This window comes from Trachypithecus francoisi, unplaced genomic scaffold (genome assembly GCF_009764315.1).
Source record: "Trachypithecus francoisi isolate TF-2019V2 unplaced genomic scaffold, Tfra_2.0 Lachesis_group2, whole genome shotgun sequence".
NCBI classification, from domain to species: domain Eukaryota; kingdom Metazoa; phylum Chordata; class Mammalia; order Primates; family Cercopithecidae; genus Trachypithecus; species Trachypithecus francoisi.
The window spans coordinates 84489510-84633688 of NW_022681465.1; the positions used below are offsets into that span (position 1 = coordinate 84489510).

General features: G+C 38.9%; 1 protein-coding gene and 1 pseudogene across 4 annotated transcripts; both read left to right on the forward strand.

Annotated features, from left to right (window-relative positions):
- Positions 1-46394: 46394 nt before the first annotated feature.
- Positions 46395-102394, forward strand: LOC117066057 (annotated as a pseudogene).
- Positions 102395-123094: 20700 nt separating this feature from the next.
- FST (follistatin) lies at positions 123095-129766 on the forward strand. Of its 4 annotated transcripts, none has more exons than XM_033179551.1 (6): positions 123095-123552; positions 125540-125731; positions 126160-126378; positions 126726-126950; positions 127630-127860; positions 128334-129766. In XM_033179551.1, coding segments are annotated over exons 1-6 (954 nt in total). In that variant the 5' UTR covers positions 123095-123467; the 3' UTR covers positions 128336-129766. The 4 variants fall into 4 exon arrangements, with proteins under 4 accessions (XP_033035442.1, XP_033035440.1, XP_033035443.1 ...); XM_033179549.1 differs by having other exon boundaries at positions 128597-129766; XM_033179552.1 differs by having other exon boundaries at positions 127633-127860.
- Positions 129767-144179: the final 14413 nt, after the last annotated feature.

Sequence of the window (144179 nt, forward strand, 5' to 3'; positions counted from 1 at the left end):
CTGACTCTTTGATGGTTTGATAAATGCCCAAATGAAACCTGAGATACAAAATGGCACATGCCATTACATGTGAGCAAAAGAGAGTTCAACATTCATCAAAGTATCTTCCTCCCCACCCCCAACGTTTAATTTAGGTTCAGAAAGCCTGCAGACTCATCAGAAGGCAAACCACAATAACAAAAAGAAAGTTCTCCTAAAAACTGGTATGCCAGTGTTTCCCTTTTAGTTAAAGTAAGTGGGCAGAAATATTTTTCTCTTTTCATTGTCTTTGTTTGCATTTGCTTTTTTCTGCATTTTCTATTTTTAAATAGATAATACATGTATCTTGTACAAACTCCAAAAGGGTGTTCAGTGAAATTAATGTAAATCACCCTTCTTTCTTTCTCCCTCCCTTTACCCTAGCCACCCAGTTTATCTCCCCTGAGGCAACCACTGTTCCTTGTCACAATTACTTCTGCTAATAGATATCATCAGAAGTATTTTTTATTAATGCAAAAATAATTCCTAGTTGCATTAACATTGCCTTCATTTGAGCAGGTGATTACAGTAAACATATAACGCATGTGGGCCTATTTGTTTGCTCTAGTTCCTGCTTAACTATTTCCTTTGGCTTGAGTGCCTTGAGGTAAATCCAAGGTCAACGTCTAGCTGAGTCAATGTACAATGGTGACACAGCAACACATTTAAGACATCTGGTAAGCAGGGAAGCCAGGCAGGAAGAGTTAAGAATGGAAATTTCTTCACTCTACCCACAGTTCTTTACAATGAGAGGCACCTGCTTTAAATACACAAACTTAAATAAGAGCCACTGACTCAGAAAGCACTACCTCCCTAAAGAACGTGGGGGACCCAAGTGTAAGTCTGTAGAAATCACTTGGAACCTTCCAATGAGGAAATTGGCTTTAAGGGAAGCTCAGTTAGTTTTTACTGGTTTGCAAGAAACCACAATTTAATGTTAAACATGGCACAAAAAAGGACTGTTCTGCTTAGCAGAGACCAATCAAGAGCCAAAGCCTATGGAGAACCAATCAACAGCAGGGGAGGTGCAGGAATTCCAGCAGAAAGGACAATAAAACTGGCTAACATAATTTAAAGAGAGTCTGTTGCATCCCTTAGCACCTACTCACTGACAGTGTTAACGACATCCCTTCAGGGAAAGAATTTTCTACCTAAGAAGAAACATAAAAATTGAACTTTACAAATGAAGCCAAAGATGACACAATATAATGCAAGGAAACAAGCCTTCAAAAGCTTGCATTGTTAATATTTTGGCATTGTTTTTCTGATGGGCCAAAGCACATTATGAATAGAACAAGTCTAGATGATGCAAGAGAATGCAACTGATCAAATACAAATTTCAGGTCTTGTTTGTTTCCATTACATCCACAGTGCCAGTTTTAGAGGTTACTTTTCAGTCTTTATTAGGGCAACCTGAAGACATTAGACTTTCTATTGCAGTGGTTTATAACAAAACCTCTTCTAATGGATATTAGTATTAGATATTAAAGAGAAGATAATAAGAAAACATGAGATTTAATTATGAGATCCAAAATATGTTTGCGTAAGTTAAGTTTTATTGACTTCAATTGTTGAACTGAATAACAATTTATATGATCCAAATACAAACAACCTAACCAGTGCATTGCAGATCATCAACATCAAGTTCTCTTGTTCTTTAAGGAGTTCTCCAAGTTCTCTAAGGAGTTGATATATTTTTCCTATTCTCTTTCCCCTAATTATGTTTCCCCAGGGTTGTTCTAATGTGCAAGAATCATGTGGAAAGAATCTTCCTAGCTTTCCCTCCCACAAGAATTATGTCCACTTGACTTGGCGCAGAAGAGACCTGAAGTAAAACCCTGACATGGCCCTAACACCTTTGAAATTTAGAAGCTTTAAGATACACTAACCTGAGTTACTAAAGATCCTAAAGAAATGTAGCTCATTTGAGCCCTATTGATAGATTCAATAATTGTTGGCTCTTCTAAACATTGAGCCATTATTTCTAGAAAGTTATTTCAAACTTTGCCCTTTTTTTTGGTTAAATGATTTATAGAGGTCAACTTAACCTCTAGACTGGTTTCATTGATGTACACAATCTTTAGTCCAGGAGAATTTAAATGTGAATACCATTATAGGTAAGTGGCTTAAAATTTTTTCTACCATGTTACTATTACAAAAACAGAGACATAGACCAATAGAACAGAATAGAGATATCAGAAATAAGACCTCACATCTACAACCATCTGATCTTCAACAAACCTGACAAAAACAAGCAACGGGGAAAGGATTCCCTGTTTACTAAATGGTGCTGGGAAAACTGGCTAGCCACACGCAGAAGATCAAAACTGGACCCCTTCCTTATACCTTATACAAAAATTAACTCAAGGTGAATTAAAGACTTAAATATAAAATCCAAAACTATAAAAATCCTAGAAGAAAATCTAGACAATACCATTCAGGACATAGGCACGGGAAAAGATTTCATGAGAAAAAAAACAAAAACAAAAACAATTACAACAAAAGCCAAATTTGGCAAATGGGATCTAATTAAACTAAAGAGCTTCTGCACAGCAAAAGAAACTATCACCAGAGTGAACAGACAATCTACAGAATGGGAGAACATTTTTGCAATCTATTCATCTGACATAGATTTAATATTCGGAATCTACAATGAACTTAAGCAAATTTACAAGAAAAAAAACAAGCAACCCCATTAAAAAGCAGACAAAGTACATGAACAGACACTTCTCAAAAGAAGACATTATGTGTCCAACAAACATATGAATAAAAGCTCAACATCACTGATCATTAGAAGAATGCATATCAAAACCACAATGAGATACAGTCTCACACCAATCAGAATGGCGATTGTTAAAAAGTCAAGAAACAACAGATGCTGACAAGGGGAATGCTTCTACATTTTTGGTGGGAATGTAAATTAGTTCAACCATTATGTAAGACAGTGTGGTGATTCCTCAAAGACGTAGAATCAGAAATACCATTTGAGTCAGCAATTCCATTACTGGGTATATACTCAAAGGAATACAAATCATTCTATTATAAAAATACATGCATGTGTATGATCATTGCAGCACCATTCACAATAGCAAAGACATGGAATCAACTCAAATACCCATCAATGATAGACTGGATAAACAAAATGTGGTACATATACATCATGGAATACTATACAGTAATAAAAACTAATGAAATCATGTCCTTTGCAGAAACATGGATGGAGCTGAAAGCCATTATCCTCAGCAAACTTACACAGGAACAGAACACCAAACAACACATGTTCTCACTTCTAAGTGGGATCTGAACAATGAGAACCCATGGACACAGGGAGGGGAACAATGAACACTGAAGCCTGTCAGTGGGGCGGGGCGAGGGAGAGCATCAAGAAAAATAGCTAATGCATGTGGGGCTTAATATCTAGGTGATGGGTTGTGACAAACCTGCACATCCTGTATGTATATTCCAGGACTTAAAATTAAATTAAATTTTTTAAAAATTCTACCATGACCAAGAATAAGAAATATAATTTATACAATCACCCAGACACATAGACATATATGTATACATATATATATGCTCACATACTTATATATCTAAAACAAAATTTCACAAAATTGGACTTTCCTTTGCAAAGAGAAATGTATATTTTCTCATATAGATAGATAGATAGGCAGTCAACTCTCATTATTCATGGTAGTTATTTTCTATAAAATCACCATGAACCCTGAATTAGCTAAATCATTGCTCAAACAGGAAATGCAGGGTTAGATTCCTCTGAATTTCAGGTACAATATTTTCCTCAACTGATCAATACATATTCTTGTTTTGTGTGTGTTTCTGCTTCAAGACATCTAATTTAACATATGTTGTTGATTCATTAACATTGAACTCACAGCTAACAGCACTATGGCTCATGCCTGAACAAAGTTTATCAAATACGTTTTCTCCATAAGGTACATCACAGCCTTCTTGCACTTAGGAATGTTAGAAACACTTCAACACTACATTTTAAACAGTGAAATTACCAACAAAATGTGCAAAAATGCAGAAAAACATAGCACTAAATGGATTGTAAAAGGACACTTATTTACAGCATGAGAGCTGAAACAAGAAGGTAGAGCACCACCTTGTTTGTCCTCAGCTGAAAACATGTGAGTTGGGCAACTCAAATTTTTCTGTGCTCTGTGTATACCTGCAAATGACTGTAAAAGCAGCATTAATGTTGACTTTGGAGTTACAAATACATTTTTGTAAGCAGACAAATTTGCAAGTTTTGAATCCACAAATGAGGACCAACTATAAACATGTGTATGTGCGTATATATATGTGTGTGTGTGTGTATGGCATACACACACACATACCCTACTAATATGATTTTACCACAAACAAATGGGTTTAGATTGGCAGCTTGAAAAACCCTACAATAAGGTAAGCAATGTCAGAATTTTGACTTGACCACGAATTTATCTTCATATTTGAATAAATGAAAAAAGTATTCATACTGAGGATCTCATTAAACAAAACTACATCAGAATGATACAGAAATCATGAAATCAGCAACGCATTATCAACATTGTGCACATGTTTGCAATCCCACCAATGAGGAAATATTTTGGTATGCTAATTACAAATAAGAATTTACATAATGTGTAATTAAACATAGGGTGTGGTAGTGAGAGAAGGAGGGGTGGGGGAGGGCAGAGCTATATGTCTACAAATTAGTAACTCATCAGAAGAACTTATAGCAGTATTTGTATTAATTAAAAATTAGAAACAATTGCAACAATCAACAATGAATGAATAAATTGTACTATTTTCATAGAATTTAAGTATAGCAATGAAAATGAGTAAACTAATGCAGCATGGAAAAAGTATCAAAAATATATAGTTCACTAGAAAAAAGACTACAATGTACATGTTATGTGACCATTTACACAGAGTTAAAATATACAAAACAGTACTACATATTGTTTAAGCTTGCATGCAAAATTAGCAAAATATAAAATCAAGCACACATCTAACCAAAGAGATAAAAATTTCCTATGAGGGAAACTAAAAAACACTGATTAAAGAAATTGTAGATAACACAAACAAACGGAAAAGCACCTCATGCACATGGATTGGAAGGAACATTATCATTAAAATGAACATCCTGCCCAAGGAAATCTACAGATTCAATGCAATTCCTATCAAACTATCAATGTCATTTTTCATAGAATTAGAAAAAGCAATCCTAAAATTCATATAGAACCAAAAAAGAGACCAAATAGCCCAAGCAGTGCTAAGCCAAAAGAACAAAGCTGGAATCATCACATTACCTGACTTTAAATTATACTACAAGACTATAGTAATCAAAACAGCATGGTGCTAGTATAAAAATAGACACATAGATCAATGGATCAGAACGAAGAACTCAGAAATAAAACCGCATACCTATAATCAATTGATCTTCAACAAAGTCAACAAAAACATAAACTGGAGAAAGGCCATCTTGTTCAATGTGGCTGGAAAAATTGGATAGCCATATGCAGAAGAATAAAACCGGATCTTTCCTGCTATTGAAGTTTCTTAAAAAAAGAAGAGAAGAGAAAAAAGAACCTAGACCTTAATCTCTCACCATATAAAAAAGAAGTTAACTCCAGATGGATTAAAGACTTAGATGTATAACCTGAAACTTATAAAGTACAAATTCTAAATAAAATAAATATTCTAGTAGAAAACCTAGGAAAAACTCTTCTAGACATTGGCCTAGACAAAGAATTCATGACTAAAACCTCAAAAGCAAATGCAACAAAACTACAAAGTAGACAAACGGGACTTAATTAAACTAAAAAATTTCTACACAGCAAGAGAAATAATCAACAGGGTGAACAGACAACCTACAGGATTGAGAAATTATTTGCAAACTGCATCTGACAAAGACTTAATATCCACCAGAATCTACAAGGAACTCAAACAACTCAACAAGAAAAAAGCAAATAACCTCATTAAAAAGTGGGTAAATTATATGAATTTATATATTTCAAAAGAAGACACACAAATAGCCAACAAGCACGTGATAGAATGTTCAACATCCGTACTCATCACAGAAATGCAAATTGAAACCACAAAGAGATACCATCTTAACACCAGTCAGAATGGCTAGTATTAGAAAGTCTAAAGATAACAGATGTTGGCAAGAATGCATAGAAACAGAAACACTTATACACTGTTTTTGGGAATGCAAATTAGTACAATCTCTATGGAATACAGTATGGAGATTTCCTGAAGAACTAAAAATAGAACTATCATTCCACCCAGCAATCCCACTATTGTGTATCCACCCAAATGAAATCAAATCATTATATGAAAACGACATCGGCACTCAGATATTTATCACAGCACTATTCACAATAGCAAAGTCACAGAGTCAATCTAGATGCCCATCAGTGGATGGTTAAACAAAGGAAATGTGGTATAGAAATATTGTAGAATACTACTTAGTCATAAAAAAAGAATGAAATCATGTTTTTTGCAGCAACAGCAACATAAATGAAACTGGAGGCCATTATCTTAAGTGAAATAACTCAGAAACAGAAATTCAAATACGTCATGTTCTCACTTATAAGTGGGGGCTAACTAACGTGTACACATGGATATAGAAAGTGGAATAACAGACAATGGAGACTCAGAAAGGCTGGAGGGTGGGAGGAGTGTAAGGGATGACAAATTACTTAATGGCTACAATGCACACTACACAGGTGATGGTTACACTGAAAGCCCAGACTTCACCACTACACAATATAACTGTGTAACCAAACTGCACTTGTACCCCTTAAATCTATAAAAGTAAATAAATAAATAAATAAAAACATGTATGAAAACTCAGGACTAGGTTTGTCCTTGTCAAAGGAAGAAGGAATAATAACTAAAAAGTCTTATTTCTTAAGCTAGAGATATATAGACATTTGTCTATTTCATGTCTTTCTGTGCTAATTTTTTCAACCTAAAGTGTTTTATTAAATTATTTTAAAGTACTTATATGCATATATGCAAAATCACACTGCCTCATCATCACAGAAAAGACAACAGTTCCTTGATGATTTCAGTTTAATTTAGTATAGATGTAAACTAATGAGAGGGAACTTATCAAGGTAAACATGTTGCATCAATCAAAACAGCATGCATTGCTGTCAAAGACATGTGGCATATACCTGCTTTCCTCCATAGATGCTGAGGTTTTTTCGGTTTGTTTTTTTTTTCTAAAAGATTCCAAATATGTATTGAAATCAAATCATTCAATAATAAATATTACATTAACTAGGATATCTCAATACTACCTCACCAGAGTCCTCCTGGGTCCGCTTCTAAAATAAAATGTCAAATGAGTCCTCCAACACTCAGCATCCAGATCTTGGAACGAAGTACTTATTTCTGAATTTCACTGTCTTCTCCATCTATCCCCTCTGCACAAAAAAAGTTTGAACTTCTCGACCTCTGAGTAAAACTGATTATCTAAAATCTGAAGTCGCAAATAAACCTACTTGTAAAGATCCTCTGAGAGAAAAGTATCATGGGTATGACCAGATGCAAATTTCTTCTTTCTTTTTTCCATTTTCAGTAAGGTATAATGTGTGGCCCAGTTTATGCAGAGAAATAACTCTTAAGAATTGGAGTTAGATATGAGAATTAGAACCTAGTCTTAAGAACCAGTGATCAGAAATCACAGGTTCAAAAAGAAGGCAGATATATATCAACAGGAAAATAGTAAACCTCATCAAGATTACAAGCCTCAGACAAAGATATCACTAGACCTAAATCCATTGTGTCTTGAAATAAGGAAGTAAGATCATTTCATCATCAAGACATTAGTCTCTGTACATTTGCAATTAGAGGATAATCAAAAGGCTTAATTTGTTCATATTGAGCATGAAGGTCACGGCACAAGGAACAGCCTTATAATGAGACATCAAATATAGCCTAAAAGAACATTAACATAAACCAAATATAAACTTTCTTGGAAGTAAACTACTCATTCCTTTGAAAATAAACCAAAGGAAATCAGATCAACCCTGAACTGTTCACTTAAAATTCAGGTACAATTTATTTCTAAGAATATATCCATCGCAAAACTGACTCTATTAGCAGCAATTATTTAAGGATATCTTCTATATCACTGTCATCACAAGGCATTAATTCACCAGTCTCCTGAAGTAATCTGCATGAGAAATATTTCAAGTAGCAATATCAGTTGTCAAGGAAGGGGGAGACCAGATACCCTACCAGGATCCTTGGCTCTTCCCCAAAGGAGGTAGAATGGGGACAGAGAGGAATAGGGATTAAGGAACATGTAAGCAAAAGAGGAAAAAAAAAAAAATCAGACGCGAAATTATAACTGACTTCTAAGAAGATGTATTTATTTTGGTTTCCTTTTTGCAGAATTGCTGGCTGGTTATTTCAGCGAATCATGTTTAAGTCCTCAGATCTCTCTTTAGGTGAAAAAAATAGTTCCTTGGGTGAAAAAGAGAAGAAATGGGATAAACCTTTATCCCTTTATTTTAGTCATTTGTATATAGCTTTGTTTTACTTTAAAGTCATTTTATTTCATAATGAAGCCACACAGAAAAAGAAGAAGAACGAAAGAAAAGAAAAACCCAGGGGATTGATTTTATTTTATTTTTTAGTCTGAAAGTAAGGTCTTTGTTCATCTTTAAGTCAACAGATTTCTTTCCTTTTAAAAAAAATAAATTACAAAGGTTCTAGTTCTGGCTCACAGCTATAATATGTTATTGTATATGTTATACTAAAAGGACGATTATAGTTTGGATTCTGCTAACTCTGGCAGTGAGGATTTGTTCCATCAGCATTCGGACAAGGATGAGAAAAGGAAAAAGGAAGGGAGGGGAGGAGAGAAAAGAGGAGGGGAGGGTAAGGCCAGGGAAGGGAAAATTTCCAAGGAAGACAGCATGCACTGCAGATCCATTTTGTGACAAATACCTTCAAGAAAAGAGACTGCAAAGAGCATGGTTGTCATAGATTAGTGTAATTTTTAAGGCCATTCAAAGAGGTGAAGTGAGAATAAAAGAACATTTACAAAGAAACTACAATGTGGGTTTGTTTCTTCCATTTTGGGCCATTTGTGTAGCTCAGGCACATGGGTAGGGCAGAGATGTCAAAAAGAGACCATTGGTGGTGAGTCTGTTTACAACACTTCTGCCCATTAGATCTTACAGCTGAAATGTTTATCTCCTTAAAAAGATGGGAGAATTAAGCTAAATATTGACTTTGGAAGACCTAGAATTTCATGTCCATATTATATCATCTGAAGTTTTTCACAGAAAAGCATTCCAAACATTTAATAAAATTGTTTTTAACCAGTGGATACATGCAGATTATCAACTGATTAAAAATAACAGAATATTATGAACTTTAATATATAAGTAAAAGCAGCATTCTCTCTTCTCTTTGAGCTCCATTAATCTGGAATTTGTGATATTTGACTTGGGCTTCCTTTGCAGTATTTCTAGAGAGCAACTTAGGTTTGTGAAATCTCTGATGTAAACAAGGTTTCAGGGGGGAATGTTTGACCTACTTAAGAGAACAAACTGTTTGCTAGTACTATGTAATAGCATCATTTGTGTATAAACAATTAATGTGTTATTTCAAATGACATCTTATCTATTAACCAAAACACAGCAGGCCTTCTCGCGCCTTAGTAAGGATTTGTTTGCAGGTAATTCAAAGTATTCTGTGCCTTATGAAAATAATAATGCCTTTCTTTCAATATAACGTGAACTTTTCAACAATTCTGTCTTGCCCCCTCCCAGAGTCATTCCATTTTTATACAATATAATTTTTTTCATGTAAATGATGGCATTATAATTACAGGAAGTCGATCTAGGACTTTGATATTTTTTCAGTCCAAGATTTTTGGATAGGAAACAATATTTGTGGGAAGCTGAAAGACACTAAGTAATGGAGGTTGAGATTCAAATCCCAAAGAGGTAGTTGAGTTGTACATGACTTTTTCCTAAATGCAGTTTGAAATTGTCTTCCAAAGGTTAATAGTTTCCATGACTTCACTAACTTTTACTTTCAAACATTCAAATGGTTTCCATCTTCTCTATTTTGTTAGAGCCTCCTCTGGAACTTTTTTGTCATTTACAGCCTTACCGTTTAGTAAGTATCCTTCTCCCAATAATGTCAAACTTAAACAGTTGCATAAGATTCAACCCCACTCACTTTCTAAATAAATTCACTTAAGATACCCTGAGCTTTTGCTTCAGAACAAAATGTTCCTGAAACCAATTGTTTATGTTGCTGAAAAATTAGTTCTCAAGTATGACAGTCTCACAATTTCTATCAGAAGAATTGAAGCCACTCGCAATTTAATCTATTGTTAGCTCTATTCTGGGCTCACTCTTACAAATCATCAAAGGTTGAATAGGTACATTATAGACTCTGTAAATGACAAACACTATTCAAGCAAAAGAATGAAAAAATTAAAATATTCATTATACACTAGGAAAACTGACATTTTGCAATGTTAAAGTGAGGCATCAAAAAATATACACATGTAAAACTATCTTTATAGCATACCTGCGCCACATTAACTTATAAAGGAATTGTTATCTAGCATTCCATTTTCCATATTGCCTTCCCTGTATTTTCATGTCGCTGTAGATGAAAGTTCTCTCTATGTCTTCTAATGTGTACAACACTTTTCTTTTCTCTTCTTGTACTAATCACATTCTACTTTAAATCATAGTTATTTACAGTATTATAGCTGAAAGACATTTTTATAACAACAGCATTATATATATCTTAATTTCTCCATTAGATTATATTTCTTTTGTCTTTGAGTCATGGGAACTTAGTACAGTGCTTATGCAAACTGGTGTGCTCAATACATGTTGGATTAATGATGAACCCTGAGAAAATTGCTCTCTCAATACCCTAGGCTATATTTCAGATTTATGGCTTTTCAAAAGGTCAGTAGATTTCAAATATTGGTCTAGCATTCATAAGATGACATTTCAACAAATTTAGTAAATCCTGTAAGCAAGATAGCTTATTTTTACTTAATCTTCATTAATTTTCACACACACACACAGGCTTTGAGGTATATATTATATTTGCACATCATGGAATGAAAACATAGTCAAAGAAGTTAGATTTGTCCTTAGATTGTATATCTTAAGGGCTAGAGGCCACATTTAGTGTTCTTGGTATATCTACAAGCCTTATTTAAATCTGTTCCTTCATAGCAATTCAATCTCCCCGTGCATCATATAGTTTTGTAAGCAAAAGCAATGAGTCATGAACACGTGTAGTCATTTTCTTGGACAACATTACTCTGTTCCTGGCCTCAATTTTACTTCATTGTTTACCCAATATACTACCGTTTTTATTTTTTGAAGCTCAAATTTACCCTTTAAACTAAAAACACTCTACTTTTTAATTTTGGTACGCCTTGTCCTACCCTACAGGACATCAGGCCAGCCCTAGCTTGACTCACCAGCAACACAGTTCAACTTTATCCAGTCTTCTGTACTGAGGAATCAGACAGTGAAGGGAAGTAATAGAAGACCTTTCCAGCCTTGAGTATCACTAAGCTTCATGTCTCTGAATGCTATGCTAATGCATTGGCTGCCATTTTTCGGTGTGTCCCAATAGAGATAAGACTTTTAAAGAATCACAGCAATTTTTGAGATATTGTTGGAGGATGGTACTTTTTTTATTCACTCCCAGTTTCAAAGTCTTTAAGCCAAAATCTACACACTCCACAGTATTAATACATATTGAGCATTTGAGATATCCAAGATGTAGTTAAGTGACAGTGGATCTCGCATTTTCACCCATTGCAAATACTTGGAATTTTCCTTCACTTTAACTCTTCATCTGTTCATTCACATGCTGTCATTTATTCAACAAAGATTTATTAAGTACCATTAAGTACCTGTTCTGTGTTACCTATTGTTCTTAGACTAGCAGTTTAGTAGGAAACAATACAAGGTTGCTGCCCTCCTAAAACCTACATGGAAATGGTACCAAGAGAGAGTAGAACTAAACATTCACTTTGGGAGGCCAAGGCAGGCAGATCACTTGAGGTCAGGAGTTTGAGACCAGCCTGGCCAACATAGCAAAATCCTGTCTCTACTGAAAATACAAAAAGTTAGCCGGGTGTGGTAGCACATGCCTGTAATCCCAGTTGCTCAGGAGGCTGAGGCAGGAGGATTGCTTCAAACCGGGAGGTGGAGGTTGCAGTGAGCCAAGATCGCACCACTGCACTACAGCCTGGGAGACAGAGAGACTGTCTCAAAAAAAAAAGGTGGTCGGGGGGAGAAATTCAAAAGAGAGAAACATTTAACATAGTTTTAAGTGTTATGAAGAAAAGTGTTGTGATGAAAATAAAGCAAGGACAGAATCAGGGTAAGGGAAGTGATGGTGATATTTAAAATAAGACCAGAATTTAAAAAGAGCCAGCCATAATAAATAATCTAAGGAAAGAAAATCTACAGATTAAAAGGGAAAATAATGAAAGACCTTACACAGCTTTGTAAATTGAGAAAACAAAAAAGAAAAGCAACAAAAATGAAAGCACACACATCTAAATCAAGAGATATGGTGATTTAGATCAGGACCTCAAAGATGCACTCAGAGGGTCAATATAATCTCGGTCTTGGAGGTTTAAATGACAACTGTACAATTTCACTAAAAATTGTATTTGAATTAAAATTCTCTCCTCCCTAATCATCAAAACAAAAAACTCATGAGGCCTGTTTGACAGTACAAAGTTACAAAGTTCTAACCATAGGCCCATTTACCTAAAACAACTTCAGGGCTTCGACCTGTCCTTGTTGCTATAGTGTAACTTCCTTGCATCATTTTAAAACATCCACACTTGTGACACAATGTAGGAAAATGAAATGTTTTTGTGTATCTCATGAACTGCATCAAAGAACAATTATACAGAGTATTTTCCTTATATTTGTTAATGTTAATTCTATGAGTACCCACAAAATGAATATCTCATTGTTTACTCCTGCTCTGATGTCTTTGATGACTACACCATGTTGGAAAAACTGAGTCTTACCATCTCTCTTCAGCTCTACCACCAGACACCGTCACCCATTCAACACAATAACCATAATTTTAGATCAATGACCTTTATAGTATGGTTTCTGGCCTACTGGGTAATCTTAATGAGTCAAGAGTTAATCATAAAAATGAAAACCCTGTATTAAGAGTGAAGAGATCAATTCTCCCTTCTTTTTTGTTTGTTTGGGGGCTTTCATTTGTTTTTTTAGACAAGATCTCACTCTGTTGCTCAGGCTGTAGTGCACTGGCATCATCATGGCTCACAGCAGCTCAACCTCCTGAGTTCAAGCGATCCTCCCACTTCAGCATCCTAAGTAGCTGTGACAACAAGCGCACACCACTACATCTGACTAATTTATACATGTTTTGTAGATACGGGGGTCTCACTATATTGCTCAAGCTGGTCTTAAATTCCTGGACTCAAGTGATCCTCCTGCCTTTGCCTCCCAAAGTGCTGGGATTACAGATGTGAGCCACTGTGCCCAACTTGAAGAGATAAATTCTTTTGGCTTTCATTTTTATATACCTTATTATCTTATAACTGTAAAATGATTAACTAAAAGCTACTGACATTTTATATTCATAAGTTAACATTAGCTCATTCTTAAGGTTTTCTGAGAATTTTCTTTGCTTTCAAGTCTGGCTATCATACAACTTTTTGAAGTTTTGCAAGGTTTGGACTGGATTGTGCATGGAAACGTGCAGAAAGTTAGAATTTTTGTAGTTCGGGCAATCAGCATATGTTGTTGACTACAGTAGGTTGTGGTTTTCCAATTGTTGCTTTTCTTGACATCTAAATGCAAATTAATGTTAGTTAATTTTATCATGCCGAATTTAATTTGCTGGTGGTTGTTTAACATGATAGATATTATCTCTAAATAATTGCTTTTATGGAATATGATTGTCAATATAAAATATAAGACATGAATATGCCCATACTTTTATACTTCATATATACATATATAATAGAAACTTTCCACTCCATCTGTTTATTAGAAATTGCTTAGAGGTGATATTCTGCCCATGAATTTTTACTGTTTTAATAATTTCTAACAATTTATTAAGGTGAGAGTGATAAAAATTTATGAAGCATTTTTAAGTTTGTAAAACATTATCTTTATAATGTAGATCTGAAATCCCTTATCCAAAACCCTAAGAACAAGATGCGTTGTTTTAAAATTAAGAACTTTTTGGGCCAGTTGCTATGGCTCATGCCTGTAACTTCAGCCCTTTGGGAGGCTGAGGCAGGAGGATCGTTTGAGCCCAGAAGTGCAAGACCAGCCTGGGCAATATGGTGAAACCCTGTCTCTATAAAATATATAAAAATTAGCCAGGCATGGTGGTGCACACCTGCAGTCACAGATACTCAGGAGGCTGAAGTGGGAGGATCAAATGAGTCCAGAAGGTTGAGGCTGCAGTGAGCTATGTGATTGCACCACTGCACTCCAGCCTGGGTGCAGAGAGAGACCCTGCCTCAAAATTTAATTAATTAATTAAAATGAGATTAAGAACTTTTCAAATTCTAGACAGGTAATGTATAATGCTATATATTACAAAACACCAAATCTGGAATGCTGAGCAGCACCCCATAATCAACCACATCAATATTTTTGCAGTGACATATATGAATGCTTACACTAAATTGATAATGAAAGGTGATGAAAAACCTCATATGAGTTGCAGTCAGGTTTTTCAGCCAAATGAATCTGTACCAAACTTGCAGAAGAACTTAAATTTTCAGAGCTTTTTGGATTTCAGACTTGCAAACAAGATCTTGCAAGCAGATATACATCATTTTTCTTTCCCTTGTAAAGTGAATGGAATGGCAACTTTTATAAAACAAACAACACAGGCAGTGGCTCACACCTGTAATCCCAGCACTGTTGGAGGCCAAGGCAGGGAGATAACTTGAGGTAAGGAGTTCAAGACCAGCCTGGCCAATATGATGAAACCCCATCTCTACTAAAAATACAAGCCATTGCACTCCAGCTTGGGTGACAGAGTGAAACTCCATCTCAAAGCAAGCAAACAAAACCACAAATCCTTGCTTAAAAGTTGGTCATTGGTCATAGTACTCCTCTCTGGGGGTATAACTGAGTTCAATTAGTCTAATACTTTATGGCCATTTTATTTCTGAAAAAAAAAAAAAAGATCTTTTAGAGAATTAACTGGGAATAAGACAAGATTATAACTAAACCTTCCTGCACATAAAATGAATTAATACTTTTAGAAGGTCAGTAAACTCCCTATGAAAAACCGGGAGGAAAAACTGAAGGAACTAGCAATATGGAGAAGACCTAGTAGAAGAGATGACTTACAAAAACCTCCTGGCATTGGGGGAGTTTGAGAAAAAGCCAAAGGACTCATAAAAACAAATATGTGTATTTTAGTTCAGCTTTAAGCTTTTGGTTTTACTAAGATTAGATAATTTCCTCCTGTCCTATTCCCACTACCTGACAGGTAAGGGAAGGTCTCACTTAAATGGAGCAAGACCAGAAAATTAGAGCCTCTACTTTATAGAATTGCTGCCAGAAAGGATGGTTTCAGGCTGGCTTTTGAACATGGAAAATCTAGGATTACAGATTGAATCTGTCTGTGAAAGAAGAGAAGATATGGAGAAAGAAAATTCACATTTCATTGTTGCCTCTGATTGCTAATTTTATGTGTCAACTTGATTGGACTAAGGGATGCCCAGATAGTTGAAAAATCATTATTTCTGGGTGTGTCTCTGAGGGTATTTCTAGGAGAGATTAGCATTTGAATCAGTTGATGAGTAAAGAAGATCTACCCTCACCAACACCATCCAATTCATTGAGGACCTGAATGGAACAAAAATGTAGAGACAGGATGAATTCTGTTTCTGTTTTCTTGAGCTAGGACATCCATCTTCTCCTGCCTTTGGACATTAGAGCTCTTGGTTCTGAGGACTTCAGACTCTAGGCCTTAAAGTCTGACACTAGCAAACTCCACCACCTACCTGCCTTCACCTCCCACCCTGATTATCAAGTCTCCAGCCTATAAGACTGGGATTTACGTCATCAGTTTCCCTGGTTTTCAAGCATTTAGGCTCATACTGAATCATACCACTGCCTTTCATGGTTCTCCAGCTTGCAGAACCATGGTCTCCATAATCAAGTGAGCCAGTTACTATAATAAATCTCTTCTCATGTACCTCTATATATCTTATTCGTTCTGTTTCTCTGGAGAACCCTAATACATTGTTTACATGTTTTGATTCATTTGAAACTCCATTTTACTGATGAGGCAATGGATTTTCAGAAAACTAAACATTCTCTTTGATGGTCATTCAGCTGTGGTACAGACTAGAGAATCTTGCCATGAATCCAGAGTCTGAAAGTGTTCTGTTTCCAGTATGGTAGAATAAATCCTTAATAGACGAAACAACCTGCAAATAACAAATATAAATTCTGGACAAAATACAGTGAGCAGCTACCTCAGGGCTCCAGAGAATGAAAAGACCAGGGAGATGTTAAGGGGATATTAACATTTGGAAGAAGGCAACAGTGCAGGATGAGTTTTCTATTTTTGTGATTTTATTCAGAAAGCAGTCTGTCTGTAGTCATGGCATGTTGCAGGGTGGCTTATAATTTTGTTTTGCTTTGTTTGAAAAAAAAAAAGTATAAATTGGGCACAGTGGCTCACACCTGCAATCCCAGCACCTCGGGAGGCCAAAGAGGATCATTTGAGTCTAGGAGCTTGAGACCAACCTGGGCAACATAGTGAGATCTCATCTCTACAAAAAATCAAAAAGATGTGCCGGGCATTGTGGCAACTCGGGAGCCTGATGTAGAAGGATCTCTTGAGACCGGGAGGTCAAGGCTGACGTGAGCTATGATCGTGCCACTGCACTCCACCAGCCTAGACAACAGAGTGAGACCCTGTCAAAAAAACAAACAAACAACAACAAAAGAAAACTTTTCTCTTTCTTGTATAAAGAATCAGATGACAGAGCCAAAACAACTTCCAGTTGAAACTAAAAGAACAAAACTGATACCGAAGGGGCTACCTCCCTCAGGCAAAACAGAGTTTGCAATTTGCATCTCACTGGGTAAGTTACCTGTTAACACAGAAGCATAAATACTTTTTGGAAAAATATAACAGAATTCAGGACCACACAACATAAAACTCACAGTATCCTGGATATAATTCAAAACTTCTTGATATGTGAAGAAGTGGGAAAATGTGACTCATTCTCAAGGGAGAAGATAAAAAAGCAAAAGCCAACCATAAGATGAATCTGCCATTGAAATTATCAAACAAATATTATAAAGCTGCTATTTCAATAAAGTTCAATAAGGTAAAGGAAAATACACTCCTAATGGATGAAAGGATAAAAATCTCAGAAGAAAAATAGAAACTATAAAAAAGAACAAAATACAAATTCTAAAATTGAAACATAAAATTTCTAAAATAAGGGTACACAGGATTGGTTTAACAACAAAATAAAGATGGTAGACAGAAGTGTTAGTGAACATGAACATAGATCAGGAGAAATCGTTTAATGTGAAGAAGAGAATTTCTGTGTGTGTGTGTGAGACAGGGTCTTACTCTATGGGTAATACCCAGGCTGCAGTGAAGTGGCAGGATCATAGCTCACTACACCCTTCACTCACTGGGCTCAAGCAGATCCTCTTACGTCAGTTTCCCAAGTAGCTGGGACCACAAGTGTTAGCCATCATGCCTGGCTGATGTTTTTATATTTTGTAGATAAGGGGTCACCCTGTGATGCCCAGGCGGGTCTCAAACTACTAGGCACATGCTATCCTCCCACCTCAGCCTCCAAAAGTGCTGAATTACTCATGCCACCACACTTGGCTGAGAAAAAATATTTAATGAGAAAACCACAGGAACAAGTAGAACAATATCAAAAGTCAAATACATGTGTAAATGGAATTCAAGAAAGAAAAGAACTCCTAGTTTCCAGTTCAGCATATAAGAAGCTTGGAAGTCACCACTCTGTTTGTAACAACAAGAAATAAAAAAACTGAAGAAACTGAAAAATCAACAGCTCACACCATCAGAGAAGTCAGATCACAAGGCAAATCACTGCCCCCGAAATTGAAGAAACAGACAGATGCAGAGAATCTCAACTATCCAAAGCAAAACTCGTAAGCAGAAGCTCTGCAGGAACCAGCAGTGGGCTAGGAAAACCTGAACTGTAATAGACAAATTGCTGGAGGCTCAGAATGGACACGTCTAAGAGTTGAACACTCTAGGGGGACCTAGTCATTAAGGCAGCCTCCACACTTTAGTTTTACCTCCAGGAACTCTATCAGTTTATCACAGTGAAGACCAGAGAAAAATCCCCTGATGCTTCCACCAGGGAATAAGGAAAAAGAATCATTTGAAATATGCCAGAGCATTTTGTCCCTGCTAATAAGGCTCCTCTCAAGAAAAGCAATTTTACCAGAACCTAACCTGCCAGGGTTTTATCAGACTAACTTACCTGGGGAAAAGGAAATATCCAACCCTCAGCCCCTTCTAACCATCCTGTCCCACCTAAGGGGAAGAAGGTATTAACTGTGGAGCAATGATGAGGTTCACAGCCCAGGGCACAGGATCACCAAAGGACACAGACCTACTCATTGGACTATAGAATGCTTTCCCTTCCCCCACACTTTACTACCACATCACATTACTAAAGGCCTATTTACCCCAGCTCCTTTTACCTAGCATATTATGTCCAGCTTTAAACAAAAAAAATGCATACTGAGGGGCAAAAAACACAGTCTGAAGAAACACAGCAAGCATCAGAATCAGACCCAGATATGGGAAAGATGTTATAATTATCAGACCATGAATTTAAAACAACTATGATTTAATATGCTAAGGTCTGTAATGAAAAAACTAGGCAGCATGCAATAATGAATGGATAATGCACATTCTAAGAAAGAATAACTGAACATTCTGAAAAGGAATAAATAATGAAATGTTAGAGAAGAACAGAATATTAAGAACTGTGGGACAATGACAAAAGTGTAACATGCAGGTAATGTGACTACCAGGGGAAGAAAAAGAGAAAGAAACTGAAGGAATATTCAAAGCAATAATGACTAGTAATTTCCTCCAATTAATTAAATCAGACACTAAACTACAGATCCAGTAAGCTCAGAGAACACCAAGAAGGATAAATGGAAAAAAATCTACACGTAGGCATATAGTTATATCAATATAGATACTACAAACATGGTAGTATTAATCTGTTCTCACATTGCTGACAAAGACATACTTGAGACTGAGTAATTTATAAAGGAAAGAGATTTAATTGACTCACAGTTACACATGGCTGGGAGGCCTCACAATCATGGCAGAAGCCAAATGAGGAGCAAAGTCACACATGATGGTAGGCAAGAGAGAAGTGTGCAGGGAAATGCCCCTTTATAAAACCATCAGATCTCATGAGACTTATTCACTATCACGAGAACAGCATGGGTAAAACCCACCACCATGATTCAATTACCTCCCACCGGGTCCTTCCCATGACAGTGGGCATTATGGGAGCTACAATTCAATAAAGTTATCAGGGATAAAGACTGGAATTATGTAATAACAAAGGGCCCAATTCTCCAAGAAGACATAACAATCTTTAATGTGTATGTGCCTAAAAACAGAGCATCAAAATATAGCAGGCAAAACTGATAGAACTGCAAGAAAAAATGGAGAAATCCACTATAATAGTTGAAGATTTTTGACACTCCTCTATCAGAAATGAATAGATCCAGCAGGCAGTTCATCAGAAAGAAACATAGTCAAGCTCAGTCAATCAAATGAATAAAATTGATGTGTATCAACCACTTCAACAACAGCAGAATACATATTCTTCTCAAACTCAGGTGGGACTTTCACCAAGATAGACCACATTTGGTGTCACAAAATGAACCTTAAAAATTTTTTAAAAATAGGAATCACACAGCATCTGCTCTCAAGCCACAATGGAATTAAGCTAGAAATTAATAACAGACAGTCAGAAAATCCCAAAATACTTCAAGATTAAACAACACACTTCTAAATAACACATGGGTCAAAGAATACATCTTGAAAAAAACTTGAAAATATTTTGAACTAAATGAAAGTACAAGTTATCAAAATTTGTGGGATGCAATGAAAGCAATGCTTAGAGGGAAACTTATAGCATTGAATGAGTATATTAGAAAAGGAAACATCTAAAATCTATTATCTAAGTGTCCACCCTAGCAAACTAGAAAAAGAAGAGCAAATTAAATCCAAAGTAAGCTTTAAAAAAGAAACAATGAAAGTCAAAGCAGAAATCAATACAACTGAAAACGGGAAATCAAAAATTAACAAAATCAAAAGATAGCAATTTGAAAGGTCTAAAAAATTAATAAACCACTTGCCAGACTAAGAAGAAACAGAAAAAAAGACACAAATTATGAATATCAGAACCAAAAGAGAGGCCATCACTATAGATCCCTGGAACATCAAAAGATAATAAAGAAAACCTATGAACAAATAAATAATGATAAGTAAAGAAAACCATGAACACACCTTTGAACCACAAGCCCACAAATTTGATAACTTAAAGAAATTGACCAATACCTTGAAAGACACAATCTGCCAGAACTCATATAAGAAGAAATAGACAGGCCGGGCGCCATGGCTCATAATCCCAGCACTTTGGGAGGCTGAGGCAGGTGGATCACAAGGTCAGGAGATCTAGACCATGGTGAAACCCCATCTCTACTAAAAATACAAAAAAAAAATTAGCCAGGTGTGGTGGCAGGTGCCTGTAGTCCCAGCTACTCCGGAGGCTGAGGCAGGAGAATGGCGTGAACCCAGGAGGCGGAGCTTGCAGTGAGCCGAGATCGTGCCACTGCACTCCAGCCTGGGGTACAGAGCGAGACTCCATCTCAAAAAAAAAAAAAAAAGAAATAGACAATCTGAATAGGCCAAGAGCTATTAAAGAAATTTAATCAATAACTAATAACCTTACAAAACAGAACACATCAGGCCCAGATGATTTCCCTGGTGAATTCTACCAATCATTTAAGGAGGAAATGATACCAATTCTCTACTATCTATTTCAAAAGATAGAAGCAGAAGGAATACTTCCTAACTTATTCTGAAGCCAGCATTACCCTCATACTAAAACTAGACAAATACGAGAAAAAAGCTACAGACCAATATATTTTATGAACACAGATGCAAAAATCTTCAGCAAAATATTAGCAAACCAAATCCAGCAATGTATAAAAATAATTATATATGATCAAGTGGAGTTCATATGGGGCATTCAAGGCTAGTTCAACATTCAAAAATCAAGTAATGTAATCCATCACATTAATAAGGTAAAAAAAAAAAAGAAAAATCACTTTATCATATCAATAGACACAAAAGAAAGAATGGCGGAGAAAAACTATTTGAAGAAATAATAGCTAAAATGCCTCAAATTTGGAGGCATAAGTTTACAGCCTTAAGACAACCAGTGAATTTTAACAGGATAAATGCAAAGAAAAACAAGAGTAGACATATCAAAGTCAAAGGGCTAAAAATTAAATATAAAGGACAAATATTGAAAGCAGCCATATAAAACCCATATATTAAACACAAAGAAACAAGAATTCTGACTTCTCATTTAAAACTATGGAAAACAAAAGATAGTGGAACAAAATCTTTGAAATAATGAGAACAAAAAGCCCTCTCAGCCAAGAATTCTATAGCTGGCAAAACTAGCCTTCAAGAATGACAGTGAAAGAGAGAAAACTAAGGGGATCAATTGCCAATAGATCTGAAGGGACAATAAATAGAATTATTTCTTTGTAGGATTCTTACACTTTGTCTGAAATTTCACAATGTTATACCTAAGAAGAGGGTTTTTTAAAATTAAGAATGCATTATGTAACCCCCAAAACCACCAGTACAAGTAATGTAGGGTATAGCTAAGAAGCCAACAGATAAATTTAAAATGAAATTTTAAAATATTAAAGTAATCTACTTGAATGTAAAAAGGGGAAAATGAAAAAATACAAGAGGTGAAGCATAGAGGATTTTAGGGGCAATGAAATTATTCTGTATGGTACTATAATGGCAGATTATGATTATGATGTGTCAATGTGGTTCAATTGTAATAAATTGTAATACTCTGATGGGGAATGTTGATAATGGAGGAGACTATGTATTTGCAGGGAATTGGGGCACATGAAAAGTTTCTCTATACATTCCGCTCAATTTTGCTGTGAGACTAAACCTACTCTAAAAAACAAAATATATTTAAACAAAAAACAGATGGAAAACATAAAATGATTAATTAAGTGGTAAGCCTAAATTTAGTCATATGCATAATTATATTAAATGTCACTGAGCAACTTAAAGTTTCAATTCCAACATGTAAGGAGCATGAAAATCATCATTTCTGCTATTATAACAAGATAATCTGGGTAATCTAAAAATCAATGGCTTTTCTTGGACTCATCAGAAAACTTAAGTTGCAGGTGCTAAAATCTGGAGAAGCCAGTGAATCCCAAGTCACAGCTGAAATCTTACTACCTGAAGGAAAAACCACAAGAGCTGTTAACTGACAGGAGCACTTACATGGAAACTTAGATGAATTTCTGGAGACTGGGGATGGACTACTATGAGGGTAAAATTTTCTGAAGGCCTTTTTCTTAGGTTTTTAGCAAACCTAAGAGCCTTTTTCTTAGGTTTTAGATTTCCATGGGTTTTACCTCCAGGAACACTACCAAATGATCACAGTGAAGATCCCAAAGAAATCCCTTCATGGCTCCGGCAGTTGGGGGTGGGAAAAGGTTAATCATTGTGAAATACGTTCAGAGCCCTCTCCTTAACAAAGTTCTACTTACAGGGGAAAAAACTTTGCCAGAACTTTATCCTGTCTGGGGAAAGGGCATTCCTTCTAACCTACTTCCCGTAAGGTGGAAAACAAGTCAGTGAAGGTTATAGCTTCAAAGTAATAGAGCTGCAGTCATGGAAAGGAATTAGGGAATGAGTTATACTACTGGAAAACACTTTTAAGGTCACATTCCAGAGACACAGGTGCACTAAAAGATTGAAATTTAATTGTAAGATTACAAAATGCCACTTCTTCCTCACACCTTACCACCACATCAACAGGCACTAGTAAAACAACTGTGACTGAGATACAAGATGTAGACTATATGTAAAGAGTCAAGGGAAGTTCTTAAGGAAGTCTAAAGACAATGGAGGCAATAAAATCAAGGACATTAGGGGAATTTGAAGCTTCTAGTATTTACAGCACAACAAACATTAGACAGCTGAAATCCTAACTAGATTAATATAAAACCTCATTCTAAAAGCTTATTACCTCAGTTCCTATTACTCAGTACATCATGTCTGGCTTTCAAACACACACACACACACACATACACACACACAAATAATGCTAAAAGATAAAAAAAAACTTAGTCTGAAAAGGCAAATCAAGCATCAGAACAAGATATGACACAGATTTTGGAATTTTCAGGCAAGGAATTTAAAATAATTATGATTAATATGTTAAGTACTCTAAGAGGAAAAGGAGACACCATGTAAACAGAAATGGATAATGTAAGCAGAAAGATGGAAACTCTAAGAAAGTATAAAAAGGAAATACTAGAAATCAAAAACATTGTAACAGAAATAAAGAATGCTATTGATGGGGTCATCAGTAGACTAGACATGGCCAAGGACAGAATTAGTGAGCTTGAAGATACATTGACAAAATTTCTCAGACTAAAACAAAGATAGAAAAGAGAATGAAAAACAATAACCCATAACAGAAAATCCAAGAACTGTGAGACAATTGCAAAATGTGTCACATATGCATAGTTCAAATGCCAAAGAGGATATATATACACATACATATATATACACATACAGATATATACATACGTATATATACACACACACACATAGAGAGAGAGAGAGAGAGAGAGAGAGAGAAGGAGGTAGGAAAGAAGGAAGGAGCTGAAGTAATAAAGGCTAATAAAAACTGAGCATTTTCCAAAATTTATGACAGACACCAAACCGTAAATCCAGAAAGTGCAGAGAACACCAAGCAGGATAAATATCAACACACACATACACGCACATACCTACACTGTCATATTCAAATTGCAAAAATTAAAGGGAAATCTGAGAAGAATCCAGAGGATAAAAACTTTTTTTCCTGTACTGGAAGAAGAATAAGAATTACAATGGGCTTCTCATCATAAACTATACAAACAAAAAAGGGGTGAAGTAAAATCTTTAAAGTCAAAAAACTACCAATGTAGAATTCTATGTCCAGCAAAGTTATCCTTTAAAAGTGAAGGAGGAATAAAGACTTTCTCAGACAAACAAAAACTGAGGGAACTCATTGCCAGCAGACCTCCCTAAAAGAAATGTTAAAAGTAGTTTTTCAGGCAGAGGAAATTTTGTAGTTCACAAACTTGGAACTACACAAAGAAAAGAAGAGCATCAGTGAAGAAATAAATAAAGATAACATAGAATCTGTTACTTTTCTTTTTCTTAAAAGATAAGTGTTTAAAGTAATAAAAGTAACAATTTGTTAAAGTAATAATAGTAACAATGTGTATAGCATATGGATAAGTGAAATGAATGACTGCAATGTTACAAAGACTGAAAAGAGGAACTGAGCACACAGTTATAAAGCATCTACATTATGCGTGTTCTTTGAAAGTGAACTAATATTTGTTAAAAAGATATATTACAACCTTTGGGAAACTTTTTTTAATGTTAAAAAAGTATAATTGCTATGCTAAAACAGATTTTAAAAATATCATATAAAATGATCAATTAAAACTGGGAGTGGGAAACCAAAAAATGCAATAAATAAAAAACAGTTACAAACATAATACATATTAATTTATTTATATCAATAGCCTTTTTTTTTTTTTTTTTTTTTTTGAGACAGAATCTTGCTCTGTTGCCCAAGCTGGAGTGCAATGGCATGATCTCAGTTCACTGTAACCTTCACCTCCTGGGTTCAAGCGATTCTCCTGTCTCAGCCTCCAGAATAACTGGGATTATAAGAGCACATCACCATGCCCAGAATAGCCACTTTAAATGGTAACAATATAAAACACTGATTAAAAGACTATAATTGTTAAGACAGATTTTTTTAAATCTATGTTTAAACTATAGATGTGTCTAGATATGTCTATGACATATCTAGATATGTCTCTATGAAACCCACTACAAATATAAAGACTCAAGAGAAAAGTAAAGGGATAGAGAAGGAATATCACACTAATACTAATCAAAGTAAGCTGAAGTACTTGTGTTAACTTCAGATAAATGTGACTTTAGAAGAGGGAAAGTTATCAGAGCTAAAGAGGTATTACATAATGAAAAAGGACCCAATTCTCCAAGAAGACATAACAATCCTAAACATGTATGCACCTAACAATAATGTCAAAATATATGAAGCAAAAATGGATAGAACAGCAAGGAGAAATGAAAAACATCATTATTATAGTTGAAGACTTTAATACGCTTCTGTCAGTAACTGATAGGTCAGGCTGGCATAAATTTAATAAAGATACAGTTGGCCTGAAAAGCACTATCAATTAACTGGATCTAATTGATGTTTATAGAATACTCCATCCAACTACAGCAGAATACACATTCTTCTCAAGCTCACATGAACATTCACCAGGATAGGCCACATTTTTAGCCACCAAGTACACCTTAACATTTAAAAGAATATAAATCATAAGAAGCATGTTATCAGACAACAATGGAATTAAAGGAGAAATCAGCAACAAAATGATAGCTGAAAAACACTCAAATATTTGGAAATTGAACAACATATTTCTAAATAACACATGACTTGAAGAAATCTCAAGAGAAATTTAGAATATTGAACAAAATGAAAATAAAATATAATTTTTCAAACTTTGTGGGATAGAGTTACAGCAGTGCTAAGAAAGAAATCTATAGCATTAAATGCCATTAAAAAGAAGAAAGATCTAAAATCAAAAGCCTGTGTGTCCACCTTAAGAAACCAGAGAAAGAAGAACAATTAAAGTCTAAATGAAACAACTGAAAATAAGTAACAAAAATTAGAACATAAGTCAATGAAACTGAACATGAGAAAATAAGAGAAAAACAGTGAAATCAAAAGCTGGTTCTTTGAAAAGACTAATAAAGTTGACAAAACTATTGCCAGGCTAACAAAGAAAAACAGAGAGGGCCCAGCGCGGTGGCTCACACCTGTAATCCCAGCACTTTGGGAGGCCGAGGCGGGCGGATGACGAGGTCAGGAGATCGAGACCATCCTAGCTAACACGGTGAAACTCCGTCTCTACTAAAATTACAAAAAATTAGCTGGGCGAGGTGGTGGGCGCCCGTAGTCCCAGCTACTCGGGAGGCTGAGGCAGGAGAATGGCGTGAACCCAGGAGGCGGAGCTTGCAGTGAGCCGAGATCGCGCCTCTGCACTCCAGCCCGGGCTACAGAGCGAGACTCCATCTCAAACAAACAAACAAAAAAAGAAAAACAGAGAGAAGACACAAATAACCAATATAAGAATAAAGTAAGAATCATCATTACTAACCCCATGAATATTAAAAGTGCAATACATGAATGAATATTATAAATAACTCTATGCTCACAAATTTGATAACTTAGATGAAACTGACGAATTTCTTGAAAGACTCAAACTATCACAGCTCACATAAGAAGAAATAGAGATTAACTATCTCTTATTCAAAATGCTTAAGACTAGAACTGTTTCAGATTTTGAATTTTTTCAGATTTTGGAATATTTACACATACATAAGGAGATATCTTGGGTATGGTACCCAAGTCTAAACACAAAATTAGTGTATGTTTCATATACGCATGGCCCGAAGGTAATTTTATACAATATTTTTAATAATTTTATGGATGAAACAAAGTTTTAACAGCACTTTTTAAATTTTTTAAAACTGCTTGTGAGTACAAAGGAAGTGTACATATTTATGATATATACCTATTTATGATATGATATTTTGATACAGACATGCAATGTGTAATAATCACATCAGGATAAATGGGGCACCCATCACCTCAAGCATTTATCTTTTCTTTGTGTTACAAACCAATTATACTTTTAGTTATTTTAAAATGTACAATAAATTATTGCTGACTGTAGTCACTCTGTTGTGCTATCAAATACTCGATCTTATTTATTCTATCAAATTATAATTTTGTATCAATTAACCATCTCCATTTCTCCCCCTACCCCCACTACCCTTCTCAGCTTCTAGTTACCATCATTCTACTCTCTATCTCCATGAGTTCATTTGTTATAAATTTTAGTTCCCACAAATTGGTGGGAACATGTGAAGTTTATCTTATTTTGCTTAATGTAACAAACTGTAGTTCCATTCATATTGTTTCAAATGACAGAATTTTATTCTTTTTTATGACTGAATAGCACATCATTGTGTACCACCACATTTTCCCATCCACTCATCTGCTGATGAACACACTCACATTGCTTCCAAATCTTCACTATTGTGAATAGTGTTACAGTAAACTGGCAGTGCAGACATTTTTTCAATATACTGATTTCCTTTCTTTTGGGTATATACCTAGCAGTGAGATTTCTGGATCATATGGTAATTCTATTTTTAGCTTTTTGAGGAAGCTCAAAACTATTCCCCATGATGGTTGCACTCATTTATATTCCCGCCAACAGTGTACAAATGTTCCATTTTCTCCATATTCTTGCCAGCATTGGTTATTGCCTATCTTTTGGATAAAAGCTGTTTTAATTGGGGTAAGATGATTTTAGTTTCAATTTTAGTTTTAGTTATAGTTCTCATTTTAGTTTCAATTTGCATTTCTCTGATGCATAATGATGTTGAGCACCTCTTCATATGCCTGTTGCCATTTGTATGTCTTCTTTTGAGAAAAGTCTATTCAGATCTTTTGCCCATTTTTAAATTGGATTATTAGATTTTTTTCCTATAGAGTTGTTTGAGCTCCTTATGTATTCTGGTTATTAAACCTTTGTCACATGGGTAGTTTGCAAGTATTTTCTCCCATTCTGTGGGTTGTCTCATCTCATGAATGTTTTCTTTTAGTAGTTTCACAGTTTGAGGTCTCAGATTTAGGTCTTTAATCCATTTTTATTTGATTTTTATATATGACAAGAGATAGGGATCTAGTTTCATTCCCCTGCATATGGTTATCCAGGTTTCCCAGCATATCCAGTTTTCCCAGCACCATTAGGGAAAAGACTATCCTTTCTCCAATGTATGTTCATGGCACCTTTGTTGAAAATGAGTTCACTGTAAATATATAGATTTAGTTCTGAGGTCTCTATTCTGTTCCATTTGTCTGTATATCTGTTTTTATACCAGTACCATGCTCTTTGGTTACTATAGCTCTGCAGTATAATTTGAAGTCAGGTAATGGGATTCCTAGTTTTGTTCTTTCTGCTTATGACATCTTGAGATATTCTCTGTCTTTTGTGGCTCCATATAAATTTTCAGGTTATTTTTCTATTTCTGTGAAGCATGTTATTGGTATTTGGATAGGGATTGCATTTAATGTGTAGATCGCTTTGGCTAGTATGGATATTTTAACAATATTCATTCTTCCAATCCATGAACATGGAATATATTTTCATTTTCTTGTGTCCTCTTCAGTTTCTTCAATTTCTTACATCAATGTTTTATAGTTTTCTTTTTTTTTTTTTTTTTTTTTTTTTTGAGATGGAGTCTCACTCTGTCACCCAGGCTGGAGTGCAGTGGTGTAATCTCAGCTCACTGCAACCTCTGCCTCCCGGGTTCAAGTGATTCTCCTGCACCAGCCTCCCAAGTAGCAGGGACTACAGGTGCCCGCCACCATGCCTGGCTAATTTTTTGTATTTTTAGTAGAGACGGGGTTTCACTATGTTGGCTAGCCTGGTCTCAAACTCCTGACCTCATGATCACCCGCCTCGGCCTCCCAAAGTGCTGGGATTACAGGCGTGAGCCACTGCACCTGGCCTGTTTTATAGTTTCCATTGTAGAGATTTCTCTCTTTTTTTGGTTAATTCATGATTATTTAATTTTATTTGTGGTGGTTATAAATGGGACTCGTTTATTTCTTTTTCACATTGTCCTCTGTTAGCATACAGAAATGCTACTGGTTTAGGTATGTCGATTTTGTGTCCTGCAACTTTACTAAACCTGTTTATCACTTCTAATAATTTTTTAGTGGTCTTCAGATTTTTCCAAATATAAGATCATATCATCTGCAAACAAGGATGATGTAACTTTTTCCTTTCCAGTTTGGATGCCTTTTATTTCTTTCTCTTGTCTGACTGTGCTAGCAAGAACTTGCTGTACTATGCTGAATAACAGTGGTGAAAGTGAGCATCCTTTTCATGTTCCAGATCTTAGAGGAAAGGCTTTCAGTTATTCCCCATTCAGTATGATACTAACTGTGGGCCTGTCACATATGGCTTTCATTGTGTTAAGGTATGTTCCTTCTAAATCCAGCTTTTTAATGGCTTTTTTCATGAAGTGATGTTAAATTTTATCAAATCTCTTCTCAGCATCCATTGAAATGATAATATGATTTTTGTCCTTCATTCAGTTGACATGATGTATTACCTTGATTGATTTGCATGTGTTGAACCATCTTCGCACCCCTCTTCCCTCAACTTTTCACATGTAGAAGAGTCTCTCCTTGTGGCTACCACTTCCCAGTTCCATGGTGAATACTGCCAGACTACTGCTGATGTTCACTCAAGGCCCAGGGCCTCTTCAATCAGCTTATGGAGAATGCTGCCAGGCCTGAGTCTCTCCCTTCGGGGCAGTGGGCTCCCCTCTGGCTCAGGGCAGGTCCAGAAAGGCTGTCCAAGAGCCAAAACTTGGAATCAGGGACTTTAAGAGCCCACTTGTTGCTCTACCCCACTGTGGCTGAGCTGGTACCTAAGCTGCAAGACAAAGTTCCCTTTAGTCTTCCCTCTTCTTTTCTCAAGCAGAAATCCCTTCCCATAGCCACCACAGCTGGGAATATGCCCAGTCACATCTGAAGCACATCTCTGAATCTCATCAAAGGCCCACGGGGACTTCTGCCTGGTACCACTACTGATTATTCAGGGCCCAAGGGCTCTTCAGTCAGCAGTGATGAATCCTGCCAGGATTGGGTCATTTCCTTCAAAGCAGTGGGTTCCCTTCTGGCCCAGGGTGTGTCTGGAAATGTCTACAAGCTAGGGTCTGGAATTGGGGGTCTGATATGGTTAGGCTTTGTGTCCCCACCCAAACGTCATTTTGAATTTAATCCCCAAGTGTCAAGGAAGAGATCTGGTGGGAGGTGATTAAATCACAAGGGTGGTGTCCCCCATGCTGTTCTTATGATAATGAGTGAGTTCTCACGAGGTCTGGTGGTTTTGTAAGTGTCTGACAGCTTCTCCTTTACGCATTCACTGTCTCTCCTGCCACCACGTAAGATGTGCTTCTTCCCCTTCTGCTATGATTGTAAATATCCTGTGGCCTTCCCAGCCATGTGGAACTGTGAATCAATTAAACCTCTTTTCTTTATAAAATACCCAGTCTTGGGAAGCTCTTTATAGCGGTGTGAGAACGGACTAATAAAGGGTCTCAGCTCTCTGCCTGGTGCTCTATCTTACCGTTGCTGAACTGGTATCCAAGTTGCAAGACACAGTCCTCTTTACTCTTCCCTCTCCTCTCCTCTAGCAAAGGAAGGAGTCTCCCCTGGAGCTGCGAGCTGTATTGCCTGGGGTTGAGTGAGGAGTGACAAAAGCACTCCTTTGGACACTCCAACTGGTGTCTCACTGAGTCATGTGCCCCCCAAAGTCCACTGGCTCTACGCCCAGCATAGCACCGGGACTTGCCCAGGAATTATAGTGCTTGTGGCCTAGACTGCCTTTCAAGTTTATTTGGAGCCCCAGAGCACTTTAGCCCCTTTTAGTTAGAACTCAGTTTCCAACTACTGGGATGAGCAAGTCTCTTCTAGCTGGGGCTGGTCTAAATGCTCCCTCTGTGGGTGCTAGCTGAATTCTGCCTAATATTGCTTTTCACTGTGACAGGGCAGTATGGAGTTCTAAAGCAAAATCCCACAATCTCTGTGGTCTTCCTTCCCCAAGTGCACAGATTCTCCATGCCATGTGGCAACTGTTGAGGGAATGGGGAAAGGGTGGTGGCAGCAATTGAAGACTATCTTTTCTACCCTCTTATGCCTTTTTAGTGATATGAAGTTAAAACCAGGCCCTGTTCCCTTTAGTCTTGAGTTTCCTTAGATTCAATTTGCTAATATTTTATTGAGGATTTTTACATCTGTGTTCACAAGAGGTGTCAGTCTATATTTTTCTTGTAATGTCTTTATCTGGTTTTGGTATCAGGATAATACTGGCCTCACAGATGAGTTAGGAAGTTTTGCTCTCCTCAGATTTTCTGGAAGATATTGTAAAGCACTGGTATTATTTCTTCCATCATGTTTGGTAGAATTCATAAGTGAAAGCATCTGAGCCTGGTGCTTTCTATTTTGTACGGTATTGTTGAGTCCATTTCTTTAATGATACATACCTATGTGAATTAGCTATTTCTTTTTGTGCAAATTTTGCTAGATTGTGTATTTTATGTAATTATTTTTTAGATTGTGTCTTTTAAGAAATTAGTCAATTCCATCTAAGCTAGCAACCTTGTGGGTACAGAATCTCCAAACTTTTTGATTCCTTTCTTTACAATCTGCCATAGCAGTTTTTCCTTCTCTATCACATTCAATGTGGACCATGACTTTCCATAAAGGTCCAAGAGCAACCAGGCAGAATTATCTCCAAGGGCTCTTGCCATATGTTAAATTCTGTATGATGGGACAGTACCTTCTTATTAAAAAACATATAATCACTCCCCCATTAGTTTTCCCCAGCACACACCTAGCTGATTTAAGCTTAAATGTAATCCTAGTATTGGTCTAGTGGTCAGAAGGAGAATTGAGGGCAAATTCTGAGGAGAAATAACACTTATTTCTACCTATCTAATAGTCTTCAAGAAAGGCAGACTCTATATTTTTGCAGTGGAGAGTTGGTGCCACTTCTGCAAACCCAGAGGGCACAAGAGAATTATTAATGCTCAAGTATATCTACCCAGATAGCCTTCCATCAAGTCTTACAGTCTTACTCATTCTCTATCAGGGAATTATCTTTAGCATAGGAAACTTAGGCTGAGAATTCAACTTTCTTTGAAGTTCTGCTACTCCTAGAAGTTAGGTCCTGGGCCTGATCTTCAGCTGTATCTCTCCTCCACTAACAAGAAATGAGGGCACTTTGAAGACTACTTAAGCAGCCCCCTAACTCTCACATTTTGCTTTAAATTAGTGTCATATGGTCAGGTGTGGCGGCTCACACCTGTAATCCCAGCACTTCAGGAGGCCAAGGTGGGCAGATCACCTGAGGTCAGGAGTTCGAGACCAGCCTGACCAACATGGAGAACCCCCATCTCTACTGAAAATACAAAATTAGCTGGGCATGGTGGCACATGCCTGTAATCCCAGCTTCTCGGGAGGCTGAGGCAGGAGAATCACTTGAACCCAGGAGGCAGGGGTTGCGGTGAGCCGAGATCATGCCACTGCACTCCAGCCTGGGCAACAAGAGCAAAACTCCATCTCAAAAATAAAATAAAATAAAATAAAATAATAAAATAATAAAATAAAGTAAAATAAATTGGTGGCAGATTTCCTGAGCCTATAATTTTCTCTTTTCAAAATATTCTGCAACAAGCACCCAATTTTCCAGTTCTTGTCATTATTCTCTTCTATGTTCCAAATGCCATAGATATTTTACAAACCTATGCAATCTCTTTCATAATATCCTATCTTAGTTCACTACAAGTGAATGTCTCAGCAGTTGTCCTCTACTGCGTACCACAACAGGCTATCAGACCTGGTGATGAGGTACTCTGTCATACAGCCAGAAAGTGATCCAAATTAGGAATCACATTCCTAGAGTCTGCTTCGTGGAAGCACTTCTGGAAATGACTGCATTAGGTTGAGCTCCCTAGACACAGGGCTTGAGACAGGGTTTGCAATGCATGTGATTTGAGGGAGTGCTTTTCAGGAAATTATTCCTATATAGGGAGAGAAGGAAACATAACAGGAAAGAATAAAGAGCCAAGCAAGGCTGTGTTTTCTGGTAGAGGCTAGCTATGGCTTAATCCAGAGGGGGAGGCTCAGAAGCATAAACCACACCACAGTATTGACCCTTCTTGAGGCAAGGAATCCAGCCTTTAGTAGTCCCATATTAGTCATTCACTGTCTAAGGACCATTCCCAGCAGGGATATAACTTCCCAGGGGTGGTGGTTCTCATCAGAAGATGGCAGTTCTCTGAAGCATTTGACATTGTTAGCAGTTGACACACAACATCTGGAGGTGTGGGTGCACTGGCTTGCTAAATGGGGATCTGGATAAGACATTGTTACATTACAAGCTGTGAAAGGACAATCTTTTCTACACTTAGTGCTATGAAAACGGGATATTCAGTTGACTAAAAAAATATTGAATTATCTTCATGCCATATTAAAAGTTTAATTCCAAGCAGATTGTAAATAACATCCCCAGAAAAAAAGTATGCTATCTTCATATTCTTAGAATAGTATAAAATTTCTTGACCATCACATGAAAAAAGTATTATCCTTAAAGAACATGATTGGTGAAATTAATTACTTTTGCACATTTAAGGACATCATTAAGAGAATGAAAAGGCAAACCACAGAATGGGAGAAGATAGAGGCACTACAGATATCTGACAAAAGATTGATCAGAATATATGACATTCCTACAAAGTAATGAGAGAAAGACTAATAACTTTATGTTTACAACTATTTTTACAAAAAATATGGACATGCTCTTCATAAGAGGATATGTCTATCAAACATGTGAAAGAGTTCTCAGGCTCATTTATCAAGAAAATTTGAAACCACTATGTATCCATCTGAGTGACTAAAATTAAAAAGACTAGCAATAATAAGTGCTGACTAGGATGTGGAGAAACTGGAACTCTCCTACACTGCTACTGGGAGAATAAATTGTGACCATTTGTAAAACCATTTAGCTGTATGTACTACAAGAGAATACACAACTCAATGATATAAAAATTCCATTCATAGGTAAAATACTCAACAGAAATGTGTATATATGCAGACAAAAGAGCAGGTGCAAGAATGTTCATAGCAATGTTATTCATAATAGTTGAAAACTTGAAATCAAAATGCCCCCGAAGAGTAAAATAGGTAGGTATATTTATATCATGAAATTTTATACAGTAATAAAAATAAACAAATTCTGCCACATACAACAATACAAATTAATCTCACAGAAAATAAAATCAGAGCATATAATTCCATTTATATGAAGTGTAAGTTGTTAATTCTGAGGGAACAAGAGAGGATCATTATTAGGAACAGGCATGAGAGGATCGGCTGGGTGTTGGTAATGCTGTGTTTCTTCCCAGTAATTTTGCAAAAATTCACCAAGCAGCACAATGGGGATTTGATGGGGATCCCCATCAAATGGGGATATGCCTTTACTTATATGTATTTTATATTTTAATATAAAATATAATTTTAAAATAAAATATAAAGGACTTGCAATTAGTAAATTATGATTTTCTGAGTTAGCCCAGCAACAACCTTTAAATAACCTTTAAAAATATATATCAGGTCTCATGCTAAAATCCATATTCATTACAGTTGGATAATTCTTTGTACTTTACAAAGCCTTTTCATATATTATCTTTTTATTGATGTAATGTAATGGTAAATCAGTATTAGAACATTTCTGAAGTGAAGGGAATCCAGAGCCCAGTTATGCCCACACAAAATCTATGTGAAGTTATCTCACGATTTGAGAGGGAAAACTTGCAAGAGCAGTAAAATGCTGCTAACTTTTCTTAATCCCTCAAGTATATCCAGGAAGTCCAATTTTATTTTTCTCATCCCTTCATCGTATGTTTCCCACAATCTTTTTCCCTTTCGCTCTGTTCCTTTTCTCCTCGTCTGAGATTCCCTCCTTCTTTTTTTCCATTTTCTTCTTTCTTCAGTCTCCTCTACAGTAGTTCCATGGAGATAGTAGAGACAGTGGTGAAGGTATCACCATTAAGGCTATTCATGGGGAGAATAGTTTATTCTTTCATTATTTTCCATTTCAAACACGGTGTTAATTCTTTCTCTAAATTTTATCAAAAGAAATATAGTAGAGCACATGATATAGGTAGTTAACTGTCCACCAAAAATTAATGGTTTCCTATCCACAGTGCAGAGATTCTTTGAAAAGTGACTGCCCAGCTAGAGACTACGTTTTCCAGTCTTCTCTGCAACTAGGTGAGACCATATAAATTGAGTTCTAGCCTATGAACATTTCCACTAATGCCATGGAAATGTTACATGCCGTGTCCAGTTCTGGTCCATAAAATTCTTTTCTCTGGCTTATTTTCCCTAGTAAGGGGAAATTCCTATTGGGAAAACCTTGGTGCATCCATATACTGAAGTTGGCAAGACCTCTATCAACCTAGATTTCTAAATGACTGTATGGAGGAAAGCTATTGCCCACATTTTCCCCTGCCTACCACTAGCATATAGACAAGAAATAAACTTGTATTATATTCGAACCTATATGCTTTGGGGTCTATTTGTTAAAGCAATTGGCCCTGATGCAAAGTCTTTTTGGAATCTTTAGTAAAGCTCACTGGATTATTTTTTGCAAACCCTAGGTTTGATAGGCCATAAAATTTCTGTGACTATTCCTGTACATAGGGGAGACTAATTTTTCCACTCCATGGAATGTCATTGAAAACATTCTTCCTCAAATAGTTTGTTCTCTGAAACAGGAAACAGAGCAGTTGTGTATCATATCTCTTCTGCCAATGAGTCAAAGAAAAGGCCAGGGAAAATGTCAATTAATTCTTGTAGCCTAAAAAATGAAGAGATGTCACATCTTTTCTCTTTAATTCTACATCAGTATCTTTACCAAGGCCTGTAATGAAATGGCTTATAATAAACCTTGAGAGGCCTCTGAACAGAGTGCAATAACCAAAAATGATGATGGAACTTAGCAACATTTCATTCAGAAATACAGTGGTTTTCTGAAAACCCCACCTTCAGAACTTTGTGGTTTGGAAACCAAAGACAAGGCTTGTTTTGTAAGAATGCTTTGTTTTTAAAACAAAAAGAAATACTGAGTAGTTTGTTGAGTGCCCCACTACCAAAGCCTCCTGCTTCGTAAAACAATGCCAAGGAATTCCAGTGGTCTGTTGCACATGTGTCTTGGCAGGTGCTTTATGCTTACGGACACATGAGACTTTGTCAGATTGGATCAAACTGCTCTAATCATAACATTGGAAAACCATCCCAGGGACATCTTAACTCCATCCCCAGGACATCTGGGAATCTCTTGAAAAATTAATAATGAATCGCGGGGCAGAAATGTGGTAAGTACTTATGACATGTGCATTAATATCAAATGCTTTTTATCATGACTAATTTTACTCCAATAAATACAAAGGGAACAAGAAATGATTTAGGCCATCATTTTAGGCCATCACTGACATAGGCCAAGGTACCCAAAGTGTAAACCTTTAATGATATAGTATTTTGTTGTGATGCCACTAAGATGTAAAGTGTCACTGATCTCCATGTGACTCCATTTGACATTCCAACAGTTCCACTGTTTATAGTTCAGAGCCATCTAATCATGTGGTGGGGTACATTCCATAGCTCCCTCTGACAAAATAATTCCAGTGTGTCATTTCATAGGAATACTGAACTAGACCCTCACTTGGCTAATAGTTGGGTACTCCAAATTCCCAACGGATTGTTTTTGATGGGAATCTGGCCCCAACTGCTCTGAAATGTTCACGCTTAACCTCTACAACTAACCCAAGAACTATCTCTCCCAGATTTTGTGTTTGGTCCAGTAGGTCGTCCTGGGCTAATAAACGTAAAAATACTCTGTTGAAGAAAAATGGATTTGATCAAAATTCAGGACTACAACTTCAGGCTAATGATCCTCACCAAAAGGCCTGTTCTTGTGCCTCAGGGCCACTACACCTCCATGACTGTAGAGATTGCCAGGGTCCACAGAAAGGACTTCATACACGATCTTTATATACATACACGCACACACACACACACACACACACACAGAGTTCTCTGAAATGCGTGTAGTACTGAAGTCACAAACTTCAACTGTCTTAAAAACAGACTACATCTCTCTCCGCTAGAATTTTTAGAGGTATGAACAAATGAGAGTTTCACTATAGAATATAAAGTCCCCTTGTGACATATTTTAAATTAAGCATGGATTTCTTATCTTATGAAAGCAACGTATGTTTATTATAAATCTAGAAAATATGAGTATGCAAAGAGATAAATTCATAATTGTACAACCTATAGATAACAGTTCTTAATATTTTTGATGTTTATTCTTCTAGCTCTTCATTACTCAACATCGTAGCCACTACCCATATGAGGCTATTGAGCACTTGAAATAAAGCTTTTTTTTTTTTTTTTGGATGGAGTCTCACTCTGTAGCCCAGGCTGGAATGCAGTGACACAATCTCGGCTCACTGCAACCTCCACCTCCTGGATTCAAGGGATTCTCCTGCCTCAACCTCCCGAGTAGCTGGGTTTATAGTTGTGCACCACCATGCCTGGCTAATTTTTGTATTTTTAGTAGAGATGAGGTTTCGCCATCTTGGCCAAGCTGGTCTTGAACTCCTGAACTCAGGTGATCTGCCCACCTCAGCCTCCCAAAGTGCTGGGATAACAGGCATGAACCACCATGCCCAGTCAAAATACAGCTATTTTGTGTTGAAATGTGCTCTAATGGTGAAATATTGACTGAGTTTCAAAAACTGTACGAAGAGGCCTGGCACTGTGGAAGAAGAAGTCTGTTTCTTTCTTGGTTTTCCAAAAGTTTTTCAAAAATATGACAATATTTGTCCTCCAACCAAAATAGAAAGAGGAAAGAACAATAAATATCATTTGCCACAGTGGTTATTACTAAAATATGGATTGGAACTTTAATACAATTAATGGAATTGGCTTAGAACTTAAAAGCACAGTATAAATGCACCTACTGTCCAACTTTACTCAAGAGATCACACTCTACTTCAGGAAAACACGTAATATTCTGAGTTTAACTCCAGAAATTGGATGCTGTTTAACTGTGCTCTGTAAACATTTTATGAAAGTAAACCACATGCGTTGGTGGTATTCAGAACATTTTAAATGTGGGCAGAAATAAAATCCTAGAACGTTCATTGGTATTACATCCATTTTTAAGACAGTAAATAGAAGAGAAGTGCCTATAAACACCCCCTCTCTTAAATATTCCTGGCTTTAAATCCAGTACTCTTGTTTTCTATTTTTCATTGAAATTTTTTGTTGTACCATGTGAAATGTAGGTCAAGTTGTTGGTAAGTGCTGGACAAAAATCTGTTTATACCAAAAGTAAATAGTAAAATCCTCCCAGCCTACACAGTTTAAAAATATTACTCCTGCCAGTGTGCTATTCAGGGTATCCCCAATAAATTTAATTTTCAGGAATGCTTAACATAGACCTCTCTGGATGCTAGACTTTAATCATAACTGCATAATATTCTCTTAAGGGAAAATTTACAAGAATTAAAATTCACAAGGCTTTTTATCTCTGGGGATCAGTGATGAGAAGCACAATTACAATCTTATTCAGGTTGCTATGCTATGTGTTCAGTAAAGTCATAGAAAGAACCAACATGCAACTAGGGGCAAGAGGTATGCTATGGACTTAATATCTGTGTCACCCCAAAATTCATATGCTGAAGTCCTAATCCCCAATGTGATGGAATAGATGTGGAGCCTTTGGAGGAGGGCAGTAATTAGGTTTAGATGAGGTCCTGAAGTTGGAGCCCCCCATAATGAGATTGATGCCTTTGTACAGAGAAAGAGACCAGAGGCCTCTCCCTCTCCACCATGAGGACACAGCAAGAAAGCAGCCATCTGCAAACCAGGAAGAGAACCCTTAGCAGAAATCAAACCCTGCTGGCACCTTGATCATGGACTTCCCACCTCCAGAACTGTGAGGAATAAATGTATGTTGTTTAACTCACCCAGTGCATAGTATTTTGTAATAGCAGCCCTAGCAGATTAGGACAAGGTGAAACTCCAGCACTGAAGACAAGTCAGGCCCCATAAAAGCCACCATCAACTTCAGGTGGAATTGCCCCTAGTTCACACTAGAACCTATTAACATACATTGCTTTCTAAGCAGTGATTTTTGAACACTAGCTTACAAAAAAGCCTCAGGGTTACAGCAGTAGCAGAGAATGTGGCAGTAGTATACAATTTAATTTCTTTGAAATCCAGAGATGAAACATTTGGCCCTTCTTCTGCTTGACTTGGGCCAATGTGCCAGCTACTCTTAAAGTATCTGGGCAGTGAGGAGAAACAAAAAAGTCTGGACTTATGAAGCCTCTTGAAAGATGTAAAAACAAACAAACAAACAAAAAACCTATGTACATGTGTGTTTCATGTATGTATATACAGTCGTGCACTGCATAATGACATTTTGGTCAATGATACACTACATATACAATGGTAGTCCCATAAGATTACAATGGAGTTGAAAAATTCCTATTGCCCAGTGACGTTGCAGCCATCTCCAAGTCATAGCACAATGCATTACTCACATGTTTGTGGTGAGGCTGGTGTAAACAAACCTACTGTGCTTTCAGTCCTTTGAAAGTATAGCACATACAATTATGTGTAGTAGATAATAATGACAATAAGCAACTATGCTCCTGGTTTATGTATTTACTACGCTATACTTTTTATTGGTATTTTACCATGTACATCATCTAGTTATGAAAAAATGTTAACTGTAAAACAGCTTCATGCAGGTCATTCAGGAGGTATTCTAGAAGGTATTGTTCTCCTAGGGGATGACAGCTCCATGCGTGGTATTGTTCCTGAAGACCGTCCAGTGGCACAAAATGTGGAGGTGGGAGACAGCGATATTGATGATCCTGAACCCTATGTAAGCCTAGACTGATGTATGTGTGTGGTCTTAGTTTTTAACAAAACAAAAGGAAAATTAAGTAAAAAATTTAAATAGAAGAAAATGTATAGAACGAAAACATAAAGAAAGAAAATACTTTTGTATAGCTGTGCACTGTTCAGTTTTAAGCTAAGTGTTATAAAAGCATCGAAAGTTTAAAAAATTAAAAATTTTATAAAGCAAAATACAGCAAGCTAAGGTTAATTTATTCTCAAAGAAAGAAAAATATTTTTTAGAAATTTAGTGTAGCCTAAGTGTACAGTGTTTATAAAGTCTACGGTAGTGTACAGTAATGTCCTAGGCCTTCACATTCACTCAACACTCACTCACTGACTCACCTAGGGCAACTTCCAGTCCTGCAAGCCATTCACAGTAAATATCCCATACAGATATACCGCTTCTTATCTTTTTCTTTTTCTTTTTTTTAAGACAAAGTCTCACTCTTGTCCCCAGGCTGGAGTGCAATGGCGTGATCTTGGCTCACTGCAACCTCTGCCTGCCGGTTTCAAGAGATTCTCCTGCCTCAGCCTCCCAAGTAGCTGGGATTACAGGCACCTGCCACCACACTCGGCTAATTTTTGTATTTTTAGTAGAGACGAGGTTTCATATGTTGGCCAGCCTGGTCTCAAACTCCTGACATCAGGTGATCCGCCCGCCTTGGCCTCCCAAAGTGCTGGGATTACAGGCATGAGCCACTGCCCTCAACCCACTTATTATCTTTTATACTGTATTTTTACTGAACCTTTTCTATGTTTGGCTATGTTTAGATACACCAATATTTCCCATTGTGTTACAGTTGCCTATAGTATTCAGTACAGAAACATGCTGTACAGGTTTGAAGCCTAGGAGCAATAGGCTATGCCATATAGCCTAGGTAATAGTGGGCTATACCATCTAGGTTTGTGAAAGTACACTCTATAATGTTCACACAACAACAAAATCACTGAAAGATGTATTTCTCAGGATGTATCACCATCATTATCATTAAGTAACACATACAAATCTAGTTTGTTTGAAGATAACTTTTGCTAATTTCACCCTCAAATATAATGTTTCTATACAATGTCCAAGCACATAAGTATCATCATTTTGGAGATGGGAATAAATTACGTGATTATCAAGAATTCTTCCAATATAGCAACATAGGAACTATCACAGCTCTTTTTTTTTTTTTTTTTTTTTTTTTTGAGGCGGAGTCTCGCTCTGTCTCCCGGACTGGAGTGCAGTGGCCGGATCTCAGCTCACTGCAAGCTCCGTCTCCCAGGTTTACGCCATTCTCCTGCCTCAGCCTCCCGAGTAGCTGGGACGACAGGCGCCCACCACCTCGCCCGGCTAGTTTTTGTATTTTTAGTAGAGACGGGGTTTCACCGTGTTAGCCAGGATGGTCTCGATCTCCTGACCTCGTGATCCGCCCGTGTCGGCCTCCCAAAGTGCTGGGATTACAGGCTTGAGCCACCGCGCCCGGCCCACAGCTCTTGCTTAAATGATTGTCATATGTGACCATTAGCGTCTGTGAAGTAGAATTGGTGAAGTGCTGAGTGTGGTAGGAGGGTGTTCTAAAGGAACTCTAGATCCTCGAGCAGTCCATCTTCTGGGTGAAGTCACCTGGCTTAGAGTAATCTTGGCCGTATTCAAACCGTACTTATCTGGTAATACTCTTTTGACATTTCACGAAGAAAAGTATCACTGAAAGCAAAGCACCCACTGCCATGAGACAAACCAGTGCTTCAACCACAGTGGAAGAGAATAAAAATCCATCAAGGAAAAAGATGTGATGCCTACTAAGAAGGCATGAATCTAAAGTTCACAGATGTACAAGGTGTGCTCTGAGCAAGGTGACTCTTCTTAATCTCCAACCACTCTGTTCTAACACGTGCTAAAACTGCAACTGTACTCCTGTTGCAAGTAGGACCTATGTTGTTAAATGACAACAGTTTTCCACAAGGACTCACCTGGGTCTGGTTCTAGTTCTGGCCCCACCCAGACTAGATCATCTTAAGTTTTCCATGAAAATGTTGCCAGTGCTTAGAAAATAGGTAGCATAATAGTGAGGCTATAAAGAAAGAAAAGCCAAAAGAGTTCCCAGTTGCAGTATCTCCTTCCAGGGTCTGTCTAGGTTATGAACCAAATAAATTGGAGGCCTCTAATTCAGAGAGCAGGAAATGAAGAAAGTTTGTTCCTCTAATAAAAATAGTGTCAAATTCTTCCTGTGCATATTTTAAAAATAAATTTTTTGCTTGCTTATGATGATTTAAGTGCCCTTCACTATATTCTTTTGTAACAACCCTTACTATGAGCTAAGCCACCTTTGCACCAATAAACCTCAGTGCTTTGGCACACTGTGTTTTCTCAGAGTTTCAGTATGGGTGGCCAGGGAGCAATGCATCACTGGGTTCAATCTAGGGTAGGATCCACTAGCGCTGGTTGGAGCCCCAAGATTGGAGGTCACATTCTTTCAGTTTAGAAATGCTGTGGGCAAATCTCAAGGGGAGGGGCATCAAAGAATCACCCAGTGGGCGTTGATGCTTCTGAAATTCACCATTCTCCACCAGCACAGTATAAAAGGAGTGAAGCCAAACCTTGGGGGAATATACCAGGGATCTGAATAAGTGCACAAATCTAGGTTCCCTGCCCATCAGCACTCTCAGAGCCACAAAGCAAGGTCTCACTGAATTCCAGCATTCCTTGGATGCCTTCTATGAGCCAGGGTAGGTGCTGAGGAGACAGACAAATGAAGAGTGATGGGGTGGGTCCCTAGCCACAAAAAGCTCACCACCTAAAAGATTTTCTCACATGTTTTGTTTAACAGTTTTATAGTTTTTTAGCTCTGACATTTAGATCTATGACTTATTTGAGGTTAATTTCTGTTTATGATGTGATGTAAGGGTCGACGTTCACTTCTTTGTGCACAACTAGACAATTGCTTCAGTGCCATTTATTGAAAAAATCACGCTTTTTGCATTGGATTGCCTTGATACCTTTTCTTAAATCAATTGAGTATATATGCATGAGTCTATTTCTAGATTTTTTATTCTGTTCCATTGATTTTTTTTTAACTTATAAAGAAAAGAGGTTTAATTGACTGACAGTTCCTACATGGCTGGGGAGGCCTCAGGAAACTTTCAATCATGGCAGAACGGGAAGCAGGCGTGTCTTACATGGCAGTAGGCAAGAGAGAGCATGTGAAGGAGAAACTGTCAAACCATCAGATCTTGTGAGAATTCACTCACTATTCCTCATGAGAACAGCATGCAGAAACCACCCTCAAAATCAAAATGCCTTCCACCAGTTCCCTCCCTTGACACGTAAGGATTATGGGGATTACAATTTGAGATGAGATTTGGGTGGGAACACAGAGCCAAACCATATCATTCTGCTCCTGGCCCCTCCCAAACATCACATTCTTTTTACACTTCAAAATCAATCATGCCTTTCCAACGGTTCCCCCAAAGTCTTAATTCATTCCAACGTTAACCTAAAAGTCCAAGTCCAAAATCTCATCTGAGACAAGGCAAGTTCCTTCTACTTAGGAGCCTGTAAAATAAAAAGCAAGTCAGTTACTTCCAAGATACAATGGGGTTATGGACATTGGATGAATGCTCCCATTCCAAATAGGATATATGAGCCAAAACGAAGGGGCTACAGGCCCCATGCAAGTCTGAAATCCAGAAGGGCAGTCATTAATCTTTTGTTGTTCTTGTTGGAAGACAGAGTCTCAATTTTTTTTTTTTGTCTTTACATCAAGACTACACCATCTTAGTTGCTGTAGCTTTATCATAAGTCTTGAAATTAGGTTAAGTCTTTCAATTCTGTTCATCTTTTTCAAAATTATTCTGTTTTTTTCTAGATCCTTTGCATTTTCACATAAAGTTTATAATGATCTTGTCCAAAAAAAAAATTCTACTGGTATTTTGACTAGGTTTGAGTTGAAGTTATGTCAACGGGGAAAATTAACATCCTAATATTGACCATTGCTGTTTGTGAACATACAGAATTACTTGTCAGCTCCCATACCTGTGTCTTCCATCTTTCTAAGTATTTTTCTGGGGCTTTTAAAACACAGTATCTCTAATAGACTCTGCTGTATAACATGCAGTATTCAGAAAATAAATTATGTGTAATAAATGCCAAAATTAATACTACCCAAGAAGTGGTGTGAAAATATATTATGTTTTATAACAAGTAACAGAAAACTAAGGTTGCTTCTGTGCTGATATGCTTTTTTTCTAAGAGATTTTTTTTGACTGATATGCTGTAAAGTCTTTATGTTTTTCTTCTCTTTGAATTGCATAATTTGTCTAGTTTCACTTTTACTTAAAGGATATTCACCTTCATTTTCAGTCTTTCAGTCCCTAAAAGGGTAGATCCTCTGCTTTAACATAAACTGTTAGCAAAATTTGATCCCTGAATAGTAGAAAATGGTGAAAACCTCAAGACTCCACATCTAGATTCTTCCTCATGGATATAAGGAAAAAGTATCTCTCTTTGGATGCACTTGAGTATGACATATGGCTCGAATTTATATTCAACAGTCCATGTAACATAGACCCAAAGAGTCAGAAAGGATACCCACCATAACTAGCCTAGAGAGCAATCTGTTGAAAATCAGTGAAAACTAAACCCTGTTAATAGATACCAGGACAGGCTTCCCTGTGCAAGCTCAAGTGCCTCATAGGAAAAGGTTGAACTTCCATGAAATTTTAATAGCTATGAAGTTGCTTCAACTGGCCACACTTCCACTTTCTGAATTCCTAGTAGCCTCAGGCAGTTCTTCCTGCTTCCTAGAGACCATCCTTGGAGTACCATCTCCCCACCCCCAGAACTGTTCCATGCTTCCAGTATTTCACTACAACAAATCCTAAAACTACAGGCTTTCTGTGCTAAGAAGGATCTTAGAAACCATCTATTCCAATCCCCTTGTTTTACAAGCAGGAAAACAGGCCTAGAAGCATAAAATACTAGGCAAAGTCATATACCATATCATGCTAATGCAGAAATTGTAGTAGAACTCAAGTTCTCTGTCATTTGCTGACTTCAAGAGCTGTCACAGAATACAGCATCATAGAAATCAGTTTTAGGTACTAATTATCCTGGGATAGCTCTATTTTTTTCTTTCTAATTACAGAATTGACACACAAAAAATTATATTTTATAATTTTTAAATAATGTAAATTATATAAAAGTTACTTTGGGTCCCACAGTACCTTACTCACCTCTCCTGATGTACTTTTATTCTCAGATTGGTGTGTATCTTTCTCCCTGTGCATTTATATATAGGTAACTTTTTTGCACAAGCAAATATTTGATTTAGCCATTTCTGTGAATATTTAGACATAAGGCACTAGCACCTCAGAAACTAATGCCAAATAGATTACATTTTTAAGTAGTGAACACTCTGGTGGTCACTGATATCTGGTTTTTAAATCTTTATATATTTATTTATTTATTTTAAGACAGAGTTTCGCTTTTGTTGCCCAAGCGATTCTTCCACTTCAGCCTCCTGAGTAGCTGGGACTACAGGCACCCACCACCATCCCTGGCTAATTTTTGTATTTTTTGGTAGAGACAGGGTTTTGCCATGTTGGCCAGGCTGGTCTCGAGCTCCCAACCTCAGGTGATCAGCCCACCTCAAACTCCCAAAGTGCTGGGATTACAAGCGTGAGCCACCATGCCCAGCTAAGTTTTTTTTTTTAGATGACAAATAAAAATTGTGTATATTTGTGAGGTATAATGTGATGTTTTAATATTATGTGTACATTGAATTCATGTCAACGGGGGGAAATTAAATCAAGCTAATTAACATATTCATCACCTCACTTTTTTTGGTGAAAACATTTAAGATCTACTCCCTTAGCAATTTTTTGGTATACAATACATTATTAAATATAATCAGCATGCCACATATAGGTAATTTCACATTTAAGAATTCCAATAAAATTTTGCTTTAATTTCTGCATATAATTTTGTTTTTGAGGTGTTGTATTAGTCTACTATCTAATCATGATAGTCTACTATCATGCTACTATAAGGACATACCCGAGTATGAGTAATTATAAATTACCTGAGTATGGGTAATTTATAAAGGAAAGAGGTTTAATGGACTCACAGTTCCACTAGGCTGGGGAGGCCTCACAGTCATGGCAGAAGGCGAATGAGGAGCAAAGGCACATCTTACATGGCAGCTGTCAAGACAGTGTGTGCAGGGGAACTGCCCTTTATAAAACAATCAGATCCCTTTCCCCTGGCTAGCAGCACGGTGGCTGCACAATGCCTGGAGATACTGTAAAGAACGTGAACCAGCAGGAGTTCATCAGAGTTCTGGCAGGCTTTCTCAAAAAGTCCAGGAAGCTGAAAGTCCTTGGATGGGTGGACACCGTCAAGCTGACCAAGCACAAAGAGCTTCCTCCCTATGATGAAAACTGGTTCTACACATGAGCTGTTTCCACAGCACAGCACCTGTACCTACAGGGTGGTGCTGGGGTTGACTCCATGATCAAGATCTATGGGGGACATCAGAGTAAAAGTGTCATGCCCAGCCACTTCAGTCAAGGCTCCAAGAGAATGGCCCACTGGGTCCTCCAAGCCCTGGAGGGACTGAAAATGGTGGAAAAGGACCAAGACGGGGGATGCAAACTGACACCTCAGGGACGAGAGATCTGGACAGAATCACCAGACAGCTGCCAACAGGAAGCATTAGAACAGCACAGGAAAAATTCACCCCCCTGATTCAATTACCTCCCATGGCACATGGGAATTACAGGAGCTACAATTCAAGATGAGATTTGAGTGGCGACACAGCCACACCATATCAGATGTTTTTAATCAAAAAGTGTTGCCAAGTGCCATGGCTCAAGCCTGTAATCCCAGCACTTTGGGAGGCCGAGGCGGGCAGATTACTTGAGGTCAGGAGTTTGAGACCAGCCTGGCCAACATGGTGAAACCCCATCTCTACTAAAAATTAAAAAATTAGCCTGGTACGATGGCAAGTGCCTGTAATTCCAGCTATTCAGGAGGCTGAGGCAAGAGAAAAGCTTGAACCCGGAGGCAGAGGTTGTAGTGAGCCGAGATCGTGCCACTGCACTCCAGCCTGGGTGACAGAAAGACTCAGTCTAAAAAAAAAAATAAAGTGGCCGGGCGTGGTGGCTCAAGCCTGTAATCCCAGCACTTTGGGAGGCCGAGACGGGCGGATCACGAGGTAAGGAGATCGAGACCATCCTGGCGAACACGGTGAAACCTCGTCTCTACTAAAAAATACAAAAAACTAGCCGGGCGAGGTGGCGGGCGCCTGTAGTCCCAGCTACTCCGGAGGCTGAGGCGGGAGAATGGCCTAAACCCGGGAGGCGGAGCTTGCAGTGAGCTGAGATCCGGCCACTGCACTCCAGCCTGGGCAACAGAGCGAGACTCTGTATCAAAAAATAAAAATAAAAATAAAAAATACAAAAAACTAGCCGGGCGAGGTGGCGGGCGCCTGTAGTCCCAGCTACTCCGGAGGCTGAGGCGGGAGAATGGCCTAAACCCGGGAGGCGGAGCTTGCAGTGAGCTGAGATCCGGCCACTGCACTCCAGCCTGGGCAACAGAGCGAGACTCTGTATCAAAAAATAAAAAATAAAAAATACAAAAAAAAAAAAAATTAAGTTATAACTGCCTATTGTTGGTAAATTCAGTTTGCCTGTCTGTGTGGTGGCTTGCCATATTGGAAATCTGCCCCATTACCAAAGTGTGATCTGTTATCCACTCAACACTGTATCTTCCTCTTTCTATGCTCTGCTCACATCACAAGGGAGAAGCTCAGAAACACATTTCCCAGAATCCCTTATAACTATGGTTCTAAGTTAAATTTTGTTCATGAAAAGAACTCCCTCAAGACTCAGACGGCAATAGAGAAGTTATTTTTCTCCAGCAGTTACTGCAGACATGTGGGCAAATGGAAGAAGATGGGAGCCTATAGCAGTTACTGAGAAAGCTCCTGAAAATCACCTGCTGCCCAACTTGTAAAAAGCCTCATGAAGAGCAAGGATATGAATGAAAGACTATTTGAAAGACAGAAATTCCAACGATTTTTCTGGACACAGGTTTAATTCCCGGATCAAGTGAGGCTGTCATCACTAACGTCCCATTGTCCAGTTGTCTCTCCCAATCCATCTTTAGATTCTCTTTTCTTAAAGTTTGTTTTGATTCAATGTCCTTTCAGTTAATCTTGGGGCAGCACTGTAAATCCCATTCTGGTATTTTCTTAGGGATATTGCTGAGGGCACTGTTTCCTATATAAAGAGCCATTGAGAAATTTCTTTCAGAAATAATAGCTGAAGGAAATATTTGCAGAGATAAGAGACTGGTGGATTAACCAATTAACAAGTCACTTTGGTTGGTAGGAAAACCAGAGTTAAACTTTCACTCAATTTTCAGAAACTGTGTAGGTTTCAATGGCTCATCTGTATAGCATCTTCCTGGGTTTTTATCTTCTATATTAATTTGTTATTTTACTGCCCACATTTTTAGATTTATTTACACCTTCCCATTTCATTATGTATACACTGGTATTTTTCCTAACTTGCCTAATTAAATACATATTTTTAAAATAAGTTTAAAAAAACAATACATGTCCATCTAGACATGGTGGTTGACACCTGTAATCCCAGCACGTTGGGAGGCCACGATGGTGGGCAAGGGTGGGTGGTGGGAGTCCAGGAGTTCGAAACCAGCCTAGGCAACATGGCAAAACCTCTTATCTACATTGTGTACAAAAATTAGCTGGGCGTGGTGGCATGCACCTTTAGTCCCAGCTACTTGGGAGGCTGAGGTGGGAGGATCAACTGTGCACCCAGGAGGTTGAGGTTGCAGTGAGCCAAAATCATACCACTGCAGTCCAGCACAGGCAAGAGAGTGAGACCCTGTCTCAAAAATACATAAACAAACAAACAAATAAAGAATACAAGAAGACTAGGCTTCCTCAGACCTCATCAGCCTGCAGGTGCAAGGGATGACTTGAACAATAGCTAAAAGGTTACTGGTTTATAGTCCCTTTTTTTTTTTTTTTTTTTTGAGACGGAGTCTTGCTCTGTCGCCCGGGCTGGAGTGCAGTGGCTGGATCTCAGCTCACTGCAAGCTCCGCCTCCCAGGTTTACGCCATTCTCCTACCTCAGCCTCCCCCGTGTAGCTGGGACTACAGGCGCCCGCCACCTCGCCCAGCTAGTTTTTTGTATTTTTTAGTAGAGGTGGGGTTTCACCGTGTTAGCCAGGATGGTCTCGATCTCCTGACCTCTTGATCCACCCATCTCAGCCTCCCAAAGTGCTGGGATTACAGGCTTGAGCCACTGCGCCCGGCCTATAGTCCCATTTTTTAATAAAAGTCCTTGGGTTCCTATAAAACTTGCCTTCTCCACCCCCTCAACCAAATGTTTCTGGAAGTCCTCAGTGGGTGTTTCACATGCACACCCATCTGTTCTATCAGGCATCACCATGGTAGCTGAACTTCATAGATATGTATTTCTTCCCTCAAGTAACAGTCCTAGATGAGTGCTCATGTCAGCAGGGCAACTCATCTCTTTGTCATCATTCAGGATCCTAAGCTGATGTCACTCTGTCATTTTCAACATGTGACTTCCAAGGTTGCCCTGAGTGTCAACATTCCAATCAAGTGAAGACAGTAAAACATTTCTTTTTAATTTAAAGGCATAGAAAAACATGTGTGAGAAATGTTTATGAGTCAAGACTGTACGTGGAATACATCATTTATGCTCACAAACCACTGGAGACAACTTAGTCACATGGCCACATGCAACTACAAGGAAGGCTGGGAAATGTAGTGTGCTCATATATCAGGAAGAAGAGAAGGGATTCTGGTAGATAGCTAGTGGTTTCCTCCACAGTATATCTTCTTCTAGTCTTTTTGCAATATTGTTTCCACAAAATTATGATCATATTGCATTCTGCTATATTCATTTAAAATTATATTCAGCATAATTTCCCTGTCATAAAATTGTCTTCAAAAACCATTTTAAAAATAATATATTATTTCATCGCATATATACCAGAACTTACTTACCTACTCTCCTCCTATTGGATATTTACCTTCTTTCCAATTTTTGGTTTAATAAATGAAGCTGAAATTTGAATATTACATGTCAGTTTTTTGTTTTTTGTGTTTTGGGTTTTTTTGAGACAGAATCTCACTCTGTTGCCTAGGCTGGAATGCAGTGGCACAATCTCAGCGCACTGCAACCTCCGCCTCCTGGGTTCATGCAGTTCTCCTGCCTTAGCCTCCTGAGTAGCTGGGAGTATAGGCGCACACCACTACACCCGGCTAATTTTGTATTTTTGGTAGAGACGGGGTTTCACCACATTAGTCAGACTGGTCTTGAACTCCTGACCTCGTGATCCGCCCACCTCGGCCTCCCAAAGTGCTGGGATTATGGGCATGAGTCACTGCACCTGGCCTACATATCAGTTTTTAGTAGCTTTCCTAAAACTTTTCTTAGGATGGATTCCTGCAAGTGGAAGTATAGGGACAAAGGATATATACATGTAAAAAGGCTGTTTAATTTCTGTTCCATTTGGTGAATGGAGTGGCAGGGGTTGAGGGGATGAGCTAAGCCTATTTAGTCACACTGGGGTATAGAGTAGGAGATTTCTCTTTTCAACCATCAACGCTCTAGGTTTCAAGGGCCCCTCCTGGAAGTCTTTCACCAATGCTGATCTGAAGGGCATCTATGCAGATCCTCAGCACAGACTACATATAATATTCACTCAAATGCAAACTGAATGGTCCACAGACACGCTTTGCTCCCAAATGATTCCTGGATGTTAGCAATAGATATACTCAATCTACTATAGGCTGGAGCCCACTCCATTCCTATCCACAAAATCTCTCCAGGTCCTAGTGTGCCTTGACCCTGCCATATACATTTTTAAGGATTTTTCAAATTTGGGGAAATTTGCATTTTATTTACCAGTTGAGCATCCCAAACTCAAAAATTCAAAATCCAAAATGCTCCAATGAGCATTTGCCTTGGATGTCTCTTGTCAGTACTGGAAAAGTTGCAGCTTTTGGAGCATTTCAGATTTTAGATCTTCAGATTTGGGATGCTCGACCTGTCCTTGTAAGCTGCTTCAAACTCCCTTTCCAATGAATTGGTCTACAAATAAGTAAATAAGAAAAATTACATTGTGTAGGATAGGAAGCAGCAAACTACAGTCTCCACACCAAATCTGGTCTGCAGCCTGATTTTGTAAATAAAGTTTAATTGAAATACTGCCACATCTATTCATTTCCATATTGTCCATGGCTGCTTTCTTTTACAACTGCAAAGCTGAGTAGTTGTGATAGAGGCCTATGGCCTCCAAGTTTAAAATATTTTCTGTCTGGCCCTTTATAGGAAAAGGTTGCTGACCTATTCTCCAGAATTAGGCTACAACAACCAAACTAGGGTCTGTACTCACATACACCCCTATTTGTTTGATGAGCTTGTTCAGCTCCATATAACTTCCTTATTTTACTTATGAATGTCTTATGCTATATTAATGCAACATTAATACATCTGGCCTTCATAACTTCAGACCTTGCCATAACTGGTTTTAAATTTCACTCCTCTCCTCATTGAATTTTGATTCATAATTTATGAACACACACTATGTTTCAGTTACCCAAATTAATAATGAACATGCAAAGTGGTATTTTTCTCTCTGGAAATGAAAGACAAGTATTTTCAAATGCTTGGTGAGCAGCACTATTGATATTTATCTTTCTCTTAGTCCAAGTAAATATTATGCTGCGTCTGTGTGGTCATAGCCATTTCCATCACAAAAGACTCTACAAACCCAGGATTACCTCATCCCAATAGAAACAAAGAGGAAAAGGGAATTAGGCTGAAGGGAAAGCTAAAGTAAAACCATCTTCAGTGATTTCAAAGGAACTCAGAAATAACAAAGTATATTTCTTTCAAGTAAATGTGCCCTTTTTTCAAAAGACTATTGTGGCAGTCCTAAAAATTGCCATTAAATGCGGAGGATAGAAAAGATCATTAAAATTAAAAATCAATTAAATTCCAAAATTTAACATATTTGCCTAAATCAAATTAAATTGCCCAAGAGAAAACACACAGCCACTTAAGAAGTACATATAAAATTGCAAGATACTCCCGTCTCTTAAACAGCGAATCACTGTTTTCCAACTGACGTAACAAGGATGTGCTTGCGTGTATTATTTACAAGACTAAATACATGTTTAATAAAAAGACGTAGTTTAAAACACCCTCTTTTAATGTTTTTGTTATACAAGTGGACCCAGATTTGTAATTAAAACTCGTCAGAGAAGCATGTGAAAAAGTGGTATGAATCATTACTGATTTCCTGCCTTGCCCCTTTCCAAAGAAACTCATCCTTTCCCCCAGTTGAAAACACATAAAAAATTGACAGTTTTAAAACCATGTAGTAAGAAAGCAATTTGTTTTTTAAAAATTTTTAACTCTCTAATACAAAGCCTTCTTTCCTAAATGCTAATATGCCACTTAAGTCCTTCCTAGAGGTATAAACATGATTCATAGTTTAATATCGCTAGAGATAATTTTAGAAAGAGCCCCTTTTGTTTAAATGAATGTGAAACCTTTTGCCAAGCCTTGAAACTGCTGCCTTTGTTGGTATGTTGACTTTTAAAAGGTGAGATAGTTTTTGGTAGCCTTAACTAGAGTCTTGTACAAGGAAAAAAAAGAATGACTCAAGGATCTCAGGAGACTTTTTTACCCACATTACTGTGGTCCTACTGTTTTATGAAATCCAAGGGTTGTTCGAGTACAAAACAATTTTCAAAACCTCACATGATGTTGAAAGACAGGTCCATTTCCAAGCCTTCATATTCAGGAGTCCTTCCCAAACTAACATTCATCCTCTGTCTTTTTTCCTTTTCTTCCAGGTGCTCTGGGAATTAGCTATTGAGTTCATTTTCTCCCACCATTCCCAGCCCCATGACTACATCCCCTTTATAAAGTGTAAACAATACCACTTTGGGGCAAAAGGTGAAGAAAATGTCTGTCTTTGGCCTCTCTGATCTACCCTTTTAATATGTCTTTTAACTTTGCTGTTTTCTTCCAGGAATCTAGCACCACATGCTGGGTTCTGTATTAGTCATTTATTGCTGTTTAACAAATTATCCAAAAACTTAATGACTTAAAACAATAATTATTTATTACCTCACACAATTTCTATGGACCAGGAACTTAGCTTGGTGGGTTCCACCTCAGAGTCCCTCAAAAGGCTAGAGTCAAAATGTCACCTGGTGTTACAGTCACTGAAGTTTGCATTGGGCTGAAGAATCCACTTCCCACATGACTCACTCACATACTGCTAACTGGTGCTGGTTACTGGCAGCAGGCCTCAGTTCCTTACCCCAAGAAACTATAGGACTGCTTGAGTGTCCTCATGAGATCGCAGTTGGCTTCCCCAAAAGTGGTTGATCTGAGGGATCTCATAGAGTAAGTCAGAAGCCTCAATGTCTTTTGTGACCTTGCCTTGGAAGTCACACTTAGGAGTAATTTCCATTCATTAGAAGATGGCCGAATAGGAACAGCTCCAGTCTCCAACTCCCAGCACGAGCGACACAGAAGACCGGTGATTTCTGCATTTTCAACTGAGGAGCGCAGCCCATCGCCAGCAACGGATCAAAGCTGGTCAAAGAATGACTTTGACGAGATGAGAGAAGAAGGCTTCAGTCCATCAAACCTCTCAGAGCTAAAGGAGGAATTACGTACCCAGCGCAAAGAAACTAAAAATCTTGAAAAAAAAGTGGAAGAATTGACAGCTAGACTAATTAATGCAGAGAAGATCATAAACGAAATGACAGAGATGAAAACCATGACACGAGAAATACGTGACAAATGCACAAGCTTCGGTAACCGACTCGATCAACTGGAGGAAAGAGTATCAGCGATTGAGGATCAAATGAATGAAATGAAGCGAGAAGAGAAACCAAAAGAAAAAAGAAGAAAAAGAAATGAACAAAGCCTGCAAGAAGTATGGGATTATGTAAAAAGACCAAATCTACGTCTGATTGGGGTGCCTGAAAGTGAGGGGGGAAATGGAACCAAGTTGGAAAACACTCTTCAGGATATCATCCAGGAGAACTTCCCCAACCTAGTAGGGCAGGCCAACATTCAAATTCAGGAAATACAGAGAACGCCACAAAGATACTCCTCCAGAAGAGCAACTCCAAGACACATAATTGCCAGATTCACCAAAGTTGAAATGAAGGAAAAAATCTTAAGGGCAGCCAGAGAGAAAGGTCGGGTTACCCACAAAGGGAAGCCCATCAGAATAACAGCAGACCTCTCGGCAGAAACTCTACAAGCCAGAAGAGAGTGGGGGCCAATATTCAACGTTCTTAAAGAAAAGAATTTTCAACCCAGAATTTCATATCCAGCCAAACTAAGCTTCATCAGTGAAGGAGAAATAAAATCCTTTACAGATAAGCAAATGCTTAGAGATTTTGTCACCACCAGGCCTGCCTTACAAGAGACCCTGAAGGAAGCCCTAAACATGGAAAGGAACAACCGGTACCAGCCATTGCAAAAACATGCCAAAATGTAAAGACCATCGAGGCTAGGAAGAAACTGCATCAACTAACGAGCAAAATAACCAGTTAATATCATAATGACAGGATCAAGTTCACACATAACAATATTAACCTTAAATGTCAATGGACTAAATGCTCCAATTAAAAGACACAGACTGGCAAACTGGATAAAGAGTCAAGACCTATCAGTCTGCTGTATTCAGGAGACCCATCTCACATGCAGAGACATACATAGGCTCAAAATAAAGGGATGGAGGAAGATCTACCAAGCAAATGGAGAACAAAAAAAAGCAGGGGTTGCAATCCTAGTCTCTGATAAAACAGACTTTAAACCATCAAAGATCAAAAGAGACAAAGAAGGCCATTACATAATGGTAAAGGGATCAATTCAACAGGAAGAGCTAACTCTCCTAAATATATATGCACCCAATACAGGAGCACCCAGATTCATAAAGCAAGTCCTTAGAGACCTACAAAGAGACTTAGACTCCCATACAATAATAATGGGAGACTTCAACACTCCACTGTCAACATTAGACAGATCAACCAGACAGAAAGTTAACAAGGATATCCAGGAATTGAACTCATCTCTGCACCAAGCGGACCTAATAGACATCTATAGAACTCTCCACCCCAAATCAACAGAATATACATTCTTCTCAGCACCACATCGCACTTATTCCAAAATTGACCACATAATTGGAAGTAAAGCACTCCTCAGCAAATGTACAAGAACAGAAATTATAACAAACTGTCTCTCAGACCACAGTGCAATCAAACTAGAACTCAGGACTAAGAAACTCAATCCAAACCGCTCAACTACATGGAAACTGAACAACCTGCTCCTGAATGACTACTGGGTACATAACGAAATGAAAGCAGAAATAAAGATGTTCTTTGAAACCAATGAGAACAAAGATACAACATACCAGAATCTCTGGGACACATTTAAAGCAGTGTGTAGAGGGAAATTTATAGCACTAAATGCCCACAAGAGAAAGCAGGAGAGATCTAAAATTGACACTCTAACATCACAATTAAAAGAACTAGAGAGGCAAGAGCAAACACATTCAAAAGCTAGCAGAAGGCAAGAAATAACTAAGATCAGAGTAGAACTGAAGGAGATAGAGACACAAAAAACCCTCCAAAAAATCAATGAATCCAGGAGTTGGTTTTTTGAAAAGATCAACAAAATTGACAGACCGCTAGCTAGACTAATAAAGAAGAAAAGAGAGAAGAATCAAATAGACGCAATAAAAAATGATAAAGGGGATATCACCACCGACCCCACAGAAATACAAACAACCATCAGAGAATACTATAAATGCCTCTACGCAAATCAACTAGAAAATCTAGAAGAAATGGATAATTTCCTGGACACTTACACTCTTCCAAGACTAAACCAGGAAGAAGTTGAATCCCTGAATAGACCAATAGCAGGCTCTGAAATTGAGGCAACAATTAATAGCCTACCCACCAAAAAAAGTCCAGGACCAGATGGATTCACAGCTGAATTCTACCAGAGGTACAAGGAGGAGCTGGTACCATTCCTTCTGAAACTATTTCAATCAATAGAAAAAGAGGGAATCCTCCCTAACTCTTTTTATGAGGCCAACATCATCCTGATACCAAAGCCTGGCAGAGACACAACAAAAAAAGAGAATTTTAGACCAATATCCCTGATGAACATCGATGCAAAAATCCTCAATAAAATACTGGCAAACCAGATTCAGCAGCACATCAAAAAGCTTATCCACCATGATCAAGTGGGCTTCATCCCTGGGATGCAAGGCTGGTTCAACATTCGCAAATCAATAAACGTAATCCAGCATATAAACAGAACCAAAGACAAGAACCACATAATTATCTCAATAGATGCAGAAAAGGCTTTTGACAAAATTCAACAGCCCTTTATGCTAAAAACGCTCAATAAATTTGGTATTGATGGAACGTACCTCAAAATAATAAGAGCTATTTATGACAAACCCACAGCTAATATCATACTGAATGGGCAAAAACTGGAAAAATTCCCTTTGAAAACTGGCACAAGACAGGGATGCCCTCTCTCACCACTCCTATTCAACATAGTGTTGGAAGTTCTGGCTAGGGCAATCAGGCAAGAGAAAGAAATCAAGGGTATCCAGTTAGGAAAAGAAGAAGTCAAATTGTCCCTGTTTGCAGATGACATGATTGTATATTTAGAAAACCCCATCGTCTCAGCCCAAAATCTCCTTAAGCTGATAAGCAACTTCAGCAAAGTCTCAGGATACAAAATTAATGTGCAAAAATCACAAGCATTCTTATACACCAGTAACAGACAAGCAGAGAGCCAAATCAGGAATGAACTTCCATTCACAATTGCTTCAAAGAGAATAAAATACCTAGGAATCCAGCTTACAAGGGATGTAAAGGACCTCTTCAAGGAGAACTACAAACCACTGCTCAGTGAAATCAAAGAGGACACAAACAAATGGAAGAACATACCATGCTCATGGATAGGAAGAATCAATATCGTGAAAATGGCCATACTGCCCAAGGTTATTTATAGATTTAATGCCATCCCCATCAAGCTACCAATGACTTTCTTCACAGAATTGGAAAAAACTGCTTTAAAGTTCATATGGAACCAAAAAAGAGCCCGCATTGCCAAGACAATCCTAAGTCAAAAGGACAAAGCTGGAGGCGTCATGCTACCTGACTTCAAACTATACTACAAGGCTACAGTAACCAAAACAGCATGGTACTGGTACCACAACAGAGATATAGAGCAATGGGACAGAACAGAGTCCTCAGAAATAATACCACACATCTACAGCCATCTGATCTTTGACAAACCTGAGAGAAACAAGAAATGGGGAAAGGATTCCCTATTTAATAAATGGTGCTGGGAAAATTGGCTAGCCATAAGTAGAAAGCTGAAACTGGATCCTTTCCTTACCCCTTATACGAAAATTAATTCAAGATGGATTAGAGACTTAAATGTTAGACCTAATACCATAAAAACCCTAGAAGAAAATCTAGGTAGTACCATTCAGGACATAGGCATGGGCAAGGACTTCATGTCTAAAACACCAAAAGCAACGGCAGCAAAAGCAAAAATTGACACATGGGATCTAATTAAACTAAAGAGCTTTTGCACAGCTAAAGAAACTACCATCAGAGTGAACAGGCAACCTACAGAATGGGAAAAAATTTTTGCAACCTACTCATCTGACAAAGGGCTAATATCCAGAATCTACAAAGAACTCAAACAAATATACAAGAAAAAAACAAACAACCCCATCAAAAAGTGGGGAAAGGATATGAACAGACATTTCTCAAAAGAAGACATCCATACAGCCAACAGACACATGAAAAAATGCTCGTCATCACTCGCCATCAGAGAAATGCAAATCAAAACCACAATGAGATACCATCTCACACCAGTTAGAATGGCAATCATTAAGAAGTCAGGAAACAACAGGTGTTGGAGAGGATGTGGAGAAATAGGAACACTTTTACACTGTTGGTGGGATTGTAAACTAGTTCAACCATTATGGAAAACAGTATGGCGTTTCCTCAAGGATCTAGAACTAGATGTACCATATGACCCAGCCATCCCACTACTGGGTATATACCCAAAGGATTATAAATTACTCTACTACAAAGACACATGCACACGTATGTTTATTGCGGCACTATTCACAATAGCAAAGACTTGGAATCAACCCAAATGTCCATCTGTGACAGACTGGATTAAGAAAATGTGGCACATATACACCATGGAATACTATGCAGCCATAAAAAAGGATGAGTTTGCATCCTTTGTAGGGACATGGATGCAGCTGGAAACCATCATTCTTAGCAAACTATCACAAGAAGAGAAACCAAACACCGCATGTTCTCACTCATAGGTGGGAACTGAACAATGAGATCACTTGGACTCGGGAAGGGGAACATCACACACTGGGGCCTATCATGGGGAGGGGGGAGGAGGGAGGGATTGCATGGGGGAGTTATACATGATATAAACGTCATGCACATGTACCCTAGAACTTAAAGTATAATAAAAAAAAAAAAAAAAGGAGTAATTTCCACAATGTATTATTGGTTATCAAGGTAATCCTTATTCAAAATGGGAGAGAACAACACAGAGTGTGACTAACAGGAAGTGTGAATCACTGGGGGTCATCCTGGAGGTGACCACAGACCCTAATGGCCCAAGGTCTTCCACCCTGTCCCAGGCTGCCTTTGTTCTGGCAGTCCCCTCCAGATGACCTCCCCAATGAAAGCAAATCTTTCATAAGTGTATTCTGTCAGTTCCCTATTCTTTACCAAGGTAATGTTGCTGATCTGTTACTGAAATTTTGCTAATGTGCTCAGAGAATGCTACAGGCGAAAAGTACAGCTTTTTGCACACATCCTCCTTCATCAGCAAATAAAAGAGTCAAGGCCTTGACTAAACACTGACTCTCATGGTGGAAGCATCAGGACTATTACAAACAGACAGGGAAATGTCCTATTATTTAGTCCTGGAAAATTTCACCATGTAGGCATATACCTGCTTCAACAACTCCTAAGTCTGAGTTTATAGGGACAATTTGGACAATAGGATTATTCTAGTCAGAACAAGTTTTTACTTCAGTTCTCTGACTATTCCCTGTGCACATTTATGCATCCTCAGAGCCTGGCAGAGACCACTCAACAAATACTAATCTCGTGAAAAAAGGAAGATCTAGACAGACTTGATAGTATTAATAGAGATACACACCTGCTTCATAGAAACTCAAGAGGTACAGCTTCAATAAAAAAGAACAGAGGAAAAGCAAAAGAAAATCACTGAATACACTTTACATCAATGCAACCCAGTTACTATTAGAAAAGAACAATTAGAAGCAGAGCTCTGTAAAATTAAAAAAGGGAGAAATGGGATTACTTTATTCAAGTTATGTGTTTGAGATTAAAAACAAAAGAATTACAAACATAATTGTTAGAGACTAACCATAATAATTTCATTTACTGAGCATCTAACTTGGGCCATGTACATCATACATTATCAACACCTCTTTCAACAACCCTGCAGGACAGATAGGTATTAGGATCCTCATTAGAAAAGGAAAAACAAACATGAAACAAATGGCTAGTTTAGTGATGCACAGCAGGGATTTAAACACAGGTTTGTCTGACTTCAAAGCTCAACCTTTTTCTCCAATGCCACACTGACTAACCTGTTGTCTTTAACAACAACAACAAAAAAATCCAGGCTCACTGACTACTAGCAATGGAAATTAAGGTAGCTCCTTGACTCCTCTATCATCTACCTGTGCTCATGGGTGCAAGTATTATCAGATTGGCTCAGTGTCCAATCACAGGCCTGCCAGAGCCAGGGGCTTGATATGGTTCATCTCTAACTGTACAAAGTTCTTGAGGGGTGTGGAAAAAATACAATTCGGTTAAGGCTCACCTTAGTACTAAAGTCTGTAAATTGCGGGGATGTATACAATTTGAATGGACAAGGGTAGAGAAAAAAACAACAAAATATTTATATTTATTTAAAAACAGTAAGTTAAATTTATTCTCCCCTCTATTGGTGTATAGATATACCCAAAGGATCCATTTTTCTGTACACCATGATTTTTTTATTCTATAGCAACATTCATCTCTATATGAGAGTTCCAAACTGTAATAAAGGACTTTAATGAGAAAGAGAAGAAAAAGAAATTATCCTCCATGCTTACATATGGCCACCAACCCCACAACCTTCCAAGAAAAAAAAAATCACCTCTAAACTACAGATTTTGAGTTTTAAGAATGTTGGAAACAGTGTGCTGAATACCATCATCTGACTACTCAGTGCTGGACAACACTAAAATTCTAATGAAAGGAAAAAGCAAAAAAAAAGAAGAAATTCTTTTCAAATGGATTACCATTAAACTTGTAAACTATTTGATCTTTCATTGCAATCAGTACGAAATTGTACCTTTTTATTTCTTAAAATTTCATAGCTTTTGAAAGCATTTCTATTTTCTTTGCATGTCATTGAAAACTTGTCTTAAAATTCAAGTTAGGTAGAATTTTAGTAACTTCCACATTTCAGCTTTGTACTGGCATTGTGGAGGATGCCAAGAACTCTAAGATGTGTCTCTTTCTTTCACAACCCTGGTTCTCAAATGTGAACATGCACCCGAATCATCTGGAGAGCTTGTTAATTAAAATACAGACTGCTACCCCAACTCCAGGAATTTCTAATTCTGCAAATCTAGGGTGGAATCTAAGAAATTACAGTTCTAACAAACTCTCAGGTGATGCTAATGTTATGGTCCAGGGACCACATTTGGAGAACTTCTGCTGGAAAACTGAGTCTCTAGTCCTGGTAAAGAGGCAAGACAAAAACATGCATGAAGTAAAGGAATTGTGTGCAGCAGTGTAAGCTCAGACACCAACTCAGAGGGACAATTGCTGTAAGAACTCTCAGGAGGGAGTAATACCACAGGCAGGAGTCATCAGAAAGGAAGTGAGACTTGGGCAGGTTCTCACTGAATGAGTAGGAAGAGAAGGAAGAAAGGCATCACAGACCAGTGTACATGTGTTGTGTTCACATAGCAACCAAGCCACCCTAAGGAGAGCTTCTCCACTGGCCAGCGGTTTGAGAAAACATACTAGGGCAGTGCATGCAGAGAACCACCAAATAAGACTAAAGTATCAGTGGGCCTTAGGAACCACTGAAGTTTGTATAGTAGAAGGGTGATTGTTTCAGGGAAGATTTAGTGATGTTTTAGTGAGGATTAAAAACCAACAACATACACATTGGATTGGTACAGGGAGAAACCAGACAAAGGGAGGGTGCCAGCTACATGGCAAATGCTATGATCCAGTCAAAAACTTGAGAGAGGCTGAGGCAATGGAAATCCTAAGAGAGAGACAGACCAAAAAGGCAGAGAACTTAGTGACTTACCTGATATGAAGGCTAATGCAATGGAGAGAGAGGGGAGTCAAAGTTGACTGAGGTTATGAACCCTATGACTGGGAGGAAAAATATAACAAAACATTTCATTCTGTTGAACTATGCCCAAGTAATTCTGCTGACAATATGATATCACAAGGTACTGACTTTTAGGGAGGAATGGGAGAGTCTATTTTGGCAAGTTTCAAAATTTCTCTAATCTTAACAGGGTCAGGATTTCAAGTCTGAATCTCATTTGTGTCCAAACCCACTTAAACTCTTTAATAGTGATTTCCTGTTTTAAAGAGGAAAAATGTATATTTTTTAAATTATTCAAAGGGCTTAAATACTTCTTAGACATCAAACAAGTCTTAAGAAATAATATTTTGATGATTTAAGTAAAATTAAACAAAAACATATGGAACGAATTTCTTTCAAACATACATCATGTTTAGAAAGTGAGGGTAAGACTGCTTCATAAAATGCATTTGCTGTTCTATCAAACCCAAAATGGCTGAAAAACTCTTCAAACATTTAAAATTCATCCAGATTTGTCCTACCCTGACTTCAATGCTATTGAATATCAGAATCTTTCAAGGCCATTTTACTTTTTTAGTCAATGAATCATGACATTCGTTTCTACAAGATATAACATTTATGGACTGTTTTGACATGCGTATCTGCAAAATAAAAGAATTCAGTTAAATCAGTTGAATTCTCTGATGAGAGGTTCCATACACATCCAAGACTGCCCATTGCTGACAGTAACCTATGATCGTGGTTTTCACATTTGGCAAGAGAGACTGTTCTGAGCAAACTCTCCTCCCTGAGGAGCTATGAGGAAACTGACTAGCTTGCTAACTGTGGCCCACCTAGCATCTTCACCACCAACCTACACACACAGAAAGAGAGTGAGAGAGCAGCAAAGATGTATTATGGCTTTTGTGTCATACTCATTGTGCTTTCTTATTTCCTTTCAACAGAAACTCCATTACCTTCATCTTAGACTTTGGCATTCCCTAAACCCCGTAATTTATCTTCCCATACTCCTCATTGATTCTAGCCTTGTACTCTGTCAAAGCATGGCTCCTCCTCTGCAAAAATGCATAATAATAGGCTATTCATTAGACAAACAAATCTGTAATTTCCTTTACACCTGAGCAGGAGAAGGAACTTTATGGGTCACTTGGGTCAGCCCCCTTATTATCAGCCAAGTGAAGAAAGCTCCCCTATGGGACACAGCTGGTCAGTAGCCAACCCAGGATTAGCATGCAAGTCTGCTGATTTCCTATCCGATTTTTTCCCCTTTACACACACTATCTCTTGGACACCTGCTTTTTACAAATGACTGTATTTCTCCCACGTGACTCTTCTTTTCCTGAAAACAAAAAGGAACCATTTTCCTGACTGGTTGATTGTTCATCATTTGCTCTCAACTTTCTGCAAAACTATTTCAGTTAAAACATTTATGGTCATCCTTGCTAGAGAACACTGAGGGCAGGGGAGATATTGTTGGTCAGAAGAGCACTTCCATGGTGTTCCTATTTCATGATTTACTACTGCTGACTCAACTAATGCCTAAGGCCATATCTCTTTCACATAACTATGCTCAGTTTAGGATGGTGATTTGCAACCAGGGGATATTTCTGCCCCCCAGGGGACATTTGTCTAAATCTAAAGACATTTTTGGTTTTTACAACTGGAGCATCCTACTGGCATCTAGTGGGTAGAGGTTAGGAATGCTGCTAAACATCCTACAATGCATAAGACAGCTCCCTGTAACAGAATTATCCAGCCTCAAAGGACAATAGAACCAAGTTTGAGGCCATGTGTTAGGAGAGGGGACTGGAGTAGACATCAATACAAGAATTTCAGTATATCTCTAGGTTTCAAGATAACAGCTAGATCCTTTGGTCTTGGAGCATTCATTCAGCACCTATCATGTGCCAGGCATTAGTCTAGGTACTGCTGCCAAATGTATAATCTGATTGTCTTCCTGCCTAGATATTAGAAACATAGAATGCTGAAGCCCTGAAAGATTCTGACACAGTGAAAGATAAGCGTCTTCAGCCAGATATGTTCCTAAGCCTGCCACATTACAGATAAATAAAATGCTGAACCTATTGAAAGGCATGGTGTGGCTCACTCATTCCTGGGACCAACAACAGCCATTTGGACGTAGTGGAGAACTTTCAAAGATGAATGCAGTGTCAGTGCCCTGAAGTCATCCAAAAACAACTAGACAGGCATCTGTAAAGAATGCTTTGCAAAGTGAAAAACGGCCACGTGGTTTCTTTTGGTGCTGTTGTTCGTTGTTCTGCCAAGTGAAAAGCAAATGATGCTTTAAATATTTCAAGAAAGAAAAAGTTCCCTTTGATACTACATCTTATTCACTTTCACCAAAATGTCATCCTGTGAGGCTTGGGTGCTCTCCGGGACATATTAAAAGCCTCTTTTATCAGTGTTATTTCTACTTTGAACACATTCCTTTAATTTAAGTCAGTATGGCTGGTTTGTATTAAAATATTGGAAAAGTTCTTAGGTTTCAGACTGATAGCAAATCCATAAAAAAAAATGGCTTTTCCATTTCCGGGAAATCTAATTAAATGTTGTGAAAACAAATGTGCTCTGGTGTGGTATATAATGGAATAATATTAAAGAATAAATATTAGGTTTCTGTTGTTTGGTAAGCTCTTTGAACTCTGGAGAATGTGAGAAAAATACCTTCCCAAGCTAGGGATCTGGGAACATGGAGATAAGGAATGACAAATGCTCTCTCTAAACTACTCCAGATTCTCCACACCACAGAAACCTAAATCAAATTAAAGGAAGACCTCCTCTAACATAGCTCTCCTGCCAGGTGGCAAATTTTGTATTCAAAAGGTTTACTCCTTATAGTCCTACCAGAATCCTCAAGTGAAAAAAAAAAAAAAAAAAAATGTGTCTCAACCCCTCCCCCACTGCCACCGCCCCACACTCAATCCAACTTGGTGAATCCCACCACAAGATGGCGGTCATAGTATATCTTTGTTTTCAGTGCTTACCTTGACAAAATACTTGTGAGGCTCAGTGCTAGTGCTTCAGGGGTCTCTTTGAAAGTATATGGGGTGTTGTAGTACTCCATAAAGGAACATTGGTTCTTTTCTTCTCAGCTCACATATGATCTAAACAAAAACAAAGTGTTCGCTGTGTAAACACAGCTTCCAGGGAAATCCTTCCAACCGGAGGGCTGCTTATAAACTCATTCTATAACAGAAATTTGATGTCAATAGGTAGGGTTTCTACTTTTTACCGAAAATAATATCAGTATGACTTATATCTCACCATTTACAAGCTTTTGCATGTACTATCATATTTCATGGTTTATCATATTTCTGACACCCTTCGCCTGCCCTGAGGCCCCTTACTTAGCACATTTCCGGAGCCAGAAAGGAGGCCTCTTGAGCTTCTCTGTACTGACCTGAGCAATAAATCTTGCCCACCCCATATCTCCTTTCTGGCCTGTTTTAAAAGCACAAAGGGGATTGTGCTTTTAAAAACATAAGCCTACCTACTCTTCTGCCAGCCTAAATCCAAGGGGAGATCACTCTCAGTAAATTTCAACCACCCATCCTGCTTTCCATTTGAAGAAGAGAATTAATTATCAGTGACTTTTGTACAAGTTGACTTTTATAATTTACCATCAAGATGTACATCTACCCTTTTCCTGGACATAAGTCAAGTACTTACTATCCTACTAATTCCTCCTAGTCTTTACAGTTCATCTTAAACTGCAGCACTGATGTGTTAAATTATTTCCCTGACATAACCGGCAGATAGAGATCCCAAATCTCTGGCCAATAGAGATCTCATTGTGAACCTCTTCAGCTGGAGTGGCCTCCTCACCTAAGTAACATCACAGTTGCATTCTGTCTAGTCCTTTCTTATAATGCCACTTGGGGCAGCTGTGTCTGTGTGGCTCTGTCTGTGTAGGTCTGAGTATGGTTTCTTGCATGTTTGTAGTGAAAGGTCATGGAAGCTGTCAAAGAGCTCGGATCCAATTGAGTGAGAGCATCACTGCAAGTGAAGACAGAAAAAAAAAAAAAACAAAACAAACAAACAAAAAACCACTCAATATTGAAATACGCAGTTACCTGAAAGACTGTTCTTAGTTCTCTGGCCTTCAGAACTAGTGCTATAAGCAGTAATTTCTGACTTCAATATGTTAATAGTCACGTTTAAGCATAAAACGGTAAGCTAAAACATAGTAAGCAACTTTCAATATATTGTGGGTTTGCTACTGGAGAGTTGAACTTTTATGCTCTTTTCAATCTTTCTCCCTCTGAGATGACTGAGCAATCCAATACTCTTAAGTAGGCAGTTTGTCTAACATGACAGTTCTAACATCTTACTGCATTTATTTTCTTAGCAAATCTGCATTCCCTCCAACTACCCCACCCTTAGGAGGGCAGAGACTCTATATTGTACAGCTTTTAGACATCAACACCTAGCGTGATGCTTACATAATGTCAATGGGTGATAATGCTTTTTAATTAAATTAAACAAATGACTCTGAAGAGCTCTTCTAATTAAAAAATAAAAGTTTATAAAACTGAGCAAAAGATGTGACCAAAAAAAATATAAATCCCCACTAAACACATAAAAAGAAGTTCACCTATACTATGTATCAGGGAAATGCAAACCAAAACAAAAATAAAATATTTTTCATCTATCAGATGATATTTAATTTAAACAATTATTTAAATGTTACATCTTGACATAGAAAGGACACTCAAATAGTATAAATTGATTCAACTTGACACTGTCTATCCAAACTTGAAATGTGCAAATTCTTTGATCTAGCAATTCCACTTTGAAGAATCCATACGGGGAAAAAAAACTCACTATGTGCACAAAAGTAGAAGATTCAATAAAGCATGTTTTTTTTTTTGAAAAAAATTGAGAAAGCAAATGTCCATTAATAAAGAAATGATAAATAAATAATAGTGCATCCATATGATGAAACACTGAGGCAACATCAAAAAGAATGAGGTAGACTTTTTACTCATTTTGGAAAAACTTTTACATCTGATTAAGGAGAAGAGCAAGGTAACAAATAACAAAGATATAATCCCATTTTTTTCTTTTTTTTTTGCAGAGGGGCCATATATGGGTATATGTGTACAAAGTAGATTTTATTAAAGAGTACTCAGGTTGGACACAGAGGAAGGGGACATTATAGCAACTCAAATGATTTTGAGCCAAATGTTATTCTTCTCTTTATGAGTCTTAGTAGAATGTTTACACTGACTGCCTTACCTTGTGTAGTGGCCCCCAGGCCCCTGCCTTCTGAGTGGTTTTTCTCTTTTCCCAGTTTTTTTTTTTTTTTTTAAGTAAATGCATGTATATATGAAGCTATGAAATGCAGTTATCTTTTTTTCTATTGTTTTCTTTCTACTATTTTTGTTTGGTAAATTAGAAGATCTTAATTTGCCTTGCTCATTAGATTCATTCAACTTGTCATAGTGACTGGAAATAATAATGGTTACATAAATGAATGGATAGAGGAACACAAACACTCTCCCTTTTTTTTCTTAGTTGCCAGAATCTCTAAAGGTGTTTATTGAAGATGGTTTTCACACCTTAGCCATGGGGAATGAAGAGGAGGTACCTGCATTTTAATAAGGAATTATGAAAGACAGAAAGAAAGGAATTTTAGCATGGAGTTTTGTTTGCAACACACCTTCGGTGAAATATTCGCTTAATGAATGACAAATTTCTGGTGTTGGAATTGATATAAAGGAGATATTTAGGGAGGTTGAGTCTTTCCCGTATCTTAAAAATAATTATTGGGACAATTCAGGAGGACATTTTTTTAAAGATTTAAAAATCATTTATAATCTATCACTCTTACTCCTTTCTTTCCTATTTTCTTTAATAAGTAATACCTGGTTACATTTTTGTTTTAGATTCAAACCATACAGATGTTTGAATAGATAAAAATAAAAGATAAGAAACTCTTTATACTCCTATTTCCATTCCCCTCCCCGAGGAAACCATCAGCCAATTAGATGTGGGTTTCTTTCTAGTATCCCCTCTGCATTTTACAGCTGTCTATGCAGATGTCCTCATTTTTTATTGTACATCTGATCTCCAAGGGGAAGTCATACCTAAAAAAATGACTAAGAAATTGATCAAAAATTTGAAACTTATGTTGGAAGGCTGGTATTAGGGAAATGCTGTTACGTAAATAACTTGTAATAACCTAAATTCATGCATGTAGGACTCACACAATGTAAAGACTACTTACATATATCATGAACCACTACCATCTTAGAAAATGGAGTCTTCAGTGCACTGGTCTTTCACATGCTTTTTTTAAAAAAAAAAAAATCTCATAATGAATGGGATATATAAATGTGGAGATAAAAACTGAGATTAATCAAAAGGTCTAGAGTTGGCAGTAGGGGAAACAAAGAATAAGAGAAAAATTTGGAAGAAGGCAGAGAGGCATGCATCGAGCTAGGAGACCAGTTAGGTGTCTAATAGCCACGCAAAAGAAGTTGGTAGCCAGAGGTAGAGATGTAGGAAAGCAGACAGACCATAGGGGAATATTTGGTAAGTAAAGTAGAGTAATTTGATGAGGAATTATGCAGGAAAGGAGATTGTCAAGGATGAAGCCTACGTTCCTAGGCTCGCATGACCAAATGGATGGTGTTGACTTTTGCTGAGCCATGGAGCATTGGAAGACAAGAAATGTGGTGGAGGGCAAGCATTGGAGCTCATGACGTCAATCTTCAACAGACTAAATGGTCTTTCAAACAGCTAACTAGAGATTCTGAGTAGGAGCTCAGAACAGCCTCATAGACTGGAAATGTAAGCACAGGAATCACTGACCTCTAGATGTGTTTGAGGTGATGTCAAGTGGGACAGACAGCTGATAAGTAGAAACAGAAATGAATGGTGGTGTAGAGACTCTGAAAACAATACTGCAGCACGAAAGCCTTAGAAGCAGCTCTCTCTGACTTTTTCCTGCCCTCTTGCCTCTGGCCCCTCATTTCCCTTGAAGGCTAGCCACAGAAACTAGAATCCCTCTTCCCCAAGGCAGGTCATAGAAGCCAGAATCCCTTTTCTCCAAAGCCAGCCATACAACCTAAAAGCATCATTCCAGCTTTCCCCCACTTTCCTGTGTAAAAACTGGCCATAAATAAATTATGACTTACCCTATTTGACTGTAGGTCATAAGATCTCCATTCCAGAAAGAGCCCTGCCACATACCCAGAAGAAAGAAATGCTTGCTCAGAGATGTCAAGAAGAATCTAGATGAGCAAGCCTTACTAGGCTTCACCATTCAGTCTATTAGCATTAGATCATACCTGTTTTGTCCAATCACATTTCTACACAACTATCCATACTGTGTTGAACCTAAGCATAAAAATGAACAGTTTTCTCCTGTATCTTTGAGTCTTCATTTTGAAGGCTCCCATGTCACTTAAAACTATGATCAAATGAATTTTCATGCCTTCTCTCCTATTAATCTGCCTTTTCCTGGTGATTTTCGGTGAGCCTTCAGAGGGCAATGGGGAAGGTTTTTTTGGCCCCAATAGGGGTCAGTGACAAAAATTACCCAATTATGACAGAACCAGATCTGGTAACGATAAAGTCCACTGAGATAAGTCCCAACTGCCCTCTAGTGGAATTCAAGCCATTTTAACAGCCTGCAACAAGAAACACATTAAGCTGATTTTCACATGACTGTGAGCAGAAATGCCCATGGAGAAAAAAAAGGACCACAAGGCAAGATGCTTACCTCTCTCTAAAAGGCTGTCAATAAAATTAAGTTTCTCTATTAGTGGAACTTTTAAAAATACAGTGAATCAATAACTGAGGTTTTGAAATACCAGTCTACAGTCTCTTTTCCAAAACTCAAATATCTGAAAGTTTCTAAAAACCAAAACTTGTTTGTTTGTTTTCTAAACTTATTTGGTGGCAAAACCTAACTTGATTTGAACTCATTTGGTGGCAAAATCTGACCTGAATTTCCAATTATTGACTATGTATGCTGGTCCAGGCCCAGATGAGAGTGTTACATAGTAAATGCACCTCATTGCCTCTTTAAAAAATCTAAAATATCTTTAAAAATCTCAAATCTAAACATTCTAAGTCTCATTTGTCCCTGAGGCTTTTAGTTAAAGGATCAGGCAGATTACCAATGGCAGAAGATATCATAACATTTGATTTTTTTAAATTTTTTTTTCTCTTGAGACAGAGTCTTGCTCTGTCGCCCAGGATGGAGTGCAGTGGCATGATCTTGGCTCACTGCAACTTCCACCTCCCGGGTTCAGCGACTCTCGTGCCCCAGCCCTCTGAGTAGCTGGTATTACAAATGCCCACCACCATTTCCAGCTAATTTTTGTAGAGACAGAGTTTTGTCATATTGGCCAGACTGGTCTGGAACCCCTCACCTCAGGTGATACACCCGCCTCAATCTCCCAGAGTGCTGGGAATACAGGCGTAAGCTACCACGCCCGGCCTGAATTTTTAATTATAGGAATGTTCAAAGAAGGAAACTTACCCTGAGTCATTTAAACAAAAACATATGCAGGCTCAAGGTGTCTAAGATTCAACAGAAGTGCAACAGGGAATCAACAAAATACACAAGAACTAAAGTTTGACTTTTCCAGGATTTGCCATTGAATGGGTTGCCACTGTCCTGATAACGTGTGTGTGTGCACATGCACACACATGTGTTTATCATGCTTATGAATCAGGAGACAGGCATTGGCTGTAGGTTCTTCACTCTCCCTGAGCTGTAAGCTAAGGTAATGGGTATCCGTGCTTTGAAATATGCAGGAAATTCAAGTGCAGTGGACTCTTTTTTTTTTTTTTTTAAGACGGAGTCTCGCAGTCGCCCAGGCTGGAGTGCAGTGGCCGGATCTCAGCTCACTGCAAGCTCCGCCTCCCGGGTTTACGCCATTCTCCTGCCTCAGCCTCCCGAGTAGCTGGGACTACAGGCGCCTGCCAACTCGCCCGGCTAGTTTTTTCTATTTTTTAGTAGAGACGGGGTTTCACCGTGTTAGCCAGGATGGTCTCGATCTCCTGACCTCGCGATCCACCCGTCTCGGCCTCCCAAAGTGCTGGGATTACAGGCTTGAGCCACCGCGCCCGGCCCAGTGGACTCTTAATAAGAACCTAAGTCCTAATCTAGTTCTCATCTTCATATAAATCTTAAAATCAGAAAAATCTAGATGAAGACTCTATACCATTTTCCCTTAAAAAGTACATAATAAATAATAATAAGCATTTTCTACTAAAACCATGCCAAGGAACAAACATTGCATGCTCTGAAGGGCCCCTCACTACTTACATGGATTGTTGCATGGCCCAGGGCTGGAAGCAAGCCAGGGCAGAAATATCATTGAAAATTTGTATTTTATCTATAGGTACTAAAAACAGACTAGTTTAAAATGCAGTGTCCTCTCCAAAAAAGAAGTACCTTAAATTCATTTAGAATTGGAGACTTTTACATGATGTTTATTCATTCATTCAGCATATATTCATTATGTGGCTCCCAGGCACCAAGCATTGTTCTAGATACAATGAACAAGACAAAGTCTTCCCGATTCATGTATGAGGCAAAGAAGCCAGGTAACATTATCTGCATTTTACAGATGCAGAAACAAGATTGAGAAACAATAACGGTAGTAGGAGAAAAAGTTGCCTGCAAGCCTTTTGCCGTAAGTCTCTCTCTACTGACCCATGACCAATGCTGTGCGTCATTCCCAGAGGCCAAGGTAGACATCAGAGATAAGGCCTAGAACAGTTGCAAGGTGAGCAAAGGAGAATGTCACAGAGTGAGCCAGAACAGATACCTCCTAGCCCCAAAGTAAGAGGAACAAGACAATGGCTTCTTTTCATAAAGAAGAAGGTATTGGGAAAGACTGATCCCAACGCCAAACACATCAAAATCCAAACCTGGATTATTTTTAAATCTAGAATGGATAAAGTGGCAGTATTCACTTATGGCTAGTATAATTATTATGCTTTTCTTCCAGGTTTGTCTTAAGATGAGCATTCAAAAAATATATACATAAAGTAATCCTAAGAACAACATATCTTGATTTTGCAGCCTTTCTTTTCTCTTGCCAAGAACCCTAGAGCATTTTGTGAGAGGGTACTAGATTCCCAATGAGCAGTAGCAAGATAGAAGGTATTTCCACGGTCTCTTGGAATTTCCTGAAGAAAGATAAAGGCAATGAAGAGGTCACCAAAGACCACAGATCCATTGTATAAAGTCTGCATTCATGCATATTTTATAGACAGGTATGGTAAGAGTTATAGATGTTACAGTTCTGTGAGTTTTTGGCTCCTAAGGGATTGAGCTGGGCCAAAAATGCAGGTAAACAAAATACCAGCTGAAAATTCCTCTACAAGAATGCTTTGGAATATCACACCTGGATTTTGACTCCAAGCCACCACAGAGTATTTGGGTTTACTGGTATTGAAACAAGAATATCCGTGGGAGAAATCAGGGGGAGTAGATGGCTTAGGGGTCTGATAATGGGATATGTTTTGTCTCTTATCTTCTGGCTCAAATTCAGCGCAGGTGGAAAGTGACTAAAAATGGCTGCCTCATTGTGGCCTTTGGGCTTGGTAATTTCTAATCAGGTCTTGGTAAACAAGGATCCATCTCCCTCAGACAAAAGGCTCAAAAGAGAAACTTGGAGAAAATGTCTAACAGATCTGCCAAGAACTCAATGGGTCATAAAAAAAGAAAAATAATGATGAAACCAAAAGAAAAAAGAGAAAGAAATGGGGGAACTAAGGCCTCCTCACCTTAACAGGTGGTTAGAAACTGGCACAAGAGCCGTTCTGGCAGTAAACCCATCTGGGGTCTTGAAGGAGGGTTCTTGTAAAGAACCAGTCGGTTAAGCCTGAGAAAGCCAGTAATTAGATTATAACATACAGGGCAACATCTCAGCCTCATGTAACACTCAGGCAGAAGGAGAGGAGACACAGCTAGATTTAATTGAATACCTAATACACAAATGTTTGAAATCCTTTCATCAACTTGTCCTTCATTTCCAACTTACTGAGCTACAACCATCCTTCTGGGCTGGAGTTTCTCAACCTCATCAGTACTGCCATTTTGAGCTGGATAATTCTTTGTGGCTGCTGTGTACATGGTTGAGCAGCATATCTGACCCTCTCACCAGATGCCAGTAGCAGCCTCCACCTTCCCCAAAATTGTGACAACCCAGAATGTCTCCATGCATTGCCAAATGTCCCTGGGGGCAAAATTGCCCTTGATAAGAAGCACTGCTCTCGGATGAGGGACCAAGTAGGATAGTGAAGAGCATGAGCTCTGGAGCCAGCAGACCTAGGTGTAGGTTCGATTTCACTTCCTGTGTGTGTGGCCTTGGGCAAACTATTAACTACCTTGACCCTCAGTATCCTTATGTGGGCCACTATTACCCTGTTGTGGTATTGGGAATATTAAATTAGATATACCCTGGCACATGATAGGTGTTCAATTTTCAGTTTTCTTCCCTCCTGTTACCCACGACTCTCAATTTAGAGACATCTTTCATAGTATTCTAACCTCTCTCCTTCTCCTACTTACCATCAAATCCTTTTTTACTTTTCCTCTGGTCTGCCTCCATGGTACAAACGCTGAAGTGAAGTCAAAAGACTTGGAATTATGCCATAGCTTTCTGCTTACTGGCTACATGAACTTGGACAAGTTATTTAACCTGCTTTTGGGTTCTCTGATATTAAATCAGTCTCATCATCTTGGTATCTACAAAACCGCAAGAGGTTATCTCTTCCCTGCTCAAAAGCCTGATCGGGCCTTCTTTTGCTTTGTGAGTCATGCAAAACATGGATTGCAGGCTCCCTTTTCTTTACTCAACGAAATTTACATCTCAGTAAGTTGTTTTCAAATATGCCTAGGCATTAAGATGTCCTGTGAAGATTTTCAAAACAAAACACAGAGGCTCAAGGCCCATCTGCAGAGAGTCTGATTTAATAGGTCCAGTGTGAGACTCAAGCAGCTTGGTTTGTTTGTTTGTTTATTTATTTATTTATTTATTTTGAAGAAAGAGTCTCACTCTGTCACCCAGGCTGGAGTGCAGTGGTGTGATCTCAGCTCACTGCAACCTCCACCTCCTCAGTTCAAGCAATTCTCCTGCCTCAGCCTCCCGAGTATCTGGGACTACAGGCACATGTCACCATGCGCAGCTAATTTTTTTTTTATTATTATACTTTAAGTTCTAGGGTACATGTGCAGAACGTGCAGGTTTGTTACATATGTATACTTGTGCCATGTTGGTGTGCTGCACCATCAACTCGTCAGCACCCATCAGCTATTCATTCACATCAGGTATAACTCCCAATGCCATCCCTCCCCCCACCCATAATAGGCCCCGGTGTGTGATGTTCCCCTTCCCGAGTCCAAGTGATCTCATTGTTCAATTCCCACCTTTGAGTGAGAACATGCAGTGTTTGGTTTTCTGTTCTTGCGATAGTTTGCTGAGAATGATGGTTTCAAGCTGCATCCATGTCCCTACAAAGGACACAAACTCATCCTTTTTTATGGCTGCAGAGTATTCCATGGTGTATATGTGCCACATTTTCTTAATCCAGTCTGTCACTGATGGACATTTGGGTTGATTCCAAGTCTTTGCTATTGTGAATAGTGCCGCAATAAACATACGTGTGCATGACTTTATAGCAGCATGATTTATAATCCTTTGGGTATACACACAGTAATGGGATGGCTGGGTCAAATGGTATTTCTAGTTCTAGATACTTGAGGAATCGCCATACTGTTTTCCATAATGGTTGAACTAGTTTACAGTCCCACCAACAGTGTAAAAGTGTTCCTATTTCTCCACATCCTCTCCAGCATCTGTTGTTTCCTGACTTTTTAATGATTGCCATTCTAACTGGTGTGAGATTGTATCTCATTGTGGTTTTGATTGGCATTTCTCTGATGGCTAGTGATGACGAGCATTTTTTCATGTGTCTGTTGGCTGTATGAATGTCTTCTTTTGAGAAATGTCTGTTCATATCCTTTGCCCACTTTTTGATGGGGTTGTTTGTTTTTTTCTTGTAAATTTGTTTGAGTTCTTTGTGGGTTCTGGATATTAGCCCTTTGTCAGATGAGTAGATTGCAAAAATTTTCTCCCATTCTGTAGGTTGTCTATTCACTCTGACAGTTGTTTCTTTTGCTGTGCAGAAGTTCTTTAGTTTAATTAGATCTCATTTGTCAATTTTGGCTTTTGTTGCCGTTGCTTTTGGTGTTTTAGACATGAAGTCCTTGCCCATGCCTATGTCCTGAGTGGTATTACCTAGGTTTTCTTCCAGGGTTTTTATGGTATTAGGTCTAACATTTAAGTCTCTAATCCATCTTGAATTAATTTTCGTATAAGGAGTAAGGAAAGGATCCAGTTTCAGCTTTCTACTTATGGCTAGCCAATTTTCCCAGCACCATTTATTAAATAGGGAATCCTTTCCCCATTTCTTGTTTTTGTCAGGTTTGTCAAAGATCAGATGGCTGTAGATGTGTGGTATTATTTCTGAGGACTCTGTTCTGTCCCATTGCTCTATATCTCTGTTTTGGTACCAGTACCATGCTGTTTTGTTTATTGTAGCCTTGTAGTATAGTTTGAAGTCAGGTAGCGTGATGCCTCCAGCTTTGTTCTTTTGACTTAGAATTGTCTTGGCAATGCAGGCTCTTTTTTGGTTCCATATGAACTTTAAAACATTTTTTTCCAATTCTGTGAAGAAAGTCATTGGTAGCTTGATGGGGAGGGCATTGAATCTATAAATTACCTTGAGCAGTATGGCCATTTTCACAATATTGATTCTTCCTATCCATGAGCATGGTATGTTCTTCCATTTGTTTGTGTCCTCTTTCATTTCACTGAGCAGTGGTTTGTAGTTCTCCTTGAAGAGGTCCTTTACATCCCTTGTAAGTTGGATTCCTAGGTATTTTATTCTCTTTGAAGCAATTGTGAATGGAAGTTCATTCCTGATTTGGCTCTCTGTTTGTCTGTCACTGGTGTATAAGAATGCTTGTGATTTTTGCATATTAATTTTGTATCCTGAGACTTTGCTGAAGTTGCTTATCAGCTTAAGGAGATTTTGGGCTGAGATGATGGGGTTTTCTAAATATACAATCATATCATCTGCAAACAGGGACAATTTGACTTCTTCTTTTCCTAAATGAATACCCTTGATTTCTTTCTCTTGCCTGATTGCCCTAGCCAGAACTACCAACACTATGTTGAATAGGAGTGGTGAGAGAGGGCAGCCCTGTCTTGTGCCAGTTTTCAAAGGGAATGCTTCCAGTTTTTGCCCATTCAGTATGATATTGGCTGTGGGTTTGTCATAAATAGCTCTTATTATTTTGAGATACGTTCCATCAATACCGATTTTATTGAGAGTTTTTAGCATGAAGGGCTGTTGAATTTTGTCAAAGGCCTTTTCTGCATCTATTGAGATAATCATGTGGTTTTTGTCTTTGGTTCTGTTTATATGCTGGATTACGTTTATTGATTTGCGTTTGTTGAACCAGCCTTGCATCCCAGGGATGAAGCCCACTTGATCGTGGTGGATAAGCTTTTTGATGTGCTGCTGGATCCAGTTTGCCAGTATTTTATTGAGGATTTTTGCATCGATGTTCATCAGGGATATTGATCTAAAATTCTCTTTTTTTGTTGTGTCTCTGCCAGGCTTTGGTATCAGGATGATGTTGGCCTCATAAAATGAGTGGGGGAAGATTCCCTCTTTTTCTATTGATTGAAATAGTTTCAGAAGGAATGGTACCAGCTCCCCCTTATACCTCTGGTAGAATTCAGCTGTGAATCCATCTGGTCCTGGACTTGTTTTGGTTGGTAGGCTATTAATTAGTGCCTCAATTTCAGAGCCTGTTATTGGTCTATTCAGGGATTCAACTTTTTCCTGGTTTAGTCTTGGGAGAGTGTAAGTGTTCAGGAAATTATCCATTTCTTCTAGATTTTCTAGTTTATTTGTGTAGAGGTGTTTATAGTATTCTCTGATGGTAGTTTGTATTTCTGTGGGGTCGGTGGTGACATCCCCTTTATCATTTTTTATTGCGTCTATTTGATTCTTCTCTCTTTTCTTCTTTATTAGTCTTGCTAGCAGTCTATCAATTTTGTTGATCTTTTCAAAAAACCAGCTCCTGGATTCATTGATTTTTTGGAGGGTTTTTTGTGTCTCTATCTTCTTCAGTTCTGCTCTGATCTTAGTTATTTCTTGCCTTCTGCTAGCTTTTGAATGCATTTACTCTTGCTTCTCTAGTTCTTTTAATTGTGATGTTAGAGTGTCAATTTTAGATCTTTCCAGCTTTCTCTTATGGGCATTTAGTGCTATAAATTTCCCTCTACACACTGCTTTAAATGTGTCCCAGAGATTCTGGTATGTTGTATCTTTGTTCTCATTGGTTTCAAAGAACATCTTTATTTCTGCCTTCATTTCGTTATGGACCCTAGTAGTCATTCAGGAGCAGGTTGTTCAGTTTCCATGTAGTTGAGAATTTTTGGATTTAGAGTAGAGACGGTGTTTCACCATGTTGGCCAGGCTTATCTTGAACTCCTGACCTCAGGTGATCCACGGCCCTCAGCTTCCCAAAGTGCTGAGATTACAGGCATGAGCCACCACGCCCAACACAAGTAGCTATCTTTAAAAAAAAAAACAAAAACAAACAAACAAAAAGACTTCTCCCATGATGCTGATACATGGCCAGGATTAAGACCTACAGTCCTAGACTCTCAATCCAGTTAAGTGGACCTGCTTACCATCCTGAGCTCATGACTAACTCCCTCCTACCTCCAAAGGTTTGCTCAAATTACTGCCCCTACCTGGATTACTTCCCCAGCTCCTCTCAGCCAGTCCACAGCTTTTTCCTCCCTTTAAGAATCTTCCCCCTTTCCTCTGGTACTGGGACTTGCTCACCCAAGCAAATTCTTAATCCATGCATGATATGTTATGCTTAAAAATCAAAATTTATTTTTGAACAAAAATAGCCAGCCTTCCTAGAGAACACTGAAGGCAGGGGAGGTATTATTGGCTAGAAGGGCACTTCCACAGTGTTCATATAATTAGGCCTCAGAGAAAAATTTCTGGAAGGACTTCTACAAAGGATATTACAAATCAGAACGTTAGTTTGAACTCTTCTTGTTTAATTGATGTCAAAGATAATTTATGAGCCATACGTGAAGGACTATGTTGTTAAAGCTGAAAAAATAAAACTCTACAATTCATTTTTATCAACACACCTTGCTCATCATCCTTTGCTCTAAATATATATTAGAGCTTTCTAAATATTAAGCCCACCATTAAAGGATGATTTATTATTCTGGATAATATGAAGAAATTGTACCACATAATCTGAGCAAAACTTCCAAAATATTTTGAGCAACAGCAACGTTATTGGAGTAAGTGTGTAGGCTTCCAAGCTGATTACTTGGGTGGAAATGCTCATTTGAATAAACAAATTATGACACATTTTCATTGTAAAAAGTTGTCACTATACAACACAATATCTTAATAGTTTAATTACTGTTACTAACTTGAAGTCTGTTTGATTAGAGTGGTAGTTCTCAATGAGGGGACATTTGGCAATGTCTGGAAATGTTTTTGATCGTAACAACTTGGGAGAAGGGTGCAACTGGCATCAAGAAAGTAGAATGTAGAGGCTCAACATCCCATAATAACAAAGACAGCTCCTCCCTCCCTTCAACAAAAAAATTGTCTGACCAACAATGTCAATAATACCACTGCTGAAAACACTAGATTAGGGTTTCTATGGCTCTGTGACATGTTTTCTTGTACATTTTGGTCTGTGTCCTCTCTGTAGTAGGAATTTCTTCTTCCTCATACTACTCAGTACAAACCTGTATAGATAAAAGCAATGAGAGAAATGCTACGTGACTAGTTAGCAAATTGTCTCTCTAATTGGAAATCCGCATTAATCAGAAGCCATTGTCCCAAGAAGGCATGACAGACAATAGCATAATATCTTCACTGCAAATGTGGACTCTGGAGCCAACCTTCCTGGGTAGAAATCTCAGCTCTGCCATTTATTTACCAGCTCTGTGACTTGGGGCAATTAACCTACCTTCCTCATGCTCCAGTGTCTTCACCTGTAAAATGAGAACAATACTATCTCTTATATTGCTTTTATGAAGACAAAGTAAATTGTTATGTGTTTGTTAAATAAAGTGCTCAGCAATCATTAGTTATTATTATTTTAAGTAAAAATAATTGCAAAGATTAAAATGCTACACATTTGCAGAAGTACAAAGTCAGGTAAACTCATGATTAGTATCAATAGGGCATCAAAGCAGTGGCCCTTTATCTTGGCTGAACATCAGAATCACCCAGGGAGCTTAGGAAGGGAATAAAACTTAATGTCCAGGCAACACTCTAGACCAATTAAATCAGAATTCCTAGAGATGGGACCCAAGTATTAGTATTTCCTTAAAGCTCTCTACATGATTCCAATGTGTAGCTTAATTTGAAGATTACCACATTAAAGTTATATAAAAAGACTGTTTCTAAGTGAGATGATAAAAAGAGGGCCTATTAAGAAAAGAAACAAAGGCTTGTGAAAAAAAGTAAGAAGTGGAGAATAATCTTTGAGCTAATGAATAAATTTAGATTAATAGAGATACAGAGATAAGAATACAATAGTTCCTATTCTTTGAAGTATTTATAATCCCTTTAGAAGTATAATATATAAGGTGCTATGGGAACAGGAAGGAAGAAGCACTGAAATATAGCCATGTGAGAACGTGACTGTAAAGCAATTTATATAGAGTTCAGTGAGAAAGAAAAAACTCTGTAGAAAGTTGGGGAGGTAAGAACATCCAACACTAAGAATTTTCAACTGGAGATAGTCACCTAGGATAGAGTGACAAGATTTTCAAAATGAAAAAGCAATCCCAGCAATCCCACTGACAGTTCAATAGAGTTCTGAGTAACCAAGGAAAATCTATTTATTGTTGATTTGTTTAATGTTAATTTCACAGATATTAAGTACCTTGTTTCCTCATCCCAGGAAGCCTGACAAATCAGACACACAACCTTAAAAACTGGTTGACTCTACTGGGTCCCATGTTTCACAACATTCTGCTGACACTGTGCAGAATTACAATCCCCAAGGAAACTCAACCACCAGTTAAAGAGCAGATCACCAGGTACGTAAATCTACTAATGAAAAGGAATGGATATGTTCTATTCTTACCCCCAGAATCAAATGTAGCAGATAATAGTTCGTATCTCAAAGACTTTTTAACATTCAGGACCAAGCCAACTTTTAAGAGAGATAATACCAAAAATCCCTATTTTCAGAAACTTTCTTTCTTTTCTTTTTTTTTTTTTTTTTTTTTTTTGAGACACGGTCTTCTTCTGTCCCTTGGGCTAGAGTGCAGTGGCACAATCACCACCCACCACAGCCTAGACCTCCCAGGTTCAGGTGATCCTCCCACCTCAGCCTCCTAAGTAGCTAGTACTAAAGGTGCATGCCATCACTCCGGGCTAATTTTTTTTTGTCTTTTCTGTAGAAACAGGGTTGTACCATGTTGCCCAGGCTGGTCTCAAACTCCTGGGCTCAAGCAATCTGCCGGCCTCCAAAAGTGCTGGGATTACAGGCATGAGCCACCGCACTTGGCCAGAAGCTTTTATCCTATTGACCTGGATGTTGGTCTCTGGAGCACCAAAGTTTTGTTTTTGTTTTGTTTAATTTTGCCTTCCACATTAACTTCAAAGTATGTGCAATCATTACTTGGTAACCACTGAAAAAAAGTGACTCTAAATACTGGGAGAAGTTTTCATTTTGTACATTTGGCTCTCCAAAGGCCTGTTAAACAGATCAAAACCTATATATGGGAAGAAAGCTACCCCCACTCACTCCAACAAAGCATGAGCCTTGATATCTTGTTTTATTTTTCTTTGTGCATCCTATTATGGACCTATGTAATAATGCAAGACCACCACACAGGGTAAGGAGCATGAATTAGAACAGCTGTGGTCTCAATGCAGGAACCACAGCACATTGTGAAATTCTCCATAGCTCTGGATCACAATTAGAGTAACACCTGTGCAAAACAGGTTTCTTCTGATCCCCTAAAAAGCCCTCTATTTTATGCAGGCCCAAATTGTGTTTGCTGTTCTTAAGCCAGTTCCCTGCCTTGGAATTTAGACAATCATTCAACTGCTTAATTTCATCCCTCTAAAGCAATCCAGAGAGTTCATGGGAGATATATCAATGAGTCAGTTCATTCCTGCCTCACCCAACCCTTCCCTATGTGACTCCCTGGGCAAGATAACTTTTATAGAGATGAAAAAGAATATCCTTTGTCTATGACACATAATGGCTTTTTATGAAGTCAAATCTTCCATTGCATTGACAGAGTAGGGGAAAGCTGGGCAAAGGGTATGATTCCTCCATTTCTGCAGGACCTATTCCACCAGTAAAAGAGAAACAATTGATGCCCCAAAGGAAATGGTTACCAAATTGAGGCAATCACTTATGCTAAAAAGTCTGTGGTTTCTGCTTTTAAAGGGTCAGAACAATGTCATTCTTGGACACTACTGAAAACGTGATTAAGACAACTCTGCAGACGTCCACGATAGGGACAGGAAATGTCAGACTCAAATTTTCAGGCTCAATTATTCATCTCATAAATAAATTTTGAAGATGGGTTTGTCTTATGAAAGTTGAGAAGTACAGTGTTTAGCAATTATACAAACCCTAAGACTTGGCTCCTCAAAACCATTTCTGTTGGTTTTGGAATGTTGTCTGCATCCAAGTAGCTGACAAAGTTTTTTTATTATTATTATTAATAACACAAGACTTTAAGAAAGGTATGAGCTCTTTGAGTGAGAAAAGAGACTCTGGCTTACTTCCATTTTTCCAGTCTTACTATGGACCAATGGCTGCTGATTTTCTACTTAAACTTTGCCCTTGCGTCTTTTCTACCAATAATAACACATTATTCAATCCAGGATAAATTCAGAATCAGGATGTTGGGTCCTTTAAGCAGCCTTACAGAAACAATTGCACAAGGAAATTGGTTGAAATCTCAGTAGGTGATAATTATAACAATTGTTCTCTTAGCCTGGCCACTGAGAGGGCATCTACAGAACAGCTTATTGCTGTTACACATCCATCATAAAGTATCAGAGCAAGCATGCATCCCCTTGAGTCTTTAAGGAGGTTTCTAGTACTCTCATCGTTCTCATTGTTCGATATAGTCTAACACACTAAAATCTGTGAAGCCTTGTGAAAAACACCTGCAAGTCCTAGATCCTGCCCTCTAGGAGCTTACATTTGTAGACAGTAGACCACACTTACTTGTACAATAAATGTACTTAAATTAAATGTTCAGTATAGGCTACACACCATGGAGTTTTCAGAAGTATAAAACATGTTTCATCCTCATGAGGCAATGGACTTGGAGAGATAAAGTATTTGCTAGAAAGGAGATCAACAAGGACTGGAAACGTCACAGAAAAGCTTAGGAGAAGGTGTGCCTTTAGCTAGGCCTTGAAAAATCGGTAAGATTTAGGTGGAAGGAAGACATTTGGACAAGAGGCTATGATCAACAAAAATGTAAAGACAGGAATCAGGATGGCAGTCATGTGGGACTCAAAGAGGATTTTCCCCCCTTCCTTTTTTTTTTGGTCTTATTAGATCCATCTGATGGGGACAAGGTCAGAATTATTTGAAAGGATTTTGCCTCATCTGCATGGACTTCCTATGGAAACAGAAAGACAAGAGAGCCTTTGAGTGAGGGAACAGTGATAGTTCAGTGGATTGGAAACGTCTGTGTCCAGAAGGAAAAAAAAAGGAAAGGGTTGTAATTTTAATACAGTGTGTAAAGTGCTGCCATGGAAACATACAGTCCTGGGGCCAGGAAGGTTCCCAGAAAGATATGACTCCCTTCTTTCACTCAGCTAGCTGACACACACACACTCACACACATACACGCACACACACATCGTATCATAGATCTGGTTAAACTTGGCTGCCAATTACACAGACTGTGAGGATGCAGAACTCTCTGGGTGATGTTCAAGTTTCTCATCCTTCTGTCTGACCCCATACTCTCCTATCCATGTGCTCCTGTAATTCCACATTAAACCTCTTAATTGGCTTCCACCAAAATCCACTCATGCCCCAGCATTTCTTGAATTTATTACCTTGATTACAAATTTAGACAGTCATGAAGAGACATTGCATCTTAGAGCATATGACTTTCTGTCATCTGGGTGGATCCACTAGTACAAATCTCTCCTTCCTTCTCTCCAAGAAGTGAGCAAGTTCTCTGCTTGTCTAACTCGAAAGAGCTCTATCCCTATCAGGTATTGTGTTCTACTTGGGCGAGGGGATGATTACAAGCCCAAACCTTAACATTATACAATACACCCATATAACAAATCTGCCCATGTACCCCCTGAATCTAATTTTTTTAAAGACCTCTATTCATAATATTGAAAGCTCATTCTATACTCCAAGTACTTTCTCAAACAGGACATTTGCCCGTCTAAGTGAATTCTGGTGAATGCAATTTTCCCCATCTTGTTAAGAGAGAGTAAAGTGGTGGTTGCTGAGGGCTGGTGGGAGGGGGAAATGGGGAGGTAACAGTTCAAAGGTACAAAATTTCAGTTATGTAAGATAACTAAGTTCTACAGATCTACTATACAGCATAGAGCCTATAGCTAATGATATTCTCTTATTGTATACTTAAATTTTGCTGAAAGGATAGATCTTATATATTTTTTTTTTCTTTTGAGATGGAGTTTCGCTCTGTTGCCCAGTCTGGAGTACAGTGGTGTGACCTCAGCTCACTGCAACCTCCGCCTCCCGGGTTCAAGTGATTCTCCTGCCTCAGCCTCCCGAGTAGCTGGGACTACAGGTGCGTGCCACCATGCCTGGCAAATTTTTGTATTTTTAGTAGAAATGGGGTTTCATCATGTTGGCCAGGATGGTCTCGATCTCTTGACCTCTTGATCCACCTGCCTCAGCCTCCCAAAGTGCTGGGATTACAAGCATGAGCCACCGCGCCCACTGGATAGATCTTATATTACATGTTTTTACCACAAACAAATTAATGGTAATACTAATAAAGGGGGCAGGGGGAAACTTTGGAAGGTAATGAATATATTTACGGCCTTGATGATGATGTTGGTTTCACAGGCCTACACTTATCCCAAACTCATCAAGCTATATATATTAAATACATACAGCTTTTCATGTCAGTCATATTGCAATGAAGTGTTTTGTTTTTTTTTAATCTTCCCCTAAGTGAGGGAGAAAAGGGGAATATTATCAGTCTTTCACAGCTTTTACCAAGTTCTTCCTCCAAGGGAAAGGAAAGGAGAAGACACAGCACATTGACGACTCGGCATTCAGTTCCCTTTCACACCGGCCTTTCTCACTCCACGGCCTTGACATCCCTCTATCCTTCTCCTAAGACCTTGGAGAAAGCCAGTCTCTAAAGATCCTATTAGAATCCTCATCCAGCTTTGCCTCTTCATTTACCTAACAAGTCGCTTCCACTCAGCTCAACCACAAAGGCCTTCTCTGGCAACGGAGGTCTCCAAAGAACCTAGAGGAAGAAAGTCCCATGAATATACCACTATTGTTAATGGAGTTGACAGCGCTAGGGCTTAAGGGAGCCCCAAGAATGGATGAACTCCCAACCCAAACCACATTTTCTTCACCCTCAGAGTTAGAGGCCTCCCTGGATCTTCGAGTCCACCCAGTGAACGGATATTGTTAAGTAGGCACCCTGCCCTTGGCAGCTCCTCTCCCTAGGGCCTCATCCACATACAAGAGAGGATTAGGTGTTTACATGAGCATCTTAGCTCACGGAGATGGAGTAGTTTACCTCTCTGGCTTTTATCCCATTTCCTGACATTCATTTCTGGAAAAGTAAGGGGTTTTCCTGCCAGTAGGAGTTTGCCACAAAATGTCTTTTCTCTCTCTTAACAAAACCATACTTCAAATCATAGGATATCCTATGTATGTTCTTACATCTCATAAATTGTCTGAAGCTACCACGTGTCTTGTTTATAATTCAGTATATTACGAGCTTCTTTCTAAAGTAGCCAATATTAAACAGTGCTTTTTCCTGCAAAGGCTATCTTATCTATCTCAAAATGGTTTCCATAAATTTACTCTAAATACAAATGGAATTTCCAAAATTAGCAAGAGTTTTAGCAGATTCCACAAGCTCCTCCTCTCCCTGCACAATGCACTCTACAGTTTGGAAGTCATGGTAAGGCTGTACTCCTGGTTCAGTACAGTCTCTTAATTCAAATGATACTGGACAGAATCCCAAAATAAAACAGAGATGTCAAATGAGAATTTTGAAATCTGTTTAAATTGGACAACTGCAAATTCTGTAGGACTGTGAAAGGCAGAGTTCTGCGATTCCTGCCAGGGCTCAGGAGTGGCTTCTTTGGGCTTCTGCCTTGCACTGCAACACATCAATCCAGGAAGGAAGCCAAGTCTGGTCACTGGTTTCTGCAAAAATCTATTCACACCCAAACATATTTTGAGTTTAGAACCTGTAGAAAGACTTGGATAAAGTTTCATGAGTATGTATTTCACACCCCCCTGTTCTCTATCTGTATTCTTCTCTCCCTCCCTCTCTTTCTCTCTCTTTCCTTCTCTCTATCTCTGCAGAAACACTCTTCCTTTTTTCCTACATGCAACAATTCTGTGTGCAGTCAGAACCTCTGGCTGGCAGAAGAAAGTGAGTTCAATGTTTTGTGTGTGTGGCTTTTTTGTTTTTTTGTTTTGTTTTGTTTTGTTTTGTTTTTGAGATGGAATTTCCCTCTTGTTGCCCAGACTGGAGTGCAATGGCACGATCTCAGCTCACTGCAACCTCCACCTCCCGGATTCAAGCAATTTTCCTGCCTCAGTCTCCCAAGTATCTGAGATTACAGGCATGTGCCACCACGCCCGGCTAATTTTGTGTTTTTAGTAGAGATGGGGTTTCTCCATGTTGGTCAGATTGGTTTTGAACTCCTGACCTCAGGTTATCCGCCCGCCTTGGCCTCCCAGAGTGCTAGGATTAAAGGCATGAGCCACCGCACCCAGCCCAAGTTCAATGTTAAATCTGTGATATCAGAGATGACTGTGGGGCAATGAGCTTGGGATGTCCAACTACCAGTGGGGTATCAGTTGAAAATCACTTTTAGGCCGGGCGCGGTGGCTCAAGCCTGTAATCCCAGCACTTTGGGAGGCCGAGGCGGGCGGATCACGAGGTCAGGAGATCGAGACCATCCTGGCTAACACGGTGAAACCCCGTCTCTACTAAAAAAAATACAAAAAACTAGCCGGGCGAGGTGGCGGGCGCCTGTAGTCCCAGCTACTCGGGAGGCTGAGGCAGGAGAATGGCGTAAACCCGGGAGGCGGAGCTTGCAGTGAGCTGAGATCCGGCCACTGCACTCCAGCCCGGGCGACAGAGCGAGACTCCGTCTCAAAAAAAAAAAAAAAAAAAAAAGAAAATCACTTTTATTGTCAACTAAGATGAATTCTATACTCAGGCTGGAGGCAGTGGTGCAATCATGGCTCACTGCAGCCTCCACCTCCTGGGTTCAAGCAATTCTCCCACCTCCGCCTCCAAAGTAGCTGGGACTAGCATGCCACCACATCTGGCTAATTTTTAAAAAAATTTTTTGTAGAGATGAGGTCTCACTATGTTGCCCCAGCTGGTCTCAAACTCCCAGGCTCAAGCTATCCTCCTGCCTCAGCCTCCCAAAGTGCTGGGATTACAGGCAGGAGCCACTGTGCCCAACCTCAAATCCCCTAATTCTTGTGTTCCAGCTCGCCATGTGGGTTAAAATATTGTCTTACTTGTTTTCTTCAGTGATTTCCATAAGCACAGCTTTTATTTTACCCACTGGATTATAAATTCCTTAAAATTAGCAATAAGACTTTTTTCCTTTCATTTTTTCTATAATTTCTATTATCATAATGTGCTACATTCCATCAGTAAATGTTAACTGAGTGACCAACTAACTAGGGAGAAGTATTGTGGAATGTAATTTGCTGCAAGAATTACAGCAGTTGTAGTTGTAATTAAGAGTTAAGAAGTTGTAGATTGCAGAAATACTTAGAAGGGGGACAGCAGGCCTGGGTTCAGAGGAGAGAAACAAAAGTGAAAACATTACGGAAGAAACTAAAAGAGAGGGAAAAAAAATATGGGGACAGAAAAAATGAGCCCTCTGAAGGGAAAACAAGGATATGTGTTAGATTAGTTGGGGCAAGCTGAGTCCCTCCAATGGAAGTATATGGAGAAAAGATTCCTGCTCCAAATATTTTCAGCTTGAACCAGCAAAGGGAAGCACATGATTGGTGACTGAACTTGAATTTATTAGGTTGAAACATATGACATTGCTAATATTCAGCTATTTTTTTACCTATGGAAACAACAATACTGTATGATTCAGCCATAGGAATTCAGTAGGTAATTTATAGAGGATGGTGGAAAATAACTGGAATACATGATTCCTTTTTTTTTTTTTTTGGTCTAGTAGTTTTAAGTTAATAAAAATACAGGGATACACTAAAATTATCACTAAAACACGACAAAAAATCAACTGTTTGTACTTATTTCCTTACATCTTTAGTATTTATACATGTATATTCATATATACTTTATATTAACTGTATGCATAATTATGAAATCAAGTATATGATATGACATTCCCTTTAATTATCAAGCCAAAGACCATTAGAAGGGTCAGGTAACTTGTTCTTTTTACTTTGTATGTGAGTATTCCACAACTTCTCCAAGGTCTATGGAGAGTAGAATGAAAAAGACGTCGCAGTTGTTGTCATTTATCCCTAGCCAGGTTTTGAAATGACAACCGAGTCCTGTGTCAGATCTTTTTCCTTCCCCTAAAATGAAAATGAAAGGGGTGGGAGTTGCTAGAATTAGGTGTTTGAAAACTAATAGATGGAATCTGTGATCAAATGGAAACGCAATTCTTATCAGAGGAAAATATTGCCCATGGAAGCATAGATGTTATTCTTCAACACAACTCACTAATGGAATAGGATTTGGTGCCAGTGAGTATAAAGAATAATAATACTATAACTATATATATGGCTGGCTTGAGAATTTCTCCTTTGCAACTTTACTTGCTCCAAGAAATGACAAATTGAAGTTTAACAAATACAATAATTTTTGGTCTTTGTTTATTTCTTTTTAAGAGAAAAAGAAAGAACAGAAACTTCACAGTTGGGAAAAGAAAATACCTCATGGATATGGGTTTTATTGCAAGCTATGCATCTGAGTTAAAGATGTTAATGCTGAATTCGCCCACCAAGATCAAAACTCCTACAAAACTCTTCCAGCTGCAGCATTTATGGCTCCAGGTTTTGTTTCAGAAAGTGAGGAATATGTTCCAGGATTATGATCTTATTTCTCTTTCTTGCCTGTTGTAAGCATAACCATAGTCTGCTCTTTTAATGCTATGAAAATGTTCAGTTGGCATTGTTTTTCCCACAACCATGGAAACACCTGCTTCCAAATTAATTTATAATCTATTTTACACCTATGGCTGCAAGCCATAGTTTATTTTTTTAAGGAATTTTGGTAAAGCATATAAGAAAGTTTATAATGTCTGCTTCTTCTCTGTTTTGTTCCTCATGACATAATGTTGGCTTTTACACATTTCATTTTATGTCCAGCTTTTTAAGATGCTAATAATACGTAAAGATATGTGATATGTTGGAATATATGTAAAGTTTTTTTTCTGAGTCTTTCAAAGCATATCCCAACACAGATATTGTACATCACACATACTTTTCTTGAATCTTGGGCCCAATTTCTCCTTTTATTTGGCCAGACTAAAGCATGCAGTAAAGTATCTTTCAAGTTACTTTAACAAAAAAAGAAATCTGAGTATGCCCACAACTTCACTAAATATGAGTGATTTGCTTCTGTAAAAATACGTATTTCCTGCTTAGATTTTATGTTAAGGTAAAGAGAAGTTTTTAATACATCCCAGATGATCCTATGAAAGAAAGATTATGAAAATCAACCTACCTACTGTTTCTTTGACTTTTCTTTGTTCTGTGTATCAATTACAGGGACACAAAACTTCACAACTAAAACAACATTAAGGCTATTTTAAATATTATATTGAGTTTACTATTGAGTTCATATATGTTCATTTTTAAATATATTTTAAGAACATTATAAAAGCAATCAAAGAAAATAACAAAGAAACACAAACTAAATCAACTTCAGTAACAGAAATGTCTAGTCGTACAAAAAAAACTGGCAACTAAAATCAATGGTTCTTAAACACCTGTCTTTGCCAGTTCAAGAATGCTGATACCATGTTACTAGGTATAGAAAAAGCAACAGTTAGGCCAGGCATGGTGGCTCACACCTGTAATCCCAGCACTTTGGGAGGCCAAGGTGGGTGGATCATGAGGTCAAGAGATTGAGACCATCCTGGCCAACATGGTGAAATCCCATCTCTACTAAAAATACAAAAGTTAGCTGGGCGTGGTGACGCGTGCCTCTAATCCCAGCTACTCGGTAGACTGAAGTAGGAGAATCACTTGAATGAGGTCAGGGGTGGGAGAGGGGGGTGCGGAGCTTTCAGTGAGCTGAGATCGCGCCATCGCGCTCCACACTCCAGCCTGGGTGACAAGAGGAAAACTCTGTCTCAAAAAAAAAAAAAAAAAAGCAACAGTTAAAAATATTCAGGTTGAAAATTTTGTAAGTCCTGAACTTTAGAGAAAAAAAGGGCAAAACAGAGAGTGGAAATGGAAGCACTTGTTTCCAACAGGAAAACATGAGCTTTCAAGTCAGGGCTAATACTACTCAACAATTCCAGAGTCCCAAGCTGAGGATGACTCATAATTCATGAGCATCAAGACGAAAGATGATCACTTGCTTCTTTCCATCACTGAAAGATGGGCTGTGTAACGTAAGGACAGAAGCAAATATTTTCAGCCTCTACCAGTTTCATGTGGCATTGTTTTAAGATAAGGAATTTGTGTTGCAATCACTGCTGTTATTCATGATTGTTTCAATTCCCATGCAAGTTAATGAACAGAACAAAGAGGCAGTAAACTAACTTTCTAAAATTAGTGAGTTCAGAGTTTTTGACCAATATTAAATGTCTCTGCATTTTTTCTCATTAAATTTCCATTCAATAGAATACACACTGATTTTACAAGAGGTCATTAATATATAACATTTTTGTAACGTGAGATGTAGGTCACAATCACTTTTTAAAGTCTCATGGAATTATGTTGTTGTCGTCGTTGTTCTTGTTGCATCACTGTTGTCTGTCATAGCAGTCTGCAAGTTCACACAAAAGTGTCAGCAGAGGGTACCTTTATGACTCACAGACTAAGACTCACAGTTCAATCCCTCTGAGCCCTACAGCATTCTTGCTTGATTTGTATATTTTAGCAATCTTTTAAAATTTAAAAAACCAGATTCTAATGCAGAGGAAACAGATAACAGATACATAATCAGACTTGACTTTATAGGAAAGGATTAGTAACATTACCTTGTAAAAATGAGCATAAGTAATTGCCTAATTGGTAAGCCATGCACTTCCGATGACAATGTAAGTCAACTACCTATTTCCTTTTTGTTTCATCTATTATATTTACTTACAGGTTTTTTTGCTGTCTAAAGACTCTTCATAACATGCCACATAGATATTGTTCATGCTAGATTATAAAACCTCAAGACTGGGGCTATGGCATAAAGATACATAGTGTAAATACTTTACAGAGGGTGGGTGCATGGGTTAGTTGTGAAATAAATATTTCTACAAAGTCTTCAGTACTCATAAGGCACTTACTGCTTGGGACACTATCATTTCAGTGGTTCATTTTAGTGTTAGAGAAAAGTAAATTTCACTTTGGTTATCCATTTCTGAGCAACAAAGTGGTTCATTGCCATCTTCCTGATATTTGCAGAAACTGTCATAAGACATTACCAGAGGAAGATTAAGACCGTGGGTACAGGAAAAGGTTGATGACTTAGATCTTTTAGTTATCACCTACATAACAGAAGTGAAAACACTCATGAGGACTAAGTTCTTTTTCTTTCCTGCCTCTCTTTCTAAACCTGTTGGCATCATGAAGACTGTTCTTCCCTCCCTGGGTCTTCTTCCTTTTTCCAAAGAATTCTAGAAATGGACAGTCTCCAGGGTTGAGTCTTCAGGCTTGCCTCAATCCATGATGCCAGCCTCAATCACTACAGCTATGCTGGTGACTCCCAAGCATATATTTCCATTCCTAACATCCCATAAGAATTCTTGGCCTACATTTTCGAGAAAATAATATTACTAATATGTCCAGACTCGCATGTTTTTTGTCCATCTCTCTGACAACTATCTCCTTTACCAGCTCTCCTACTTTAATTATTTATCATTGTACCCTCTTCACCTACTCCCCAACTCATTATTCCCTTTCTCTGTTTAATTTTCTTCAAATAATTCATCAACAGCTAATATGCTAGATATTTTCCTTATTTACATTTTTATTATCTGTTTCACTTGAATATAAGCTCCATAAGGTTGGGGAGCTTTTGATATCTTTATTCTCTGTATCCCAGTACCAAAAATATAGCAGATACTCAATACATATTTGTGGAATAAATGAAAATATAAGTGGATAAATGAAAGGATGAAGCCATAATGCTCCAAAACTTCTAGACCAGAAAAATTAGAATTATATTTGATTCTGGTCTCACATCTGCCATCTACATCTAATCAGTTATAAAATCCTATGATTCATCCTTTCAACATTTTCTCCCAACTAAGTCCAAATCCTAAAATGCCTCCTATGTGGATTTTTTAAAAGCTTCAGGCCAAGCATGGTGGCTCAGGCCTGTAATCCCAGCACTTTGGTAGGCCAAGGTGGGAGGATCACTTGAGGCCAGAAGTTCAAGGCCAGCCCCAGTAACATAAAGAGACTCCATCTCTACAAATAATAATAATAATAATTTAATTAACTGGATGTGGTGGCATGTGCCTGTAGTCCCAGCTACTCTGAAGGCTGAGGTGGGGAGGATCACTTGAACCCAGGAGTTTGAGGCTGCTGTGAGCTATGATCACACTACTGCACTCCAGTCTGGGTGACAGAGTGAGAGATCCTTGTCTCAAAAAAAAAAAAAAAAAAAGTGTCTCCAAGCTCCCTCCATTCAATTACTTTCTTTCTTCAGATAATCCTTCTTAATCCCTAGTTCTCATCACTCTCAGAATCTAAAATAAAATCCTCTATAGCCTACATAACCTGACCTCTAATACATACTAACTTTATTGATGGATTCTAATTCCCAATTACTATTTATCATTCCACTTTCTCTTTCACTTACGCTGAACTGACTATTCCCCTTACATACAATGCTCATTCCTACCTTAATGCCTTTACTTGGGATACTTATGCTACCTAATGTCCATTTTTCTCCTCATCTTATTCAAATCCTATATATTTTTTGTTACATCTAATTCCCAGCTATGTCCCATTGAGCTCTTTAAAACCTTCACCAACAACCACACCCCATATTGATTCCTGCTTTGTCTGGCCTCTGGAAACTCATATTGTCAGAACTTCATAATCCATCACTCCATTGATCATTGGTTTCATGGCTTCACTTTGACTCTTTAATACAATGGCAACACAAATATAGCTGAACTATTCTCATGACCAGTCTAAGATCAGTGCTGAATTCAACAGAAACATAAGTCAAAAACCCAAAGATACTCTTGAAAATATCTTAAATTTTTACTTACATTTTTCAAAGAGACATAGCAAATATCCTAAAGTTCCTCCTTTTCCATCATTATCTCTAAAGTCTTCATAACAGCTACTCAATAATCATTCTTTTCCCACTTATATTTTCCACCCTTAAAACTCTAGTCCATACTGCAGTTTATTTCTTTCATTATCCTCTAACCTCTTGTAAGAGAATAATAATTATTATTATTATTATTTTAAAGATCGCTTTCTGCCCTGTTTTTTATATACCAATTTAGACTTTGGGGGCTCTTTCCAATAGTAGACATAGACATTAACCAAAACAAAATCCTACTTTCTGAAACTGTTGAAGTAAAAATGACTGTTTCTCCTGAAGAAATAGAGAAAGAGGAAAAGCTATCAGTTTTTTACAGGCGTTTTATTCCTGTCATACTTCCCTTCTAGCTAAACCTTGGTGGATCTCTGAAAAGGACATACTGTTTTTTCCCCTGAGGCATTTCCTATTGGATGCCAAGCCTTTCCAATCTTTATTCTTCTTCTATGGGGTTGGAGGATTTATTTTAACAACAAACTTAATTGTGAGGTGGTCTGAGCCAGACAGTGACCTCTCTAGCCTGAAACTCCAGCTACACACCCTCCACCCCCAGCATAACAGTGATTTCTATGCCTCCATCTTTCACTCCCTTGGAGGAGCACATTAGATAAGTGCCTTGCCCAGGCCAGCCCTTCCCTCCAGATGTTTTGTCCTCTGCCAGAGAAAGATCATCTAGTCACCAAGTTGTTTTTCTCACAGTTCCATGACACTGTGGCATCATCTGTGGGCCAAATGGGCTGCCTTGTGACAGTGAAGCAGCCTTAGGGGCATAGAATATTGAACAGCTCAACCCCTGGGGAAATCCGCAGGCAGAAACATTATAGCAGGAGACCAGTGGGGCCAAAAAATGGTAGACACCAATGTGACAAATGGAAGGGCAGTGGCAAATGCAAAGACAGCTCTTTCCATGAGTCCACGGACGACACTCCCAGACATTTTCCATAATATTGAAGGGAGCTTTGGAAAGCTAAGGTCAGTGTAAGTACAGAACTAGGAACACAAAGATACTGTTTAAGTGATTCCAAGTTTACTCCTTGGCTTTCCAGCTGGGAAAACAAGGGTTTCATGGAAAATAAAAGCTACATCTACCTCAAAGTGCTGTTGTAAAATATGCATCATAATATGCAGAAAGTGTAAACATAGGGCCTAGCACATAGTAGGAGCATGGTTAATGGTTCTCTTTCTACTCCTCTACCCAGCTGCCATCTCCCCCAACCCAAGAGTAGCCTCCATATCTCCCAAGGATTTATTCATTCAACAAATATTCATCAGGCATTTACTAGGCATTGGAATACAGTGGTGAACAGGACAAAAATAATTATACCTTGCTGGAGAGTAGGGCACAGAGCAGGTGCTTAATAAATATTTGTGAATTGACAAGACCAATCCCTAGTAGTCCCATCTCAGACAACTCTTTACTGGATTCCTCATACCCCAGAGAGCTCTAACCAGGATTTGCTGTCACAGGAAGTGGTTCATGTTGACTTTATGCTTAAGGATAACCAAGAGATGGAAATATAAATAGGTGTCCTGAGGAAAAAGAGATGGCTAAAAGACCTAGCTTGCAAATAAATTGCTAAAATGTCTATCTCCATCAATAGAAAGAAAATCTGGAAATTCCAGAAGGGAAAATATCAACGTTTACCATACCAAACCACGCCAAAGTCCATCATAAATCAAAGTAAGAAAGGATCAAATGAAAATTGTTATTGCTGAATTTTGTCATAAGTGTGCATATATCATTCAAGTTATACAAGTTAATTTTTTATTGTAGTTGATAATAAGCATTAAAAGGAGTCAGATTACAATTGAATTTCATTTAAATAAAGGACATTGAATAAAATGAACTCTATATTTAAAATAGGCCAAAACTTTTAAATATATCAACAAATTACTATTATAAATTATGATTTCTTAAGATTTTAAAAATGTTTGCCACAAAAGGGTCCATGATATTAACCACATATTCTGGGTTCTCACATTCCAGGAAAACATCTTCCCAGTCAACAACCATTTATTGAGTACCTGCTTACCACTTAGCGGGCCCCCAACCACTCTCTAGAGAGATGATCATGACTAAGACAAACTATCGTGTCATGTGGAGTCTACAGAATAGTGCAGAAAAAAATAAAGAAATATAAAATGTGATGACCAGGAGTGAAAAAATGAAAGAACAGCAAACTCTTTCTGTGGAAGGGGAGGTGATCAGACAAAGTATTCCAAGACAAATAGTTCTTAAATTAAGTCTTGAAAAATAAATAGTTTGTCAGGCAGATGTGGGTAAAGGTGAGGAATAGAAGGGGAACCCCACTCACCGCAAAGAAATACAAAAGCATATATCTATGATGTACAATAAGAAAGAAAAAAGAAATATGAGAAGGTGACAGGTTCCAGGAACTACACATAGTAGCTATGTATGTTTGTCACAAAGGGTGAATCTATCATTAGACAATATTTTCAGTAAGGGACAAGAAAATACTATCTTATTCGACCATCACATTTCCAGTAGAATCCCTGGCACATAGTAGGTGTTTAATAAATATTTATTAAAAGAATGTTCCCAAGGAGTAGACAAGTCCCAAATTGTGAAGGGTTCTATAAGTTGTGCTAAAACTTGAACCTCTGTAGGGCATCCTGAAGCATTTTAAGGCAAGAGTGACATGACTAGGTTTGGGTTTTAGAAAGTTTCCATCTTTGTCCCCACAGCTCTGCAGAAGATGGACTGGAGAACAGAAAGAAAGCAGAAAGAACAGTTCAGAAATAACTAAGAAACGATGAGACCTGGACCAAGCACAGCTAAAGGTTGAGAAGAAGGAATGATTGGGAAAACCATTTGGGAAGTAAAACTGATAGTACCACATGACTGCTTAGATATGGGGCAGTGAAACAAAAAGGGTGACTTAGAACAGCTTCCAGATGTCTGACATTCATCACCAGGAAAATGTACTATTCAACAACATGAAGAATATGAACAAGTATCTTCTATGAAACTCTTTATTAAAAATTCATTCACATGTATATGCAGTAAAAACTCTGGACCAGTTATAAAGACACATGCTGGGAAAATTGGGATTGTTTCATGATTTATTTATTCACCCAAAGAATATTTAACAAGCTCCTGCTCTGGTCATCAGGGAAATAATTGTGTGGAAAAAAACAAATTCAGGGTTTTCCCCAATAGAACTTACAGCTTTGCATAGGAGATAGGCTATTAATTATATTACAGATAGATAGGGAATAAACTAGGTGAGGCTTTAAAAGCAATGTTAAGGAGGTTCTCTTTATCTTAAGAGCTATAAATGGCGATGGAAAGGTTTTAAGAAGTTTGGTGGGGAGATGACTAGAGTATTTGCATTTGAAAAAGATCACTCTGGCTATATGCCATGGATTAGATTACACTAGAAGATCCACTTAGGGAAGCCCCCACAAAATCTATGCCAGAGGCAACTGGACCTTAAATTTCAAAGAGCCGGGCTCACCAGTTTAACCATCTTGATTGCTTATAACCAGCCTTCATTCTTATTGGTCAGTGTTTGTGCCATACCAGTTATCAAATATTTTCACTATAAACCCACTGCTAGGGAGGCAGTAGCAGAAAGTGTTGGATTTTAAAAGTGTCTAGGAGGTAGAATTGATACCCTTTTAGGATACCAACAGGCTTTACCAGTGGTCACTAGCTTTCTCTGGCTGTTGGTCCATGATGGATAGGGGTAGTGAGGGAACAGGAGGGAGAAGTAAAAGCCCACCCATTTGACAGCAGTAAAAGGCCACACTGGGAAGTCCCAACCCCTTTCTTATTTCTATTCCGCCCCTCCCCCTCCCGCCCCTCCCGCCTACTGCACTTGTCCACCTCCGTCTACAGGAATAGCATCACTTAGCCTTTTGGTTTACAAATGAGGAAAATCAGGCATTAGAAAGTAAGTAACATTCCCAGACTAGTTCCAGTCTATCATGAAACAAATTGTCAGATGTTTGTTTCCCCAGGTAGAAAGACCAAAGACTTGTTCAATGATGCACTTAACACACATTACTCTTCGGCCAACATGACCAGAAACAAACAGACCATCCTGTGCACACCTGATGCTGCTTCTTTCTGACTTGTGTTCCTTATGACATTCACAGTAGCCAAAGCAAGCAGAGCAAACAAAACTCACCAATATGTTTCTTATTGCCACTCAGCTTAGATAAAAGACTCAGTTGATGGGGGATAATTAAGCCTTTGTTCTAAATGAGTTTACAGGATTATCTCTAGGTTTTAGTTCTCCATGCCATTTTTGTCGCCAGGTGCCACATATAATCCTTTGTTGGCTAGAAGCAGATTTGGCAAGCTTCAATTTTTGGCAAGAAAAATTGTAAAGTATAACTAAGGCAAAAATTAATAACCCATTAATATATTTGCATTAAGCAGCTGCTTTTTGGAAATGATCATGCTACCTTCAATAGAGGGTATAAGTTTCTGTGCCCTCAAGAAGCATACAATCTTGATAATAAAAAAGACACAACTACTAAGCAGTATGTGATCTACATCAAATGAAGCACAAACAGTAAGTCTTTAGGAGTCTTGATAATATGTGGAGTTTAGGGAATGGCCAGAACACAGAGGTAGAGCTGCCAGTGATGGCTAAGTTGTAAAAGGAAAATTTAAGGGAAATATAGTCTAAGAATGAACAAACTGAATCTGGAAGAGCAGAAAAGAAAGGATGGGCTTTCTGGCTTTTGGAGGGCTTTAGGGATTTGGGGGGAAGTTGAGGGTTTTGCTTTTTGTTTGGTTGGTTGGCTTTCAGATATATTTTTATCTACTTAACTAAAATGCTTAGGGAGGAGTAAGAGATAGAAAAGAAGAGTCTATATTTTCTACTCTGGCAAATCTTTTAGAATTTTAGGAAATATTTTTCTAATTATATCACAGACTTCTAGTTAATCTTTACCCATTCCTAAAACTCCTAAAGGCTATCAGTGGTTCTCAACAGTAACCTTTAATAGAGAGAGTGGAGACAGAGTAGGACACGGCAGAATTTCATGGAAAATGCTCCCCTGTGTGGCACTACGTTGAGAACCCTGGGATCAAAACCTATGTGAGAGATTGTGCTCCACAGGGTGATGAATCAGAGATTCCGAGGTATAAAATGTTTATGTCCAAGCTGTAGTTTGAAAGTTCACAAGGGAAGGAAGAGTAAACTGTACCAGAAGCTCATTCCTGAGGGTCTCAGAGGTTAATTAGCCAGGGGCATTATTGTCTACAGGCTCTCCAATCTAGAGAATTCTTGCGCAGCACCAAATAATAGAAATTGCTAGCAATGAGAAGCACGTCAAGGGCTGGAGGATTGTGTTGGCACCGGAGATAAGACAGCAAAATCCTACAACATGGTGGAGGCTTCATGGCTCCACTGAGTAGGACTTTACCTAGGACATTGTGAGCTGTTCCAATTGGGACTCCAAGGCTTCAACTCACCAAAATGGCACTGAGCGAACCATGTACCCTTCAGCAAGAAAATTCCCCTGGAAATGGCTTGTGCTTAAAGAGAGAACCACTTCAAAACTCTGGTCCTAAGAGGCCTGGTCCTAAGAGAAACCCCTGCCTGTGAGCAGACAGTAGATACCATATGCCTGTGGATCACAGCTCTTCTTCCTTCCCACAAACCCCCTTACTCTTGGGTCATATGGTTGGGGACACATACTCTGGCTTCCCACTGCTCTTGGACTCACAAACTCAAGAATATCTACATAAATACAAAGAGCAGGGGAGAAACATTGTGGGCTACAGTAGTATGAAAAGCTTTCATACAAAAATGTATGAATAATAACAGCTACCATGCATTGAGTATCTATTGTTACAGTTGCTATGCTTGGCTTATGTCTATATTATCTAATTACATTTTTACAACAACTCTAAGACAGAATCATTGTTCTCAGAGCTACCAATAAGCGGCAAAGAGGGGACTTAAATTCTAGTCTGAGTCTGAAAACATCCTCTTTCTACTAAGCTATGCTTCGATTCAGAGGAGCTACTGAAGCACTTAGTATGATTTGATACAGAAAATAATGGGAAGAAAAGAGAAGGAAATTGCAAAGGTGATCCCGTAGAAAAGCACAAGTCAAGTCTAGATGAAGAGAAACGATAGAAGAAGTGAGGCTACTAAGTTAACTGGCAGTTTTTGAGCATCCACAAAAAAGAGACTAGGATAGTCGGTGACCATGTGAATGGATTGATAGGCTTTAGGGAGATAAGGAAGAATGGGGAACACAATCAAGGGAGATACTACCACAAAGAGAAGTTGGTGAGTGTCCCGGGGCTGGGTTCCAACATGACAGGCATACTTGGCTTGACAAACCGGAAAGTGCCTGAAAGAAGAAAGCCTGGATGGAGATGAAAGGAAAGAGACAGACACACCCACCTGCTGGAAAACAGAAATGGACCTACAGCAACAGCAGCTGATACCCCGCATTTTCAAACGGGCTGAGCTCTAACACAAAGGAGTGACAGATTGTCAGCAACTGTTTTCAAAAGAAAGGCTATGATCACAAGACCCAGGACATATCTGGATCTACACCACATGTCACTGGGGCCAGAACAAATGAAAAGCCTCTAGGGGCTCAGTTAAGTTAAAGGAGTTTATCTCTGAGAATTCTTTGTCTTTCATACATTCTTGTGGTCTAGCACTGCCATTTCCAAAGGAAAGGTTTGCAGTTTCCCATTTTCGTGATGAGGGAAATGAATCCTAGAGCCACCATCCAGAGGAACACTAACTCTTCTAGGGACTGGCCCTGAACAGAATAATGAAGGAGCCAAAGCTCGGATTTGATATCTCCAGCTTACCTCGTCTCTACCTCTCTCTTTCACCTTGAAATACTCTTACCTCCCTCCTTTGGTGCCTACTCTGTATTCTAAATAATTTCATTCTCAGATGGCTGTCAATTTATCATTTCAGTGATTCTAGAACTTCACTGGGTATAAGAATCACTCTGGCTCACCCATCTTCCCAACTGGAGATTCTAGGGGTATCTGGGTTGGGGCCCCTACATCAGTGTTTTTAACAGAACTTCCAAATGATTCTGATAAAGATGATTCACAGACGGAGAAACTGCACCAGGGAGTTTGTTGATGACTAAACTATTTGTTCATAATGGCTCAGGTTTTAACAAAGAACTCTTGATGGAAAGTATGTAACGCTGAAGGTATCTACCTCAATGGTGGAATGTTGACCACTGAAGGATGTTTGAAATGCAGAAGATTATTTCTGGTGCTCTCTCACTCAACATCATTTATCCTAAAAGAAGAAAATAAGTATTTCTGTGTCGCAAACAAAAACATTTTGCATCATTCCATTGATTTTACAGCTTTAAATGCAACCAATGTAGTCATTAAAAATCATGTTTTTGATATATATTTAATCACAGAGAAAGCTGTTTACAGCGTGTTACAGAGTGAAAGTAAAATTGCAAAACCATTTTTTAAAAATCATTCATCCTATAAACAAATAGGGATCAAATCAAACTCGGTAAGAGACACCTACTCATCAGTTCATAACGTTGACCCTTAGAGCTTCCGTCCCAGCCCCTAGCTGCAGCTCTCATGGTGCGAAGACATCTTTCTGCCTTGACTGCCAAGATAAATCCACAGCATCATCTGAATATTTCCAAACTATCCACAAAATTATACAGAAAACAAAATTTATTTAGTTTAAATGTAAAGATATTGCCATTTTTCTCAATGTCACAGTCAAAACCAAACATCCAAACCACAGTCAGTGATCATGCCTCTTGTTTTTCATAGGTTTAATCATAGTGCCTATGCTTTTTCTTTTTACTCTATTAATTTTACTTTGAGTTATGACATTTCTTTTTTGTGTTTGTGTGTGTGCTTGTTGGCTTGTTTGTTTGTTTGTTTCGAGACTGAGTCTCCCTCTGTTGCCCAGTCTGGAGTGCAGTGATGCAATCTTGGCTCACTGCAATCTCCGCTTTCTGGGTTCCCGCGGTTCTCCTGCCTCAGCCTCTTGAGTAGCTGGGATTACAGGCGCGCCCCACCATACCTAGCTAATTTTTGTATTTTTGGTAGAGATATGGTTTCACCATGTTGGCCAGGTTGGTCTCAAACTCCTGACCTCAAGTGATCTGCCCTCCTCGACTTCCCAAAGTGCTGGAATTACAGGCATGAGCCACCATGCCCTGCCAAGTTATGACATTTCTTACACATTTATAACTATGTTGAAAACACAGCTCTTAATAACACGAGCTGCTATTCAAAAGGAAAGTAAAATGAGAAACTGAATTCTATAGGTCACTTTTGACTTTGACTTTATCCACTTTAAATTGCCATTGCCATTTCCATCACTGCTTCAGAGAAATTTGAGAAACAATATAATTTTCATGCAACCCTTGATCCTATGACAGGTCTTTCTTGAAACACTCCCAAGGCCTAAAGTTTAATAAGCGTCATTAGAAGGCAGTTTTCCAGGTTCTTGCAATCTTAGAATTAATCTGGGGGCCGACTTCTCATGGGTTAATCTTCCTTTTTCAAACATATCCCATTATTTGGGGGAAGAAGAGGCTGGCAGGGAGGAGGTCATAATTCCAAAGGGTGTCTTTGAAACAGCCTTTGCAAAATTATGACTGAGACTGTGAAAGAGATCTAACTTAATCGACTCCATCTTGCTTCTAACCTCCAAGCCGTCCTTATTCGTTCTTGGGCATAGACTGAACTAAAACCTCCAAGCCGTCCTTATTCGTTCTTGGGCATAGACTGAACTAACATTGGGAGAAACTTAGCTTATAGTTTATAGTTTAAAACTAAGACAGTAACAGCCAAAGCAGACCTTCTTATTGCCTAGGGACTAGATTGCCTTTGTAGGACTAACATTAGCCACGAGTTAGAAATTATGGCTTAGGAGTCATGCAGCTGGAGGCTTCAAGATTTTGACCCTCCCTAAACTGCTTCTAACATCAGTATTTGAGATATTTTGCAGACCCAGAACTTGATGGATCAGCTAGCACCACCCAGATCGATAAACTGGCTCATCTGATCTTGTGCATCACCCCCCACCTCCCACCAGGAACTGACTCTGCAAGAAGACAGCTTCGACTCCCTATGGATTTCACCCCTGACCAATCAGCACTCCCAGCTCACTGGCTTCCCCCACTCACCAAGTTGTCCTTAAAAACTCTGTTCCTTAAATGCCGGGGGAGACTGATTTGAGTAATAATGAAACTTCGGTCTCCTGCACAGCTGGTTCTGCGTGAATTACTCTTTCTCTATTGCAGTTCCCTTGTCTTGATAAATTGGCTCTGTCTACACAGCAGGCAAGGTGAATCCCTTGGGTGGTTACAGTCCTACCTGATGCTGACGTAAGTACCGTGTTCCAAATTTGAAAATGCTGGTTACTTTCTAAAAACTTCTAAATATTAAATATATAATGTATGTGTCACATTATCTCCTAAAGCAGAATGCACTTTAAAAATATGTTACTACTTTCTAAATCCAATCATGAATTATTTAATTTGTGCACCATGTGAAGACAATTAATACAAAGTAAAGCTGCTGGTTGTCATTTTTAAATAATTTCTTAGTATAATTCATTTCCAATAAATAAACTTGATATTCTAAGAGTTACTCTTTACTTTTTAGAAAAGTGGTAAACATTAACAGAACATACTCCTAGAACTTTCTGAGAATTAATATTTTTTCTTTCACAAATTCAGAGAATTGGAGTTCTCTTTGGAGATGCTGATGAGCAGAGCAAAGGACAAAGACTGTCTGGAATTTCTCTGCTCCTTCTTTTTACAGACTCCAGAGGATCTGAATAAGCACAAGTGTTTTAAAGATGCTAGGATTATGGCAACAGTGTTTGCATTTGATAAGGGAAACCCTGTACAGCCTCCACTTGCCTACAGTATTACCAAGAAATCTTTAACATCTCTTTGAATTGAATCAGGCTTCATTCATTTATTCATCAAAATTTTATTCATTACTTTCTATGTGCCAGAATGGTGTAAAAGAATCAACAATGCATTAGTCAAACAAAATTGACCTCATCCTCATCTCCAGTTGGTTGGGAAAGAGTTTGAGAATGTGACCAAACTAATTCTCTGACTAAGCGTAAATAGATTGAAAAACATATTTTTAAAATGTTTTGTCCTCTTGGAAGTAAAATGAATTTCTACAAACTATAACTGTGGTCATTGAATGTTTATTAAACCAAGACCCAAAAATTCTTGTCTTCAAGCCATTCACTCTAGGACAAAACCTTGGAGAAGTTATAAAAATGAATTGGGATAGAGATTTTAACATATTTGAAAAGAACTATAATGTATCATATAATCATGTCTTCCAGTTCTCAAGCCCTAGCTCAAACTTCATCTCGTTGTTGAAATCTTTCACAAATTTCACTAAACTCCTACAAGCCATAAATAATCTTTACCTTTGGAGTTTCAGAGCACTTACCATACGCAGCCTGATGTCACGAGTTCAGGTGTTTTCCTTTAATGAGTACCCAACACATAAGAAATAGTGCGGTGCTTAAGAGTGGGAGTTCTGGCCCAGATTTCTGAAGTTGACTCCCATGTCTATGTGGCTATAGTCTCTCTGTTACTCATTTTTCTCATCTGTAGAAAAAGAATTATAATAGTCCTACCACATGGAATGATAAGATGATTAACATACCATGATAAACTGCCATAGCCAAGAAGAGCCTAAGGAAATAGGACAACTAAGGTAATGTGGTATTTCGGATAGATCCTGGAACAGGAAAAAAAAAAAAAAACTAAGTAGAAACTAAGGAAATTAAAATAAAGTATGAACTTTTCTTAATGATACTGTATCAATATTGATTCACTAATGTGATGAATGTACCACACTAACGTAAGTTTTTTTTTTTTTTTTTTGAGATGGACTCTTGCTCTGTCACCCAATCTGGAGTGCAGTGGTGTGATCTCGGCTCACCGCGACCTCCGCCTCTCCACCTCAAGCAATTCTCCTGCCTCCCCCTCCCAAGTAGCTAGGACTACAGGCATGTGCTACCATGCCCAACTAATTTTTGTATTTTTAGTAGAGACAGTGTTTCACCATGTTGGCCAAGCTGGTCTCAAACTCCTGACCTCAGGTGATGAGCCTGCCTTGGCCTCCCAAAGTGCTGGAATTATAGGTGTGAGCCACTGTGCCCGGCCTAATGTAGGATATTAATAATAAGGGAAATTGAGTATAGGGTATGTGAAGCTTTCTATCTTTACAACTTTTCTGTAAATCTAAATCTACTTTCAAATAAGGTTTATTGAAAAAGTAAAAATTAGAATTAGGAGAAACTTTAAAAGTTAATAAAGGCAAATCATTTAGAAGACTATATGGCCCATAGGAGGCATTCATTAAAAGGTAAGTAGCAACTGTTAGGAGTACCACTAGTAATGGTACTGTGAAGCCAGCAAATGCTTTTAAGCAAAATTGCTGATTTCTTATTCCCTTAGGCTTTCTGTTTTGTTTTTGTTGTTGCTTTTGAGGTTTTATTTTCTATACAACATTTAGCAAAAGGCTGTAACTGTGAACAAAACTATTATTTAATTTTTCAGTCTTATTATTTCAGCATTATGTAGGAATGGGTTTAGTGCCAAAGACTGTATTCATCACCATGTCTCTTGGTCATAATCATATGTGGTATGATTAGTTAAATAGGCACACCCAAAATGTCAACAGCACCTGTTTGAGAAGCTGTAAACTTATTCCATTGATTTCCATTTCAAATGTTCTTTTAATTACTGAATTATAATGTATTGTGTGTATTTCATAGTAACTAATACAAATCTAGTCATTTCATGCCCTTTAACAACTTTACATTATCTACAAGATCGATTCTAAATGTCCTAATTTGTCATTTTAGGACCTGTACAATTTAATCTTCACAAATTCATCAATCACCTGCCCCACAATCCTATGTTCTTCATACATTTATGCTTTCTCTTGTGCTTTTTCCTGGAATATTTATCTATTCATTCTTCTTATAATAAAATAATTCTCATCCTTTGACATCTTTTCCATATGTTATGAGCACTTCTCCTATTTCTTCAGAAAAAAATTAATTATTGATGCCTCCATTCTTCCACAGCATTTTATCCATAATGATTATAAAAATTTTAATCAGGCCGGGCGCGGTGGCTCAAGCCTGTAATCCCAGCACTTTGGGAGGCCGAGGCGGGTGGATCACGAGGTCAGGAGATCGAGACCCTCCTGGCTAACACGGTGAAACCCCGTCTCTACTAAAAATACAAAAACTAGCCGGGCGAGGTGGTGGGCGCCTGTAGTCCCAGCTACTCGGAGGCTGAGGCGGGTCCCAGCTAGCTACTCGGAGGCTGAGGCGGGAGAATGGCAGGAACCCGGGAGGCGGAGCTTGCAGTGAGCCGAGATCGCGCCACTGCACTCCAGCCTGGGCGACACAGCGAAACTCCGTCTCAAAAAAAAAAAAAAATTTAATCTTCTGGGGAACACTAAAATATGATTTATTCATTTTCATGTGTATTTTTTGAATTGGATTTACTGATTTCAAATGATCCTTTCACTGAAGCATAATGACCATGACTAGCTAAGCCAACAAATTCACACAGAACATGTTTCTATATTGAAATCACTTAGACATGATATATATCATGTATGCTACACTGTCACTCACATGGGTTAAGGTTGCGTTGGAATTAGTGCATAGCTGTTTAATGTGTTTAGTCTATACCTTAATTGGACACTCCTTAAGAGACACAACTGCATCTCTCTCTTCTTTTGTTCTCTTGAAAGTCAAAACCATCAGTCACAGTAGCTATACATAATGAAGTGAATAGCCACATATTTATAATACTTGGCAATCTTCACTCTTTATTCAACTAGTTTAACTCTTAGTGTTGATTCTCTTCAATTTTATCTTTGGGAATTGCCAATACTTAACCTGCCTGAATTTTCTTTTATCCTTAAGCAGCTAGGGATACATTAAAAAATGTTGCTTCACTTTATAGAGGGACTAGGGTTGCCTCAGAAAAAGCCAAAGTTGACCAATAAACATATATATTTGTTCTTTACAAAATTAACATACTGAATGAAAATTCAAATAATACCAAAAAGTAGAAAGATCAATGCCTCCCTAATCCCCCAATATAGCAATTTGTTATATAATATGTATATCTTCTCATTTCTATATACACTAAAAATTCATATATATTAAATATATACATTATTTAATTTTTACACAAATAAATTTATATCAGCCATTCAACTTAACAAATAAGAAACATTTTCTTACGTGTATGCTTCACCTCTTTTATTTTTATTTTGACAAAGCCATATAAATCTATTTGCAAAGAGAAGTTTTGATAAGAAGCAGAAATTTTGAATATAGAATATGGTAAAGAAAATAAGTGCCCAAATTTCACATCTGTCTTACAGACATATGTTTTTCCTCAATGAACCAAGGGGATCAAGTTCTGTGGTATCAGAGACAATCCTCAAAAAGCCTAGAACTTAATTCTTAAATTTAAACTTAATCCTGGCCCACTTTATTTCCACATCTTTGATATTATTGGTTCAATATTCTGTTAACCCAACTCATACTCTTACACCAGATTCCTAACAAGTAGGTATCTTCACAAGAGAATTTCCCTAAACTCCTAAAATTATGATGAAGCCAGTATGTTAGATTCTATGGCAGACTTTGCTAAAGTATGAAATCTGCTCTCTACCACCAGTTGAATTCGGGTACATCTATTTGTGCAGTGTGCTAGACAAAACCATGCTTCTACAAGCCAGAATCAGACTATGCCCAGCATCCTCTTAAAAATCAAGCCAGCACAGAAGGCAGTATCATGTAACGTTGGTGCAATCATTCAGGAACTTCTATATATTCAGTGACTCTACTTCTAAACCCGAAGCACAAGAAACAACATGAGATCCCATGGGATTCTGTCCTAGATGACGCAAAATAATCCCAATGCAAAAATATAATCCAAACCTGAGGTAGTGTAGCCACCTTCACAGAGGAAACCTTCACAAATCCATTGAGGAGAGAACTAAATGCAAATTCCACCACTTAGGAAACTTATTGTTCAGAGATGCTTGGGCAGCCTAAAAAAATAGGACACTTGTTCCAAGAAGCTCCCTTCTGCTGGAAATTACCCCAAAAGGACCAAGACATGACACCAGGCAGTCAACTAAACCTGTGCCCTGGAAGTACCTGTTCAAAGGACAAACAATAGTAACTTGGATCCCCACCCACGTTCCCAGCAGTCTCCACATCAACACCCATGTGCCAGAATTGACATGAGTGGAAACACAAGGGTTCCAAAAACACAGTTCCAGAGTCACTGCATCAGCATTTAAGCTCTGTTCATTGAATCTCTGTCCCCGAACATGTGCACTAAACCACAGCAGCTGTGCCCACCACAGGCCAAAGGGGCTTGATTAGAAGCACAGCCAAGTTAAGAGGAGTGGGAAGAATGTGTAGAAGCTGAACAGTTAGTAACGTGGCATATACCCTGACCAAGGCAGTTTCCCAGGAGTCAAACAGATCAATGCTGCATATTTCAAACCTAGAGGAGCTTTTTGTTAACTGAGATTTCACGCAGCCCCAGAGGTGAACAGGCAAAGCCACCAATGGTGAGAGACAGCCTGTCTACATGTGTGCTTAGATGAGATTGAACTGTGCATCATTAACCGGGCAGCTTTGAGCCCCATTCATACACATGAATAGTAATGCAGCATCTACTAGCAACAAGGACAAAGATAAATACTTCAACATGAAGTATAGACATGGGCCAAGACAGGTCTTTCTTGAGTTTTGAATTCTCATCATAGACTAAAGATGATTGATGGTGATAGTGCTGTGGTTAATGGACATTTCACTGTGTTTCCCATCACTTTTCAAGTACACGTTTCTGATTGCCTTATTTTCAGTCTTTGCAAATGTTATTCTTCCTAAAATCCCTATTCCACTTTCTCAGTTGCCTCAGCTAGCCAGTGGTTTCACTGAGCTTCCTTTCATTTCTGACATGTAACACGTAAGCTTTCATTGTTCAGCTACCTGGGCATTTCTCTTTTCCCCAGCACCCTCCCCCAACCATTTCACCAGACTGTGCTAGTCTATCAAGATGAAAACAACACTATGACACTCGGAACAAACTTCTCCTGTCAGATGCACACAGGGGGCCCTCTGTTGCACAATCTGCACTTGTTCCTCATGCAACAGAGATTCAACTCACAGATACGAGATCCAGACTGCAGATCAGAGGAGAGACTGACTTCTGCCCTTCATTTGGGCCAAAGAATACTTATCTCCTTATTTCCAACTTCTCAAGTTGCAGCTAGACCTGGGGAGATGTAAATATGTAAGTAAAACCCAAGACCATATTCACAGGTTATCCCTTTCAAAATGCCAGTACTTTTTAGTTGCCTTATCACAGGGGGATTCAACTCTTTATTCATAAAGAGCCAATAGCAAGAAAAGGTAGCTCAGTGTGCCGGGAGGATTGCAGGAGTTACTGCCATATACTGATCTTTTTGTTCTGACACATTGATGTGTGGGATTGGGCTGTGGACAAAGTTACTATGTCTCTCTTTCTTGCAGCCCCAGGCTATCTTTAATCCACAGCTCTGCTGAAGAGATCCTTTCTAGGGCAAACATAACATAGGAAATTTAAATGATTGTTGCTGGTGTTTAATATTCATTGAACACCCACAACTGGACCAGGCACTCTACTGATGTGTAGCTTGCATCTTATTAGAACTTTCTGGGGAAAACCATCACTTTGACTGAAAGCTATTATAAAAAAAAAAAAAAAGAAAAAAAGAAAAAAAATTGCTGTTGAGCTATTGTAAGAGCAACAAGAATATACATTCCTCAAATATCTCTAATTGCTTTTCATAACAATACAATTTTCTGGTCCTTCCATTAAGAACAGTCATTAACATGATATACTCAGTGATCACAACTCTATAGTGCTTCTTTAAACATTGAGTTACATTCGCTAGTAGTTTGGGCTGAAAAAAAATCACTATGTTAAACCATATTTTTAAAGCCTTTGTTTTTTCCAAAACATGTGTAATATAATTGAAAATAAATTGACCTCACTTTCAAGCTGCATATTGTTAGTCCTTGTCTTGGTTCCCTGGCTTTCTCTTCCTCAGAAGCCAAAGTTGGAGCCTCTGTTGCCCTCCATCTGCAGAAACCAAGTCTACTTCCTTTCCTGAGATAGTCCGAAAAGGAAAAAGAAACACACAGTAGCCATCGCCCCACGATTCTTACAGAGCTCAGCAACAGGTAACTTTCCTCAGACCCACGAATCTTCCATCCTGTCACCTATATCTTCAATGACAACCTGATCTGGAAGCCTGCCTGAAACTCAATCTGCAGGCTGAGAACCCTGAACCTTTGTCTACTTCCTACCAGCCTTTCTTCTCAAAGCTAGACCCTGAATGTTGGCAGGAATCCTGAAAAGTGAGAAGTGTTTTTAACTCCTACATTTTCCAGAATACCATGATCTCTGCTGGTAAGATGCTGCTTGCCCTGTTGGACTGGTATTGGTGATCTCCTGAATCGTTGCCTTTAGGTTTAGAAAAATCTCTGGATGGATATACACCAAAACGTTAATCATTGCTATCTCTGGGTGGTAAGAAAACACATGATTTCAATTTTCTCTTTTACTATATACTCCAGATATTCTGCAGTGACACGTATTACTTTTTTACACCAGAGGAAAAAAGAGGTTTTCTTTTTTTGTTTTGTTTGAAACTTACCAAGACATACTATTATACTTCCCCTGTATTTCTGTTTCAGTAAATTCTCTTTTTCTCTTTTCCAAATCCAGCCTGTTGAAAAGAGTGTTCTCTCTACAAAGGAGGACAAGTCTAAAGGCCAAATTCTAAGAGTAAATATTTTTAAAGGGTTTTAAAATCTTTTATACCATAAAAAAGCAAGGTATTGAAATCAGATCCTTTATAGCATAGAAAAAATAAGTGATGTATTAATGATATCAGGAATCGAGATTTTCACAGCACCATGAGAATGATAAAGTAAAATTCTAAGTTAAAAACTATAAGATAAAAAAATTAAATAAATGTAAAGTTAAAATTGAATTGGAAAATGTAGATCAAAACCACACAGAGGTGCTGGGCTCAGGGGCTCATGCCTGTAATCCCAGCATTTTGAGAGGCTGAGGCGGGTGGATCACAAGGTCAGGAGTTCAAGACCAGCCTGGCCAAGATGGTGAAACCCCATCTCTACTAAAAATATAAAAATTAGGCAGGTATGGTGGCAGGCGCTTATAATCTCAGCTATTCAGGAGGCTGAGGTGGAGAATTGCTTGAACCTGGGAGGCGGGGGTTGCAATGAGCTGAGATTGTGCCACTGCACTCCAGCCTGGGCAACAGAGTGAAACTCCAAAAAAAAAAAAAAAAAAGCCACAGAGGTGAGAGCAAGACCCAGGGAATTATGTCCGGCATGTTTTATGCAAAAGACGTTCAGCTCTGAATAAGTGTCCCACTCCCTCATCTCTGCTATGGTTTAGTTGCAAGATGTCCATCTTTCTGTGCTGATGGGGAGCTGCCTTCTTACAACCACAGAGTTGGCACCCTACCTAGGAAATGTGTTTCCTTGCAAAACAGATTCCTTAAGTTGTGCTGCAGGCTCTGTAGGTCACTTTCCTCTCTTATGTCTATCAGTACCAAAGTTCACGGTTGTGCATTTGAATTTCTTTAGGCTGAAATGTACAGGCTGCTGTTTTGTGTTTCTTCCCTATAGAATGTCTTTATATGATTTTAGCTTCAAGTGGAATTTACTTTCAAAAATCAAAAAATAATGCAATGAGGTACTACTTCACACCTATTAAGATTGCTATAGTTAAAATGATGATTAATAATAAAAGTTAAAGAGGCTGTGCAGAAACTGGAACACTCGTATATTACCAGTGGGAATGTAAAATGGTGCAAATGGTTTCCAAAATACTGTTTGGAAAATAGTTTGATAGTTCCTCAAAAAGACAAACATGGAGCTACCATATGACCCAGCAATTCCACACCCAGGTATATACCCAAGAGAAATGAAAACACATGCTCACACAAAAACTTGTATGTGAATGTTCATAGCAACATTTATCGCAATAGCCAAAAGGTGGAAACAACCCAAATGTCCATCAACTGATGAACAGAGAAGCAAAATGTCATATATCCATACAATGGTATATTATTCAACCACTTTTATGAAATGAAGTACCAATAATACATGCTACAACATGGATGAACTTTGAAAACATTATGCTAAGTGAAAGTTGCAAAATCATACAAAAGGTCACATACTATATAATTCCATTTACTTGAAATGTCTAAAATAAGCAAATCCATAGAGACAGAAAATAGATTAGTAGTTGCTAGGGGTTAGGGGAAAGCAGGAATGGGAAGTGACATGAGTAAAGGTTTTCTTTCTGGGTAATAAAAATATCCTAGAATTAGCTGGTGATGACAGTTGTAACTTTGTGAATATACCACGAACCACTAAATTATACACTTCAAAAGTACATTTTGGAGGGCACATGGCTCATGACTGCAATCCCAGTAATTTGGGAGGCCCAGGCGGGAGGATCACTTAACTGCAGGAGTCTGAGACCAGCCTGGGCAACACAATGAGACCCCATCACTACAAAATATAAAAAAAGAGCCAAGCATGGTGGCATATGCCTGTAGTCCCAGATACTTGGAAGGCTGAGGTAGAAGGATCCCTTGAGCCCAGAGGTCCAGGCTTCAGTGAGCTGTGATCATGCCACTGCACTCCAGCCTGGGTGACAGGGTGAGACCCTGTCTCAAAAAATAAAATGAGTTTTATGGTACTTGAATTACAACTCAATAAAGCTGTAAAAAATTTTTGTTGTTTGTTTTTGAGACAGAGTTATGCTCTTGTTGCAAAGGCTGGAGTACAATGGCACAATCTCGGCTCACTGCAACCTCTGCCCCCTGGGTTCAAGCGATTCTCCAGTTTCAACCTCCCAAGTAGCTGGGATTAACAGGTATGCACCACCACACCCGGCTGATTTTTGTATTTGTAGTAGATACAGGGTTTCACCATGTTGGCCAGGCTGATCTTGAACTCCTGACCTCAGGTGATCTGCCTGCCTCTGGGATTATAGGCGTGAGCCATCATGCCCAACCAAAGCTGTAATTTTTTTAAAGAAATGGAACTGGAAATATCAACATAAATTTGTGATTTTAAAAAATATATTTTTTCTAGCTCTGTACAATTGAAATATCCTAAAAGTAATGTCACTCTAGTAGCAAGGAGTACCTCTAGCACCCAGATTTTCACCTCTAATGCCATTCCTCAATTATAAAAAAAAATCAGGTCTTCTTGGAGACAGGCTAATTCTGTGCCTGGGTCAGCAAAGATGTAAGGTCAGTCTAGGACAATTTGCACCAAAAGCAAGCAAACTTTCCAAGATTGACAGGATTGTGTGAAAAAGATGCAGAGGCTACCTGGAAGGGACTTCCACTGGCCAACATTATAATGATTTAGGCAATAAAAGAACAATGGTTACAGTTAATTGAAAATCTATGAATACCCATAAGTCCATAATGGTATCTTTTGAGAACCAGTCTTTGAGAAAGGAAAAACAAGAGCAAACAACAGAAACCTCATTTGTCAACATCATTTGAAATAGCCATTCAACCTACATCTTACTTTAAAAACATGTAAAGGGGGAAAAAATAAACATTTATACTGCCTTTTCAGTAGAAACTAGGTTTCAAAGTAATTAAATAGCCCCAGTGATAAATATATTTGAGCAGAGACCTGAAGGAAGTGAAGCAACAAGTCATCCTTGCATCTAAAAGAAAAGTTTTCCAAGTCAAAGAAGCATAAATGCAAAGTTTCTGAGGCAGGAGCACATTTGGAGATCAGTAAGGTTGCACAGAAGAAGAAAGAGGAGTTCAATGGGGATTGGGGGAAATGCCTAGGAGCACTGTCTGGGGTTCATAAATGATCTCTCTAAATCATCTGGAAATGAAAGCTTTTTTCCCCCTCCAGTAATGTATGTAATTACCTCCTATATTCCCCTTAATCACCTTCATCTTTTTAGTCTCAAAGGTAACAAACATGTGTGGATAATACACCTCTATATGGTGCCTACCACAGATACTGTTAATTGATTATAGCTTTAGAATCCTTTTCTGCTCTCATTAGATCAAGTTTATCTATATGTCATTCCTGTCCTATAATCGTAAGAGGTATACACATGTAATCTTTGTCCTTACTGATTCAGGAAGTCTATGTTGTATGAAAAATACTACATGACTTTGTGGCCTCATTGGTTCCCTAAACCTATCAGCAGCATTTCACTTCCACTTAATGCAGCTTCCCCAGAAACAAAGCCTAAAAGAAGGGCTTAGGTCAAATGTAAGCTGTTGATTGGAGTATGTGATTCGAGGGAAAATATTGAGAAATGGAGGAGAGAAGAAAGAAAGGGAACCAATACAAAGATGCATTACTGAGCTGTCCACCTTCATTGTGACTGCTTGCTCAACTGCACAGAAAACTCTAAATTTTTTTTTCAGGAAGACAGAAGAAGCATTTACCCATAGGCTCCCATTATTGATAATATCAGGTCAGTTCTGTAGATTGACTCACCTTCTGGATTTGTCTGTCTGCTTCTCTTGGGTAGTTCTTCTACCTCCTGAATTTCCTATAAATGGGAAGCAAGAGCTAACATCTTGATTAGATTCCATTCACACATTTGTGGCTACAATTCATCAGAGGTAAGGTCACTTCTTTGCATTCCATCACATCAGGTCACAGCTATAGCTGGTTGTTCCACCACAGTAATATGAAGATTGACCACTGGACTTGCATGATGATCTTTCCACTATGTTGTTATGATTTCCCCCCTTGAAACAATAAAGTCATCTGATTTATTTAGAACCATATAAATGTCAATTCCCCAGCAACCATTTTTCTAACAGTTTCATATCACTTTGTACACTCAATTACACTCTATAAATACTATACATACTTAATAAATATTGTTTAATGACTAAATGCCAGTGATAGCTGGGGATGGATTTCTCATCTTCCACTCTGTTTAGCCCCACTCCAGGCATTGGATCCTAGGTGGCCTTCTGGAGGCTGAGATTGGTCTACACAACACAAAGATTCCGAAACAGTGGTGTATCGTAAGACAGTGTTTGGACCTCTTTCATCCTGTCATCATATAAGTTTCATATCTTGAATTGCTGCTGTCCCTTAAAGTTAGTGCTTAGGAAGTGCAAGGAGGAACATGTGTTATCTTGGGTATTAGTGAAACAACTACCTATTCTTTTTTATTTGTTTGATCAATTCATTTCAAAGTGCCTTGTATTCTTGGTTGTAATTGGTCACATCTAGGTAAAACTGGCTGTTTCTAGAGTCAGCAAGGAAGACTGAGCTGTGTTACCCATAAAACATTTCTCAATAAAGGTCACCCTGGCATTATAGGACATTCAAAATTTCTTAACTCTTACAGGCTCCTTGAATCCAAGTCCCAAACAGAAACCTACTGTCCTTCCTCCATTGTTACCTATATCAGAAAACTATACTACCATCCACTCACTTATTCATACCAGAAACCCAAGAGTCATTTTTGTTTCCTCCTTTTCCCTCATACCCCACATTCAATCAATCGACAGAATCTACCAATTCTACCTGATAATCATATCTTGAAGGTAACCCTTTTACCACCATTAATGCCTTCCCATTTATTTCCACAGTTCAAATGGGCAGAGAGTTTCTAAGTGAAAAGGGACCCATGCCACCTTCTACTTACAATATTCCCGTGGATTTCCTCTGAAATACCAGTAAGCCCAAGATTTTACAAGAGCTTATATGATCTAGATCATCCACTTATTCATTTTCCTCAATTTCCACTCTCATTCTCAAACTCTGTGCTTTGATCATTACTAAACTTCTTTTGGTTCCTCAAATGGTTCCTTTCTTGTCTTCTGGGCTTTGCAAATACTCTTCCATCTCTCCACAAGCACTGCCTTCTCCTGGGTAACCCCTCCTCAACCAAAAATCACAGCTAAAGATCATTTCATCAAGAAGACTTTCCTTGACCCTCTTCCTCATAATTTGTTGTATAGTACTTACTTATTTAATATCTGCCTTCTCGTTTATCCTAAAATCTCCAAGAAAGCTACAACTAGATTAGTCCTGTTTGCTTCTCTATCTTCACCAGAGAATTTGGAAAATGTAATTGACTTTTTTTGCTTGCATGTTTTATGTTCTTCAGCTTTAGATTTTATGAATAACAGTAGAAAAAACATTATCTTTAAAAGTATCTTAAGTTGCTTTGAATATAGGAGTAATTACAGATCTGTTCCTTTTTCTCATTAATCCTTGGGAAGCCTAAATTATAATCACTTCCTAGAAGCTGGCTGGTAAAGTACTTCTGACTCAGCCTTGCCCTATTATTTTGCAGAGGGATCTAGGAAATGGTCGATTCTACCTGGCCGAGTAGTTAAGAAAACTAGAGATGACGTATTTCATATGTCTAGCATGGAATAGGCAGTAAAACATGGTAGCTATTATTAAAGAATAAAATAATAGATATATGCAAGGATTTCAGAGTGCCTCTGACCTCCTTAAAATGAATGCAACATTTTGTGTGACTGTATATGTGTTTGTGTCTTTGTGCTATTCTGGGGAGATGGTCCATATCTTTCAATAGCTTCTCAAGGAGACTGGGAACAAGAAAAAGTTAAGAATACTGCCTAATGGTTTTATTCAGGAAATCTGGTGCTCTGGCAAAAATGAAAATGTTGACAATGTGATTGTTGTGTCATCTGGCTGGCCAAAGCAATGTTTTCTGCTAAAGCAAAAATTAGAAGTCTTGGGGCCAAAATGATCTCAACTAAATGGTTCTTCTACACTATGTTTCCATCTGCCCAGCATATGAGCCATTAACACATGTTTCCTGTTGATGATTTTCATATCTTTATTTGCAAGGAAACTGCACTGAGGCCAGTTCAAGAGAATCATTTATTTAATGTATTGAAAAACCAAATAAGGCCGGGCGCGGTGGCTCAAGCCTGTAATCCCAGCACTTTGGGAGGCCGAGACGGGTGGATCACGAGGTCAGGAGATCAAGACCATCCTGGCTAACACGGTGAAACCCCGTCTCTACTAAAAATACAAAAAACTAGCCGGGCGAGGTGGCGGGCGCCTGTAGTCCCAGCTACTCCGGAGGCTGAGGCAGGAGAATGGCGTGAACCCGGGAGGCGGAGCTTGCAGTGAGCTGAGATCCGGCCACTGCACTCCAGCCCGGGTGACAGAGCAAGACTCCGTATCAAAAAAAAAAAAAAAGGAAAAACCAAATAAATGAACTTCCTGTATATACACTCATGATTTTATATTGCTAAAAAGTGACTATTTATGGGAGATTAAGCACATATTGACCAAGACTGCCTTTGAGTCATTCGTCTAGTAGTTCTCATTATATATATGTGTGTGTATACATATTTTTAGTCCAAAAAATAGCAGGGCTCACCATGTGTTGAAATAATTTATTTCAACACTTAATGCATCATCTGTCCCGTATTTCCACATGTTGTGTCATCACCATTTGACCTCAACCCATTGTTAAATATTTAATAGTACTGTTGGGTAAACAATACAAAGTATTGTTTACTTTTGAATGTGGCATTTACATGAAAAACCAAATAAGCCAATACATGCTACAAAAGGTACAACTTTAGGCTATAGCACTAGCTCTTCTGATGGATGCAAAATGAGATATAAGGGGAAAGTAAACTACAGAGAAGATGAATGGGTCAGGGAGAGCAATAACAACGGAAAAGATGCCATAACTCTCCAATAAGGAATAAAGGCAGAAAGTAACTGCCACTCAAATGTTGGCATAATGGAAACTGCATATTTCTGTCTCTCGGAGCGTAAACACAATAATGGATAGCTTTGAGTAGGAGTCTATGTGCATGAACATGATTAAATAATACTCAACAAAATACTAATAGATAATTATTCTTAACACTCACTGAGTGTAAATCTCATGGTGATGAAGAGTATTCATTTAAAGGAGTGACTATGGTCTAAAAGAAACACCAAAAGAGTGCATGCTGGAGATTTTGATGAGTCAGCACACTACTCTTGGTAAGTGTGCTCAATATACTCTTTTTGACTGACCACAGACAATCAGCTTGGGGAAGTCTGAAAACAAGTATCAGCCTGCACCAGAAAATCTTTACAACCTATTGAGGTCCTTTGAGCCACAGAGCTTAAAATGGCATATAATATCCTACTTCAACATGTTTTCAATGCCAGCCAAAATTAAGAAAAACAACACACACACACAGTTGAGAGAAGTTAAAGAAGAGTTATGTAAATGCAAAGATATGCCATGTTATTGGTTTTGAAGACTCAATATTGTTTAAAATGTCATTCTCACCAAATTGATCTACCCTAATCATAATCCCATTGAGCTTTTTTTTGCAAAATCAACAGATTCTAAAAGTGATATAAAAATACAAGTAAGATATTCAAAGTGAGCTTGAAAAAAAAGAAAAAATTTGTAGGAATTACACTACCTGTCTTCATGACTTACTATAAAGTTATAGCAATCAAGGTAGTGTGGTACCAGCATAGGATCAACAAATAGATCAATGGAACAGAAGAGAGAACCCATAAGTAGATACGCACTTATTAAGCTGTTTGATTTTTTACAAAGGTACAAAGGAAAAGTGCAAAATTGATTTGTAATGAATTCCCCGTTGAGGAACAATGACTGTCTTCTTAGCTCATGCTGCTGCTATAACAAAATATCTTAGATTTGATAATTTTATAAACAACAGAAATATATTGCTCATGATTCTGGAGGCTGGGAAGTCCAAGATCAAGGTGCCAGCAGATTCAGTGTCTGGTAAGACTCACTCTCTGCTTCCAAGATGAATCCAAGACTAACTGAAAATTCTACAAGATGATGCAATAGGATATTCAAAATCATGTTCAACTAACTTGTAAAATTTGAATTTATTGTAAACATAATTGAGGATAGCAAAAATCACCTGGTGACCATCAAGCAAGCCATCCAGAGACAAAATTCCTTATCTGAGGAATTCAGAAGTAATTCGACTTTCCTATTATCTAAACCAGGCATATGGTTCCAGGTTTCCTTCCCAAAAATTTGTAAGTAACTAGAGTTTCTAGACATCTCCAGAAGGTATGCATATTGAAACTCATTGTGCAACCCTTGCTGACATTAAGGCACCAAGGTATCTACAAACGTTATTGTTTATCATGACCTGCATGGCTAATGTGGTCCAAATTACTCTTAAGCTCCTGCTTTAAGGTCCATAAATACCCCGAAGGAAAAATCTGCCAAAGCATTCTCGGTCCTCTCTTGCTAAGAGGCTCTGCTGCACTTCTTCTGCAGCATTCTTTCTTTCTAATAAAACTTTCCATCTTCAAACCCACACTGTCATCAGTAAATTCTTCTTACCAACCCACAAGTTGACCACTTTTCAATGCCAGGACTTTGACATCTCGCCTGGCAACAGTATTTCACTTCTTAGGTGAGTTCAGCATCAGAAATGAGACAGAATTCACGTCAAATTAAAAAGTGGGGTGACAATATGATGGATGATCAAACAGCAATTGTATCAACTACTGATTGTAATATTAAATAGGCAAAGACCTAGAAAAGCACTAGTTATTAAGTGTGCATACCACTGCTACTCTATGGAAAGCTAAAATAAGGGACCAGAAAATAAAATATAACAAAGTAACTACAGCATGCTACTCACCCTCAGTCAAGGAATAATCCAGAAAGGTGGCTCTTACTTTGATTGACACATTATTTCCAACATAAAGTAGGGGAAACTGAACAGCAAATCCTGGTTTGCCCTCCTCACACCTTCTGTGCAGTTGAAAGTGTAAATGGAATCAGGGTTAAAAGTGCTAAAGGTCACACACAGATATTTTCAGTCATATCCAAATATATGAATCATTTATATTGTCAAAGTGACCTAAAATACTTTAGAATTTTCTATTAATCCAATGTAACAACCCCATCCTAAGGCATAATTTAAATTATTTCCAAAGATTTATTTTAATTACTTAATTATGTTCAATTGGAATATACTAATATGGCTAGTTTACGTGACTATGTGACAAGTAGCTTAGCTGACTTCTGGAAACCTGAAAATATTTCTAAAATTAAAGGGGAAAATAAAGCAATAAAAATGTTACACAGAAACCAGTAGCATCAAAAAGGAAGAGCTATCCATGATTGATCAGGTCTGTATAACACCAAAGCAACACTGAAAAGAGAGAAGTTCAAGTAATCCATTGTTTTCTCAGTACTGTATATATAAAAATATGTTTTCTAATGATTTTTTTAAAAACTTCATTGACTGGTAGTTTGGATATCTTGGATAAACATTGCTTTTACGTACTCACATTTCTTAACATTTTAGTTCTGCAATGATTCAACCAATACAGAACTATTGCCCCCAACCCCCTACTCAAATCCTTGTGCTAGCCTATGAAGTTGCATAATGCCAAAGACTATGACACATTAACTGTTTTGTACCTAAAACAAAATCTGATGTTAAAATCATTTTAGCCTGTTTTTTGAATGCTTAACTTTTGTTATCTAATCAAGATTGATTATTTGCACTTGAAAACATATTCATTTTACAAAACACCTAACTTCAAAAACAGCTTGACATTTAATCTTAAGGCAAAAAACAAACAAACAAAATAAAAGCTACTCAGTTCATGACTTTTAAATACTCCCTATGTAACCTCACCCCACTCCCTCCATGTTCTCTTTTTAGGTACTGAAATTTAACCAGGTCAGTTTTGGTCTCAAATAACAATGTCATATGAGTTTAAATAGCTATCTAGGGAGTTAGATTGAAATCATTTGCTAAACTCTAATATTTTAAATTTATAAACTTCAGAAGGTAGATAGCTTTTGAAGCTGACAAAAGACCAATCAGAAAACAGTAGTCTTTTTGTGTGCTGCCCAGAAATTCAGTTACAAAGTGGTCCTACTGTGTTTCTCATAATTTACATATTTTTTTGGCAGAGCAGAAAGGAAAAAAAAATAAGAAGTCAAACTTGGAGGCATACAACAAAAATGAAAGGCGACATTTTTATTTTTAAATGTCCCCTTGATATTTAGCTATCTACAAACCCAATATTTAACATTTACAGGCGATATAACAGTAAAAGAAATAGCAGTTGTTTTTCCGTGATGTCACTGAACAGGTGTGGTACCATTTCATACGACAGAAATGGGATGGATCTCTTGCTGATGCCCACAGGAAGCCCATATGGAACCAGTATTGACCTGTGTCTCATTTCCTCAGTTATGATCTGAAGATAACCCTGGATGGCAAGAGTCGTGGTGACTGATCTGTGCTGATTTGGAGCCGACATTCTCCCAAGCAGATCAATACTATCCAAGGTGCAGCTGAAAAACAGGATGAGCTTGTATCATTAAACAAACACCAAGCTGCTTATTCAAAAGGGCAAAAGCAACACAGCACTTGTGTTTTCCACAGTGTGTTTGCCAGTGACCTCAACCCTGACCTGCAGGGTCACCTTCTCTGGGACGAGAAGTAATCCTGTGTTGGGTCAGCCTCTGGTACTGAGGGACTCCTATGAGTGGTGACATTTTTTACAGTGAGAGCTACTGTGTCTGCTTTGGCTTAGCCAAGACAATTACATGATGCCAAAACAACTAGCCAATGCAATCAATTTAGTCAAATGACTGGTCTGAGTATTTGATCTTACATAGACAAAAAAAATGAAATAGAAATGAAATTTTTACTTTTACCCAATCATACTGAAATTGTGAGGATACAACTTAAATTGATTTAGGAAGTTTTTGTGACATCAGTTGTTTCTATATACATAAACTATACATAAACTAAACATGTTATATGTACATATAGGAATGAACAAAATTAAAATCTAATAAGAACATGCAAGTTATATCACTATTCTCCTTGCTATATGGCTGTAAAATACGATGACATTATGAACTTTAAAACAATCTTCCCAAAGATATTGAGAAAATAAATATGGATTAAAATGTGATTCTATATTTCTCCAGGCAAGATGACTTCATATACAACTAGGCATATAAGTAAAATTTAAATATTTTGTATAGTCCTAGGGTGGCAAGTCTAAGAAAAAGACCCCAGTTTCCAGACGCTACTGGCCAATCGAGGACCAATAAATATATTTAAACCAGAGACAAATATAAAACCATGTAATTATGTATGATCGTTTATAGCACTGCCATAAGATCCAACCAGTTACCATTTAAGATCTTTTATGCATTTGGAATGTTTATTTTTCAACCTTGGATATACGGTTTGATACTCCTAACTTAAAAAGAAGCTGTGTCTCTTGCTGCCATTAAAAGACAGGGTGGGGGGGAAAGTCAAGTAACAATACTTGTTAGGTTCTCTTTCCTTTAACTTTTCCCCGGGCGGGGGTGGGGGAACCTTGAAGCAGAGAAAACAAACTTTCCCTCCAGCACCTCATTGTATAAGGACTATACCGTTTCTCTGAATAAAGAAGAGAAATAAATTCAGCTTTGGAACTCTGCCATTGAGTGGCGGCTCCTGCAAAGGGGACAGTTTGCTATTAATTGTTAATGTCGTCTGCCATTAGAGGGCACTAAACAACTCTACATTAATGAGTTGGAGGGAAGAGAGAAAAGGAGACTGGAAAAGAAAGAGGGAGAAAAGGGAGGGAGAGTCCGGGTAGAGTCCGGGTAGAGGGAGGGAAGGAAAGAAGAGGGGAAGGAGTAGGGGAAAGAGAGCGGAGGGAATGGGTGGGAGGACTGGAGGGAAAGGGAGAAGGGGAAAGAGACAGCGAGATAGAAACAGAGACAGAATGATTCTGGAAAGATTAAGAAGGATGTGGAGCCCCCACAGCCGTCTGAAGTGAGCAAAAAGCCAGCCTCTCCAGGGCCGCCCGGGCCGCCCGAGCCCCCTCCCCTCCCGTCCTCACGACGGTAATTATAAAGCGAAAAGCGGCGGCGAGGTCACCGGTTTTTACCAGCCTGCTGCACCGAATGCGCGCGGTGCAGGTGCGGCGGCCGCGGGGCTTTGTGATTCAGGCCCACTTTCAAAGGGGGGCTTGGGCCCGTCTGAGAGGCACCCAAACAACTGTCTTCTAATATTAGCACGGCTGTATTTCGGGATCTATTATAGTCTGTCCAGACAGATCCCATTGTAATGGGATCTTTTATTAAAAGATTAGCACTATCTCCTGCAGTTGGTGGAAAAAAATCTGTTATCACTGAGTTATTTGCAGTTGTGGAGGGGGGAAGGTTGATGGAAGATGGGGGGTGGGAGGGCGAGAGGAGGACTGGGGGAGGGTCTGGTGGGGGGAGGGGAGTTACAGGGGGTTGATGGGGGGAGAAGGGCGGATTTGAAATTCGTAGAACAAATCCCAGTGACCTGCGAATGTCCAAGAATTTTGTCTGCATACTTCGCTGTCTGTTGGCCTTCGGGCTTCAGAAGCGAAAAGAACAAAAATTTAAAAGGCAGCTTTGGAATAAACAATATAGCATTTTCCGTGAAGTAATCGTTTTATATAAAAGGAAATATCGCCTCCTCAGTTTCATTCAGCGGTGCCAAAAATGTTATAAATGAGAGACCCGCCAACTTTCAGCGAAGAATGCCAGGCACTGTACTTAATAAAGTGAGGCTACAGAAGTTCATTATGGATGTTGCAATCTTTTTTATTCTGCGAAAAGAGAGAAGGAGGGAGAGCGAGAGAGAGAGACAGAAAGAGAGAGAGAGAGAGAGAGAGATTGGAGCCGAGGAGACTGAGAGACAGAGGCACACAGGACAGAAACTGGGGAGTCTCCAGGCCGGGGAGGAAGGAGGGGGGCCAGACCGCCTACGTCGGCGCCCCCGCTCCGGGCTCCGACTCCAGACGCCGCGAAGTGAAAGGGGAGAAAAGAAAGGGAGAGGGCGAGGCTGTGCCGGGGGGGAGACCGGGCCTGAGGTGTTAAACATTTTTGTTTGCTTCTGACTCGTCCAGACGAAGGGCCGCGTCTCGGCAGCGCTCTGCCAGGGTGGAAGGTGCCGGGGCCGGGGTTCCTAGCAACACCTCTGGGCTAGGGGTGGCCGCAAAGTCAGGCACGCACAGAAGCAGACACAAAACCTCGCGGGTCCCGCGCCCAGGCTGCGGGTGCCCGGAACCGCGGCGAAGCCGACGCGCTCCGACCCGATCCGGGTCGGGATATTTGGGCAGCCTGGGGCTCTTCCGGCGTTTGCAAAGTCTCTTTGGAGCGGAGGAGAGGCAGCACGGAGACAAACTCCCGGGTTCCCCCGCTTCCCCCGCCGCCGCCTCCAGCGCCCCCACCGCGCCCTCCCTCTCACACTCGCGCGCGCACACACACTCACACACACACCCGCCACCCCGGGCGCGCCGGCGCTGCCGGCGAGCGGCGGCGAGCAGGACTTGAAGTGGGTGTTCTTCCCCACTCCCCACCCCCGACGCGTCGCCCCCAACCCCCGCCCAGGTCGCCTTCCCCCTCCCTCTCGCTCCTACGCAAATAAGAACTCGCCGATTCCCCTCCAGCCGTTTTGATTTCGGGCATCTCCGAAAGATAATTGGGAAGGGTTTCCAGAAGGTGGGAAATGTCACCTGATTCACACTGAACTTTTAAAAGCTCCCCACCCCCAAGGAGCCGCGCACACCCTCGCTCGCGGCCGCCCTCCCACAGCCCCACACACTGGGAGACCGCCCACCGCAAACCGCGGAGACCCCCGTCTAGATTTAAAGCGCGGCTGCGCCCGGCTTCTGACGTCCATTGAATCGCGCGGGCGGCCGGCGGCGAGCGCGGGGCTGCGCCAGGATCGCTGCGCCCTCCGCCGCTGGCCTCTGCGACGCGCGCCGCTCTTCCGAGCCACCCGCCGCCGCGCCGGCTCCCCGCGCCGCAGCGCTCCTCGCCCCGCGCCTGCCCCCAGGATGGTCCGTGCAAGGCACCAGCCGGGTGGGCTTTGCCTCCTGCTGCTACTGCTCTGCCAGTTCATGGAGGACCGCAGTGCCCAGGGTAAGCGAGGGGGGATGCGCTGGGGAGGCTCGGCTGAGGGCAGAGGGTCGACTTTTCTGTGGTCTCCGCTTGGTCTGTTCTGAGCAACGCGGCTCTCGGAAGATGTTGGACCAACTTGGGGACTCCGGGATGGAGAGGAGTGGGAAAATTGTAGGCAATGACACTTTAGGACTGGGAACGGAGTTTGAAGCTCGGGTATCTTGAAAAAGGAAAGGGAGCGAGCTGGGGTCTTAGTAGTTAGGGTTAGATGCTCTGGCAGATCTAAAGTTCTGGCCATGATAACTTTAGATGTGATCTCCTCTGTTTGGCTCTGAAGAAGGAGAACAAGTATCAGTAGTAGCCTGGAGATTTCAGTCGACCCATTTGCAGTCTCATCTCTCTCCCTCCCACATCTTTAGGATACTTTAAAAAAAAAGAAAAGAAAAAAAAGAAAGAAAGAAAAGAAAACCTGGGGGGTCAGGGGAGAGATACTGAATTTTCTTTGGTGACTGGGGGACGTAGTTTCAGAAACTTTGCCCAAACTTGGAAATGTGGGTGCCGAAAATTTTCAAGGGAAGTAGCTTTCTGCCTAGTGGATGCTTCTTCCAACCCCATCCCCCATACTCGCAAAAAAAAAAAAGAAAAAAGAAAAGCCAAATTATTACCCCAAAGTGCTTTCAGCACTTTGAGTTTTTTCCCCTCTGCTTCATTCTTCTTTCTGACCCTTGGCTTTCTGTAAAACAGTGAGCAGCCCATAACTGACTTAAATTCTGAAATGGGTTAAGAGCAAATTTCTGAAGCTTGCCTTTTAAAAATAGATTTGTTTATTTTCAATTAGTCTTTGGGCAGAATGTTTAAAATAATAATAGCAGCTTGCAATCCAATGATTGTTAAAGTCTTATTGGTGATTAATGAGAAGTCTTACCGACCCAAATCCGAATATTAAAAAGGGGGAAGAGGGAGAAATCACTTGCAAATATTTCTTGCTAGGTATGAGATAGGTACATATAACCGTGAAATGGTAGGAAGCCTCCTCCCCCACCCCCCTTAAGGCATTACTTTCCCTGCTTCAGCGTTAATATTTTAAGTATGTTGTAAATTGCCCTCCTGGGCACTGCCCCTCGCCGTCTGCAAGTTTCTGCGCTGGGTTGCCCGCCTTTAGGGGAGAGGCTTTGCCTGGTGCCCGGACGTAGGCGCGGAGGAAAGCAGCCCTCGGAGATTTCGAAAGATCGCGGTGGCCGCGGGCATGCTCGGGTCTGGCAGATTGCAAAACGGGCCCGTCGGGCGGGCTGCGCCTGGAGGCCACGCGGGGTAGCTCCGGGCTGGGCCGGGTTGCTTTTTGCTTTCATTTTTCAGAAGTGCCTTTTGCTTGATCTGTTTCTCTCTCTCTCTTTCTTTCTTTTCTTTCTTTCTCTCTCTGTTTCTTTCCTTTCTTCCTTTCTTTCTCTTTCTCTTTCCTTCTCTCTCTCTCTCCGCCCCCATCTCTCTCCTCTCCTCTCCTCTCTCTCATTCTCTTACTTTCTTAACCCTTGTTACAAATAATTCCTGTACCGCCTACATGAAACCAACATGTAAAAACATACGTCGCATCCTGTTTTTGTCAGGTTCTTTAATCTGCTCTTCGAGTCTCTGCAGGTTATGAAATGGGACGAATAAAAGTAAACAGTCTAGTAAAAGTCAGTGCAAGCTGCACGTGTTGTGTCTGGGTCACTGGTAACTGACATTGATATGGCTGGGGCGCCCTGTCTTCTCCCTTTCTCCCTCCCTCCCTCTCGCCCACCTCCCATCTCTGTGATCAGGGCTTCCCCCCCACCCCCCACTTCTTTATCCACCCTTTCACCCCTTTCGATTTATTTCCTACTTTTCTCTCGTGTCTCTCTCACTTCCCCTCCTCCACGCTCACCCCCTCCCCATCCCCGCCCGGTCTCCTTCGCTTGCCACCTCGCTCTCCCTGCCTTGCCACTACTCACTGCTCACTCACCCACCTCCCCACCCCGTCTCTTCACAGCTGGGAATTGCTGGCTCCGTCAAGCGAAGAACGGCCGCTGCCAGGTCCTGTACAAGACCGAACTGAGCAAGGAGGAGTGCTGCAGCACCGGCCGTCTGAGCACCTCATGGACCGAGGAGGACGTGAATGACAACACACTCTTCAAGTGGATGATTTTCAACGGGGGAGCCCCCAACTGCATCCCCTGTAAAGGTAGGACTCCTTCCCGACTTCCAGGTCCTCAGTAGAGGGCGTCTTACCCTTAGCTTCCCCACTACTGACTGGGGTTTGGGAGTAGGAGAGCTTTGTTCCTGGGCTTCCCCTTTCTGTCCCTTGCCCTGGTAAACCGTGCAGACTCGAATTCTGCCTGTTACAGGCTGTAGGTAAAACACCCCAGACTTCTTAGCCGAGTGTGGTGGTGAAGCCCACCAACCTGTGCCCCTTGATGAGAGAAATCTGGGTGTGGGGCACAACCCAAGGTCCGCACCCTTTCATCAACTCCCAGTCTTCTAGGAGAGAGCCTGGGGCCCCTCCAGCGCAAACTCAGGGCTGCACGATTGCGCAAGGCACCCGAAGCCCTCCTGGCTGACCTGCAGACTGCCTGGCTCTGGTTTTAATCCATGCCTGTTTCCAACTCACAGAAACGTGTGAGAACGTGGACTGTGGACCTGGGAAAAAATGCCGAATGAACAAGAAGAACAAACCCCGCTGCGTCTGCGCCCCGGATTGTTCCAACATCACCTGGAAGGGTCCAGTCTGCGGGCTGGACGGGAAAACCTACCGCAATGAATGTGCACTCCTAAAGGCAAGATGTAAAGAGCAGCCAGAACTGGAAGTCCAGTACCAAGGCAGATGTAAAAGTAGGTCCTACCCTGTTGAGCAAGACTGGATCTGTCCCCTCCTCCAGCTTTGTACCTAAAGTAGACCCTCTAGGAGACCTCTGGGGGATGGTGTAGTCCACAGTAAGAGCCTGATAATAATAATACTGAAACCAAAAAGGAGTCCTTTTCTAACTTCTAGAGACTCATTAAGAACACTGAGGGGACCAACCTAGAATCATAGATTCTCTCTTGAAAACTACAGGTCTCCCAAAATTGCCTTTTGAAAGCTAGATGCTTCAGTGTCATGATTTCCTTGGTAACTTCAAGTGCTCGCTCCCTAAGGACTAGAAGGTACCTATTCATGTGTGTTTCCTTCTTTGTTCCAGAGACTTGTCGGGATGTTTTCTGTCCAGGCAGCTCCACATGTGTGGTGGACCAGACCAATAATGCCTACTGTGTGACCTGTAATCGGATTTGCCCAGAGCCCACTTCCTCTGAGCAATATCTCTGTGGGAATGATGGAGTCACCTATTCCAGTGCCTGCCACCTGAGAAAGGCTACCTGCCTGCTGGGCAGATCTATTGGATTAGCCTATGAGGGAAAGTGTATCAGTAGGTATTCCGGATTGAGGAAGGAAAAAGAGAAAACAGGCTAGTTCTAGTATTAAACTGTGGGGTTAACAAATAAGTAAGCCCAAGGCATCCCAAAACACCATAGGGAGAATATGCTGCAATTTGGTGACTGTTGTGACCACAGCATTCTTCATGGAAACCTTTGTCTTCTGGAGGCATTGACATATATATTCAAATGCCAGCAGGAAGCAAGAAACAGTATTCCATCTTAGAAAACTTAGAACTCACTCAATTTTACACATTTTTTTAAGTGCCAGACTTGCTGGAAGCGAAAAATAATTACTTAGCAGTTCCAGAAATCTGTTATCAGATTCTAGTAATTAATGGAATTCTTTCATTTGTAAAAGATCCCACTTGTGGGAAATAATAAGATACATATTTAACTGGAGAATATTGTAAAATCCTGTTCTAAAAAAAATACTATTTTAATGCACTAATGTGGTATGTAAGAAAGACTGCAGAGGTTTTGTGTGTGTGTATGTGTGTATGCATTTGAGTTTCAGTTTTATTATCCAGCATTTTTGCTTAATATCTCCATTACCCCCATTAGTAATAAGATATAAATTATGTTTATATTTATTGATAGAGGACTAGAGAAAGGGAGAAAAGGGGGATATGGGGAAATCAGTTTACTCATCACAGATGTATTATATCCTAGAAGCAAAGTCCTGTGAAGATATCCAGTGCACTGGTGGGAAAAAATGTTTATGGGATTTCAAAGTTGGGAGAGGCCGGTGTTCCCTCTGTGATGAGCTGTGCCCTGACAGTAAGTCGGATGAGCCTGTCTGTGCCAGTGACAATGCCACTTATGCCAGCGAGTGTGCCATGAAGGAAGCTGCCTGCTCCTCAGGTGTGCTGCTGGAAGTAAAGCACTCCGGATCTTGCAACTGTAAGTGCGATTTTTAACCTTGCTGCCATTTAAGGCTTTCCCAGGCAATCCCTAGGGAATGGACACTTACAAAGCACGCAGATCTCCCACATAAATCCGTTTCTGTTCAAATTAGGAAGCTGCTAAGTATCACCAGCAATTCAATAATCCACAGAAAAATTCTCTACAATGTTTCTTGGCTTTTAGGATTTATCCAGTGATCATCAATGGGGTTACCTCTAAAAATCTATTTCCAGTTGTTTTCCCCTATTTCTTGTGCTTTGGTAGTATGCTTTGCTGTTTGCTTTATTAACATTTGAATCTAAACTAACTGCTTCAAAAGTTTTTTTTTTGTTTTGCTTTGTTTTTTCCAAAGACAGCTTCATATTGTCATACATGGGCTGCTGCTTTTTGCAGTTGCCTCTACTAACTCTGAATTAAGGACCCAAAGCAGTTATACCTAGAACACAAGAGCGCTTTTTATCTAATTTCAGGAATCTGCCCGTAAAACCTGAGCCATTGATTCTTCAGAACTTTCTGCAGTTTTTGACTTCATAGATTATGCTTTAAAAAAAATTTTTTAACTTATTGCATAACAGCAGATGCCAAAAACAAAAAAAGCATCTCACTGCAAGCCACATAAAAATGCAACGCTGTAATATGGCTGTATCAGAGGGCTTTGAAAAATACACTGAGCTGCTTCTGCGCTGTTGTTGTCCGTATTTAAACAACAGCTCCCCTGTATTCCCCCATCTAGCCATTTCGGAAGACACCGAGGAAGAGGAGGAAGATGAAGACCAGGACTACAGCTTTCCTATATCTTCTATTCTAGAGTGGTAAACTCTCTACAAGTGTTCAGTGTTGACATAGCCTTTGGGCAAAAAAAAAAAAAAAAGAAAAAAGAAAAATATATTGTCCATACTGTAAATAAGTGTATGCTTATTTATTTGGGGGGGAAACTATACATTAAAGGACCTTTGTCCTAAAGCTCTCTCCCAAGCCACCTTGTTACTCATTGGACACGGAGAGGCATTCATTGTGAGGTCTACTGGATGAGGCCCATAGTTGAGACTTGTAGACATTTATTTATACTGTGTCATGTTTTATAATTTATACATAAAATGTCTGGTTGACTGTATACCTTGTTTTTGAAGAAATTTATTCGTGAAAGGAAGAGCAGTTGTTATTTATTGTGAGGTCTCTTGCTTGTAAAGTAAAAGCTTTTTTTCCTTGTAAACCATTTAAGTCCATTCCTTACTATTCACTCACTCATCTGTCTCCCTTCATTTCACTGTTAGACTCTTTTCCACTTTCAACAAACTTGCATGTCAGTTTCTGTCATGTTTATTTATTGGATTCTCTGCTGCCTGATCTGTACATACATGATCCCTCGGGTTTTGTTTACAAGGAACCTTGACTGACCAAAAGGCATTATCACTCTTACTCAAATACAAGGTACAGAGGATAAGCATCTTTGAGGAAACTCCTACTTCAGTTCTTTTGTTATGACGAAGACATTTGTGAGAGAGGAGATGATTAGAATTCTAGTAATGTACTTTTAAGATGTTACAGATACAAAGAAATGATGCGGGTGTCAGGAGACTAAAGGATGGTGAAGGCTACACATTCAACCTTTTGTTAGGTGTTTCCTTTAAGCTAGTCAGCTGTACCTTTTAAATTAGTTCTTTTTCAACCAATGTGTCACTAAAAGTTTTATCAAAGCTTTATCAGTTCAAGTTTCTTGCTTTTCATAATACTTTTTTCGATGCAATTTTATATTTTCAAACATGGCAAGTTAAAATATAAATTCATTTAAATATATAGTTTTGTACTTTTCTACCATGTAAATGTGCAATGTATATAAAAGTTATAATGTGTATTTGTAAATAAATGATGAGTGAAAAAATAAAAAATTTTAAAAAGCCAATGGTTTCAATTCCTGATGATGCAAAAGAAGTTATTTGGACTTTTGAGTAAAAATGTGTATGATACCTTTGCTGAGGAATGTAGCTATCTCTGAAATTACATGACCAGGGCAGTAGAAACTCCAGAGTGAGGTTAGTTATAGATCACTTCACTGGAGTTTGAAAGATAAAGGGATCTGAGGTCCAGAAACCCCACTGTAAGAGTGGCATATACCTGTCACTAACCAGAGAAGGAACAGACTGTAGATGTGGATTCTTTTCTGCAATATACCAAGGCTAATATTTCCTCTTTAAAAGCACCATCATTTTAGCTGTCCTTGTTGCAAGCTCATCACCATAGCCAGGGACACCCTTTATCTTACTTTCCTATAAATACACTGCAGTTTCAGTCTTCTAAAAAACAACACACATCACAAGGAAAGGTGACAACAGACATAATATTTGACAAGCACATTCTAGAAATCAGAATATCAGCTGCAGAAGTAGGCATTACAGTGTTGGAATGCTAGGGACTTGATGAGTTGGGAATGGGGTGGAGGTGAATTTCCACGATGATACCCATGGTTTATGGGGATCAAATAATGTCACTCATTGTAAGAGGAAATGTATCAATATTTCACAGTTTGCACTATACACTATTAGAGCTTCAGAATGGTGTTTAGGACATCAGTCAATGGTCCCTGTAATACATATGAATACATAACTAGATAATAAACATAAGTTTCCAATTCATTGTGTGCTACATATTCAAAGCCTAAATATATTAAAAATATCAAAGAAGTACAAGATGCAAGCCTCCGACTGGCATTTGGGCCATCATTCAGTAGTACCTATAATATGTTGTAATGCATAAGAATACATAACTGGATCATCAACACAAGTTTCCAATTCAATTCCAATTCCAATTATGTACTTACATATTCAAAACCGAATTATATTAAAAAATCAGAAATTTAAGATGTAAAGTATCAGGACTATGGGAGGGAAAGAGCAAAGTATAGTCAATATTGCCAACATTGCTAAACAATAATAAACATATCATTTCCTTCAAACACCATGACCTGGTTCTTCTTAAAAGTGTATCCCTTTTGTGAAAAGCCTCTTTAATATGAATAGTTATTCAAAATTGTTGCCAGAGACTGTTGGCTCTCAACTGTGGCCACCTAAGGAGAAATTTGGTGGAGGTAGAGGAACCCCTTCAGTAGACAGTTTGTATAATTTTTAGGACCCTGTTGGATCTTACTACCTTTCAGCCCTGTGTTCCCAAAAAGGGAAAGAGAGGTGCAGAAAACAAACAGGCTGCCATTATCTGCAAGAAGACAAGGGTCGTAACTTCTCCAGTGTAGATTAGCTACTGGCTGCCACTAGAGAGAGGCTCTCGGGAAAGGAAAGAGGGACAGGCAGATGTGGTTTCACAGCCCTTCCTGGAGTTGATTTGTTGCTTGATCCCGAGATGCTACAGATGCTTTAAAGCTGCCGTTGATGATCAGAGTAAAAACGTCAAATTTAACAGGCACCGATGTGTGTCTTGGCAAGGGGAAGTGATAAAATCAACAGCTTGCCTTTTAAAAAACATCCAGATTATTTATTTAAAATTTTTATTCCAAATTTGTCAGCATCAATCATTCCTCTTAAACACTAGACAGTATCTCATTTTCCTCCTTGGAGTTTTCCACTTTTCCAGTCACCTAGCATTACACTTATTAGTACCAAAAAAATAGAAATCGCTTTTAAAATTAAAAGTAGACTAATATCTTTAGACTATTGTTAGAATTTCAACTATGGCCCAAAAAAGTCGAATTAACATGCATATAGTATAATTAATAGAATGGAATTACAAAATATAAATTAACAATAAAAGATCTGTCAGAAACTGATTTTAAATTAAAATGTATATATACTACACGGGATATGATTCCTCAAGTATAACAAAAATAAAGTCTGGCTAATTAAAGTTACTCTCAAATGGGATAGCTAAATGCAGGACCCAATCTTTGATCAGACCTTGTTCCTAAGGAAAATAATGCTGTAAATAACAATACTGGGCCAATTGATAAAATCAGAATACTGTCCAAAGATTGAAATATTGCCTCAATGTTAAATCTACTAAAATTTGATTACTGTATTGTGGTTATGTGAGAGAATACTCTTTGACTCAGGAAATACACACTAAAATATTTTGGAAAAAGGGCCACAATGTGTAAAACTTACTCTTAAATGACTTTGAAAAAAATTATAGGTTTTATTATTTTTTTCACATGCATGCAAAGAGGGAGTACACGAATGATAAAGGAAATGGAATAAAATGTTAACAATAAGCAAATCTGAATAAAAGTTATAGGCTACTTTTAGCACTATCTTTATTTTTGCAACTTTCCTATGAGTTTCAAAATATTGCATATCCAAATAAAAAGCTAATGCTTTTTTTTAAAAAAAAGTCAGTCTCAGGAAGGAGAGATGCACAGAAAACTGCTTCTCCCCATTATCTGGGAAAAGAATGAACTATCAGAGTCATTTAAAAAATGGTTTTGTAGGCCGGGCGCGGTGGCTCAAGCCTGTAATCCCAGCACTTTGGGAGGCCGAGACGGGCGGATCACGAGGTCAGGAGATCGAGACCATCCTGGCTAATACGGTGAAACCCTGTCTCTACTTAAAAATACAAAAAACTAGCCGGGCGACGAGGCGGGCGCCTGTAGTCCCAGCTACTCGGGAGGCTGAGGCAGGAGAATGGCATAAACCCGGGAGACGGAGCTTTCAGTGAGCTGAGATCCGGCCACTGCACTCCAGCCTGGGTGGCAGAGCAAGACTCCGTCTCAAAAAAAAAACAAAAAAAAAAAAAAAAAAAAATGGTTTTGTATGATCAAAAGACTGGAAAACAATTCCGGTGACTTTAGCAAGGCTGCTTGGGGACTTCACATGTGCAATGAGAGAATTCCTAACACGTAAACCATACCCAAACTGAGAAACAGCCTTTTCTATAATCATCTTTAAATTTGGAGTGATTAGTACCTTCACTGTAACACTCCAAACACCCAACACCCTCATTCTCCCCACTGCTTGCTATATATTATTTGACAAGCAATTTAATCCCTATGTACTTCAGTTTCCTCATCTATGTAATCACAACAAAGAAAGTCTCTCTCTCATTACAATGTTGTGAGGATTAAAAGAGATATAATGTGTAAAGTGCTTAGATTTGTGACTGGCACTTAAAAAACAGTCAGAAAATAAGTGTCCTCTAATATTATAATAACTACGATTAATTAAAGAAAAAAGGTGGCATAATAACTCATCAATCAAACCTTACCTTGAAAATGCAATGAATGAGAGGAACTTCTTCTGTAGACAGTTTGCATAATGATAAGTAAGCCCCAGTTCTCTGATGCTCCAAAGGCAGTCAGAATACCCATGCCTCTGGTAAGGCTTCAGGGAAGCCCTGTTCCCCCAGAGTCTCCTGGGCAGAATTCTCACATATAACATATATCAACATATAACATATATCAATCGAGACCAGAAGCCCAAGCGTAAGTCATTTTTAAAATGGAAGATAAACATACTTTAAAGTATTTAATCCATGCTAATATTTAGCAAAACTTCATGAAGTTCTAGGTGGTATGGCAAGTGTACCTTTCAAAATAAAAGGTTTAGATATATTATTTCCCATGAAATTTAGAAAAAATTCACTCACCCTCTGAAATTTTCAAAGTCACAAAAATGTGTCTTTTGTCCTTTCATTCACACTCCCAGCACAATTCCTGGCAGAAAAATAAATTAAATCAGTCTTCTTTAATTTCGATACAATTTCCTGTAGGAGGACTATAGACCCCTAAAGATAATAATAGGATAAACTATTCCCAAACTGTCAAAAATCCGAGTATAAATTGTGCATTTGCCAGATAAGAAATAATGCATGCATTATACAATTAATAAATTTGTTTATTAGAGTTTTCAAAACCTGGGTCCTAAGAGTAACATGTTTCCCTTCTTCCCATTCCACTTTCCATTCAGAGCAACCACACAATTCTTCTTCAGTCAAAAGCTGTCATGTAAATAGACACCAGGCATGCCTGCCCTGCGTAGTCAGTGGACCTGCCCAGACATGTCCAAATCCCAGCTTCTAGTTTGCTGGAATCCCCCCATGAGTACTGGATGGTTCCTGGGGTTTGCCATCCTTAGATCTCAGATATCTTGGCTGGTATCATCAAGATTCCTGTGGCAGAGTCCTTCAGACACATACTCTTTGGATTAGACCAAATGTAGTTCTGGCAGTGCTGTGTCATTTTTCTATTTTAAGAAAATGGCCAGGGAACCAACTGGCAATGTTGGGAGCCAGATATACTCCCACCAAATATCTCCTGTACTCATTCCCCAAGGACTCAGGTCTCTGTCTAAAGAGCAAGTGTAAATCTTCTTAAGAATATTGGGTCCTAAGAAGAAGTTAGAGGCAAAAGTCACAATCCTGGTGAGAAAGAGGGGGCTCTACATTGATTACAGTTTGGAAAAAAAAGATCTTGATAGATCTCTATCTTTTTCAGCACCAAAAAAAAAGAAAGAAGAAAGAAAGAAAAAAACACCTATAGGATGATAATGGTCATAGTATAACCCATAAGCAATGATAACAACAAAAGACCGAGGTGAAGACCAGTCCCTATAGTATCTGGAGATTGCTGTGGGCTTAGGGCTCAATGACAGCAGGTTGCAGAGGGGTTAGATTACTCAAAAGGCAGCAACACTTGGGACTTCTAAAATAGAGTCAGTGCCTCAGGAGAATTCATCAAATCAGACTTAGAGCACTTTTTTCATTGGGCATGTGGAACCAGAGCCTAGTCAATACAATTCCCAAATAGAAACAGTGCTGCTGAAGGTGTAGTGCCTAGACCAAGAACACCAGAATGATCTGGGAGCTTGTTAGAAACACAAGTTATTGAGCACTATCCCAGAACCACTGAACCGAATTTACTAGGATAGGGTCCAGGAATCTATGTTTTAACAAGCTCTCCAAATGATTCTAATGTGTGTTAAGGTTTGAGAACCACTACTCTAGAATCATTTCAAGCTCCAAGTGAGCCCCAGTTCCCTGATGTTCCAAAGGCAGCCAGAATACCCATGCCTCTGGTAGGGCTTCAGGGAAGCTCTGTTCTCCCAGCGTCTCCTGGGCAGAATTCTCACATATAACTTGGTACTGTGCTACAAGGATGTACCTGATGGTGGCAAAGGCATTTGGCCATAAAAATCACAAGGCATATTTTTCCTGATAGAATATTGTCATCCTCTGCCATCTTCCCAGTGAGACATAAGCTGGGTTGACTAAGAGTTGTAGACGTGCCTTCACCATCACTTCCAGCCATATATATTAGGTGGTATGTTTGCCAAGAAGAGACTAGAATTTTGAATGAAGGGTAGTAACATTCCAACTCTGGTTTTTCACTAATTGGTGTTTGGTCCACTTCCCTCCTCTGGAACTTACTTACTTCTTGGAGTTCTGCATCATCCCTTAGGATACTACTTCAGCCTCATCCATGGGTCAGGAAACCAAAGCTGCTATTTGCCTTACCACCTCTTCTAAGGACAGGGAGATCTAAGCAACCTGCTTCACTAGAAATGTAGGCTCCAGGCAATGGTAAGTGAAACCTTCCAAGGGATGCATCCAGATATAACAATGCCTCAAGGTCCATTGTGTGAACTAAGAGGTGAAAGGGCATCTCTCTCCATTTTCTTGCTATTCCACCCTTCCTGGTGTTGTATCATTTTCCACCTCAATCACCTCAACCATCCTCTTCACCAGAATCTTGGGTTTGTGAATACCTACCCATTTTCTCACACCCTCTGACTGAAATCCTAACTACTAATCAGTGAAATCCACCTTCTTCACACCTATCCTATGCTGCAGAGCAACAGTGAAATCCTCCGGTGCCACCCCACAAGGATAAAATCTGGTCTCAACTGGGTTATTTAGCCTCCTGAGCAGTATTTTATATATCTATATCTATATCTATCTATCTATCTATCTATCTATCTATCTATCTATCTCTCTATCTCTCTATCTATATATCTTATTCCCATTTCCCTCACTGGTGTCTTTAAACCTTCTCCACTTTCCTCAAGCAGCCTTTTCACTCCCACTCCACTCACTATCAATGAACCTTAGCTTTTCTACTGAACCGGAAAAGAATTACCTCAGCTTCCTCCACTGTCGTCATTAGCTGTAAGTTTGCCCAATTCCATACCTTTTCTAAGTGCCGTCCCTCTAATCTCAGAGAATCTTCCATTTCTTATTGTGTTGCCCACCACACCTTCTCCCTTCTCCTCAAGAAACTCACTCTATTAACAGACTTCACCTCCATCATTTTTAAATTCCCCCTAGAGTAGTTTTATTCATCTGAGTTTATAAATATACTTCACAAAATTTTAAAATCAAGATTATAGAAAATTGAAATAATATAATTATTGCAGTTTGCTTAATTAAAACATATTCATGTATATAAATATACATAATTATAAACATGTTTATAAAATATATATACTTGTTATATATATACATGTTACATATATAAAACATGTTTATTTTATATTTTATATATACACACACACACACACACACACACACTTCAGCCCTGACTAGACCTTCAAAAAAAAAGTTTCTTTTGTCCAGGTGTGGGGCTCACACCTATAATCTCGGAATTTTGGGGGGCCAAGGTGGGAGGCTCTCTTGAGCCCAGGAGTCTGAGACCAGACTGGGCAATGTGGCAAAACCAAACATCTATGAAAAATACAAAAATTAGCTGGGCGTGGTGATGCACACCTGTAGTCCCAGCTGCTTGGGAGGCTGAGGTGGGAGGATCACTTGACACCATGTGATGGCTAATATTAGGTGTCAACTTGATTGGACTGAAGGACAAATAGCTGGTAAAGTATTGTTTCTGGGTGTGTCTGTGAGGATGTTGCCAAAGAACATTAACATTTGAGTCAGTGGCCTGGGAGAGGAAGACCCACTCTCAATGCAGGTGGACATCATCCAATCTAGTTGGATGCCAGCGCAACTAGAACGAAGCAGGCAGGGTGAGATAAGCTGTCTTGCTGAGTCTTCTGGCTTTCATCTTTTCTCAGTGCTGGATGCTTCCTGCCCTTGGATATCAAGGTTCTTCGGCCTTTGGACTCTTGGACTTACACCAGTGATCTGCCAGAGGCTCTTGGACCTTTGGCCACAGACTGAAGGCTGCACTGTCAGCTTCCTCACTTTTGAGGCCTTAGGACCCGGACTGAGCCACTACTGGCTTCCCAGTTCCTCAACTTGTAGATGGCCTATCGTGGGACTTCACCTTGTGATTGTGTGAGTCAATTCTTCTTAATAAACTTTCTTTCATGTATACATGTATCCTATCAGTTCTGTCTGTCTGGGGAACTCTGAGTAATACAGACTGGGAAACTGAGGCTTCAGTGAACCATGATCGCACCACTGTACTCCAGCCTGGGTGACAGAATGAGACTCTGTATCAAAAAAACAAAAAAAATTTCTTTTATCTTCTTCTATACACAATCCTTGGAGTAGTCTCCATTCTCTGTCTTCACTGCCTCACCTCTCTCTCATTCCTCAAACCACTGCAATTTTATTTTTTCTCCTACTGTTCTCCTGAAGAGACTTGACAGAGGTTACCAACGACTTCCAAGCGACCCTATATAATGGACACAAAGGACACTATTCGATCCTTATCTAACAAGACCACTCTTTGAATTGTACAGTGTTAACCAGGCTTCCCTCTTATCAATTTCCCTGACTTTTGCATTCCCACTCCCTCATATCTCTCCATTTCTTACGGGTTTTCTTGATGACCTCATCTTCTCTCCAGTGAAGCAGGGATCAAAAACTGGCAACTCATGGGCTATATCTGACATATATTATTAGGTCACTCAAATCTCTAAAATAATTTTGAATTAGTTGGTAATATTTAAAACTCGGGGAATTTCACCCAAAAAGTTAGATTTCTACTTTCTCTTGAAAAAGTCTGAAACCTGGGCATCACTGACCCTGAGACACAACACAGGCACAATCCCCAGGAGCAGGGAAACAGGAGCTCTCTCCTTTAGATGGGGTAATTGTCCCCAAGTCCACTGCACCAATCATTCTCCCTTTGTCCTTTGCCTGGTTTGCTTCATTTATCCACATTTTTTGAATTTCAAGTAAGCCAAGAATTCCATTCTCCACTCCTTCACTTTTCAATCTATAGAGTTTTCTGTGTATGCCTCAGTATACAAATATAATCAAGGTTTTAACTGAAATCTGCTAGTGACTGCAGATCTCTATGACCAACCCTGATATTTTATTGATCGTGCTTCTTCTATGATCAGGAAACTGCATCTCTATAACAGACCCGCAGAACCTACTGCCTCTGCTGAAAGAATGCCCTTTACCTTGCTTGTTTCCCCACAAACATTCCTTCCAAATCAAAATTTTATGGGAGTACATCTGACTGATGCAACTAAGTCCCTACAGGGGAATCTGGGAAATGTAAGATTATCTAAATTCTAAATTGAGAGGTGGGATTCAGCATAGAGAAGCAAAAGATTGTGGGAAGATTGTCCCAAAGATCTTGGCAGCCACAGTGATAGGTAGACATTACTAGATAAGCCAAATAAAAAATAAATATTGCTGAGCATGATGAGTCACACCTGTAATCTCAGCACTTTGGGAGGCTGAGGCCAGGAGTTAAAGACCAGCCTGGGCAACAGCAGCATAGCAAGACCTTGTCTCTACAAAAAAAAAAAAAAAAAAAAAAAAATCTATGTACGTATATATATACACACACACATATATACGCTTGTATATATATACGTGTGTATATATATATATGCAAGGCATGATGGTGACCACTTGTAGTCCCAGCTACTTGGGAGGATAACATGAGATGATTGCTTTAGCCCAGGAGCTGGAGGCAGCAGTGAGCTATGCTTGCCCTACTACTCTCCAGCCTCGGTGACAGACCAAGACCCTAGCTCAAAAATCAAACAAACAAACAAACAAAAACAAAATAGGGATTAAGTGGTTAAAGGTAAGACTGTAAGTGGCTACAGCCAAAGAGAGAAAACAAAATTCATCAATATCAGCAAGGTTCAAGGGTATTTTCTCAGGAGCATACAACAACCAGAAGCCATTCACAATCTACCACAAGCCAAATGCTCCCTTTAGTAAGACAGCAACCTCCAAATGATGCATTGTTGCAACACAATTCAGAGGAACATGGGGAAGACAGAGAAATAGAGCAGAGAACAGCAACAACAGGAAAACACAGAGAGAAGCAATCTCCCAAATAACAAACAAAAGCAAACAGCATTTGGCAGAATATTGTGTAAACAAAAGCTTCCTGAACTCCAGCCTCTAGTGGATCAGTGCAGGAGCTATTGTTTACAAATACGTCATTGAGGAGTCAAGGTAACCTCAAGCAAAGGCTAGAAAAGTAAGAATTCTCAGATAATAATAAAAACCCTTATATGGGAAAATCAGGTCTCCAGTGCTAATGACATGTGCCAGAGATCTAGATGATAAAAAGTAAAAGAACAAGATTAGGCTAAACATTTTCCTTCACTATTATCTAGGAATAGGTAATGAATACAGATTAATGTAGCATCATGAGGGTTATTTTGTTTGACTAATTAGTTGATTGTTTACTGTTCAAAATTCTGCTGAAGTGCTTTTACATCTTATGGGCCAAATTACACCTAAACAAAAACTCACAGGTGTCATTATTTATGTTTTATTACAGGAGTTGGGGGATCAACTGTAATATTTTCAAAATTCTTCCATAGGACCTCAGTATCAATGTAAAGTTTCAATAGTCAATTAGGAGGAAAATATAAACAAATTTATATTAACATGTAATAAGTCAATATAAAATTGAGAATTTGTCAGAGAAAGACTACATTTTTAAAAATTCACCTGGATGTCCAGAATAGAAAAGTCTATAGAGACAGGAAGATTCCAGGTTGCCAGGAGCTAAAAGAATGGGAGAGAAATGGTGAATGACTACTAATAGGTACAGGAATTCTTTTTAGGACAATAAATACATTCTAAAATCAATGGTAGTGATGGTTGTTACTGGTAGCAAATCCTTATCTCTATGGGGTCTGCAGCAACTTCAATTCTTGCCTCCTCTGAAGAAAGAATTCGACTGAGGGGCATAAGGCAAAAGGAGAAACTGAGGCAAGTTTTAGAGCAGGAGTGAGAGTTTATTAAAAAGCCTTAGAGCAGGAAAGAAGAAAAGTAAAATACACTTGGAAGAGTGCCAAGCGGGTAACTTGAGAGATCCAGTGCATGGTTTGACCTTTTGACTTGGGGTTTTATATGTTGGCATGCTTCTGGGGTCTTGGGTTCCTTCTCCCCTAATTCTTCCCTTGGGAAGGGCTGTCTGCACCCACAGTGGTCTGCCAGCACTTGGGAGGGAAGCATGCACAGCGTGTTTATTGGAGTTGTACGCATGCTCACTTGAGGCGTTCTTCCCTTGCCAGTCGAATCTTCCTAGGAGGTCATATACCACTTAAACTCTGTCACTTTGCCTGTGAATGCACATGCTTGAGCCCACTTGCCAAGCTCCTGAGATCTCATAGGGAAGCTGCTGACCACTGTTTCAGGTGTTTTCTATCTATTGGGAGACCCCATTCCCTGACTCCAGCGTGACCAATTATTATTTTAGAGAGACAGTTAACAACCGCCTGACTTGATGGTCACCACCGTCACTTGATGGTCACCTGACATTCCGTGTGGTGGTGAGGGGTGAGGGGGGCCCTCTCCTGCCCTGCTTATGTCTGACTAGCTACCTACTGTAACAACTCCACAACTCCGTGACTATATAAATGCCATTGAATTACACACTTGGAATGGATAAATTATATAATACATAAATATATGTCAAGACAGTTTTTTTTTTAGTTTTAGTTTCATAGTTTCACCTAATTTTAAAATTTTTCTTTAGTTTTACTATAATCAGTTTATAAAAGATACACATTATTTACATTTTAACACATTCTAGTTGTGTACCCATATTTACTTTCAATTTCTACACCTTTAAAATACCAGTTTTTATTATGATAAATATAAACTAAGCCTTGAAGTTGTAACTCTAGAAAAATTAGTAATTTTAGTGTCAGTAGAAAAAAACTGGACTTTTTCAAGAATTAAAAATATACCATAGTTTATCCCAATTTTATTACCGAAATAAGTGCACTGTTACCACAGAGATGGTGGGGAAAGAAGTCAGGATTCTAGGGAAAAAAAGACTTAATTTACCAAAGCACACTCTTTTATTAGCATCACTAAAAAAATTCTGAAACTAGGAAAATAATAAATTTCTAGGTCTTATCATATATTGTTTTTGTCCTAAAAGCCTTTACGATAAAAATTAAAACTACAACAACCAAAGTCACATGGAAATTTTACCAAAGCAGAGAAAATAATTTTGGTCCCACCTGGCTGTCAGTCTGGAGACAATTAATTATTATATTTCATGTTTTTATTGGTGTCCTGCTAAGTTTCATCACACAAAAATTCATTTTTCCCTTATGGGTATAAAGTGATAATGGAAAAGAAAATTATTATTATAAAACACTTTAATCTGCAGTAATGTTTTAGTTTTACTTGTTCTACTTCATAATGGAAAAGTATACAACTTTTTTGCAAATTTATTTATATACCCTCATTTTTTTCTGATAAGAGCAAATTATTTTTTCTTTAAGAAAATTTTTCACACCTAAAATAAGTATGCATTATTTTCCACTTAGAAACTAAGTAGAAAACTGATTCTATCACGTGAATGTTAATTTTGTTTTACTAATTTAAATTATTTTCACAAATTTTTAAATTGTAGCTTTTCCTTCCAAAATGTGGTCAAAGAGGTAACTATGTATTTTTTTCCCAAACACAATCTTTCACAATATCCTCCAATCTTACCCAGATTCTTACTGTTTAAAATCGAATGTGCACTTTGTTTTCAGATTTTAATTTGCTAATTTAGTTCCTCTGGGATGAAAAGCAGTTGAAAATTTATGCAAATACTTTGTTGTCTGTCTAGAATATTAATTATATATCTCAAGATATGATACATCACATACTATAGCAATGATGCATGTGCATATATAACAAACAGATATCCAGAGAGAATCTTTCCTTGAAACCCTGCATCAGTTCACACAGGGCTCCTCTGTCGCCCAAAGCCAGTTGGGGTTCAGACAGACCAAGGTTGCTAGCAGCTCACATGACAGAGAAACACATACATATTGCACCACATTGGGATTTGTCCATAGGATTTTAATACATGTAGTACAATGCTGTGTGCACTGATTATTATTATTTTTTGCACTTCCACTCCCCACCCATTCTCCATCTTTCTCTCTTCTCCTCCATGCCCTGGAAGGGTGAGCCCTGGAGACATCATCTCCCATACCCCCATGGGAGCTGGTTTCCTTCTAGATTTGTCCAGGCTGCTGAGAAGAGAGCAGATGATGGGAAGCTAGGGATGTAAGAGACTGACTCCTTTCTCCCTCTCTGCTTCAGTACCACCTTTCTAACAGTAGCTGATTTCTTCCAGGACTACCCAGGAAAAGCACGGTGGCCTTATCTACAGGTTCCCAGCTCTCTTAGTTTCAGAAACTCTGTCCCCACCCAACCTTACCGCCACACCAATACCTTCCTTTCTAGGGAAACATCTCTTTGTTTACTCCCTCACCCCAGTGCACACCTCTGTGAGTAATTCAGCCATGACTGTGGGTTTTTCCTAGCCTTTCTAGGGGGAATTCTGTTTTCCAACCAGAACCGCGCCTGACAGAGAAGCCATCTAAGACTTCCTATCCAGATCTGATTTTTGGTTGATCAATCCTTAATTCATATAGGAAAAGGAGAGAGAAAACACTAAGGGAGAAAATCTTTTCTCTACCACAACCTGATATGACTGCATCTCAGTTTGATCCACCACATTTCATACCGTTTAAAAACACCACTTTCCTGACACTGCTTCTAAATGTTGAATCCTTACCCAATACATCTGAATGTTTGCACTTTTTTTCTATCTAATTTAGAGAGTACAGCAGTTTCTCAGATGGGAAATAGGCAGTAAAGACAGGTGGCTTCCACTGAAAACCAAAATGAGATTTCGAGTCCTCTTCCGCCATTTTATTAGCACACTGATTTTAGGGCTGAAGCAATCTATTCTAGTACCCCTCTGTTCAGACTTGTTTCCAGGACGGCAGTACCAATTTGTCTGAAAGCAAAAGTTTTCTGCTGTGTTTTTGATAATGAATCTACTATAAGCACATTTTATTTTCTTGCACAACTGAGAACTCTAGACTCAGAATCTGCTACATCTTTTAATTAACAAAGGGAACTTAACCTGTTTATTTAATGGAGAGAAAGTCTTTTGTGGTGATGTATGCCTGTACTCTCAGGTACTCAGGAGGCTGGAGGAGTTCAAGGTCAGTCTGGACAAAACAGCAAGACCAAGATCCCATATCTAAAAAAAAAAAAGAAAAGACAAACTATAATGGAGTCAGTAAGATCATAGCATGTTAATGATCACAAGATAGGTTAATAAATTCTCATTGCTAAGGCAAACATTTAAAACTAAGTAAATAAACATAACTCGGATAACAAACACTCTAGCACATTGTTTCTTATAGTAAGTACAGTTAAACATGCTTAGAGATTAACATAGCCTTAAGACTATAGGTTACAATTGTTAAGAAAAAAAAAAAAAACCTTGTATTTAGAAGCTGTATATCATAGAAAGCTCTCTGCTCTTGCTTAATAAACATTTTAAGGAACCATAATTGTGTTTAAAAGAGACAACATTCCTATAAAGTAGAAGAGCTTTGCTCCTCCTCCCACCCTAGGCTGAGAGTTATTTGTATATTGTGTTCTTTTTTTTTTTTTTTTTTTTTAGGCGGAGTCTCGCTCTGTCGCCCGGACTGGAGTGCAGTGGCCGGATCTCAGCTCACTGCAAGCTCCGCCTCCCGGGTTTACGCCATTCTCCTGCCTCAGCCTCCCGAGTAGCTGGGACTACAGACGCCCGCCACCTCGCCCGGCTAGTTTTTTTTTTGTATTTTTTAGTAGAGACGGGGTTTCACTGTGTTAGCCAGGATGGTCTCGATCTCCTGACCTTGTGATCCGCCCGTCTCGGCCTCCCAAAGTGCTGGGATTACAGGCTTGAGCCACCGCGCCCGGCCTGTATATTGTGTTCTTAAAATCACCAAATAGAAGCACTTACTTAAAAGAAAAGAAGGCCAATTGATTTGAATATGAAATGCATGCATACCATGGCTATGAAACTGAAAAGGAACAAAAGAGTATGTAGGGAAAACAAAGTATGTTTCTCGCCTACCCCAAGGCCCTGGCCACCAAGTTCTCCTCCCCAGAAGCAACTAATGTTACCAGTT

Bases quoted from the DNA above. Each gene is read 5' to 3' on its own strand.
- FST (XM_033179549.1), top strand. From the start codon at position 123,468: ATGGTCCGTGCAAGGCACCAGCCGGGTGGGCTTTGCCTCCTGCTGCTA. The intron at 125,732-126,159 runs GTAGGACTCCTT...TCCAACTCACAG, and splicing joins CAACTGCATCCCCTGTAAAG to AAACGTGTGAGAACGTGGAC. The intron at 127,861-128,596 runs GTAAGTGCGATT...TCCCCCATCTAG, and splicing joins GCACTCCGGATCTTGCAACT to CCATTTCGGAAGACACCGAG.